We start from the raw sequence: 143,657 nt of genomic DNA, 5'->3' as shown, positions 1-143,657 counted from the left end.
AAAATGTATAACTCAAATACAATTACAAAATTAATTTATGGTTTGGACATACATTTCTTCCCATTGCAATATATTCCTCTTTTTTGTTTTCAATAACAATACTTTACTTGAATGAAAAATAAAACTAAAAATAAAGAGATGATGTGCATTACAATAAGATAGAGAATTTTTCTTTTTAATTTCTGGTAAGAAACTAGGATAAGAAAAAAAATGCCATATTAATTACTTGATTAATTCATCCAAATAATAATACAAATGTTTGGTTTGTGTTCATGTTAATCATAATATATCTATATGCTCACCTTTTAAGGAAGTTTTTTTTTTTTGTGCATAAATTAAGTAAATGATTGTGTTTTTTGACAAGTATAAAAAATAAAAAAAAAACAAAAACAAACATAATAAGACCAATACTATTTTATGTATACTTGACCACGTGATAGAAGATTTGGGTCGAATAAATTTTATCATAATCTCACACTGTACTATTGAACTATTATTAGTATTCTCAATAAAAGTTTTTATTTTGACTTTAACAAAATTACAAATACAATGGCAGACCAATTTATTGAATGCATGACATACAAGTGTAAATTAATTTATCGAATTAATATTTTTGTGACAAAAATAAAATTAAAGTTTACTGACAACCAAATCCAGCCAAATAAAGCATGTCAGTTTAAAAAAATATCCTAAAATCAATACAACCTCTTCTCATTCTCATGTACACACCAATGACAATGACTAGTATTCAACTTATAAGGGTATCATTGTCATTTCATAAAAATTGTCCAAAGAGGCATTATATTTGTACCCCACTACAAATAAAGGTAACCTTTAGTGACAACTTTTTAGTCACGAACATATATTTTGTGTGACTAAATGCCACTTTTAATAACAAAAAAAAATTACTTGTGACTAAAAAGTCATACTTAATCACAAGTTGTCACTAATGTAGTTTTAGTCACAACCTATTATTTTTAGTGATAAAGTTTGTTGTGACTAAAAATACATTTAGTGACAACAAATTGTGATCTTTGTGACTAATACTTTTAGCCACGGACTTTTTAGTGATGACATAGATATAATGATTTTTCCTTAGTCACAAATTTTTTGGTTTTAGTCACAAAATTTGTTGTGACTAAAACTAAGATTTTTTGTAGTGCCCAAAAATATATATAGGCACTTCATTAATTAAAAAAAAATTAATTTTAACACTTTTTCTTAGTATTTTTTTTTACTTTCTTTAAATTCTTTTTATAAATAATGTATAATTTTTTAGAAAAAAAACTCTTGTTTGTTATATTTTTTTGTTTAAAATTTTATTTTATTTAAATATTTAAAATATATTATATATATGTAATTTTAGAATACAAAAAAGAAAAAATAGAAAAATATGAGCATAAGTTGATAAAAATATACGGTATATATTAATTTATAATAAAAATAGAGTGTGAATCAAATTTTGGGGTGCAAATATAATCACTCAATATGAAAGAGCAATGATATTTACACCCCAATAATCAATATAGGTACTTCATATATTAAAATAAATTATTTTTTTTATAATTTATTCTTAACATTTTTTTCTTAATTTTTTTAAATTATTTAATTTTTATTTTTTAATTTCTTTTTTTTTGTGTTAATTTCAATCACTTTGTTTTCTTATTTTCATAATTTTTTTAAAAATAATGTTCAACATTTTTTAAAACTTTTACTTTAATTCATATATTTTTTTTGTTTTGATTTTTTATGTCTAAATATTGAAATTATATTTTATTTATTTTAATATATAATTTCAATATCTAATATATAATTTCTAAATATTGGGAAAAGTTCTCAACCTTTGCCGGGAAGGTATGTATGTAACCCACCAGCAAAGGTGATTTATGTCGCGGGAAGTCGCGCCGGTAAAGATTGATTCATAGGCGAAAATGGGGGTACTTTTGCCGACGTTGTTATATATAAAGCGCCGATAAAAGTTTCCTTTGCCGATGCATAAATATAGAACCGCCGAAAAAAGTCGTGTTTCTTGTAGTGATTAGAGAGATCTCCAAAGCTAATAAGAAAAACCGAAAAGATCTAGAGCGAGAAAATGGTGATGGGTTGGATAAGCAAGAACAAAACAGCATTCAAGTCCATAATCTTTTGTTAGTGTTCTTGATGTTTCTTAGTTTCTAATTTAATTCTAAATTATTTTTATTAATCAAATTTTTTTTATTAATGACTTGGACCACAAATTATGATGTGAACAGTACGTCCATGTTGGCAGATAATAGTCTAGAACTAACGGGATTGTAGATTTGCCAACATAAATGTAATTTGGGAGGTATTGTCATAAAAAAATATAAAGAATGATGGGTTAAGTGTAAAAAATGTAAAAATAATGGAGTTTTGCTGCGAATTACTCTTTTATAATATATTATCAATACAATTTTCTAACTATCATTGTTTGTAGGTTCAAAATTTTATCATAAGTCTATAACCACAATCATTCATTAAAATCTAAACTATATAATTCATTCTTCAAACATCATCCTATATTCATCAAGTGTCTACTCATTATATTTCATTTTGGTAAAAAAACTTGGTTGCAGATATATATTTATGATCATTATTATATTATATATTTTGATAATAAAACTTGCATATATATATATATGACAATTTTTCTATAGGGCTTCACTTTAAGCCCTGTCGGTAGGGCTCTCAGTGTTTCTCGATCCGTGAACAATTTTCGACGCGAATTTTTTTTATGACCGTGTATATTGTAGCTATTTAGAGCATCGTGCAAATTTTCAGAAAATTCCGAATAGTTTACAGTATTGAAAACTAGGTTCAAACATGTTATTTTCTACGTGTATAAAAAAATTAGTCACACGTGCAACAATATGTTTGAACCTAGTTTTCGGTACTGTAAACTATTCAGAATTTTATGAAAATTTGCAGAATGTTCTAAATAGCTACAATATACACGGTCATAAAAAAAATCGCGCCGAAAACTGTTCACGGTTTGTAAACACTGAGAGTCCTACTAGTATGGCTTAAAGTGAAGCTCCTATAGGAGAATTCCCTTATATATATTGCTAATTAATTAATTTCATCTAATTAATTAAGGAATAAATAAATGGGACCAAAAGGAAAAAGAAATTTGGAACCACAAATTAAATAAGTAAAACTATATATCAATAATTCAACTACTCTCTTTTATTACTTGGAAGGGTTGTTTCACTCTTTGCAAGAAAAGGTCAACCCTCCAAATGTAGCATACATCTTGAATAAGTCTTCAATGGAGGCCAGTCAAATTCATTAATACTCTATATATACCACACACCCAAAGTGTGATTGTGTATTTAAGATCCATTTTTAGTTTTAACATATTTGTTTTCAAAATAAATTTTTAAGTTGAGTTAACATATAAAGACATACAAACTCCACAAAAAATTGAAACATAATTTTTTAATTGAGACAGTATACATTTAAATATTGGGTAAAATTTACAAAATTTTAAATAATAGAAATTTGTGGAGAGGCAAATTGACATTAATTTTAATTAAAACTTTTGCATGATCCACTAGTCAAATTATTATTTTTGAGATTAGGTACACATTATTACAATTGGACACAGTACTAATTATCTAATTTTATTTCACTGAGATGTAATTACTGATATAAATTCAATTATCTCATCAAAAGAAAAGAAAACAATTTTTTTTGTTTATTTTTAATTTGTTTTTCTTAAATTCCTTTTTATTTGGTAGATAATTTCCATCTCCAACGTGGTTATCCACTACTTGACTATTTATCTCATCATGTTCAACTATATCTCAATCGATGTTTTTAAATTCAAAGCTTAAAAAGGAAAGACGAAAGAGCTTTGTAATGTGTTATAGTCTAAACACAGGAATTTATATGCAGATATAATGAAAAATATATAGACAAAAAAACAAGGGTTGTTGATGACTTATTAGATGCATGCATGTTAAGTCAAAAAATTGCCTACTTTATGGTGACTTTGATAAAAAGGAAATGATAGTCAACATTTAAGTTTTAATGTCTTTTAAAACGGCTATTATATATATATATATATATTTACAGAGGAAAATTCTTTTATAGAGACTTTATTTTAAGTTCTACCGGTAGGGCTTTTAGTGTTTCTCGATCCGTGAACAATTTTCGGTGCGACTTTTTTATGAACGTGTATATTGTAGCTATTTAGAGCATCCTGCAAATTTTCAGAAAATTCCAAATAATTTACAGTACTGAAAACTAGGTTCAAATATCATAGTTTCTCATTTTTTTTCCTCTTCACGGAGGTAAGGTAACCTTGGGCCTCTTCTCTCTTCTCGCACCAATGGCTTCCAAAAATGTTTACCAACTATCTAAGTCATCAAATATATATTTTATTTTTATTTTTTAAAAAATAAAAAACAAAAATAGTTAGCAAACACATTTTTATTTTAAAATGATCAAAAAATAAAAATGAAAACAATATTTCCAGTTTTACTTTAAAAAAATAAAAAATAAAAATTTTACAAAGCACAATATATATAGAGGAATTCTTCTATAAGGGCTTCACTTTAAGCCATACCGAAGGGCTCTTAGTGTTTCTCGACCCGTGAACAGTTTTCGGCGCGAATTTTTTTTATGACCGTGTATATTGTAGCTATTTAGAGCATCCTGAAAACAATATATATATATCGCATTTGTCTTGATATATTCTTCGTTGAAACTTCTTTGATTGCAAATTGAAAACATAAAGGTCCCACCACCTGGACTCCAAATTTGGACAGAAAATAACATTAACTTGTCCACCTTTCAAAATCTAACTTGGATCTTCTCATCATCATTATAAATAAATGGCGCAGCATTATACACTCTCATTAACAATATAGATTTTTCAGTTTTTGATATTAAAAGAGAAAGGAAGAGATATGAGGATGTTGTTATATTATTTGGTATTCTTCTTCTTGCTCATCCATTCTCAACTTTTCATTTCATCATCTTCGTCTTCTCCTGACCATGCACCCCAATGCCATCCTCATGAAAGCTCTGCCCTTCTCCAACTCAAGACCTCATTCAAATATCCTGCTCCTGGAACTGCATTTCATGCTATAGACACCTGGAATAACAAAACCAATTGTTGCACGTGGGACGGAATCACGTGTGACAATGTTATAGGCCACGTCATTGGTTTGGATTTGTTTGCTTGGAGCCTTCAAGGCACTATCAGTTCCAACAGCACTCTCTTCAAACTCCACCATCTCCAAACCCTTCAACTTTCTGATAATGATTTTAGAGAGTCCTTCATTGTACCAGAGTTTGGCAAATTCAAGAATATGACCTCTCTTGATCTGCGCTACTCCAACTTCAGCGGTCATGTCCCTTTAGAGATATCCCATCTTTCCAAATTGGATTATCTCGCACTTGGTGGGGGGTATAAAGTCATGATAGGGGAAAATACCTTTAAAGCACTTTCTCAAAACTTATCCAACTTGACAAGTTTCTACCTAGTTAGTATTGATTTGTCTTCTCTCTCACTAGTAATCTCTGTCAAAAATTTCCCCTCTTTAATGTATATAGATCTCGACAATTGTAAGTTGAGTAGGAAGCTGCTAGAGAGTATTTTTGAGTTGTCGAATCTCACCGGTCTTTCTTTAGAAGATAATGAAGCACCAAATGTCTCTCTCCCAACATTTAATTGGAGTAGTGCACTTAACAGTTTAACTCTCCGTAATAACACCTTCTCCATTGACTTACCTCTATTATTGAAAGATATCCCAAAATCTTTATCTTCTTTGCAATTAAGTTTCAGTAACTTAGTTGGTCCACTTCCGGACAACATTCAATTTTATGACTCATCAAACCATCTCGTGCATAGTGCTCCAAATTTCACTGATTTGATTTTATCAAACAACTTACTCAACGGGACAATACCAACATGGATATATGCCCTACCGTATTTGGAGTATTTAGACCTCAGCGACAACCAATTTACTGGGGAGATAATTCGAGATTTTGAAACTACTTCATTCGGTGAAACTGTGTTTTTGGGCATCACTCCAAGATCAACATTACAAAGTCAAAACCTCCGACATTTGGATCTCTCATCAAATAAGTTCAGTGGTACTTTGGAATTGGAAAAGCTTTTAATTTCCAAAAGGTTAGCATATCTTGACCTTTCCTCTAATAATATTTCAGTAACTTTTGGAAACACCAAAAACTATAGTTTGGATAATCTTGAGGAATTATATCTGTCTTCTTGCAACATTACTGAGTTCCCACACATTTTAAAATCTTCAAAAATATTATCTACCTTAGATCTCTCCCATAATCAGATTCAAGGAAGTGCTCCTAAATGGTTATGGGAGGTGGGAAAGAATTCTCTCTACAACTTGACTCTTTCTCACAATTTTTTAACATATATAGAGCCTCTTCCATGGAATAGGTTATTATATCTTGATCTCAGTTCCAACTCGTTCTCAGGACCTCTTCCAATTATTGCATCATATTTTCTATCGTTCATCTCAGTAGCCAAAAATCAATTTGTGGGAGAGATCCTAACTTCCTTTTGCAACATGTCATTCCTTGAGGTGCTTGATTTATCTTCGAATAACTTGAGTGGTATCATTCCTCGATGCATTGTAAAACATGGTAAACGTCTTTCGGTCTTGAATTTTTCTAGGAACAAATTATATGGTACTATCCCCAACACATTTTTAGTAGGAAGTACTTTGAGAAATCTCAATCTAAATGGAAATCATTTAGAAGGCTCATTGCCAAGATCACTAGAATATTGCAAAAATCTTGAAGTTCTAGATCTTGGAAATAACATCCTCAACGACTCATTTCCTCACTGGCTAGACTCTCTTCCAGCCTTACGGGTTTTAGTCTTGAGATCTAATAGGTTTTATGGTTCGATAGGAAAACCTAAAATCAAATATCCTTTTCCTGAGTTAAGGATTATAGATTTGTCCCACAATGAGTTTGATGGTGCTCTTCCAACAAAATACTTTGTCAACTTCAAAGCTATGATTTTGAATACAAAGAATGTAGAACTGAAGTACATGGGAGAGGATTATTACCAAGACTCTATAACAGTGACCATGAAAGGATATGAGTTAGAGTTGGTGCATATCCTAACTATCTTTGTAACTCTTGATTTCTCATACAATAATTTTAGTGGAGAGATTCCAGTGTTCCTTGGAGGGCTGAACGCACTCAAGGGCCTCAACATTTCTCATAATATGCTCAGAGGTACCATACCATCATCATTGGGAAATTTGACTAACCTTGAGTGGTTAGACCTCTCTGCTAACAAGCTAAGTGGGAATATTCCTTGGCAGTTGACCGATTTAATATGGCTCCAAATCTTAAACCTTTCAGAAAACAAACTCGTGGGACCAATACCCAATGGTAAGCAGTTCAATACTTTTAGCAATGATTCATTCAAAGGAAATTTAGACTTGTGTGGTTTTCCACTGTCCAAACCATGCAACGAGGAATATGAAGGATCAACCATGGAGCAAGAAAATGAATCGGAGGATGCAAATGGATTTACTTGGAAAGTTGTGCTATTGGGGTATGGATGTGGCTTTGTGTTTGGGATCTTCATAGGTTATATTAATTTTTTCTCAAATGGAAGAGCACGTTTGTTTGTGAAGTGGTTGTGGTAGAGCAATGTGGTGTCATAATTGGCAAGGAGTGTCTCTTATTTATTTAGATTTAATTATATTTAGTCTCATGTTGTAATAAAGCTCATGTTGTTGTTGTAGTATTTTGTGTTTTTATTATTTTCCTCTTTTTTTTTTCTTGTCGTGTTGGGTGGTATAAATTTATAAAATAATGCCTTGGAATAAATAAGAGTAATTAGTTTCCTTATTATTATTATTATTATTATGTGTTTTTGTACATGAGATTGACCATCATTTGCAATTTAAGTATGCAAATGTTCATTATTACATCATCACCACTCATCCTCAGCTCAGCTTGCTGATCAATGAAAATGACCACATCATGACCATCCATATTCTCTGAATGGACATAATGCCTAAAAATATTCTCACAAGATAATTTAAATACAATATTTTATTAATAAAAATTAATTATAATAAATATGGTAAAAATATTGTATTCACACTAAAATATATTTTCATACTAAAATCTGCTGAATCATGTGACAATTAATTAAGGATATGCTACTAATTTTTCTCAATTTACTTAAAATATTTTGTCCAAAATAAAATTTAGTCAATAAAAGTTTTTACACATCTTATTTTTTTTCTTGAGAAATAGGAAATTATTATTATTGTAATGTTAGTTTCATTTCTAGCTAAAATGGTCTTTTGGAGCTGTCCTGTTTTTCTCTGTTTTCTTCTTTTTATAACTTCAAAAGTATGATTTTACGGTTGCAAGTATCATTTTTCACTCCATCTTCAATTAATTATTCAACACAGAAAAATCAAATTTAGAAAATAACTCATTTATGCGTGTTCCCTATATAAATATTAGAACATAAAAAAAACTAATGTAACAAAACCTATCATTATTATAATTTGGTTCTCAAGTTTCATTGGTTTTTTCAACCGAGAATTATATAAACAGAATTAGTGTTTGGTAGTTGTAGATTTTTTATAAAGGTTTGGTAGTTGTAGTTAGTAAGATTAATTAGGGAATGTTAGTTGTAGTTAGTAAGATTAATCTCCCCTTACAATGAACAAACTAAAATCGGAGAAGTGATTAGTAAGATTATTATTTGAAATATTTTCTTTTATAAAACTTCATCATACAAACAATGTTATTTAACAATAAATTTTAAAAAATACATTTTTTATGTCACGTATATTTTTATATATGTGGCTGTAATAAAGTAGACAAAGAATGATTAATTTGATAGTGGAAAGTATTATATATTTGGGATAACTTTATTATTTCTAATTAAACCAATCGATTACATAACTTTAAACTCTGTTTAGAGAGAGTTACAAAGCTTACAACGGAGCAAGTACGATAATGGCCAGGTACATTTCATATAAGTAATTTTATTTAGATAAATTAGTGTCAAAAATTATTTAGTAGTCTAAAAACTTGCACATAAATCACTATGTAGCTTTTTTATAGCAAAAAACAGTAAGTATTAATTAGGGAATGTTGTATTAATGCACCCAGAAATTAAAATAATTATTATTTTTTACTTTTAATTTAAATCATCTTAAATTCCTTTTTGTTTGGTAGATAATTTCCATCTCAAACGTGGTAATCCACTATTTCTATTCATATATTAGTTATGATTATAGATATGGTCAAGTCATCTCATCATGTTTAGTAGTTATGTCCCAATCAATGTTTTCAAATTCAAAACTCAAAAAGGAAAGACGAAAGAGCTAAAAGGGGAGTGTCAACATTTAAATTTTTAATGTCTTTTAAAATGGCTGGCTAGTAATCTTAGAAATATCTATCTTAGAACTGTTTTTGAATTCTGGCTTCGTTCCTATGATCAGACGGCACATATGTTAGCATATCTTCATCCTTACTATTCAACTTATTTATTGTAATTGAGCAGCTTACTGTTTCTGGTCGTTGGTCGACCAGACTGTCATTACTAAACAGTCACGTGATATCCACGTGCCTCCTGATCGTGCCATGTCATCAAGCAAATATTTTTTGGGTAAACATTAAGACTCAAATAAAATATGTTCTAACCATCTAAAATACATGATATTATAGATGAAAGAAATATGATAGACTCAACCTGTTAAAGTAATACTCACAGATGCAAAATAATAGAAACCAGATAGAAATCTGGGCAGCTTTTCATTGAACTACAGGAATTTGAGAGCCTGTGTCTCTCCAAATACAAAGCCTTACTCAATACATCAATACCCCTCATATCTCATTTCCTCTCTCTTATTTTCCGACTGCCCGATACACCCATGCACTCCCTGCACCTGCCCGTAGGCTATACAATTTACACAACCATATTAAAACTAATTCCCTATTCTGCCATCGGCTGACTTTGCAGCCAGTCCACTCTTTTCCTTCCTTCTAGCATACACAAAAGTAAGTGGTGGCCTATCAAAATATTTAGAAGAAGAAAAATTATAGTCTTTTATTACTCAAAGTTTGGGAGATCAACATACAACAAATACTATTTAGTTACAATTTGTTTCATCATCCATCTTAATAATTTTAAGTGGATTAGAAACCCATAATTATCAAAATAAAATAAAAATTACAACATAAATAGGAAAATTTGGAGGTGGAGCCTCCAAATTATTCCTCTAAAACTACATAAAGGCTACTCTAAAAGATAAAAAGATGGAGAGAATAGAGAGATGGAAAAGTGGTGTAAGATAAGGTGTGTCCTAAATGATGAAAGAGATGTCATATTTATAAATAAATTCTTAGGATATAAAGGAGAACACCCTCGTTGGTCTAGAAAAGAAGCACATGAATTCATGTTCACTAAATGAAATGGTGGCGTTTTCAAAGTCGACTACTTTTGCTGGCACAATTTGTTTCACTGGAAAAGAATTTTCCCACCAACTTTTTTGGCACCAATTTTCCCACGTTTTCATCAACGGGAATTTTCCCACAAAAAACTTTTGCCGGTGCAACTTGATTTTTCCTACGCAAATTTACAGCGACAAAAGTTATACCACACACCTTGATTCTTGGGATATTAGTTGTCTTTGATAGTGATCCAAATATAGCAGACATCTTGAATAAGTCTTCAATGGAGGCCAGTCAAATTCATTAATACTCTATATATACCACCACCCAGAGTGTGATTGTGTATTTAAGATCCATTTTTAGTTTTAACATGTTTGTTTTCAAAATAAATTTTTAAGTTGAGTTAACATATAACGACATACAAACTCCATAAAAAATTGAAACATAATTTTATAATTGAGACAATATATATATATTTAAATATTGGGTAAAATTTACAAAATTTAAAATAATAGAAATTTGTGGAGAGGCAAATTGACATTAATTTTAATTAAAACTTTTGCATGATCCACTAGTCAAATTATTATTTTTGAGATTAGGTACACATTATTACAATTGGATACAGTACTAATTATCTAATTTTATTTCACTGAGATGTAATTATTGATAAATTTTGTACACATAGATTATGCGATAGGCATTCAATTATCTCAGCAAAAGAAAAGAAAACAATCTTTTTTTGTTTATTTTTAATTTATTTTTCTTAAATTCCTTTTATTTGGTAGATAATTTCCATCTCCAATGTGGTTATCCACTACTTGACTATTTATCTCATCATGTTCAACTATGTCTCAATCGATGTTTTTAAATTCAAAGCTCAAAAAGGAAAGACGGAAGTGCTTTGTAATGTGTTAAAGTCTAAACACAGGAATTTGTATGGAAATATAATGAAAAATATATAGACAAAAATATAATGAAAAATGTTCTCAGTTTGCCAAACCTTCAACAACTTGATTTGAGTTGCAACCCAATTCTCAATGGTTCTTTTCCACAATATAATTGGAGCAGCCCGCTTAAATTATTAAATCTTTCTGAATCTGGAGTCGTAATAGATCTACCTCATCTTTGTAGAAAGTTGAAGTATTTACACATTTTGTCTCTAAGCAATTACAATTTCTTAAAACTTTCTCCCACATTGCTTGACAACTGCACACAAATCACATCCTTAGACCTTTCTCGTAATAATTTTGGTAGTTATATCCCATGGTCATCCATTTTAAATATACAACAACTAACCTATTTGGATCTTTCAGAGAATAATTTCGTAGGCCCAATTCCAGAAATTTGTAGTAACTCAACAAAAAATTCAATTTCGTGTGTCTCTTCAAAACATCAATTAGTGAGTTCTCCTCCATTGAATTTAAAAACTCTAGATTTATATGGAAATGAGCTTAATGGGACAATACCATCTTGGTTCTATTCCCTTCCATCTTTACAATATTTAGATCTAAGTTCCAACAAATTTAGTGGTAGCATTCAGGAATTCCAACATAATTTTTTGGAGTATCTTTCTTTATATTCTAATAACTTACAAGGCTCTTTCCCAAGATCAATTTTTCAGCAAGTCTGTAATGACCCACTAATCTAGACTATTTGGACCATTAACGAAACTATACATAAAACTTACATTTTTACGAAAATACCATAATTTATTGAGTAACTTGCAAAATGAGAGTCATTTACAAACAAACAGAATACTAAGAAGGATTAGGGGATCCCATTGTTTTTAAAACAAAAGATGATTTAAAAATAAAAGGCATTACATATTTGGTGCGGAAAAATACACATAAAATCATAAAAATTTAAAAGGAGACTACATCCTCGAATCGAATAACGCTCGGCCCCTTGACTCCATTCACCATCGATACACATCCTCCAAGCGTCACGAATCTTACCGCCTCTAAAGCTTATTTTCCTGCACATAAACAGAAAGGAGTGAGCCTAATGCCCAGTAAGGAAAATCTAACACATAGTCATAAACATAAACATAAACATAATTTCATAATAACGTAAAGACATATCATAACACATAATACACTTATTATAATGGCCATTATTACTTGGGGTCCCATAGACTAAACAAGCTTATGCCCATGAGATTAGTGGGGTCCTACCAGCTAAATAGGCTTATGCCCACAATCTTTTTGGGGTCTTGTTAGTCAAATAGGGCATATGCCCAAGCCTACAACATACACATCAATAACATATTCATAGCATATGAAAACATAACACATAAAATAGCATAAACATAAACATATAGATTCTAGCCTATTTTCCTTACCAAAGTTACCGGGATTATGGACTGAGTTGGGACTTTTGGAACACTCCTAAAACCATAAGAAAGAGTGAGTCTAAAGAAAGGAGATGAAATGAAAGAGATGGAAAGACTAAACCATAAAAACATACTTACCAACTTATATGCTTAAGAGCTTGGATTCCCTAACCAAAATAAGAATAAGGTTAGGGGACTGAGTAGAAGGTTTTGAGAAAGGAAATAACATAAAATACAGAAAGGAACTAGAGTTTTGGGTTTACCTCAAAGATTGCAAGATCACTCTAACCTCCACCGAAATACTATAGAACTCACTTCCCAAAGTGTTTGATAAGCTTATGATGTTTAAGCTTATAGTTTTTCCCCAAACCAAGTGTTTACACTCTCACACTCACTTAACACTAGCAGCTTCTGAACTTAGAGCAAATGGTGAATAATGGCTGGGTACTAGGTCCTATTTATAGAGTTTGGGAATGAAAATATCTTGATTTTACTTGAATAAAAATAATGGCTTTTTAGGTGAAAATCATTTGAATAATCGTTCAGCAGAGGCTGAAGACTCGTTCAGAAGATGCTGGACTGTTGAAGGAGTTTGAATGGCTGAAAGGAAAAGAATTCAAAAGTATTTGAAAACATGCTGGTGGAGGCGACATATCGCCCCCTATAGGCGATATATCGCCTGGACCTTTGTTCCCGAGGCGACCGTGCATCGATTCGTGTTTTCCGTATCTACGTGCTGCGATATATCGCCCCCTATAGCTGCGATATATCGGCATACGCTGAATATTTAAACACGAATTTACACATTTTTAGCTGAGTTTGAATGGAGTAAACAGCCTTGACTAAGCCCTCAACGTACTCAAAGCTGCTGACTGACCCTATAACATTCAAACTTTACCCTTAATTAATTTAATCCTCAAAAATACTTAATCCTTAATTACCATTCAAAACATGTGCTTAAAATCCTATTGGTTGATGTCTAAACCTTATAATATAATAATATAATCCTTAATATCAGTCACATTAATCATACCTTAGGTTATACTTAATATTCTTAAACTATAGGTTAAACTTAGAAAATCTATAAGTACTACTATGAGTGTCCAAATAACTCCCGGTCTGAACCAAAAATCCATAGTAACAAAGATAACACTAAACATACTATAATACTACTAAACAATTAGCTAAGTAAAGTTCTTGGACTCTACAAAGTCAATCTCATGGATTTGGAACTCTCCTCAAATAACTTGAGTGATGTCGTGCAGTTTGACCAATTTTCAAAGTTAAAAAAGCTCCAAATTCTTTATCTTTCTGATAATAGCTTATCATTGGTATCTAACAGTAATAATAATGATACTTTGCCCAATACTCTTTCTGAATTACATTTGTCTTCATGTGGCATAAGTGAGTTCTCATACTCCTTAAGAAGCTTAGAAAATTTAAGATACTTGGATCTCTCCAACAATCAAATCGAAGGGAGTGTTCCCCAATGGCTATGGAATATGGGTAAGGATTCATTGTATTTACTAGATATTTCTCACAACTCTTTAACGCAAATAGATCAGATTCCATGGAAGAATCTAGCATTCATTAACCTTTGCTCCAACCGACTTCAAGGTCATCTTCCAATCCCACCACCTAAAAACGATGTTTTTTTAAATCTCAAACAATACATTGGATGGGGAATTATCACATTTGATTTGCAATCTCAGTAGGCTTCAAATCCTTGATTTGTCAAATAACAATTTGAGTGGGAACATTCCTCCATGCTTAGGAAATTCAAGTCTCCGTGTGCTAGATTTGCACAAGATAAATGGAGCATTCCCCTGGTGGTTGGAATCTCTTCCGAATCTCCAAGTTCTTATCTTGAGATCTAATAGATTTCAAGGTCCAATAGGCAATCCCAAGGTGAGACATCCCTTTCACAATTTGAGAATCATGGATCTCTCTGGCAATGAATTTACTGATCATTTGCCCCAAAAATATTTTAAGAATTTTGTGGGAATGATGAATGCTACTTCAGATTACTTGAGATACATGGAATATCCAACACTAATTCGATATTATGAAAGCAGTTCATTGACAATAAAAGGATATTATCCTGAGTTAGAGAAAATCCAAACCATGCTTATATTCATTGACTTCTCAAGAAATAAATTCACAGGAAAGATCCCAGAATTGCTTGGTAAGCTCAACTCACTCAAAGGGCTCAATTTTTCACATAACAAGATATCTTGCAATATTCCACCATCCTTGGGAAATTTGACCAATCTGGAATGGTTAGATCTCTCCTCGAATGAGCTTGTTGGGAAGATTCCATGGCAATTGGCAACAAATCTAAATCAACTCCAAATTTTAAATCTTTCTGTGAACCAATTGGAGGGGCTTATACCTCGCAGTCGACAATTTGATACATTCACAAACGATTCATACAAAGAGAATTTGGGCTTATGTGGGTTTCCAATTTCAGAATCATGCAACGAGGACACCATACACCAATTTCAGCAAGAAGACAATGAGGAGCATGTGAAGGGATTTGATTGGAAAATTGTGTTAATAGGATTTGGAAGTGGAATGGTTATTGGAATTTCGATCGGATACATGTTCCTTACCGATCAAAACATTGATGGGATTGTCAAAACATTGAAAGGAGAACAATGGCATCTTATGGCAAAAAGATCAAAGCAGAGGAGGGCTCGTCAAAATGTTGGAATTGAGAGAAGACATTAGTTTTACATTTTTAGTATATTGTGTTTCATTTTGTTTAAATGTATGTTGTTTGTTATTGTAGATCGTTATTATGTAAGTTTTTGTTTAAATGAATTTTAGTCAACTTTACAAAAACTATGTTGGTCACCTGAACTTTTTTTTTTTTTTTTTGGTTTCATTTTTCTCTATACACTTGTAAAGTCTCCCAAATGATGATAAAAATGGTTGCTTCTTAAATAAGACAAGAAAATGTATAACTCAAATACAATTACAAAATTAATTTATGGTTTAGACATACTTTACCTAAGTGAAAAATAAAACTAAAAATAAAGAGATGCTGTACAATAAGATAGATAATTGTTCTTTTTAATTTCTTTGGTAAGAAACTAGGATAAGAAAGAAAAAAATGCCATATTAATTACTTGATTAATTCATCCAAACAATAATACAAATGTTTGGTTTGTGTTCATGTTAATCGTTTTTCTCGAAAGCTTATGTTAATGTAGTAGTTATTGAGTTGAAGAATGCTAGATGTCATGTTAAATGGAGGCCAAAGATTTCTGATCCAAAATTTGTTGTTAGCAGTCACAAGATAATTAATAAGGCAACAAAGGAGGAACGAAATTAAAATATTTCAACCCAAAACATACTTTAGTCTCTTAACATCATACTTTCTTTTTTTAATCATTATTAAATTCATATCAAACTTCTTTTACTTGGAATACTTAGAGCTAGATTCCTTTCCTATATATCTACTCTTATTTTGTATCATTTGTTCTATCACAGACATCATACTTTCTTTTTAATTAAAGTCACATTTCATACCTTTTTACTTGGAAGACTTGCTTTTCTTTTTTCTTTTTAATTTAAAAAGGATAATCAAAGTCATATGTGTTGTTAGAGTTTTCAGTGGCATCTTCTTATTAGTTACCTTTACTTTGCACCTTCATTACGTTTAATTTATGCTTTTATTTTAATAATGATTCAGCTAAAGCTATTACCACTCAAAAATACGATTCACATTTATTAAACATTGATTTATGTTATGTTAGGTAACAATCACGTTAGGGCCTAACAAGATTGTCTTTTTTCTGGTCTGTCATAGAAAATGATTGTTAAAATATATTTTGAAAAAACTGTATTCTAGTTTGAATTTCCAACCCAAGATTAGTTGTTAGCAAAGACAAGTTCATGAGTGGACGACTTGCTTTTTTAGATGGAAGACTTGGATATTTCTGTTCTATCTACTTTTATATTATATTCGTTTTAATTTAGTACCTAGACACATATTTCAGCTCAAGTTTTTATCTATTTATTTATTCTTAAAAAAATAAAAAATAAAAACTAATATATTCAGGCGTGCAAGTTTGATGGCGTACAAGTTTCTTCTATTCAGATATTATTTCCATTCTTCTAAAAAAAATATAGCAAAAAATAAAAACTAAACTATAATAAATACAAACCGAAGGGATTATAAGTTACATGAAAATATAGCAAAAAAATAAAACCATAAATAGGCACTAAACTTATAACATTAATTATGTAAAAAAATTTAATAAAATAATAATAATAATAAAGTCAAATCAAATATTGGCACAACACAAAACTAAACTAAAATTGGCACATGACAAAGCTAAAACTAAATTGGCTTGGCACCAAGATTACACTTTTATTTTACTTGGAAGACTTTGAGATTTCTTCTTTTATCTGGTAAATTTTATTTCATTGTCATTTTGTTTTACTCCTTATAGTACTTATAAGTAATTAATTGTGCTTAAATTGAGCTGCTTTTGTTTATTACAATTACGAAACATATTATTTTAAATTTAATTTATATTATCATTAAATACTATGGGATGGCTTTATAGAGAAAATTGTTACAATTATATAAGTGTGTTTGTTGACGCAATTTTTCGTCAATAGTGTATTAAGAAATAATTAAGTAGATTAGTGCTTAATAAACCGTAATGAAAAATAGATGAATTCACTCAAGAACACATAATTTTTACGTAGTTCAGTAATTAAAATTAACCTAGTCCACGAGTCTATATTATTGATGTTTTTCTCTCTCTATTTTGGCAGAATTTCGGTATTACAGAATAATGGTCCCTCTCCCTGTCTAATATTTCACAGTATTTATAAGGAAATTCCATGAACAGGTTTGGATAACCGCGTAAGTCAATCACGCATTTACTTAATTATTACATTTAATAAATATATTTCTTATTTATATTGAGATATGATTTGATCACAAAGTAAATATTCTCCTAATATCTAGAAAATTAAATATTACAGCCTGATCATAAATAAACGTATAAAAAGACCCCGAGTTTCTGGGGATCCACAGGTATGCAATATAATAGAATTACCACGAGTTGGATATCTCATTCAAGTTCGTGCTTCAACAGCTATTTTAATATTCTGAGCTTGCGCTTCACAGTCTTCGTATCTCTTGTTTGAGTTAGACCCAGGACGCCTAACACCACGTGTGGCCACTTGAAACTCGAGTTGTCCACGTGGATAATAAGCATATATCATTTAAAAAAAATACTAAGTCACAGAGTATTTTTTTGTTGCAAAAGTTACATTTTAAATCAAATTTGTCTCAATTTTAATTATTTAATAAAAATATATATTTCTAACGTTTAAAACTCCTTGAAATATGTTTTAAATATAAAAAATAATTTGAAATTTATAACATAAAGTTTCAAATAATTTTTATATATACATATATTGTAAGCACACATAATTATAGTATAATTTCGATCAGCCTATTCATTTGTAACACATACATATATAGCTTTGATTCAAGAATGTTTGAATTATTATAACTTACAAAGTTTGATAGTACATCGTGGAAACACTCTACATATAAAGAACCATGAAAACAACTTTATCTTTATAAAGTTTGATGCTTATCAAGATCATTCACAAATAATTATTCTGCTTTCGGTGTTGTAACAAAATTATTTTTTATTTAGAAAAAGAAAGGTGTGAATTGTGGTAAACTTCAAAAAAAGGTGAGTGGGAATGAAAAGATATGATCACGTGAATGTAGTAGTTATTGACTTAAAAAATCATACTTTTTATAAATAGTAATGTTATGTGACCCGAAATATATGTATTTAAACATTATACACAATAATTTTTAAAATAGCAAATCTCAATTTTAACATATGTAAATTGTATATAATGTTTAAAAATATATTTTAAGTTCACGTATTATTCTTTCTTAAATAAATACATTCTAGTCTGAATTTTCAACCCAAAATTAGTTGTCAGCAAAGATTTCCAACCAAACTTTAGTCCTATCATACTTTTATTATTGTTATTGATCAGTGGACGACTTGCTTTTTACATGGAAGACTTGGAGATTTCTTTTCAATCTATTTTTATATATTATTGTATTTTATATATGTATATATGTCATGTAGTCATGTAAATATATATATCTATGTCAATATTGTGTTTAGATGTTATATATATATATAGATTATTGCTACAAATATCTATATATACTATAGAATTATAATTCATTCTATTATATATATATAAATATTTTAAAAAAACTATTGAACCAGTTTTCGTTAAAATTATAGACAATGTTTACAATTTTAAAATTAAGCAAATGTGCATTGTACGTTGCTTCTGCCTAGTATTATATTACATGTTTAATATAATATTATTCTAGTAAGTGATTTTAAGTTTAATTAAATTTTATTTAAGTTATAAAAAGTATGATTTTATTATTTTTAAATAATTATCATTGTAAAATATCTCAAAAATATCATATTTTAATTTCTTTAATTATTTATTATTTTTAAACAATTATTATTGTAAAATATCTTTAAAATATCATATTTTAATTTGTTTAATTATTTATTATTTTTAAATAATTATTATTGTAAAGTATCTTAAAAATATATTTTTTTAATTATTTATTTTATTTTATTTAAGTTTAAGTGTTTACAAATTATCTTTAAATATAAGAATATTTTGTTAAAGTTAACATCAAAAATATAAAAAACCGTTAAAACTAATAATTTATTATATAGATAGATATACATATAACATTTATCTTAGTTTAATCCCTTTCCGTAGGGTGTTTTTACCTTTATCTTTGTAAAATAAGTATCTAGTCATTTTTAGAAAATTATAAATAATATATACATAGTACACAAATTAATTTACACATAAAAAAAAACATACATGCAACATATATCACTTCGTTAAACATTGTCCAAATCATATAATTGACCAACACGCGTTATGCAGAATGTCTTTTTAATGTTGATTTTTTATTTATCTTGTATATAATAGATATATATATATATATCATTTATCTTAATTACTGTCGAATATACATATATCCAATTATATATTAGTCTAATAATGCTCTTGAAGTTTCTTCGTTGAATCTTTACATAAAGGTCCCACCACCACCTGGACTCCCATGGTTTGAACATGTGGAATCTTCATCATTATAAAATGAGATGCCATTATACACTTTCATCAAACAATATATAGATTTTTCAGTTTTGTATAATAAAAGAGAGAGAGAGAGAGATATGAGGATGTTGTTATATTATTTGGTATTCTTCTTCTTCCTCATCCATTCTCAACTTGTCATTTCATCATCTTCGTCTTCTCCTCACCATGCACCCCAATGCCATCCTCATGAAAGCTCTGCCCTTCTCCAACTCAAGACCTCATTATTCAAATTAATTGCTCTTGGAGATGTCATCTGTTATAAGCCATACGAGAATGGAACTGTATTTCATCCTACAGACACCTGGAATAACAAAACCAATTGTTGCACGTGGGAGGGAATCACGTGTGACAACGTTACAGGCCACGTAATAGGTTTGGATTTGAACTGTTGCAGCCTTCAAGGCACTATCAGTTCCAACAGCACTCTCTTCAAACTCCACCATCTCCAGGAGCTTTCTCTTTCTTATAATGATTTTAGAGAGTCCTTTATTGTACCAGAGTTTGGCAAATTCAAGAATATGACCTCTCTTGATCTGCGCAACTCCAACTTCAGCGGTCATGTCCCTTTAGAGATATCCCATCTTTCCAAATTGGTTTTTCTCGCACTTGGTGGGCATTCGCATTGGGGGTATAAAGTCATCATGATAGGGGAAAATACCTTTAAAGCACTTTCTCAAAACTTATCCAACTTGACAAGGTTCTACCTAGCTGGTATTGATTTGTCTTCTCTCCCACCAGCACTCCCTTTCAAAAACTTCTCATCCTCTTTAACATATATAGAACTCATCGATTGTAAGTTGAGTAGGAAGCTACTAGAGAGTATTTTTGAGTTGTCGAATCTCACCGCTCTTTCTTTAGAAGATAATGAAGCACCAAATGTCTCTCTCCCAACATCTAATTGGAGTAGTGCACTTAACAGCTTAAGTCTCCGTAATAACACCTTCTCCATTGACTTACCTCTTTTATTGAAAGATATCCCAAAATCTTTGTCTTCTTTGGAATTAAGTTCCAGTAACTTAGTTGGTCCACTTCCGGACAACATTCAATTTTATGACTCGTCAATCCATCTCGTGCATAGTGCTCCAAATTTCACTGAATTGATTTTATCAAACAACTTACTCAACGGGACAATACCAACATGGATATATGCCCTACCGTATTTGGAGTATTTAAACCTCAGAGACAACCAATTTACTGGGGAGATAATTCGTGATTTTGAAACTACTTCATTCGGTGAATTTGTGTTTTTGGGCATCACTCCAAGATCCACATTTCAAAGTCAAAACCTCCAATATTTGGATCTCTCATCAAATAAGTTCAGTGGTACTTTGGAATTGGAAAAGCTTTTAATTTCCAAAAGGTTAGCATATCTTGACCTTTCCTCTAATAATATTTCAGTAACTTTTGGAAACACCAAAAACTATAGTTGGGATAATCTTGAGGGATTATATCTGTCTTCTTGCAACATTACTGAGTTCCCACACATTTTAAAATCTTCAAAACAATTACAAATTTTAGATCTCTCCCATAATCAGATTCAAGGAAGTGTTCCTAAATGGTTATGGGAGGTGGGAAAGAATTCTCTCTACAACTTGACTCTCTCTCACAATTTTTTAACATATATAGAGCCTCTTCCATGGAATGGGTTATCATATCTTGATCTCAGCTCCAACTCGTTCTCAGGACCTCTTCCAATTATTGCATCATCTTATCTGCAGTTCTTCTCAGTATCCAAAAATCAATTTGTGGGAGAGATCCCAACTTCCTTTTGCAACATGTCATTCCTTGTGGTGCTTGATTTATCTTCGAATAACTTGAGTGGTATCATTCCTCGATGCATTGTACATAGTAAAGTTCTTTCGGTCTTGAATTTTGCTAGGAACAAATTATATGGTACTATCCCCAACACATTCTCAGTAGGGAGTACATTGAGAAATCTCAATCTAAATGGAAATCATTTAGAAGGCTCATTGCCAAGATCACTAGAATATTGCAGAAATCTTGAAGTCCTAGATCTTGGAAATAACATCCTCAACGATTCATTTCCTCACTGGCTAGACTCTCTTCCAGCCTTACGGGTTTTTGTCTTGAGATCTAATAGGTTTTATGGTTCGATAAGAAAACCTAAAATCAAATATCCTTTTCCTGAGTTAAGGATTATAGATTTGTCCCACAATGAGTTTGACGGTGCTCTTCCAACAAAATACTTTGTCAACTTCAAAGCTATGATGAATACAGAGAATGTCCAACTGAAGTACATGGGAGATGATTATTACCAAGACTCTATAACAGTGACCATGAAAGGATATGAGTTAGAGTTGGTGCATATCCTAACTATCCTTGTAACTCTTGATTTCTCATGCAATAATTTTAGTGGAGAGATTCCAGTGTTCCTTGGAGGGCTGAACGCACTCAAGGGCCTCAACATTTCTCATAATATGCTCAGAGGTACCATACCATCATCATTGGGAAATTTGACTAACCTTGAGTGGTTAGACCTCTCTGCTAACAAGCTAAGTGGGAATATTCCTTTGCAGTTGACCGATTTAATATGGCTTGAATTCTTAAACCTTTCAGAAAACCAACTCGTGGGACCAATACCCAATGGTAAGCAGTTCAATACTTTTAGCAATGATTCATTCAAAGGAAATTTAGATTTGTGTGGTTTTCCACTGTCCAAACCATGCAATGAGGAATATGAAGGATCAACCATGGAGCAAGAAAATGAATCGGAGGATGCAAATGGATTTACTTGGAAAGTTGTGCTATTGGGGTATGGATGTGGCTTTGTGTTTGGGATCTTCATAGGTTATATTAATTTTTTCTCAAATGGAAGAGCAGGTTTGTTTGTGAAGTGGTTGTAGTAGAGCAATGTGGTGCCATAATTGGCAAGGAGTGTCTGTAATTTATTTAGATTTAATTATATTTAGTTTCATGTTGTAAACTTGTAATAAAGCTTATGTTGTTGTTGTTGTTGTTGTAGTATTTTGTGTTTTTATTATTTTCCTCTTCTTCTTTTTTTCTTGTCTTTTAGGGTGGTATAAATTTATAAAATAATGCCTTAGAGTAAATAAGAGTAATTAGTTTCCTTATTATTATTATGTGTTTTTGTACTTGAGATTGACCATCATTTGCAATTTAAGTATGCACATGTTCATTATTACATCATCACCACTCATCCTCAGCTCAGTTTGCTGATCAATGAAAATGACCATATCATGATCATCCATAATCTCTGTTAGTTTCATTTCTAGCTTAAATGGTCTTTTGAAGTTGTCCTGTTTTTCTCTGTTTTCTTCTTTTTATAACTTCAAAAGTATGATTTTACAGCTACAAGTATCATTTTTCACTCTATCTTTCAATTAATTATTCAACACAGAAAATTCAAACTTAGAAAATAACTCATTTATGCGCGTTCCCTGTATAAATATTATAACATAAAAAAAAACTACTGTAACCAAATATTATAATTTGGTTCTCAAGTTTCATAGTTGTTTTTAACCGAAAATTATATAAACAGAATTAGTGTTTGGTAGTTGTAGTTGTTGATAGTTACTGTTTGTTGTAATAAAGTTGTTAAAGCTGTTAATTTGCTATGGCTTTCAATTAATGAACACTTCATTAATAATCGAATAACAGAATCATGCTTTTTCTTCTTCTTTTTTCAACATTTTTTATGTGTTTTTATGGTTATCTGAAATGAAAACAATTATTTTTTGTTTATTTTTAATTTAAATCTTCTTAAATTCCTTTTTGTTTGGTAGATAATTTCCATCTTAAACGTGGTTATCCACTATTTCTCTTCATATATATTAGTTATGATTATAGATATGGCCAAGTCATCTCATCATGTTCAGTAGTTATGTCCCAATTAATATTTTCAAAATCAAAACTCAAAAAGGAAAGAGGAAAGAGCCAAAAGGGGAGTGTCAACATTTAAATTTTTAATGTCTTTTAAAATGGCTGGCTAGTTATATAATTATTAATTGTAATTTTATTTCTTTTTTTTTTTATTGATTATTCAAAACTTTGATGCACAAGATCGAAGTAAAACTTCGTTGGATTAACCTGTAAAATTGTTCTTCTGTTTGTTTTAAATTGTCTAAATTTTATTTCTAGGTAATATATTGGCACTAAAAGCCCAAGAATGAAATCCTCTTTCTTTTATATAAAAATAACAAATATTTTTTCCTCCAAATGGCAATGCATTATACACTCTAATCAACAATATATATTTTTCAATTTTTGCCATTAAAAATTAGAGGAAGAAATATGGGGATGTTGCTAGATTTGTTCTTCTTTTTGCTCATCCATTCTCAACTTCTCATTTCATCTTCTTCGTCTTCTCCTCCAGTACTCCAGTGCAATCCTGATGAAAGATCCGCCCTTCTCCAACTCAAGACCTCATTCAAATTTGTTGCTGATGGAAGTTTGAGCTGTGCTCGTTTGAACAAAAATAGAACTTCACACGATGCAACAACCTTGTGGAATGAGCAAACTGATTGTTGCACATGGGAGGGAATTACTTGTGTCGTTTTTGGCAATGTCATCGCTTTAGATCTGAGTTGTGGCAGCCTTCAAGGCACAACAAGCTCCAACACCACTCTCTTCAAACTACACCATCTCTAGGATCTTGATCTTTCTGGTAATGATTTTAGAGGCTCCTTTATTGTATCAGAATTTGGTAAGTTCAAGAATATGACTTTTCTTGGTCTAAGCGACTCCAACTTCAGTGGTCAAGTCCCTTTAGAAATATCTCATCTTTCCAAATTGGTTATACTAGGACTTGGTGGACCTAATAAGCTCGATGGGTATTTGAGGTATAGAGTCATGGTAGGAGAAAATACCTTTAAAGCACTTTCTCAAAACTTGACCAGCTTGAAAGATTTCTCTCTAAATGGTATTGATTTGTCTTCTATCCCACCAATGCTCTCTTTCAAAAACTTCTCTTCTTTAACGGGTCTGGATCTCAGGCAGTGTAAGCTGCATGGGAAGCAACTAGAGAATATTTTCCTATTGTCGAAACTCCAATCTCTTTTTTTACGAGAGAATGAAGCACCAAATGGATCTTTTCCAAGATCTAATTGGAGTAGTGCACTAGAGTATTTAGATATCTATAACAACACCTTCTTCATTGACCTACCTCTTTTATTGAAAAATATACCAAAATCTTTGTCCATTTTGTATTTAAGTTTCAGTAACTTAGTTGGTCCACTTCCAGACAACATTCATTTTCTTGCTGGTAGTGCTCCAAACTTCATTGGTTTGGATTTATCAAACAACTTACTCAACGGGACAATACTGTCGTGGATATATGCCATACCGTATTTGGAGGATTTATACCTTAGTCACAACCAATTCACTGGGGAGATAATTGGTGGCTTTCAAAGTCCAAGCCTTCAACGTTTGGATCTTTCATCAAACAAGTTGAGTGGTACTTTGGAATTGGAAAAGCTTTTAAATTTCAAAAGGTTAGTATATCTTGACCTTTCCTCTAATAATATTTCAGTGAATTTTGGAAGCTCCAAAAACTATAGTCTGGATGTGGAATTGTAATCCACAGTAAAAAGATAAACTAACATACTGTTAGTTTATACTGTTAGTAGTTAAAGTTAGTTAGTGTGCATCAAGGTTATTTTAGTCATTTTGTTCTCTTTGACTTAGTTATAAAAGGGGCTCGGGATACACATTGTTCTGTACTGTAATTCATATTGAATTAGTGAGTTGAGAGCCTAGATAGAGAGATTGTGAAGCTGTGAAGAAGTGTTCAGCCGATTGACTTCAAGAAGATCAAGAAATAACTCGAATTGAGTTCTTGGAGAAGTTTGAGACTAGTGATGCACCTAACATTGTTAGCTTTGTAATTTCATCTCTTAAATCAATAAAAGAGATTACTCAGGGGAGTGAACAGGAAGTAGGTCCTTGGTTTGGCCGAACCTGTATAATTCTTGTGTCTTTGATTACTTTACTGCATTATTGTTCATTGTTATGTTTTGCTAACTTTAATTGCTGTAGCATTACCTTAGCAATTTTATTGTTTGATTGTTTCTTGCATTATTTTGACAGTTTTATTAGTTATTGCATTGGTGTTTGTGCATTGCTGAGTTCTGTGTTGTAGGAAATAATTACAACACTGGATAATCTCGAGGGATTATATCTGTCTTCTTGCAACATTACTGAGTTCCCACACATTTTAAAATCTTCAAAAATATTATCTGGCTTAGACCTCTCCCATAATCATATTCAAGGATGTGTTCCTAAATGGTTATGGGAAGTGGGAAACAATTCTCTAACCAACTTGACTCTCTCTCACAACTTGTTAACACACATAGAGCCACTTCCATGGAATGGGCTAAGATACCTTGATCTTAGCTCCAACTTGTTTTCAGGAACTCTTCCAATCATTTCATCATCAATTCTATGGTTCTTCTCAGTAGCCAAAAATCAATTTGAGGGAGAGATCTCAACTTCCTTTAGCAAAAAGACATCCCCTGCAGTGCTTGATTTATCTTCTAATAATTTGAGTGGCATCATTCCTGAATGCATGGGAAAATTTAGCAAACAGCTTTCAGTCATGAATTTTGCTAGGAACAAACTGTATAACAATGACCATGAAAGGATATGAGTTAGAGTTGGTGCATATCCAAACTATCCTTGTAAGTCTTGATTTCTCCTGCAACAATTTTATTGGAGAGATTCCAGGGTTGCTTGAAAGGCTTAAGTCGCTCAAGGGCCTCAACATTTCTCATAATATGTTAAGAGGTGTCATACCATCATCGCTAGGAAAGTTGACTAACCTTGAGTGGTTAGACCTCTCTGTTAACAAGCTAAGTGGGAATATTCATTTGCAGTTGACCGATTTAATATGGCTCGAAATCTTAAACCTTTCAGAAAACCAATTCGTGGGACCAATACCCAATGGTAAGCAGTTCAATACTTTTAGCAATGATTCATTCAAAGGAAATTTAGAATTTTGTGGTTTTCCACTGTCCAAACCATGCAATGAGGAAAATGAAGGATCAACCATGGAGCAAGAAAATGAATCGGACGATGCAAATAGATTTACTTGGAAAGTTATGCTATTAGGGTATGGATGTAGCTTTGTGTTTGGGATCTTCATAGGTTATATTAATTTTTTCTCAAATGGAAGAGCAATTTTGTTTGTGAAGTGGTCATAGTAGAGCAATGTTATTTATTTAGATTTCAATATATTTAGTTTCATGTTGTAATAATGTTCATGTTCTAGTTGTAGTTTTTGTGTTTTTACAACTTTACTCTGTTTTTCCTTTTTTTTTTCTTCTTTTTGTCTTTATGGGTGGAATTAATTTATAAAATAATTCTTTGGTGTAAGTTAGAGTAATAATTAGTTAGTTTTTGTAAACAAATGTTCGCTATCACCAGCATTTTGTGTCCTCTCATGACCGATGGAAAATCTAAATTGGGCTTTGACTACTAATTCTTTTTTCTCTTAGCTCAAATGTTTTTTTGAACTTTGTCCTATTTTTCTCTGTTTTCTTCTGTTTATAACTTCAAAGTATGAACATCATTTCTCAAATAATCTTTAATTAATTATTCAATAGTATTAGATTTCTCGAGAAAGAATGAATTGAAGAATTGTATTGTATTGACTTAGCTTATTAAAGAAGGATCAACCCCTTATATACAATCAGTAGAGTTAGTTACAACTAAAACTAAAGAAATTGTTAAGCTAAAGCAATAACGAACCTAACAACTTAATAGACTATGTCAATCACTAATAACTAACTAATACAATAGCTACTCCTTAACAGCCCCCTCAAATAAACTTAGTGTGGATAAGGAAAACACAGTGAGTTTCTCTTTCAAATCTGAGTAATGATGGCAGGAAATGGGCTTGGTTAAACAGTCGGCAACTTGATCAAGTGCGCGAGCATGCTTAAGCAAAAGCTGATGCTGCAGCACCTTGTCCCTAACAAAGTAGAGATCAATTTCTATGTGCTTGGTTCAAGCGTGGAGGACTAGATTCGCAGCAAGCATAACTGAGCTTAGATCGTCACACACCAATTGCTAAAAATACAAATAAATAGAAGGGGTGTAGAAGAAGTAGAGGAGAAGAAAAATAGTACATGCAAGTATAAAGAACAAAGAAGAACATGAAGAAAGAAATAAGAATAATAGTAAATAGAAAACAAAGTAAAAATAACAAGAACACTCTAACACTCACACAATCAAAGTGTAAAATAGTGGGGATCACCAAAGTGTCCAAAAGCTTATTTCCCTCTATTCTCTAAGCACTAAGGGACTCTCAAGTTTGGAAATAAGAATTATCAAGCATTTTGGTGTATTTTCCAGTCAGGTCCTTTGTGTAATAATCCATAATTTTATTTTATTTTATTTATTGTGTGTTTATGTAAACAGTATTCTGTGAATTTTTTTTATTATTATTAAGAGTATGAATAATAATTAAAATAATATTTGGTGAATATTATTTTAATTAAAGAATTGTGAGTTGATTGCTTTAGACCATAATATAGAGACTTAGATGTAAAATAAATCTAAGATGAATATCTTATTCAAAAAATTTAAGTATATGATTTTATGTGTTTGGAATCCACATCAAATCTTATAGTCATTTTAGACTAAGATTTTATAGCTTATTCACGAAAAGTCTACGAATAATTCAGGATAAATTTTACGGGAACAAAGTTATGATTTTTATTTTTGATAAGTGTACAGTGTGATCGGCTGCACACACATATTGGAGGGAAACATAGTTTGTATAGCCATGGCAGTTTTTAGAGGTTACCATGGAGGGAATTAGAACCGTTGTTTTCCTCATTTGTCTCAGCCATCTAACCGTGAGGGAAAAACTGAGAGAGATTAGAGAAAGAGAACACATTGTGTTCTTGTAGTGCACGACCACTTCGGGTCCAAGAAGAAGAAGAAGGTAAGGTGAGTCATTTATTTGGTTTTTCCTTGGGTTACAGACCTTAGACACGTTCTTAGAACCTCTGTTTTGATTGTAGAAGAAAGCAAGAGAAAGAAGGGAGTGTTAATGGAAGTTCGGTACAAGAATAGTCAGAAGAAAAACGTAAGTCCGAATCTACTTTGCATTGATTTTTCTCTTAGATTCTGAGTACCAAATTCATGTCAAAAGGTTTTGTTATGTTCATAGCGTTGTGGACTAAGTTGAGGAGAAGAAGGAACCATCAATAACCGGCCACAGTAAGAGGTACAAATTCATAGATTTCCTTCGTAGTTTACGGTTCCGATTTTTCGTTTTCATTTCTTAGGATGGCTATGAAATTTGTGGGGCGTTTTATATAGTTTTAATCTGTGTTTAGGGACTAGAAACTTTCATTAAGGGTTTGTGAATGGTTTAATATGATAAGGCTTGAAGTTTGGGGGTGTTTTGGTGATGGGTGATGAGTGGTAGAGGCGGATATGGAAGTTTGGCTCCATGGTCGACGTGGGAAGGGAGGAAAGGCCGGTGGTGGTGATGGGGTGGTTGTGGTGGCCGAGAGGATGGTTGTGGTGGTGTAGAGGAGAAGCCATGATTGCCTTGTTGTTGAACCATGGGGTCGGGCAAGACTTGAGGGGAGAGGCCGAAGGTGTGTGTGAAGATAGTGACCATTGGTGGTCACTTGTGCATGTAGTGGTGTGCATGTGTTCAACTGGTCACAAATAGTTACAGATTTGTAACCAAAAGGGACTAAAAGTGGTATTTGGCCCCAAAACTTTAGAAAGTTACTGCAAGGTTTGGGATCTGGTACTCTAAGATCAAAATCTTGTTATTGAGAATTAAGGATAAAAATTCTCTAGTTAATTGTCCAAGTATAATAATTTATTACAAGCTAGGCTCATGAATTATTATGTAAGCTTCAAGAAAAATTCTAAATGTGGGAGTTAGTTTCAAAGTTTAGATTTGATGACTTAGAACCTACGAAATATTTTGAAGGACTTAGAAAATATTTTAGGAAGTACAATATTACCAATTTGAAGTCTCAAGGTCAAGAGGTGGGCTCGGGGCTCGTGAATTGGACTCAAGCATCGGAAAACAGAATTTTAAGAAATAATTAGAGTTTTGACTTGAAATTTCAGACATAGTTTAAGATAAAATTATTATCGGAAAATAATAATTTTCTAAGTTGATTTCAGGATTTTGAGAAGGGTATTATGGTCATTTTATCCCAAGGGCTCGGGTTTGGGCTAGGGTCAGGAATTTCAGTTCTTGTTTTTAAATTCCCTTATATACATTTAAAATCTTAGTAAGCATAAACTAAGGCATATTGTCCCAATATGATTATAGAGTCTAAACGCGATCGGAAATACTCGCAAAGACATAATTCGCGAAAGGTAAGAAAGGTAAGGAAGTATACACCAAGAGTAACTTAGCTTGTTGTGATCTTAGTGAATTGTTTGCATGGTTGTATGCTGCCAGTTAAATTCTAGTTGTTATATATATATATGTATATATGTGTGTGTGATTATATGACTGGATGTGCATAATAGTACCCATCTATCAGGTTTGAATTTGCTTAGTACAATAAAGTTATCATGAATGCAAATGTGCAATATTTGTGATTGTCAAGGGAAACCTTGTGAGGGCGGACCCCATGCAACCGTGTGGTGGGGTTAGCCGCCTTGTCAATAAAGTCATCGTGTTTTAGCGAAGTGTACCCCTTTGGCACGGGAGGTGAGTATTCTCTGGGCCACGGAGGCCACCCGGGGATCATGACCCCACAGATAACTCAATGGCTCAGTTACAAGGGAAACCATGTGAGGGTGTATCCCATGCAGTCGTGTAGTGGGGTTAGCCGTCAAGTCAGTAAAGTCATCGTGTTTTAGCGGAGTGTACCCCTTTGGCACGGGAGGTGAGTATTCTCTGGGCCGCAGAGGCCACACGAGGATTAAGATCCCACTGATAACACGATGGCTCAGTTATATATTTTCAGTATGTTATGCAATACTTTGACTTATGTGAATATGTTAGACGTATTGCTCAGTTTACAGTTTCCAGTTGTGCATTACCATTATATTATTATTTATAGTCAATTATATAACACATTTCAATACTTATAAATTTGTATTATATTAAACTTTAGTATAACACATTTTTTGTGTTATATAATGAAATTTACATAACAAAATTCTTTACTTATAAAAAGTGTTATTGTAATAGATATTATAACACATTTTTTGTATTATTTTAATATTTAGATAAGTTTAAATTCTCATTATATATTCATTTATATAACACTAATTTATTCTATTATTTTTTTATTTATATAATTAAAATTAACTTTCTAATATATACTAGCATCATCAAATGAACTTGATTTTTAAATAACAAAAAGTAAAAACATTCAACATTGTATTAACAATCCACAAATTAGTTTAAAACATTCAACACTGTCATCAACAACAAAATGTTAATTAAAGTAGTCTTAAACATTCAACATATTAAAAAATTACTACTTTCAGCACAAAATATTCTACAGCTGACAACACAAAGCCTTCAAAATTAAGTATCATTTTCTATTTCGCTTGTCACATCTGCAAAATAAACAAAGAAATATTTTATTATTATTATCTAGCATCACAAATTACTTCAAGAAAAATGCTATGGAAATTATTTCCAAAAGAGGACACCACATACAATATAATGAATTCACAACTACACCAAAGCAAACAAAGAAACCAAACACTATACTTTTTTTTGACAATGGTCACATGACCTTTTATTATTATGTAAGTATGACAAAAATATGAATTGTCACTACCCCAGACCTAATTTTTTTTGTCAACAATAAAATAAGGGGCCAAAACATGATTAGAATAGTAAAATGAGATACTTGAAAGTTAAAAGGGCCAAAGTTAGAATGGTAGTGCATAAAAAAACAGGGGCAATGGAGACCCGAGTATATCCACAACAGCAAAAAAAGCCACAGCCAACAGCAGATCATAAAAAGTTCTGTAATGCTCTTTTTTAATGCAAAACGAATGTCTATAGTATACACTTTTAAAGTCTATATGCAGTATGCACCTTACAAATGAATTATTTGCTAATCCATGAACAATTTTAAAAATCTTAATGGAAGTTTGCCTGAGAACTAATGAGACAAGACAAGGGGAAAAAAACTAAATAAATAAATTCAATACCTTCCAAAAGCCTCCCCACCAAAACCTATATAAAAAGTTACAAGAGACAAAAAAAGTAAAAGGGAATAAGACGCATGTACAAAAAGTATCATAAGAAACTCAAGTTAACATAGATGCAATTCCATTCCAGCCATGTACTTAATAATATTGTCTGTTCCTTATAAAGTCTATAATACAAATACATATTTATATGTATGCTTACCTTCCTCCAAGGCTACTGTTTAATGCTTTTAACAGCCATGGCTTTGGCTTCTGAGATTCTTTAACCCAACATTCTTGGAACCTGCAAAAGGTATAAAAATAATGATGTAACCTTTATCAGTTAAATTCTATTGACAAGAAACTATAAAGTATGAATGACTGCATACTTAGCATTCAGTGTTTCTATTCTATCCCAAGTATCTAACTTCCACACTTCCTTCTCTGATATTGGTCTTTGATATGCACGCTGCATAAGGGGATTCATCCAACCAAAGAATGTTCCTGGTAAAAGAAAACACAGCCGAGATATGAATTAATAAATACAACATGAAAGAGGAATGATCAGCAGATGCAAACAACTGTAGGACAGATGAAGAAAGAATAAGCTCTGCCTCACTGTATATTTTACTCCATAGAGAAGCAGAAATTAGTTCAAAATATGTCATTTTATTGAAATGACATTTAATCACTCCCTTATTATTATTTAACATCAAACCTACATCTCAATGGTTTAAAACAAATTTGAAAGTACATATTTGAAAAATGGTTTATAATAAAATTTTAATATGAAAAGAAAATAAAACTACACAACCTCAATGATAATACATAGTACATACCCCTATAGAAAAAAGAATAAAAAAAATAGCATTGTCAGGGTGAGACTACATTGGTACACATTTCAGTGGGTTAGTATAGCCCAAATACAAGTGCACCATTTTGGCAGCCGAACATAATTGTCCATATCACATTCTGGTAGTATCTCATCCTCATATTTAAGCAAAAATGCACACCTCACAAGTAGTAGAAAGATAAAGATATACTTATTTAAAGTGACATGCATAAAAGAAGAGTAAGTAAACTACTAAATCTTACAATGGCAGCTCCTCTCTTAAAGACCAACCTCTTCTCCCTTAGTCAAAATAAAAACATGTACTTTGTGAGAAAGGATTTTGTTAGACATACCTTAACTTGGAAGACTGCTCCTAATGTCGTTCTACTTGTTGGGACCCACATATGTAATCAGTGGTACAGACTCAGCAGCATTTTATGTATCATCAGTGGTGCGTTCAGCAACTTCAGTGGTGTGTCCAGAAGCTTCTTTTTTTAGCTTGTGGCTGTTATATGCAGCTATGCCTGCTATATGGCTACATAAAAATATATTCACAATGAATATCTTTGTTACTGTAACATTCTAGCGCCATTTAACTTCACTAGAGTTTCTTTCAATAAAGCATATCTATATATATACATATAGTCATATATTTGTCTAATGTACAGGGGCCTATTATGAACAAGATCAGACAAGGCTGGAGAAGCAAGAGAAGGAAAGATAAGGGTGAAAAAAATTTGTCAAGCCACGAAGGACCTTATTCTTCATTTCTTTAAAATAGATATAACACTTTTGGATGTTTCAGGGAGATAAAATATTTCAATCTCATAACATGTTATAATACATACTTTGACTCTGAATTCAATAGTACCCAGAGTTTTATTTGAATTAAATCTGCCATTATTTTTATAATTTACCAAAGATATGAGACAGGAGCTATGGAGTGGAGCTTGTTATCAGTGGAAAAGAGAAATCATTATGAACTAGACAACCATGTATTTATTAGTTTACATCCCCCTTTACCCTTTTATTTCATATCTAATTCTTTACTTCATATTTAAATTTACAATTTTGTGTTTGGTCAAAGATGTTTATATATATAATCATAAACATATGGTTCTGTGCATATAAATATAATAACATAATGTAAGAAGCAATAAAAAGCACTACATATGCTTGTGTGCATATAAACATAGCTGCATGATGTAAGATATATATAAGATCCAATGGCCTAGAATCTAGATGACACTCATATTATATGTGTGCAAGGCAAACATGTGATTAGGCTTGCTAAAAAAGAATCAATAAAGAGCATAAATGGTTGTGCCAATTCATTAGTCTGAAGTAGTTTTAGAGATTAAATAAAGAGCATGACCTTGTATTCAGACTAAGTCCAACAAGCCATAAGAAACTCATAAAAGAGAAACACAAATCGAACACCACAATAAACTAAGCTACAGAAATCAGCAGCAGAGTGTGCTTTATGTTTGAAGCACTGCCAAAAAAAAACAGAGAGAAAAAACACAACAGACTAAACTTGGAAGTTTGATTAACCAATAATTCTGGACCAAAATCATTGTCAGAGAAGGATCCCTTCTAGTTATAAATCAAAGACTATTTTGCTACATCAAGAGAGATATTGACAATCCCTTTAACACAATCCAAACCCAAACACAAATAGAGATATTGACACCTAGAATAAACAACCAAACAAAAAGCTAATATTATATAGGTTTTTCTTACTTTGTTTTGGAATCATTTGCAAATGGCTTGGTGTGGAAAAAAGGTCCCTCAGTTGGGTGCCTTTTCCATGTACAGTTCCCTTAAAGAAAATCAGCATGAAACATGCTTGATTTGATTATGTAAAGACAATATAGTTGACCTATTTTGTTCCGAAATCAAAGTCTTATATTGTTAGTAGACTAGCATTGGCAATGAAATTATATAGAATTTAAGATAAATGATGATGTTAATAATTGAATTTGGAACCAAAAAGTGGCACATATCTAAAAACAAACCAGTTTCATAACTCAAAATTGGGTCATCTTTACCAGAACACAGGCTAGATTCACCTTGATTTCTCCTACTTTAGCCCCAAAATCAACTTACATAATTGTCAAGAGAAAATAAATATCTATATAATAAGTACTCAAGATCATCAAAGTTAGTCAAATGACAAACACAAAATACCTGTTAAGGTCAAGTATGAGATTCTGGGTATTACTATAAACCACTAAATAAAAACTACTAGTTAACAAGTATATTATTTTCTTTTATAAACTCTCTCTCTTTTTTTTCTATCATAGCAATAAGTAATAACAATAATGATAATATTACTAATACTAATATTCTTAATACATAATAATTACAAACTTTTCCATAAAATATGAGCAAAATGAGAGCTGAATAAAATGACTAAAAATCAATCAAAAGAAAAAGAAAACAGAGATAAACCATATACACATGTACATACATACATACAATGTGTAGTGACTAAAACATATTAGTATTATATTTAACTAAATACCAATCCTTATATGGCTGAAACATGAAAGTTGGAAACTTCCAAAAAAGAAAAATGTATGAATAAAAGAAGCTGTCACTATTGCACAAGAAAATGTTGGCATGTAGTCTTATTTAAAACAAAGAAAAAATATATGAACGAAAGTAAAAAAAATGATAGTCTTTCTACTATCACTCTATAAATAAAGCCATATGCAGAGTATAATAAATTAATCAATTATTCATTAATATGACAACTTTTAAAAGTAACAAAAAAGATAGTCTTTCTACTATCACTCTATAAAACAGAGCATAATTTGATCGTAAGTTGATTGAAAAGAGCAAAAGATATACAACAATTAAACCTGCCCATTTGAACCATATTACACATAACTAATGGTAAAATTTACCATACTAGAGAAATCAAACTTAAATTCTTATTACACATAACTACATTATGGTAGAACTTAAGTTCATTGCAGTATTTCTTAATACTAGATATGATAATCAATTAGTGAACCTTAATATGTAACATCAGCTGCAAAAATAGCTTAGAAAAAACTTGTTAAGAGCTTACAAAGAGATTCAGAATGTGGTATTTGATTGTATCAAATAAGCAACATTATCCCTTTCCATAAATATTCAAATAAGCAGCTATATTTTAGGCACAATTAGGACATTCATAAACAAAACGAATTAGATTTGCATGGAATACTTCAATGTTTAACTTGAAGACATGTCTGACTGGAATTGAATTTTATTTGCCATGTTTGACCATGAAAACATGACACAAATATAATTTGCACTAGAACTAATGCACGGGGGATTCAAGTAAGAAGAACTAAAGTGGTTATAAAAGGTTTCACTAATAACCTACCTGACACATATTAAGTCGTATCTTTTACCCAAGAACTCGTCCCATCATCCCCAAATTAAAACTCATTGTGAGGATCAGACAAAAACATTGTTATATCCATCTGTATTATAAAATACATGCTACAAGAACAACTAAAATACTATTAACAACAATTTACATTTGACATTTTAACATATCACTGGCAGGAACGCCTACTGCAGCTGAAGTTCCCTCAAATCACAAGTATATTCCCAAAATATATGATATTCAAATATATATAAACAATGAAAATAGAATAAAAAAATATTTGATTACCTCACTGGACCGAGAAGTAGAGATGGACTGAGCTGAGCGATGACGATGGAGGAAGAGAGTCGTCGGGTCTTCCCTGTTGAGAAACTGGATGGTGCAGAAGCCGAGCTGGGTTTTTAACAACGACAGAAGTTTGGGAGAATAAGATTGGCACAAGACAACTATGACAATATGGAAAGAAATGTTTTTGCAAAATGGAAGCAAATTTATATGCTTTCTAGGTTAAACATAAACAAACCAATAGCAACTAGCATGTTAAGGTATTAAAATTGAAAGGTTCATTGAAAAGCAAATCTTGACAACATCTATTTCATATTCATTCCTAATATTGATTGTTTGCAATATGAAAGACTACTGAATACACATATATTTGCCTAGCATAGTCTTGCAAATTAAATACAAGCTTTTCCTTATTCCAAATAACTAGTCAACTTAGATATGAGGAATTAATTTTTGGCTTAAAGACTAATGACCAATGCAATTTTCATATGCAAGCTTGAACCATTTGAACTACAATAAGGATTGTGTGTGTATATAATTAGTAATGCTAGTTCGAATCATACTATATTGAGAAAGCATAAAACTCATGACTATTAACTATGAAACTAGCCAAAAATGTTAAGCATATTAACATAAATAATGCATCACACCACATGCTTAAGAAAGTATGAGAAAAGTTGTATTTTGACTTAAACTATTTGTAGTGATTGAGAGTCAAACCAAAAATTAAAATATATATAATATAAATATATAGATATATACATTTATTAAAGAAGAGCATGATACCAAAGGGTCTATGCTAGATATATATACACAACAAAAGCAACAAATTTGACATTTACTTATACTAATCTCTTAAGAGGCTTTTTAACAAGCAAATTATGTGCAACCAAATATATATATATATAAATATATATATAGATTGATTTTAGAAGAAAGCAAGAGAAAGAAGGGAGTGTTATTGGAAGTTCGGCACAAGAATAGTCAGAAGAAAAACGTAAGTCTCAACCTACTTTGTGTTGATTTTTCTCTTAGATTCTGAGTACCAAATTCATGTCAAATGGTTTTGTTGTGTTCATAGCGTTGTGGACTAAGTTGAGGAGAAGAAGGAACCACCAAGAACCGGCCACAGTAAGAGGTACAAATTCATAGATTTCCTTCGTAGTTTACGGTTCCGATTTTTTGTTTTCATTTCTTAGGATGGCTATGAAATTTGTGGGGCGTTTATATAGTTTTAATCTGTGTTTAGGGACTAGAAACTTTCATTAAGGGGTTGTGAATGGTTTAATATGATAAGGCTTGAAGTTTGGGGGTGTTTTGGTGATGGGTGATGAGTGGTAGAGGCGGATATGGAAGTTTGGCTCCATGGTCGACGTGGGAAGGGAGGAAAGGCCGGTGGTGGTGATGGGGTGGTTATGGTGGCCGAGAGGATGGTTGTGGTGGTGTAGAGGAGAAGCCATGATTGCCTTGTTGTTGAACCATGGGGTCGGGCAAGACTTGAGGGGAGAGGCCGAAGGTGTGTGTGAAGATAGTGACCATTGGTGGTCACGTGTGCATGTAGTGGTGTGCATGTGTTCAAGTGGTTACAAATAGTTACAGATTTGTAACCAAAAGGGACTAAAAGTGGTATTTGGTCCCAAAACTTTAGAAAGTTACTGCAAGGTTTGGGATCAGGTGCTCTAAGATCAAAATCTTATTATTGAGAATTAAGGATAAAAAATTTCTAGTTAATTGTCCAAGTATAATAATTTATTACGAGCTAGGCTCGGGAATTATTATGTAAGCTTCAAGAAAAATGATAGATTTGAGAGTTTTAGATTTGATGACCTAGAACCTATGAAATATTTTAGCAAGTAGTTGGAAGTTTTCAAATTTTTTCCCGCTCTCTCTTCAGTTAGAGCTGGAACCATGGCAGGGAGACCGAGATTGAAGAAGAAAACGCCAGGGAAGAAGAAGAAAGGACCTTCGTCTACGGATCCAGTCCTCAAAGTGAAATCAATGGCTGGTATCTTAGGGGTGGAGGCTATGGTTTTTGACGAAGAGGAGGATTCGAACGAATTGCGACAGAAAATCCATAAGGAAGTGCGAGCTCAAGACACGCCACTGGATACTCAATTAGAATCTGATATGCAGGTTGAAGACTTGAAGAGTCAGCCTCAGCAGTCTCAGATTCGAATCGAGATGGAAAATGAAGAACAGGATAGTCGAGTTCTGATCAAGAAGACACTGAATGACTGGTTGGGAGTTTTGAAAAGAGGATCTAACAAAAAAGAGCAAGCAGGTACTTCTAATGCTAATCCTATACTGCATATTGAGTCGGATTGTGTAAAAATAGAGGCAGAAGATATAGAAGATGAAGTTCAGTATTGGAATTCTGCTATCGTCTGCTATGTTCTGGGAGCTAACCCACCATTAACGGTGATGGAAGGGTTCTTTAGGAGAATCTGGAGGGACAAAGGTATAGATAAAATCAGTCTTCTCGCACCAGGGGTTTTTATACTTAGATTCAACTCGATAGAAACTAGAGATGGCATTCTGCATGGTGGATATCAGTTCTTTGATAGGAAACCTCTTATCATGAAAAGCTGGGATCCTAATTCCAAATTCTCTAAGGATACAATATTGACAGTGCCGGTTTGGGCTCAACTGAGAAATTTAGATTTAAAATACTGGGGGGAGCGATCTATGGCAAAGATAGTGGGAACTATTGTGAAATATGTGAAGCAAGACAGAGCAACCTTGGCTAGGGAGAAGCTGCAATTTGCTAGGGTCCTGATTGAAGTCAGTTTTACAAAAGAGCTCCCTAATCAGGTCAAATTTGAGGATGAAAATGGGGAATATGTTTATGTGGAAGTGCATTATGAATGGAAACCTGATGTATGTATGCATTGCAGAGGGATTGGGCATAGACAGGAACTGTGTAAAAAGAAAGGACCCCAGGGTGCTTCTACAAAAATCTGGCAGGAAAAGAAGAAAGCATATCTAAATTTAGATATGAGTCCGAGTGGCAAGTCGAAGATGCAGAGTAAGGGTGATCCTGTGATAACTTCAGGGGTAGTTCAGCAGAACAGAGGACAGCAGGGCATAATGGCTAAGAATAAAGGGATACCAGAGAGCAACTCCTTTTCGATGCTTGGTCATTTTTCAGATACTGAAGTTCAAGCTGGGGTAGTTTTACAGGAAATGAGGTCCAATATGAATGGAGGGGGAGAACCTCCATTCACAAATGGATAGACTGTTTGGGTGGAATGTTAGGGGACTGAACAAAACAAGCAAACAGAAGGAGGTCATGAGAATGATTTCAAATAAGAGAGTTGGTTTTGTTAGTCTCCTAGAAAGAAGGGTAAAGGCTTCTAAAATGGGGTCTTTATACCTAAACATGTTTAAGGGTTGGTGCTTCTCTTCAAACTTAATGCACCATCCTAATGGAAGAATTGTAGTGGCTTGGAATCCTCAGAGTTATGTGGTGGATATTAGAGGTGGCTCTAGTCAATGGATGCATTTTCAATTGCAAGGCAAGAATGGAAGGAACTTTGAGTTAACAGTGGTCTACGCTCTTAATGATATGAAGGGTAGGGAGCAGTTATGGCTGGACTTAAATCATTTGGCTCAAGAGATTAGATGTCCTTGGATTGTTATGGGTGATTTTAATGCAGTTCTATCCCCATCTGATAGGTTCCCTTATAGAGGTAATGGTTCAGAATTAATCCCCTTTCAAAGCTGTGTGGAGTTTTGTCGATTGGTAGATGTGAAGTTTTCGGGCTCTCACTATACTTGGAATAATAAACAAGGGGGGAAAGACCGAGTTTATGCTAAGCTTGACAGAGTGTTAGCTAATAATAGCTGGTTGGAGAATTTTAATGAAGCTGAAGTGATTTTTTTCCCTGAAGGACTCATGGATCATTGTCCTTTTATGGTGAACTTTGGTACTGCCCCTGCGACTAAAAGATCCTTTAAATTTTTTAATTTCTGGTGTAATCTTGATGGTTTTCAGAGGATAGTGATTAATAGCTGGACTAGAGATGTTAAAGGGACCCCAATGTACTGCCTAGTCTCTAAGCTTAAAAGGCTGCGAATGGATCTGAAAAATCTTAATAGAGATGGGAAAGCAGATGTGTTTGTTCAGGAAGTGAAGACACTGAAGATGCTGCTTGACATCTAGGGGCAACTCCAAGCTGATCCTGGCAACACCTATTTGGTTGATGAGGAGATTTCTCGTAGGAAGAAGTTTCAATTAGCCTACACTAATAAGATCCAATTTCTGAGGCAGAAGGTTAAAGAAGATTGGTTAAAACAAGGTGATGAGAATTGCAAGTTATTCCATAACAGTATTCGGTCTAGGATCACTCAAAATGCTATTTACTCTATTTGGGATATGGAAGGCAATTGGCTGGATAGGCAGGAGGATGTGCAACAAGCTTTCCATAATTACTATACAGAATTACTCGGCTCTGAAATGAAAAGGAGAAGGAATGTTTTGGATTCGGTGGTGTAGCAGGGAGCTACTGTTTCACCTCAACAAGCTGCTTTTTTATGTGGGAATTATACTTCAGAGGAGGTCAAAAATGCTCTTTACTCAATTCCTGATGAAAAATCCCCTGGTCCCGATGGATATAGTAGTGCGTTCTTTAAAAAATCTTGGAACATTATTGGTAAAGACTTCACTCAGGCAGTTCTTTCTTTTCTTCACTCGGGGAGGATCCTGAAAGAGATTAACACTACCAATATAATTCTTATTCCCAAGACTAATTGTCCTAAACATGTGAGTGACTTTAGACCTATCGCTTGCTGTAATGTGGTTTACAAGGTTGCTACGAAGCTTATTTGTAATAGACTAAGGGAGGTTTTACCTTTGATAATATCTGAAAACCAGAGTGGATTTATCAAAGGTAGGAATATTGCTCATAACATAATGCTCTGTCAGGACATGGTTAGAGAGTATGGAAGGAAAAATGCTAAGGCAGCTTGCCTTATCAAGATTGATCTCCAAAAGGCCTATGACTCCCTTGATTGGAATTTCTTGCAAGAAATGATGTATGCTCTTAAATTTCCAGCTCAATTCATTCGGCTAGTCATGGTCTGTGTTACTTCAGCTAGATTCTCGATTATACTTAATGGGGCCCCATCAGATTTGATTCATTCTAGAAGAGGATTAAGGCAAGGGGACCCCATGTCCCCTCTTCTCTTTGTGATTGGAATGGAATATTTATCAAGAATTCTAGCTAAAGTTGCTCTGCATTCCGATTTTAAATATCACCCTAGATGTGACTGTTTGCATTTAACTCATTTGTGCTTTGCAGATGATTTACTGCTTTTTAGTAGGGGTGAGTTCAAGGCAATGTACATGCTTTTAAGAGGGTTTCAATTATTTTCGGAAACCTCTGGTTTGCAGGCCAATAAGAAGAAATCTGCTATTTTTGGAGCTGGTATGCAGGAGGAAGTCTGGTTTCAATTATCAGAGGCTACTGGTTTTCAGAAGGGTAGGCTCCCTTTCAATTACTTAGGGATGACTATTAGTAATAAAAGAATCTCCATAGCTGATTGTGATTGCTTGGTGGAAAAGATGGTGAAAAGGATAAGAATTTGGAGTTCTAGGAACATATCTTATGCTGGCCGGTGTACTCTCATAAGCTTTGTTCTGCTCTCCATAAACAATTACTGGTCTCAAATTGTTGTGTTACCTAAGACTGTGATTAACAAGATTAACCAGATTTGCAGGAACTTCTTATGGCATAGTGGAGTTCGTTTGGAAGGGCCTGGGAGAGTTTCCTGGTCTGAAGTTAGTTGTCCTAAGCAGAGAGGTGGTCTGGGTTTTAAAGATGTCGGGTTGTGGAACAAGTGTGCTATTGGTAAATATGTCTGGGCCATTGCGAAAGAGGAAGAGAACTTGTGGGTGAAATGGATCCATGCCGTATATTTATAGCAAGAGGACTGGTGGAGCTATAAGGCGCCTAATTCTATAAGTTGGTATTGGAAAAGAATTGTTAGGATCAAAGAGGAATTCAAGGAAGCTTATCAAGGATCCTTGCTCAGCAGGGATCAGTATAGTATAGCTAACTGGTATAAGATGTTGATGAATAAGTCCCAGACCAGATGGAAATATGCTTTTATCTGGAATATACTTGGTATACCTAAACATAAGTTTGTCTCTTGGTTGATGTTAAAGCAAAGACTTCCTTCTAAAGAAAGACTTTTTCGGTTTGGAATAACCCAAGATTCACTGTGTGTTATTTGTGGCCTGCATGTTGAAAGTCATAGACACCTTTTCTTCTAATGCCATTTTAGTACGAATTGCCTTCTTTCTATATTGCAATGGCTTAGGATAGGTTCCAATCGTTGTGAGATGACAGGTTTGATGAATTGGATTCGTCGTAGTAGCCATTCGGCGTGTAAAAGAAGCGTGTATTTGTGTGCTCTAAGCGCTTGTGTTTACCACATCTGGAAAGCAAGGAACTCAGCTTATTGGAATAGTTCGGTTCCATTGGTGTCCTGTGTTTCTCAAAATATCAAGTTTGATGTTTGTATTAGATTGAGAAGGTTACTTGATAGGAACCTTAGAAAGGAGGATATGGCTTGGGTGAGAAAGATTTATTGTAATTAATGGTGTTAAGTAGTTTGTTTTTTTCTTTGGTGTCTGTTTAAATTGGTGTTTGTAATTTTGTTGTGCATAATACAAGTTTGCTGATTTACCAAAAAAAAAAAAATATTTTAGCAAGTACAATATTACCAATTTTAAGTCTCAAGGTCAAGAGGTGGGCTCGGGGCTCGTGAATTGGACTCGAGCATCGGAAAACAGATTTTTAAGAAATAATTGGAGTTTTGACTTGAAATTTCTGACATAGTTTAAGATAAAATTATTATCGGAAATAATAATTTTCTAAGTTGATTTTAGGATTTTGAGAGGGATATTATGGTCATTTTACCCCAAGGGCTCTGGTTTGGGCCAGGGTCGGGAATTTCAGTTCTTGTTTTTAAATTCCTTTATACACATTTAAAATCTTAGTAAGCATAAACTAAGACATATTGTCCCAATATGATTATAGGTTCTAAACGCGATCGGAAATACTCACAAATACATAATTCGCGAAAGCTAAGGACAAGAGGTAAAGAAGTATACACCAAGAGTAACTTAGTTTGCATGGTTGTATGCTGCCAGTTAAATTCTATTTGCTATATATATGTGTGTGTGATTATATGACTGGATGTGCATAATAATACCCATCTATCAGGTTTGAATGTGCTTAGTACAGTAAAGTTATCATGAATGCAAATGTGCAATATTTGTGATTGTCAAGGGAAACCTTGTGAGGGTGGACCCCATGCAGCCATGTGGTGGGGTTAGCCGCCTTGTAAGTAAAGTCATCGTGTTTTAGGGAGTGTACCCCTTTGGCATGGGAGGCGAGTATTCTCTGGGAGGCGGAGACCACCCGAGGATCATGACCCCACAGATAACTCGATGGCTCAGTTACAAGGGAAACCTTGTGAGGGTGGATCCCATGCAGCCGTGTAGTGGGGTGTAATGACCCACTAATCTAGACTAATTGGACCATTATCGAAACTATACATAAAAACTTACATTTTACGAAAATACCATAATTTATTGAGTAACTTGAAAATAAGAGTTATTTACAAAGAAACAGAATACTAAGAAGGATTTTGGGATCCCATTGTCTTTAAAACAAAATAAGATTTAAAATAAAAGACATTACATAATAATGCGGAAAATACACATAAAAACCATAAAAAAAACATAAAAGGAGACTACATCCTCGAATCGATAACGCTCGGCCCCTTGACTCCATTCATCATCGATACACATCCTCCCAAGCATCACGAATCTTACCGCCTCTAAGCTTATTTTCCTGCACATAAACAGAAAGGAGTGAGCCTAATGCCCAGCAAGGAAAAACCTAACACATAGTCATGTACACAATTTCATAAGAAAACATAAAGACTTAACATAATACATATAACATACACTTATTATAATGGCCATTATTACTTGGGGTCCCATAGACTAAACAAGCATATGCCCATGGGATTAATGGGGTCCTACTAGCTAAGTAGGTCATATGCCCATAACCCATTTGGGGTCTTGTTAGTCATATGGGTCATATGCCCAAGCCTACAACATACACATATACATATCATAACACTTTTAATAACATAAACATATAGATAACATAAGCACATAACATATTAATTCTAGCCTATTTTCCTTACCAAAGTTACCGAGATAAAATGTACTGAGTTAGGACTTTTGGAACACTCCTAAAACCACAATGAACAAGGGTGAGTCTAAAGAAAGGAGATGAAATGAAAGAGAATAGGAAGACTAAACCATTAAACGAAAATATGCTTACCACCACTTAAGTGCTTAAGAACTTGGATTCCCTAACCCAAAAATAAGAATAAGATTAGGGGACTGAGTAGAAGGTTTTGAGAAAAGAAATAACATAGAATACAGAAAGGACTAGAGTTTTGGGTTTACCTCAAAGATTGCAAGATCAATCTAACATCCACCGAAATACTATAGCACTCACTTACTTCCCAAGTGTTTGATAAGCTTATGATGTTTAAGCTTATAGTTTTTCCCCAAACCAAGTGTTTACACTCTCTCACTCACTTAACACTAGCAGCCTCTGAACTTAGAGCAAATGGTGAATAATGGCTGGGTACTAGGTCCTATTTATAGAGTTTGGGAATGAAAATATCTTGATTTTACTTGAATAAAAATAATGGCTTTTTAGGTGAAAATCATTTGAATAATCGTTCAGCAGAGGCTGAAGACTCGTTCAGAAGATGCTGGACTGTTGAAGGAGTTTGAATGGCTGAAGGGAAAAGAATTCAAATGTATTTGAATTCATGCTGGTGGAGGCGATATATCGCCCCCTATAGGCGATATATCGCCTGGACCTTTGTTCCCGAGGCGACCGTGCATCGATTCGTGTTTTCCGTATCTACGTGCTGCGACATATCGCCCCCTATAGCTGCGATATATCGGCATACGCTGAATATTTAAACACGAATTTACACATTTTTAGCTGAGTTTGAATGGAGTAAACAGCCTTGACTAAGCCCTCAACGTGCTCAAAGCTGCTGACTGACCCTATACATTCAAACTTTTACCCTTATTTAATTTAATCCTCAAAAATATTAAATCCTTAATTACCATTCAAAACATGTGCTTAAAATCCTATTGGTTGATGTCTAAACCTTATAATATAATAATATATTCCTTAATATCAGACACATTAATCAAACCTTAGGTTATACTTAATATTCTTAAACTATAGGTTAAACTTAGAAAATCTATAAGTACTACTATGAGTGTCCAAATAACTCCCGGTCTGAACCAAAAAATCCAAAGTAACAATGATAACACTAAACATACTATAATACTACTAAACAATTAGCTAAGTAAAGTTCTTGGACTCTACAATTCTCCCCTACTAAAAAGAATTTCGTCCTCGAAATTTACTTACCAAATAACTCCAGATACCGGCTCTGCATGTCCTCTTCCAACTCCCACGTTGCCTCGCGTTCAGAACTATTGCTCCATAGGACTTTAACTATAGGAAAGCTCTTGGACCGTAACTGCTTCATCCCCCTATCTAGGATGCTAATCGGTCGTTCCTCGTAACTTAAGTCTTTCTGGAGTGCTATGGTATCGTACTTGAGGACGTGAGATGGGTCTGACACATACTTGCGTAACATCGAGATGTGGAAGACGTTGTGACTATCGGCTAGTGCTGGCGGTAGGGCTAGTCTATACGCAACTGGTCCCACTTTGTCCAATATCTCAAAAGGACCTAAGAATCGGGGACTGAGCTTGCCTTTCTTCCCGAACCGCTTGACACCCTTCATAGGAGATATCTTCAGGAAGACTTGATCTCCAACTTGGAACTCCACATCGCGTCTCTTGGTATCTGCATAGCTTTTCTGTCGGCTTTGAGCAGCAAGCATACGCTGTCTAATATGCGTTACTGCTTCTTGAGCTTGCCTAACAGCTTCGGGCCCTAGAAGCTGCCTTTCTCCTACCTCGTCCCAGTGCAACGGTGATCGGCACCTTCTTCCATATAGCAACTCATAAGGTGCCATTCCGATCGTCGACTGGTAGCTGTTGTTGTACGAGAACTCTATCAGCGGTAAGTACTTGTTCCACGATCCTCCAAAGTCAAGTACACATGCGCGTAGCATATCCTCTAAAATCTGAATCGTACGCTCTGACTGCCCATCTGTCTGAGGATGGAAAGCTGTACTAAGACTTAACTTAGTACCCATGGCTTGCTGTAAGCTTCTCCAAAATCTTGACGTAAACACTGATCCTCTATCTGATACTATCGTCTTGGGGATTCCATGCAATCGTACAATCTCTTGGATGTAGATGTCTGCATATTGGTCTGCCGTATAAGAAGTCTTAACAGGCAGAAAATGAGCCGACTTGGTTAGTCTATCTATGACTATCCAAGCAGAATCATGCTGCTTATTTGTCTTTGGCAGACCCGTCACGAAGTCCATGGCTATATCGTCCCACTTCCACTCTGGTATGCTAAGCGGTTGCAATAATCCTGCAGGCCGCTGATGCTCCGCCTTCACTTGCTGGCATACCAGACACTTAGATACATATTCCGCTATGTCCTTCTTCATCCCTGGCCACCAATAGACTGCCTTGATGTCATGAGTCATCTTGGTAGACCCTGGATGAACCGAGTATGGGGTGTTGTGCGCTTCTTCTAGGATCGTCTTCTTAATACTTTGATCGTCTGGCACGCATACCCGATCCTTATATCTCAATAAACCTTGACTGGATATTGAGAAATCTGTAGTCTTGCCTTCTCTGACTGCATCCATGTGCGTTGCTAGTGAATCATCATGTCTCTGACCATTCCGTATGTCTTCTAGCATATTCGATTGGATAGACAAGTTAGCCAACTTGCCTACAACCACTTCTATTCCGGCACTGATAAGCTCCTGCTGTAGTGGCTTTTCTATTCCGGATAAGGCTGCTAAGTTCCCATAACTTTTTCGGCTAAGTGCATCGGCAACTACGTTTGCCTTCCCCGGGTGGTATAGGATTTCGCAGTCGTAATCCTTTACTAATTCCAACCACCGGCGCTGCCTCATGTTAAGCTCCTTCTGAGTAAAGAAGTATTTTAAACTTTTGTGGTCCGTATAAATCTCGCACCGTTCTCCGTAAAGATAATGGCGCCAGATTTTTAACGCAAAGACCACCGCTGCCAACTCCATATCGTGAGTTGGATAGCGTTGTTCATACTCCTTTAACTGACGTGACGCGTAGGCTATCACCTTGTCATTTTGCATCAGTACGCATCCCAATCCTAACTTTGATGCATCACAGTAGACAACGAACTTGTCGTTGGGTGTTGGGACACTAAGTACTGGTGTTGAGCAAAGCTTATCCTTAAGCAACTGGAAGCTTTCCTCACACTTATCATTCCAGTTAAACTTTTGTTGCTTCCGGGTCAGGTTGGTGAGTGGAGTGGCTATTTTAGAAAAGCCCTCTACAAACTTTCTATAGTAACCTGCTAGCCCTAAGAAGCTTCTTACTTCCGACGCGTTCTTTGGTCTAGGCCAATCTTTCACGGCCTCTACCTTCGATGGATCTACTGCAACTCCGTCTTTCGATATGATGTGCCCGAGGAACGCCACTTGTGAGAGCCAAAACTCGCATTTCTTGAACTTCGCGTAGAGTTGGTGCTCCTTCAATCGCGTCAAAATTATCCTCAAGTGTTCCTCGTGCTCCACTTCATCCTTGGAGTAAATTAAAATGTCGTCGATGAACACAACGACGGATTTATCCAAGTAGTCCTTGAAGACCCTATTCATTAAGTCCATAAACGCGGCTGGCGCGTTAGTAAGACCAAAAGACATAACCAAGAACTCGTAATGTCCATAACGAGTCCTAAAGGCTGTCTTAGGAATATCTTCCCCCTTTACCTTGAGCTGATGATACCCGGACCGTAAATCGATCTTAGAGAATACAGTCGCGCCTCGGAGTTGATCAAACAAATCATCAATCCGAGGTAGCGGGTATTTGTTCTTAATCGTTACTTTATTCAGCTCACGGTAGTCTATGCACATGCGCATACTTCCGTCCTTCTTTTTCACGAATAGTACCGGAGCTCCCCATGATGAATGGCTTGGCCTAATGAAACCCAAGTCTAGGAGTTCTTGTAGCTGCGTCTTTAACTCCTTGAGTTCCGTAGGTGCCATCCGGTATGGTGCCTTAAAGATAGGCTCGGTGCCTGGTACTAATTCTATTGTGAAGTTTATCTCTCGAGTTGGCGGCAATCCTGGCAAGTCATTGGGAAATACCTCTGGAAATTCTTGTATAACTCGAACATCTCCATCCTTAAGTGGCATCTCCCTTTCCACGTTTGTGATGCTGGCTAAGAATGCTTGACATCCTTTCTCTATCCTTTGTTGAGCTTTGAGAGATGACACTAACGGGGTGCGTAATCCTGAAGCTTGTCCCATGAAGCATCGTCTCTGGCCATCAGGAGTCTTGAACATCACCTTCTTGCATTTGCTGTCGCTCGTTGCGCCATGCCGTGCTAGCCGATCCATGCCTAGTATTACATCGAAGTCCTTGATCACTAGCTCTATCAGGTCTCCTTCTAGTTCTATGTCCTCAATCTTGATCGGTACGCCTCGTACTATTTGTGATGATAGAACTACTTTGCCCGAAGGCAAATCGGTTACAAACCTAGTTCTAAATCTTTCACTAGGTTTGTCTAGTTTATCTATCATTCCTAACGAAATATACGAATGGGTGGCTCCCGAATCAAATAATACATGACATAATTTATTGAGGATGGAAACCTGACCTGTGACCACCTTGTTGCTAGCATCCGCCTCTCCTTGGGTTAAAGCAAAAACCCGAGCAGGAACCATCTTTTCGTCCTTCTTTCCTTCCGGCTTTTGCTGAGGACAGTCTCTTTTACGATGCCCTTCTTGACCACAGTTGAAACACTCCTTGGTGTTGGCACGGCATTCTCCGGGGTGCTTCTTCTGACATTTGGCACATGGCGGGTATTCCACGTAGCCCGACCTATTTCCCCCATTACTTGGTCGTGCCCTTTTATTGTTGTCGGCTTGCTTGTTGTCAGGATGCCTTCTCTTCTGTCCGTTACCGTTGTTGTTGGACTGACTGTTGCTGGACTGATTGTTGTTCCGACTGGCCTGAGGTTGGCTCTGCTGCCTAGGTTCCGGCTTGCTGGCTTCTTCTTTGCTCACGTTGGCTTGCAACCTTTCTACTTCAATTGCCGTCTCAAGAACGTCGGCATATGAAGTGTTTCCCGGGTTTGCTAGTTTAACCCCCATCTCGATCTTCGGGCGAAGTCCTCTAACAAACTTGTTCACCCTTAGATAGTCGGTTGGAACCAACTCTGCTGCGAACTTCGCTAAGCGATCGAACTGACGAGCATATTCCGCCACTGTTAAATTCCCTTGCTTCAGATTGGTGAACTCCTCAACTCTCGTAGCAAGCACTGCTGAATTGTAGTACTTCTTGTGGAAGAGCTCCACAAATCGGGTCCACGTCATGGTGGCAGCATCGTGGGATTGCTGGACCAAGTCCCACCATATCCTGGCATCTTTCTTGAGCAAAGATGAGACGCAGGATATGCGGTCTGCATTACTAAGGTTCATGTGGGCTAGGATCGGCTCCACATTCCTTAGCCATTCTTCTGCTTCAAAGGGGTCCGTAGTCCCTTCGAAGTTCGGAGCGTGCTGCTTGCGGAACCTCTCGTACACTGGCTCCATGTGCTGAACAGGATAAGGAGCGTAGTTCGTCATAGGCCATCCCCCATACGGACCAACTTGTTGGGGTGCTGGGGCCATTTGTTGTAGCTGCGACTGCGGTTGCGGCGGAGGCTGAGGCTAAGTCTGCGCCTGTTGACGTTGTTGCTGCAAGAGTTCCTCGACTTGTTGTTGCCGTCTAGCGATTTCTGCGGTGTTGTCAGCTGGCGGTGTCGGCGTGTTGCGGCTAGTAGTAGCACGCACTCCTCTTCTGCAAACTGGAGGGCATCATTGGTCGTTGGAACAACGTTGGAGGCATTTCCGCTGGTGCGTGCAGATCTTCGGAGCGACATCTTCACCAAAAGTTCTAACAGTCGAGAACTTGTTAGAACTTACCCTAATAGGCTCTAAGGCAAAAACTTATTCTAAAACAAACATATCTCGGACCTATTTATTATGACTTCTTATGAAAAAATTATATAGGTCTTTATTTATTATTAGAGTGGGTTTCTATACTTAGAAAAATAAGTCATCTTTATTTTCTAAGTGTGTTTCTAATCATCCTATATGACTTAATTCTCAGGCTCGAAACTTATCTTTGTTCCAAAGTTAACTATATTGAGGGAGGGCTGGGACCAGTAAAATCGTTCCCACTACTAAGGCCCCCTAACTCTCAATAAAGAAACTTGGTTCATTGATTTGTATCCACCTTCACTGAACTTAGTCATTATTCATTTTATTTATTACTTATTATGATTGCGAAAAAAAAAATCAAACTCATACATGATGATAAAATAACATGAAATTAATTTGGAAAAATAATTTTCACTTATTACAATCATAAATAAAGAATGAAATAAAACAAATAATGAAAAACTAGCTATTCTTAAAAATCGGGATCTTCTACATCTGATCCTTCATCTAGCATATCATTATCTATCTCCTTATAATCATCATTGTCTTGAGCCTCAAAATTTCCTCGGGGAAGATTCAAGAAGATCCTATGTTGTTGCTCATTAGTGAATTGAAACTCTAAATCATAGGTGAACTTAAGTATGAGAGAATAATATCTTAGGGCTGCTTGTAAGTCATCATCATTATTTATATTCTCCCATATTTCTTCTAAAGTTAAAATTGCTGAAGGAAATCTTTTAAAAGCCTAATTACTAGGACATATTGTTCTGCAGCTCTCATCATGATTTGCTTAGACTCTTGAAGGTGACCTATCTCTTTGTGGAACAAGATCAATCTTTGAGTGATCCTTTCTAGTGCTCCTACGGTGTTCCTTGTCTCCCTTATTCTTTTTAAAGCCTTAATGGCTCGGATATCCTCATTGCTTAAAGCTCCGTTCATTCTTAACTGAAAACATAAACACTAAAGGTGTTAGCTATACACATAAGTAACATAACTAGTAACTTAAACACTTACTTGGCGGTCCGATTCGGAGCTTTGAGCGTGTGTATCGAGGAGAACTTCATGCAAAAGAACCGTTTCTCTGATACCAACTGTAATGACCCACTAATCTAGACTAATTGGACCATTATCGAAACTATACATAAAAACTTACATTTTACGAAAATACCATAATTTATTGAGTAACTTGAAAATAAGAGTTATTTACAAAGAAACAGAATACTAAGAAGGATTTTGGGATCCCATTGTCTTTAAAACAAAATAAGATTTAAAATAAAAGACATTACATAATAATGCGGAAAATACACATAAAAACCATAAAAAAAAACATAAAAGGAGACTACATCCTCGAATCGATAACGCTCGGCCCCTTGACTCCATTCATCATCGATACACATCCTCCCAAGCATCACGAATCTTACCGCCTCTAAGCTTATTTTCCTGCACATAAACAGAAAGGAGTGAGCCTAATGCCCAGCAAGGAAAAACCTAACACATAGTCATGTACACAATTTCATAAGAAAACATAAAGACTTAACATAATACATATAACATACACTTATTATAATGGCCATTATTACTTGGGGTCCCATAGACTAAACAAGCATATGCCCATGGGATTAATGGGGTCCTACTAGCTAAGTAGGTCATATGCCCATAACCCATTTGGGGTCTTGTTAGTCATATGGGTCATATGCCCAAGCCTACAACATACACATATACATATCATAACACTTTTAATAACATAAACATATAGATAACATAAGCACATAACATATTAATTCTAGCCTATTTTCCTTACCAAAGTTACCGAGATAAAATGTACTGAGTTAGGACTTTTGGAACACTCCTAAAACCACAATGAACAAGGGTGAGTCTAAAGAAAGGAGATGAAATGAAAGAGAATAGGAAGACTAAACCATTAAACGAAAATATGCTTACCACCACTTAAGTGCTTAAGAACTTGGATTCCCTAACCCAAAAATAAGAATAAGATTAGGGGACTGAGTAGAAGGTTTTGAGAAAAGAAATAACATAGAATACAGAAAGGACTAGAGTTTTGGGTTTACCTCAAAGATTGCAAGATCAATCTAACATCCACCGAAATACTATAGCACTCACTTACTTCCCAAGTGTTTGATAAGCTTATGATGTTTAAGCTTATAGTTTTTCCCCAAACCAAGTGTTTACACTCTCTCACTCACTTAACACTAGCAGCCTCTGAACTTAGAGCAAATGGTGAATAATGGCTGGGTACTAGGTCCTATTTATAGAGTTTGGGAATGAAAATATCTTGATTTTACTTGAATAAAAATAATGGCTTTTTAGGTGAAAATCATTTGAATAATCGTTCAGCAGAGGCTGAAGACTCGTTCAGAAGATGCTGGACTGTTGAAGGAGTTTGAATGGCTGAAGGGAAAAGAATTCAAATGTATTTGAATTCATGCTGGTGGAGGCGATATATCGCCCCCTATAGGCGATATATCGCCTGGACCTTTGTTCCCGAGGCGACCGTGCATCGATTCGTGTTTTCCGTATCTACGTGCTGCGACATATCGCCCCCTATAGCTGCGATATATCGGCATACGCTGAATATTTAAACACGAATTTACACATTTTTAGCTGAGTTTGAATGGAGTAAACAGCCTTGACTAAGCCCTCAACGTGCTCAAAGCTGCTGACTGACCCTATACATTCAAACTTTTACCCTTATTTAATTTAATCCTCAAAAATATTAAATCCTTAATTACCATTCAAAACATGTGCTTAAAATCCTATTGGTTGATGTCTAAACCTTATAATATAATAATATATTCCTTAATATCAGACACATTAATCAAACCTTAGGTTATACTTAATATTCTTAAACTATAGGTTAAACTTAGAAAATCTATAAGTACTACTATGAGTGTCCAAATAACTCCCGGTCTGAACCAAAAAATCCAAAGTAACAATGATAACACTAAACATACTATAATACTACTAAACAATTAGCTAAGTAAAGTTCTTGGACTCTACAATTCTCCCCTACTAAAAAGAATTTCGTCCTCGAAATTTACTTACCAAATAACTCCAGATACCGGCTCTGCATGTCCTCTTCCAACTCCCACGTTGCCTCGCGTTCAGAACTATTGCTCCATAGGACTTTAACTATAGGAAAGCTCTTGGACCGTAACTGCTTCATCCCCCTATCTAGGATGCTAATCGGTCGTTCCTCGTAACTTAAGTCTTTCTGGAGTGCTATGGTATCGTACTTGAGGACGTGAGATGGGTCTGACACATACTTGCGTAACATCGAGATGTGGAAGACGTTGTGACTATCGGCTAGTGCTGGCGGTAGGGCTAGTCTATACGCAACTGGTCCCACTTTGTCCAATATCTCAAAAGGACCTAAGAATCGGGGACTGAGCTTGCCTTTCTTCCCGAACCGCTTGACACCCTTCATAGGAGATATCTTCAGGAAGACTTGATCTCCAACTTGGAACTCCACATCGCGTCTCTTGGTATCTGCATAGCTTTTCTGTCGGCTTTGAGCAGCAAGCATACGCTGTCTAATATGCGTTACTGCTTCTTGAGCTTGCCTAACAGCTTCGGGCCCTAGAAGCTGCCTTTCTCCTACCTCGTCCCAGTGCAACGGTGATCGGCACCTTCTTCCATATAGCAACTCATAAGGTGCCATTCCGATCGTCGACTGGTAGCTGTTGTTGTACGAGAACTCTATCAGCGGTAAGTACTTGTTCCACGATCCTCCAAAGTCAAGTACACATGCGCGTAGCATATCCTCTAAAATCTGAATCGTACGCTCTGACTGCCCATCTGTCTGAGGATGGAAAGCTGTACTAAGACTTAACTTAGTACCCATGGCTTGCTGTAAGCTTCTCCAAAATCTTGACGTAAACACTGATCCTCTATCTGATACTATCGTCTTGGGGATTCCATGCAATCGTACAATCTCTTGGATGTAGATGTCTGCATATTGGTCTGCCGTATAAGAAGTCTTAACAGGCAGAAAATGAGCCGACTTGGTTAGTCTATCTATGACTATCCAAGCAGAATCATGCTGCTTATTTGTCTTTGGCAGACCCGTCACGAAGTCCATGGCTATATCGTCCCACTTCCACTCTGGTATGCTAAGCGGTTGCAATAATCCTGCAGGCCGCTGATGCTCCGCCTTCACTTGCTGGCATACCAGACACTTAGATACATATTCCGCTATGTCCTTCTTCATCCCTGGCCACCAATAGACTGCCTTGATGTCATGAGTCATCTTGGTAGACCCTGGATGAACCGAGTATGGGGTGTTGTGCGCTTCTTCTAGGATCGTCTTCTTAATACTTTGATCGTCTGGCACGCATACCCGATCCTTATATCTCAATAAACCTTGACTGGATATTGAGAAATCTGTAGTCTTGCCTTCTCTGACTGCATCCATGTGCGTTGCTAGTGAATCATCATGTCTCTGACCATTCCGTATGTCTTCTAGCATATTCGATTGGATAGACAAGTTAGCCAACTTGCCTACAACCACTTCTATTCCGGCACTGATAAGCTCCTGCTGTAGTGGCTTTTCTATTCCGGATAAGGCTGCTAGGTTCCCATAACTTTTTCGGCTAAGTGCATCGGCAACTACGTTTGCCTTCCCCGGGTGGTATAGGATTTCGCAGTCGTAATCCTTTACTAATTCCAACCACCGGCGCTGCCTCATGTTAAGCTCCTTCTGAGTAAAGAAGTATTTTAAACTTTTGTGGTCCGTATAAATCTCGCACCGTTCTCCGTAAAGATAATGGCGCCAGATTTTTAACGCAAAGACCACCGCTGCCAACTCCATATCGTGAGTTGGATAGCGTTGTTCATACTCCTTTAACTGACGTGACGCGTAGGCTATCACCTTGTCATTTTGCATCAGTACGCATCCCAATCCTAACTTTGATGCATCACAGTAGACAACGAACTTGTCGTTGGGTGTTGGGACACTAAGTACTGGTGTTGAGCAAAGCTTATCCTTAAGCAACTGGAAGCTTTCCTCACACTTATCATTCCAGTTAAACTTTTGTTGCTTCCGGGTCAGGTTGGTGAGTGGAGTGGCTATTTTAGAAAAGCCCTCTACAAACTTTCTATAGTAACCTGCTAGCCCTAAGAAGCTTCTTACTTCCGACGCGTTCTTTGGTCTAGGCCAATCTTTCACGGCCTCTACCTTCGATGGATCTACTGCAACTCCGTCTTTCGATATGATGTGCCCGAGGAACGCCACTTGTGAGAGCCAAAACTCGCATTTCTTGAACTTCGCGTAGAGTTGGTGCTCCTTCAATCGCGTCAAAATTATCCTCAAGTGTTCCTCGTGCTCCACTTCATCCTTGGAGTAAATTAAAATGTCGTCGATGAACACAACGACGGATTTATCCAAGTAGTCCTTGAAGACCCTATTCATTAAGTCCATAAACGCGGCTGGCGCGTTAGTAAGACCAAAAGACATAACCAAGAACTCGTAATGTCCATAACGAGTCCTAAAGGCTGTCTTAGGAATATCTTCCCCCTTTACCTTGAGCTGATGATACCCGGACCGTAAATCGATCTTAGAGAATACAGTCGCGCCTCGGAGTTGATCAAACAAATCATCAATCCGAGGTAGCGGGTATTTGTTCTTAATCGTTACTTTATTCAGCTCACGGTAGTCTATGCACATGCGCATACTTCCGTCCTTCTTTTTCACGAATAGTACCGGAGCTCCCCATGATGAATGGCTTGGCCTAATGAAACCCAAGTCTAGGAGTTCTTGTAGCTGCGTCTTTAACTCCTTGAGTTCCGTAGGTGCCATCCGGTATGGTGCCTTAAAGATAGGCTCGGTGCCTGGTACTAATTCTATTGTGAAGTTTATCTCTCGAGTTGGCGGCAATCCTGGCAAGTCATTGGGAAATACCTCTGGAAATTCTTGTATAACTCGAACATCTCCATCCTTAAGTGGCATCTCCCTTTCCACGTTTGTGATGCTGGCTAAGAATGCTTGACATCCTTTCTCTATCCTTTGTTGAGCTTTGAGAGATGACACTAACGGGGTGCGTAATCCTGAAGCTTGTCCCATGAAGCATCGTCTCTGGCCATCAGGAGTCTTGAACATCACCTTCTTGCATTTGCTGTCGCTCGTTGCGCCATGCCGTGCTAGCCGATCCATGCCTAGTATTACATCGAAGTCCTTGATCACTAGCTCTATCAGGTCTCCTTCTAGTTCTATGTCCTCAATCTTGATCGGTACGCCTCGTACTATTTGTGATGATAGAACTACTTTGCCCGAAGGCAAATCGGTTACAAACCTAGTTCTAAATCTTTCACTAGGTTTGTCTAGTTTATCTATCATTCCTAACGAAATATACGAATGGGTGGCTCCCGAATCAAATAATACATGACATAATTTATTGAGGATGGAAACCTGACCTGTGACCACCTTGTTGCTAGCATCCGCCTCTCCTTGGGTTAAAGCAAAAACCCGAGCAGGAACCATCTTTTCGTCCTTCTTTCCTTCCGGCTTTTGCTGAGGACAGTCTCTTTTACGATGCCCTTCTTGACCACAGTTGAAACACTCCTTGGTGTTGGCACGGCATTCTCCGGGGTGCTTCTTCTGACATTTGGCACATGGCGGGTATTCCACGTAGCCCGACCTATTTCCCCCATTACTTGGTCGTGCCCTTTTATTGTTGTCGGCTTGCTTGTTGTCAGGATGCCTTCTCTTCTGTCCGTTACCGTTGTTGTTGGACTGACTGTTGCTGGACTGATTGTTGTTCCGACTGGCCTGAGGTTGGCTCTGCTGCCTAGGTTCCGGCTTGCTGGCTTCTTCTTTGCTCACGTTGGCTTGCAACCTTTCTACTTCAATTGCCGTCTCAAGAACGTCGGCATATGAAGTGTTTCCCGGGTTTGCTAGTTTAACCCCCATCTCGATCTTCGGGCGAAGTCCTCTAACAAACTTGTTCACCCTTAGATAGTCGGTTGGAACCAACTCTGCTGCGAACTTCGCTAAGCGATCGAACTGACGAGCATATTCCGCCACTGTTAAATTCCCTTGCTTCAGATTGGTGAACTCCTCAACTCTCGTAGCAAGCACTGCTGAATTGTAGTACTTCTTGTGGAAGAGCTCCACAAATCGGGTCCACGTCATGGTGGCAGCATCGTGGGATTGCTGGACCAAGTCCCACCATATCCTGGCATCTTTCTTGAGCAAAGATGAGACGCAGGATATGCGGTCTGCATTACTAAGGTTCATGTGGGCTAGGATCGGCTCCACATTCCTTAGCCATTCTTCTGCTTCAAAGGGGTCCGTAGTCCCTTCGAAGTTCGGAGCGTGCTGCTTGCGGAACCTCTCGTACACTGGCTCCATGTGCTGAACAGGATAAGGAGCGTAGTTCGTCATAGGCCATCCCCCATACGGACCAACTTGTTGGGGTGCTGGGGCCATTTGTTGTAGCTGCGACTGCGGTTGCGGCGGAGGCTGAGGCTAAGTCTGCGCCTGTTGACGTTGTTGCTGCAAGAGTTCCTCGACTTGTTGTTGCCGTCTAGCGATTTCTGCGGTGTTGTCAGCTGGCGGTGTCGGCGTGTTGCGGCTAGTAGTAGCACGCACTCCTCTTCTGCGAACTGGAGGGCATCATTGGTCGTTGGAACAACGTTGGAGGCATTTCCGCTGGTGCGTGCAGATCTTCGGAGCGACATCTTCACCAAAAGTTCTAACAGTCGAGAACTTGTTAGAACTTACCCTAATAGGCTCTAAGGCAAAAACTTATTCTAAAACAAACATATCTCGGACCTATTTATTATGACTTCTTATGAAAAAATTATATAGGTCTTTATTTATTATTAGAGTGGGTTTCTATACTTAGAAAAATAAGTCATCTTTATTTTCTAAATGTGTTTCTAATCATCCTATATGACTTAATTCTCAGGCTCGAAACTTATCTTTGTTCCAAAGTTAACTATATTGAGGGAGGGCTGGGACCAGTAAAATCGTTCCCACTACTAAGGCCCCCTAACTCTCAATAAAGAAACTTGGTTCATTGATTTGTATCCACCTTCACTGAACTTAGTCATTATTCATTTTATTTATTACTTATTATGATTGCGAAAAAAAAAATCAAACTCATACATGATGATAAAATAACATGAAATTAATTTGGAAAAATAATTTTCACTTATTACAATCATAAATAAAGAATGAAATAAAACAAATAATGAAAAACTAGCTATTCTTAAAAATCGGGATCTTCTACATCTGATCCTTCATCTAGCATATCATTATCTATCTCCTTATAATCATCATTGTCTTGAGCCTCAAAATTTCCTCGGGGAAGATTCAAGAAGATCCTATGTTGTTGCTCATTAGTGAATTGAAACTCTAAATCATAGGTGAACTTAAGTATGAGAGAATAATATCTTAGGGCTGCTTGTAAGTCATCATCATTATTTATATTCTCCCATATTTCTTCTAAAGTTAAAATTGCTGAAGGAAATCTTTTAAAAGCCTAATTACTAGGACATATTGTTCTGCAGCTCTCATCATGATTTGCTTAGACTCTTGAAGGTGACCTATCTCTTTGTGGAACAAGATCAATCTTTGAGTGATCCTTTCTAGTGCTCCTACGGTGTTCCTTGTCTCCCTTATTCTTTTTAAAGCCTTAATGGCTCGGATATCCTCATTGCTTAAAGCTCCGTTCATTCTTAACTGAAAACATAAACACTAAAGGTGTTAGCTATACACATAAGTAACATAACTAGTAACTTAAACACTTACTTGGCGGTCCGATTCGGAGCTTTGAGCGTGTGTATCGAGGAGAACTTCATGCAAAAGAACCGTTTCTCTGATACCAACTGTAATGACCCACTAATCTAGACTAATTGGACCATTATCGAAACTATACATAAAAACTTACATTTTACGAAAATACCATAATTTATTGAGTAACTTGAAAATAAGAGTTATTTACAAAGAAACAGAATACTAAGAAGGATTTTGGGATCCCATTGTCTTTAAAACAAAATAAGATTTAAAATAAAAGACATTACATAATAATGCGGAAAATACACATAAAAACCATAAAAAAAAACATAAAAGGAGACTACATCCTCGAATCGATAACGCTCGGCCCCTTGACTCCATTCATCATCGATACACATCCTCCCAAGCATCACGAATCTTACCGCCTCTAAGCTTATTTTCCTGCACATAAACAGAAAGGAGTGAGCCTAATGCCCAGCAAGGAAAAACCTAACACATAGTCATGTACACAATTTCATAAGAAAACATAAAGACTTAACATAATACATATAACATACACTTATTATAATGGCCATTATTACTTGGGGTCCCATAGACTAAACAAGCATATGCCCATGGGATTAATGGGGTCCTACTAGCTAAGTAGGTCATATGCCCATAACCCATTTGGGGTCTTGTTAGTCATATGGGTCATATGCCCAAGCCTACAACATACACATATACATATCATAACACTTTTAATAACATAAACATATAGATAACATAAGCACATAACATATTAATTCTAGCCTATTTTCCTTACCAAAGTTACCGAGATAAAATGTACTGAGTTAGGACTTTTGGAACACTCCTAAAACCACAATGAACAAGGGTGAGTCTAAAGAAAGGAGATGAAATGAAAGAGAATAGGAAGACTAAACCATTAAACGAAAATATGCTTACCACCACTTAAGTGCTTAAGAACTTGGATTCCCTAACCCAAAAATAAGAATAAGATTAGGGGACTGAGTAGAAGGTTTTGAGAAAAGAAATAACATAGAATACAGAAAGGACTAGAGTTTTGGGTTTACCTCAAAGATTGCAAGATCAATCTAACATCCACCGAAATACTATAGCACTCACTTACTTCCCAAGTGTTTGATAAGCTTATGATGTTTAAGCTTATAGTTTTTCCCCAAACCAAGTGTTTACACTCTCTCACTCACTTAACACTAGCAGCCTCTGAACTTAGAGCAAATGGTGAATAATGGCTGGGTACTAGGTCCTATTTATAGAGTTTGGGAATGAAAATATCTTGATTTTACTTGAATAAAAATAATGGCTTTTTAGGTGAAAATCATTTGAATAATCGTTCAGCAGAGGCTGAAGACTCGTTCAGAAGATGCTGGACTGTTGAAGGAGTTTGAATGGCTGAAGGGAAAAGAATTCAAATGTATTTGAATTCATGCTGGTGGAGGCGATATATCGCCCCCTATAGGCGATATATCGCCTGGACCTTTGTTCCCGAGGCGACCGTGCATCGATTCGTGTTTTCCGTATCTACGTGCTGCGACATATCGCCCCCTATAGCTGCGATATATCGGCATACGCTGAATATTTAAACACGAATTTACACATTTTTAGCTGAGTTTGAATGGAGTAAACAGCCTTGACTAAGCCCTCAACGTGCTCAAAGCTGCTGACTGACCCTATACATTCAAACTTTTACCCTTATTTAATTTAATCCTCAAAAATATTAAATCCTTAATTACCATTCAAAACATGTGCTTAAAATCCTATTGGTTGATGTCTAAACCTTATAATATAATAATATATTCCTTAATATCAGACACATTAATCAAACCTTAGGTTATACTTAATATTCTTAAACTATAGGTTAAACTTAGAAAATCTATAAGTACTACTATGAGTGTCCAAATAACTCCCGGTCTGAACCAAAAAATCCAAAGTAACAATGATAACACTAAACATACTATAATACTACTAAACAATTAGCTAAGTAAAGTTCTTGGACTCTACATGGGGTTAGCCGCCAAGTCAGTAAAGTCATCGTGTTTTAGCGAAGTGTACCCCTTTGGCACGGGAGGTGAGTATTCTCTGGGCCGCGAAGGCCACACGGGGATTAAGACCCCACAGATAGCACGATGGCTTAGTTATATGTTTTCAGTATGATATGCAATACTTTGACTTATGTGAATAGGCTAGATGTATTGCTCAGTTTACAGTTTCCTGTTGTGCATTACCGTTATGCAAAGCTTGTTTTGGTTAGTAGAATCATAAGTTGTAGCTAGCTTCCTTACTAAGCGTTATAGCTCATCAGTTACTCTATGTGTGTAGGTAAGGGCAAAGCTTAAGGAGCGGTGCAATAAGTTGGAGGGGATTCTATCTGAAGTATACATACTGTGAAACAACTGACCTGCAGGATTGTCAGGGTTCTCTTAAGTTTTCCGCTAAGTCTAGTAATATTTTTATCAATTTCATGTTTACTAGTTTTATTTAAAGAAGGCCCTATGGCCACAGACAATTTCTTAAGTTACGTTTAACTACATTTTTTTTTTAAAACTATGGGATCCCATCCAAACACTATTTTATTTCAAAGTACTCCAATGTAAAATTTTCTAAAGTTTACTTTAAAGTTTATTTAGTTCTTAACGTTCGATTTTATCAAAGTTGACTGTAAGGGTCAAGTTGACCTCAGATAGGCATAGTCGTATTTCCGTGGGGCTAGTTAAGAAAAGTCAGGTCATTACACTTTGTGGATAGAAAATGGTGTCTCATGCAAGTGAGCATTTTACTCCTATTTATAGAGTTTTGAGACATCCTTTGAATTTCAAATTCCACTAACCCGCTAGGTTGTTATCAATGTTTAATTGGATGTTTATGAAATTAAAATGAAGATTTGAGAGTTACTTGGGATGTTAAAACTATTCAAAATTGAAAAACAGAAAATTGGGATTTGGCTATCAATACACCCGGCTGCAGCCAGGGACATTCACGGCCGCGACCGCTAGTCCCTAACTCTCAGTCCGCGGTCTGGGATGTTGGTGGCCGTGGCCAACATGCTATTTCTGCCTTCCAAATTTTCCACTTTTTCCAAAATGTCTCAAACTCTTTTTCACTTGATTTTGTAACCTCTATATACATAATGGGAGTTAGAATCATATCGTCAACAATCATATCACATTATGACTTTGTGAAATTCAAACAAAATGTATAACTCTCAATCTACACATTATCGGCTAGCATTTAAGAGTTACAAATTTGTAATTGATTTTGTAACTCCAAATATGTTATATTTGGACGTTCACATATCTCAAATTTTGTAATTCTCAATATTATATTAAAAGGTGTGACAAATCATATTATGTCACATTGTTTAATCTAATATTATATTATATAAAATAATATAACAATTTATATCATTTTTCTCATCACAAGAGGTTCTCGTGATATGAGTAAGTAACTAATCACCATTTACGTTAAAAATTTTACTTTCTTTTTCATTTAATGAATTTTTTATAATACTTTTTCTTTTTTTCTTTTTCGAAAAGATTTATACTTCATTTTCATGCATATTAAAAAGGTAGGAAAAAGTACTATCTCAATAAAGGGAAAAAAATACCATTTAAAACTTTTAAAAAAACTGTAACCAACAAAAACATATATTGATTTAGTTTTGATAGAAAATATCATTTACTATAATTTTAGAAATACGCCACTAAATAATTTAAGAGCTTTTTTTAAAAAAGTTAAAAAAAAATTAACGCATTAAATTTTAAAACAACTCTAAGTTTTGAAATTCATGTCAAACTGGCCTTACATATCAATATGGGGATCCATTGTACAAATATCACTTCTATTTTTTCGGTTTCTTTCCCTAAAAATGTCATATTTCTGTGGGCCTTCAATTTTCAGAAATGTCAATTTCTCTTTCAAAGCTTGCATATTTATTTCTTTTTAATTTCTTTCTTCATATTTGCCATAATGCATTTTTATTTATGCAAAATAAACATAAACATAAACTCAAATCAAATCAAATATTTTCAATAATAAAATATATTACATTAAGTTCATAAAAATATTAACTAAAACATTAAGAACATTAAATATACATTTTCAAGAACTAATCAAGAACCTTCACAGCAATCAAATTGATTATGTAAAATCAAAGACAATCAAAATAGGCAATATTTATTTTTGACAATTTTAATTCCTGCACTGTTTAGTGAAATATATAAAATATGCAAATCAGATAATTAATCACATAAAAAATCATTGTCTATATAAAAATACACATTTTTTTATCTTTTCCATACAAGGAAAGGATTTCTTAAAAATAAGAAAGACAAATCAAATTACTCTTGATTCTCAGTGAATTGCGGATACAAAAATATGGTCCAAACAAGGCCTTAAAATGTATGTGGGGGTCAATTTCACTACTTCTAGACCACATAATACTCGTCTAAATTAGCATTCAGACACAAGAATTTTCCAACCCAAAATATAAGCTTAAAAGATTCATATAATTGATGATATGATCAAGTCATAGTGTCATGTCCCAATCGACAATGATAATACTTCTGCTTTACTTGAAAAGACTTTGACAAATTCATAATTAATTAATATGGAATGAAAATTCAAAGTCCAAAAAATAAATGTTGAAAGAGCCAAGTAATAGATGTGCATATTATGCCAAAAGAGTCGTCATTTGAAGCAAATACTTGGTTGGATGAGTCTTATCATTTCTAGCATAAATTATTAAATTGTTAAGTTTGAAGTAGCGTAAGCAAATTCAATTCTTAATAACACATAAAAAAAAAATAAAAAAATTGACCAAATTCTTTCAACAAAAATTAGTTATCGAGAATAATGATTACTAATTGAAGTAATCATGATATCAAAATATCAATGGTAAGAAACTTTTTGAAAAAAAAATCATGCTTATATATATAGGGTATTTCTTTGGTGCGGGCGTACGGAACGCCCGCACCCCTACGGTTTTTTTTTTTTTTTTTTAAATCAACATCACTTCATAGTTTTTTTAAGATTTATATATATACTACTTAGTTTTTTTTGTCAGATTTATATGCATATCTACTGTGCGGCCGTCGTTTTTAAATTTTTTTTTTTAAAAAAAGCTACAATACCTAATCTATCACTTACTTTTCTCAAAATCTCTTTTTTCACTCCACCTGCCACTATTCTACTCTACTCGACTTTACTCTCCTATTACACTTAATAAATCCAAAAAATTAAGTGTCTTTATTTTATATATATTTCCCTAAAATTAATTATAAGGTGATTTGTCCAAATTTGAAAACACAAACATATATTATATTATCATGTATGTTTATGTGCTAATATTTTTTTTTTAAATTATGAAAAATTTAATATTAATTGGGACAAAGAGAGGATATACTTTTGCATGTAACATTGGAGATAAAAGAAATACTTCAAAAGTTATTCTTTGAGTGCAAATTTTTACTCTATGTTTTGAAGTTTTGAATTATGTATATGCCATAAAAATTAATTAAATTAAAATTTGGATTTGACTTTTACATATATATGCCGCTTAGCTAAGGATTAGTTTTTTAAAAAAAAAAAAAAAGCTGTCGTAATAGCTATATCTAGATAATAGGTATTTATACAAGAAAAAAACAAAATCTGGACAAAATAAGTTGAAATAATGTGTCATCAAAATAGTTATTTTTAAATTGCAAAACATATGAAGCTTTACACAATTGACTAATTAGTCAAGAGGTGTTGAAGATAAAATTTAATCATTTTAGCGATGGGTCTCATTTTAATATAAAATATCAAAATATATACATTTGAATACAATTTTAAATCCATTTAAAAAAAAATACAATTTTAAATATATATTCAATTATTAACGTAAATTTTGTTGAAATTTCATGATTTTGTTGTTCAGAGAATAAGGGTCTGTTTGACATTGTTTTCTATTTTTTGTTTTCAAAATTGTATTCTCAGAAATGAGAACAAAAAACTGTTTTTGTATTTTTGAAAAAATAAGAGGTGTTTGGTTAATGTTTTCTAATAACAATTTTTTAGTTTTATTTTTTCTAAATCTTAAATAAAAAAATTAACAAATATATTTATAAAAAGAAAAATATTTTAAAAGTTTGTAATAAATAATAAGATAAAATCATTTGAAAGAAAAAATGATGAAAAATAAGAAGTGAGAAAGTAAGGAAATAAAATTTGAGAACAACAGAAAACAACTTTTTGTTGTTCTCAAAATTTTCTGTTTTTTGTAACTTTGTTTTTAAAAATTGTTTTCTGAAAACAATGCCAAACACCCCCACTTATTTTCAAAAAACTATTTATAGCTTTTTTTAAAAAAAAAAAAACAGTTTTTTTGTTAAGGTGCCAAACACCATCTATATTTCCTTATTTGATATATTTTGTAAAAAGTTGGCAAAGATAATTAGCTAACTATGTTGATTTCTTTTGAGAATTTTGTAGTCCTAAGTTAGTGTTGTATTCTTTTCATTCTAAGGAATAATAAAAAATGTAACCATTTATTTACAACAAACTTAGGATATTTTAAAATACTAATGTAATATTTTAAATTTATGCTTTACAAACTAGTTTTTCTTTTCAAAATGTTCCCACATAAACATGAAAGGTTGAATATTAATATCAAGAATGTTGTACTCCCTGATTTTCCCACGGGCTGATTAGCAAGCCGAGTTGTAGACTAATCGTAATTATCTCATGAACTCCCCTAAGACCGGAGCTTCTGTCGTTAGCTCGAGGAAGCCCCAAGGGCTCGCCTCCATTGTCCAAGACTGGAGCAGGCCCCCTGAAGGCCGAAGGTCGAGTTCGGTATGCAGCTCGCGGTACGAGCTGGATATGGAGCTATGACCCTTTGAGAAGTCAACACACGCAAGGTAAACGTGCATATATCAGGCATCACGTGTCTGATATCCCCCTGACTTCTCGGACACGCAGCAGGAACGTGCGTGTTCAGACACCCACGATTGGGTTGGGCCGTGCGGCCCATTACTTCCTTACCTATTGATTTGACCACACTTATGTGTCAGGTTTAGGAATTAATCATGAATGTCATAAAATTGATACGACAAGTAAGAAGGTCACAGGATGACCTCCCTACCAACTTCCAGGTGCCTTCTCCTATAAATATGGAGACCCTGGGAGTTGATAGGGGTTGGAAAAATAATCTCTTGTAAGAAATACTTTGTAACCAAATACTCAGTATTAATCAATAATATTGGCTAGTGGAGTAGAAGGATTTTAACCTTCGAACCACTTAAAAACCGTGTCTTGAGTCACCCCTTTCATCCGCTAAGATCATATATTTATTTCGGTTCACTTTTAGCACTAATCATTTTCTCTCCTTCTCTTAATTACCTGTTGCCGAAGAACCGCGTCAACAAATGTATTTTCGAAATATAAATATTTTTATTAATTATTCTCTATTATAGAAATAAAAAAAAAGGTATTTGAATAACAAAATAATATTAATCTTGATTAATAAAAAAAATGCAATATTGTCACAATCCCACTGAAAAGCAACAAATAGCATTTTATAGAGATAAAATACGACAATGGCCAATAGCCCTGTTGTTGTGTCAACCACAATTAAAATGGATTGTGGGCCACGCATAAACCCAATGAGATTAGGGTTTGGTCATCTTTCTATTGTAATATTAATAGAACATAACATCAAGTGAGAAGACATAAGACATCAGATGCATTTCACTTTATTTTGCCAATAGAGAAAAATAGAGAACTTTGTTAGCTTTGAATTGTGAGAAGAAGACTCTCTCATGTGTTGAGATTTAAAAGTGTGTTCTTGAGTATCCTACCAAATAGCATAGACCTCTACTTGTCTCCTTCTCTTTGTGTGAGCCACAATATGAAAGATGGTGGGTTAGGAGGCCAAGACGCATTGAAACTTCACAAGCGATTTTAGGACTGTTCCAGCCATATCTTGAAAATTCTTTGAGAAATAGAAGTTGTAGATATTTTTCTAAGCTTTCCAAAACGTGTTGAATCATCCAAATAAGAGTTATATCGAGTGAGATATAGCCTTTTCTTTGTAATTCTCATAAGAGACCATTCATGTTGAATGAGCTAAATTAGTTGACATTCAGGCTATGTTTGGTTGGAAGAATGGAAATTTAGACTATAGGGAGTTAATGGATTCAAAATTTTATTTCAAAATTATTATAAAATATTTATGTAATTTTTTTAATATTTCTTTTTTAGAATTGAGAGAAAAACCTTATCTTTTCATCTGTTTTCTCCCACCATACATTCTTTGATCTGTTAGATATTCATACAACATCTTATTAATAATTTTGCATACAATTTAGAACACTATAAAAATTTAAAGAATACAAAAAACATACATGATTCACCTATAGAGAAAACGTGAATTGTTAGTGCAATACTAACCAATTAAGCATTCCTCCCTAGGATCAGATTATCAGACTACAGAATAGCGATGAGACTATTCATATATATAGAGTTAGGGATGAGACTTAGCTTATATTAACCTAGTTGGACTGGACCTCCTCATCAAAGACTTCAGTTAATTAAAAAGTCCACACTCATGCGGTTTGAGGTCAATGCGGTGCAGGTTGCGATTTGGAAAATTATTCAAACTGCATATGCGGTACGGTCCAAAAAATTAGAGAAAAACCGCACCAACCGCACCACTAGTTACAATATACAGTTAAAGATAATCACAATATTATTATTCTTTATAAAAATATTATATATATATATTTTAAATCATAGCTAGTCAAATCTCAGCACTCAATGTTAAACCAAAACCATATTCTAGTCCAAGTTTCAAGTTTTGTTACAAAAATATATTTTAAAGTTAAAAAATTAGCTTTGTAAATCTTTGTAATAATCATGATAAATAAATTTATAAATAGTTATGTAAATGTGAGTTACAAAAATAAATTTTTTAGTTGTGAAATTAGTTTTGTAAATTGTTGTTACAAAAATATAAAATTTGTTTAAAAAAATATTATATTTCATCCATCTGTAACCGCATTTTTCATATAAATATACATACTCAATAAATTATTTTATAAATAATAAATATCTTAAATTTATATTCTTAAGTTGTATTGCATAAATTTGATGGTTCCTGTAATTTTTTAGTACAATATTGTAACAATATGGAAAAGTATAATATTATTATATATTTTTTGTTTATGATTTTTTAACTTTAAAATATTTTCGTAAATGTTAGTTACAAAAATATATTTCTTAGTTGTAAAACTATATTGGTAAACTATTGTTACAAAAATAAAAAATTTAGCTACGAATTTGTTTGGAAGTTTTATCTTAAAAAAAAATCTACAATTATATAACTAATTTTTGTAAATATTATTTACAAATATGTAACAGATATTTATAATTTTGTAATAGATATTTACAAGTTTGTAAACGTTGATCACAAAAAATTATATTTTACTGCTTTTATTTGTGATTTTATTATTCTATATTTACACTTTTGCCACTCTGTATTTTTATTGAAAAACTATGTATTTTTGTAATGCAATGTATTTTTCAATTTTTTTTTAACTTTTAGTTAGTTGTAGATTTCCAAATTGTAATTAGAAATAAAAAAACAAAATAAAAATTATTCAAAAGAAAAACGTTGTCACTGACAGCTATAGAATTTTAAAATATATATGTATAATATTAAATGAAAAAGTTGCCAATTTGAAATATTTTAAAAAAAATTACTGACAAAAAGTTACTGAAAAACCTAATATATCTATAGTCTTAAATGAAAAAACTATTTGAAGGATTTTAAAAAAAAAAATTATAAAACCGTAGGGGTGCGAGTGTTTTGTACGCCCGCACCATTTAAATTATTTTATCTTATTATTTATTATAAACTTTTAAAATATTTTTATTTTTATAAATATATTTGTTAATTTTTTTTATTTAAGATTTAAAAAAAATAAAACTAAAAAATTGTTTTTAGAAAACATTACCCAAACACCTCTTATTTTTTCAAAACTACAAAAACAGTTTTCTGTTCTCATTTCTGAGAACACAATTTTGTAAACAAAAAATAGAAAACAATGTCAAACAGACTCTTATTCTCTTAACAACAAAATCATGAAATTTCAACAAAATTTACATTAATAATTGAATATATATTTAAAATTGTATTTTTTTAATGGATTTAAAATTGTATTCAAATGTATATATTTTGATATTTTATATTAAAATGAGACCCATCGCTAAAATGATTAAATTTTATCTTCAGCACCTCTTGACTAATTAGTCAATTGTGTAAAACTTCATATGTTTTGCAATTTAAAAATAACTTATTTTGATGACACATTATTTCAACTTATTTTGTCCAGATTTTATTTTTTTCTTTTATAAATACCTATTACTTAGATATAGCTATTACGACAGCTTTTTTTAAAAAAAAAAAAAAACAAAGCCTTAGCTAAGCGGCATATATATGTAAAAGTTAAATCTAAATTTTAATTTAATTAATTTTTATGGCATATATATAATTCAAAACTTCAAAACATAGAGTAAAAATTTGCACTCAAAGAATAACTTTTGAAGTATTTCTTTTATCTCCAATATTACATGCAAAAGTATGTACTCTCTTTGTCCCAATTATTATTAAATTTTTCATAATTAAAAAAAAAAATTAGCACATAAACATACATGATAATATAATATATGTTTGTGTTTTCAAATTTGGACAAATCACCTTATAATTAATTTTAGGGAAATATATATAAAATAAAGACACTTGATTTTTTGGATTTATTAAGTGTAATATGAGAGAGTAAAGTCGAGTAGAGTAGAATAGGGATAGGTGGAGTGAAAAAAGAGATTTTGAGAAAAGTAAGTGATAAAGAGGGTATTGTAACTTTAAAAAAAAAAAAAAAACGACGGCTCCACAGTAGATATACATATAAATCTGACAAAAAAAACTAAGTAATATATATATATAAATCTTAAAATAACTATGAAGTGATGTTGATTTAAAAAAATAAAATAAAACAGTAGGGGTGCGGGCGTTCCGTACGCCCGCACCAAAGAAATATCCTATATATATATATATATATTTATTTAAAAAAACCAAAAAACCAAAGAACTTATCTATATATATATTTTTGCTTGCAATGGAACTAGAAAGTAAAATTTTAAGTCAAAATTCAAAAATCTTATTAAACAAATTTATAAGATAAAATAAAATTATGTATGTCTTTATTATTTTTAGATAAATATAATTTAATTATTTAAATTATTATAAAATATGTTTAAAATATCCTTTTTCAATTAATTAATTTATTTATTTGTATGTAAGTTTATATTTGTTCTAGTTTAAGTTTATATGTTTAATATAATATTAAGTTTAAGTTTAATTAAATTTTATTTAAGTTATAAAATATTTTTTTATTATTTTTAAATAATCATTATTGTAAAATATCTAAAAAAAAGATCATATTTTGATTTATTTAATTAATTTTATTTAAATTTAAGTTATGTTTACAATCTACCATTAAATATAAGAATATTTTGTTAAATATAATAATATTCTGTTAAAGTTAACGGAAAAATATAAAAAACCGTTAAAAACAAGAATTTTCGTTATCTACACACTTATTATATAGGAGATATATATGTATATATATACATATATATCTATATGCAACAATGGTGCACCATGAAACTAACTTTAGAAAGTCTTTTAGACATTTAAAATGTATGTGGAGGTAGTTTCATTACTTATACACCACATAATACTCGTCCAAATTAGCATTCAAACACAAGAATTTTCCAACCCAAAATATAAGGTTAGAAGATTCATATAATTGATGATAATGATCAAGTCATATTGTTATGTCCCGATGGACAATGATAATACTTTTGTTTTACTTGAAAAGACATTGACAAATTCATAACTAATTAATATGGAATGGAAATTCAAAGCCAAAAAGTAAATGTTGAAAGAGCTAAGTAATAGATGTGTGCATATTATGCCAAAAAGAGTGGCCATTTGAAGTAAATACTTCATTGGATGAGCCTTATCATTTCTAGCATAAATTATAAAATTGTTAGGTTTGAAGTAGTGTAAGCAAATTCAATTCTTATTAATTATATTTGTAATAATTTTCTATAATAACACACATGAATAAAAAAAATTAAAAACTGGCTGAGTCCTTTGTGGATAGAAAACGGTGTGTCATGCAAGTGAGCATTATGCTCCTATTTATAGAGTTTTGAGATATCCTTTGAATTTCAAATTCCACCAACCCCTTAGTTGTTACCAATGTTTAGTTTTATGTTTATGAAATTAAAATAAAGATTTGAGAGTTACTTGAGATGTTAAAACTGTTCAAAATTGAAAAACAGAAAATTGGGATTTGGCTGTCAGCACACCCAGCTACGCCCAGGGACATTCACGACCACGGCCACTAGTCCCCGACTCTCAGGCCGCGGTCTGGGATGCTGGTGGCCACAGCCAGCGTGCTATTTCAACCTCCCAAATTTTCCACTTTTTCAAAAATGTCTCAAACTCTTTTTCACTTGATTTTGTAACCTCCAACACATAGTGAAAGTTAGAATCATATCTTCAACAACCATATCACCTTATGGCTTTGTGAAATTCAAACAAAATGTGTAACTCCTAATCTACACATCATTGGGTAATATTTTAGAATTACAAACTTTTAACTGATTTTTTAACTCCAAATATATTACACTTGGACACACATATATGTCTAATTTTGTAATTCTCAATATTATGTTACAAGGTGTGACAAATCATATTTGTACGAAAAATCACATTTTGTCATATTGTTTAATCTAACGTTATATTATATAAAATAATATAACAATTTATATCGTTTTATTCATAACAAGAGGTTCTCGTGATATGAGTAAGTAACTAATCACCATTTACATTAAAAAAATTTGTTTTCTTTTTTATTTAATGAATTTTTTTTATATTTCTTTTTCTTTTTTTGGAAAGATTTATATTTCATTTTCATGCATATCAAAGAGGTAAACAAAAATACTATCCCAATAAGGGAAAAAAATTACATTTAAAACTTTTAAAAGAACCGTAACCAACAAAAACATATATTGATTTAGTTTTGATAGAAAATATGTAATTTTAAAAATACGCCACTAAATCATTTAAGAGCTTTTTTTTTTAAAAAAAAAAAAGTTAAAAAAGAAATTTCAAAAGCATTAAATATTAAAACAACTCAACTAGCCTTAAATATGAATAAGGGGATCCATTGTAATAATGTCACTTCTATTTTTTTAGCCTTCTTTCCCTAAAAATGTCATTTTTCTGTGGGCTTTTAATTTTCAAAAATGCCAATTTCTCTTTCAAAGCTTGCGTCTTTATTTCTTTCTTTATATTTGCCACAATGCACTATTATTTATGCAAAATAAACATAAATTCAAATCAAATCAAATATTTTTGTTGACGCCGTTTTTCGCCAACAGATAAAAGAAGAGAGCACGTAAACAATTAAAGACAATGGCCAAAAGAAACAAACGAATCAAACACACGGTTTTTTACGTGGTTCAGCAGTTAAATCTGCCTAGTCCACGAGTCTCTGTTATTAACCTCAAGATTAATTCTTTAGCAAGAATTCTCCACAGTTTTCTCTCCAGGATCAGAATCTTTTTTTTTCTTTACAATGGTGCATGCCTTCTCTATTTATAGAGAATGATGCAGAATATTATCCCACATATTTTGGGTAGTTACTCTTTTGTGAATAAAAATAAATGGCTTTAAATGCCAATAATCAGATATTAAAGGAAACGTCCCCCAAAGATCAGGGGGCGTATAACTGAATTAAATAATATCCCACAATTCTTGGGGATTTACATCAATTAATGAGGGCTACACCTCATAGTTATTATACTTGTAGATGGTTATAGCGTATCTTCAAGGCTCCAGCATTTCTGGTCTCATGTCATTGTGCGAGCCACTGACATCTCCCGAGCTAACGTTTCTTTCGAGATGGGATATCGAGCTCAAGAACCATGCTCCGAAGTTCCTGACGATGAAGGTGTTCTCGGAGCTACCTTTCGAGATCGAGGTCATTTTGAGATCACCGCACTCGAGATCATACATCATACTTTGCAGGCTCGACTTACAATCCTAGATCACTCTAATCCTCACGAGACCATTTGTTGCGAACTCAGCTTTCGAGGTCATATTTACTATGGCTCGAAATCTGGGTATAACAATTTTCAATAATAAAATATATTACATTAATTTCATAAAAATATTGATTAAAACTTAATTATTTTAACACTTAAGAACATTAAATATACATTTTCAAGAACTAATCAAGAAACTTCACAGCTATCAAATTGTTTATATAAAATCAAAGACAATCACAAAATAGGCAATATTTCAAGAAAACATGATTTGCCTGAGCAACTCACTCAGTTGACTCAGCACGAACAATTTTAATTCATGAGTGTATATATATATATATATATTGATATAATAATGGTATACCATTGAGGTCAATTTCATTACTTCTACACCGTATAATACTCATCCAAATTAGCATTCATACACAAGAATTTGCCAACCCAAAATATAAGCTTACAAGATTCATATAATTGATGATATGATCAAGTCATATTGTTATGTCCCAATCGACAATGATAATTATTTTGTTTTACTTGAAAAGACTTTGACAAATTAATAACTAATTATTATGGAATGAAAATTCAAAGTATCCAAAAAGTAAATGTTGAAAAGCCAAGTAATAGTTGTGCATATTATGCCAAAAGAGTCACCTTTTTTAAGCAAATACTTCGTTAGATGTAGCATAAGCAAATTCAATCCTTAATAATTATGCTTGTAATAAGTTTCTTTATAACACACTAAAATAAAATAAAAATAAAAAAGCTAACCAAATTCTTTCAGCAAAAAATAGTTATGAAGAATAGTGATTACTAATTGAAGTGATCATGATATCAAAATATCAATGGTAAGAAACTTTTTGAAAACAATTCATGCTTTTTTTTTATATATATAAATTCATTTAAAAAAACAGAAAACAAAGAACTTATCTATATATATATATGTCATTGCAATGGAACTGGAAAGTAAAAGTTTATGTAAAAATTCAAAAATATTATTAAACAAAGTGTTTAACCAACTGGAAAATCAATAGCTACAGCAAAAAGTAAAGAACTTACTTCAAAGGTAATTTTATAATTTTTTTTGTTAATCTATTATTCTATGTGACTGCCAAATTTTAACATGTTTACTCCAAATTTTATATATAAATCAATATTTACTTAACAAGAACATGCACAAATTAAAATGATGACAACCCTATTTCTCATTCGATTTTTATTTAATAAAAAAGTGCTAATTAGAGGTAAAAAAAAATCCATTCAAATAATTTTGATAAAGTAAACAGTGAGATCGATGGATAAAGTGAAAGTAACTATCGCAAACTAAGAAAATTCAGCTAACAAAACTTCATACAGCCAAGTTTGGAAAGAAAAAACTATACATCAAAGTCCTTAATGCAAGTCACGTCTCAGACCATAGCAATATTTATACAATCAATAAATGTGTTAAAAAGTCTAGCATAGAAGATAGGATGAATCCAGATTTCCAAACCCCAAAAAAAAAGTTTAGAAGATCAATTATTAAAGTAGTTATGTTATGTATACTTTTGTTTTACATAGAAGACTTTGAGATGTTTAATAATGAGGTCCATAGTGTCTAATAAGTACATTGCAAGGTCATCCATTCTTATTCAAGTTTTTACACTTATTTTTTTTTAAAAAAAAGTAATTAAATCACCATAGATAGAATTGCAGAGAACAAACTAAATGGGTGTATCATTTCCATCCAATTAGCTTATTATCTAGCCAAAAGACATATAAACAAATTTATTAGCTACTTTTTAATAAAGCAACCAACAAAAGAGAGAATTATCCCAAGAAAATTAGACAAAATAATTACACAGTTGAGAAAACAAAAACATAAATATGTAAAAAGCCGAGAAACTTGAGTCCCAAAAAAGTCTCTCTAATAAGGCAAGAGCTTCCACTTGACACAATCAATCACTTGAGTCCCATAAAATAAATGTCCTTCTAGAAAAGCACAATCGATCAAAAAATTGGCTTATAGACCACATAGAAGACAAATAAGATTAAAGGTAAACTTTCTTATACAAGTTAAATAAAAAAAACCAACAAACTCTTTCAACCGAGATTATAAGTAAAAAAAATATAACAAAAAAATCAAACCATAAATAGTCACTAAACTTATAACATCAATTCTTTTTAAAAAATACTAAAAACATAACAAAGTCAAATAAATATTGACACAAGACAAAATAAAAAATAAGTTGACACAAAGATAAAACTAAATTAAAATTGGCACAAGACAAAGCTAAAACCAAAATAGCACCAAGATTTCGATTTTATTTATTTTACTTGAAAGACTTTGAGATTTCTTCTTTTATCTATTTTATCATTATAATTTTGTTTATTTCTTATTGTGCAGATAGTCCTTATAGGTAATTAATTGTGAAATGAAGAAAAAGTTTGTTAAATAAAAAAAGTCTTCTTTTATAGAGAAATTTTGTTTGAGCTACTTTCTATTATTACAATTACGAGATATATTATTTTAAGTTTATAATTTATATTACCATTGAAAAGCTTCCCATGTTAACTCCTCACAATTAGATAGATTTAATTAGATTTCATTCAAAATTCATATACTATTAATGTAGCGAAAAATGAAACTATTAATGTAGCAAAAAATGAGTTCTGTCTTAATTAAACAAAAATAACAATAAAGTTCTATAAACTACTGATGTGGCAAAATAAGTGTAGTAATCTTAAAGTACGAGCACTCCTAATAGTGATTTATTATATCTTTTAAATTACATTACTAAAATTTACTTTTATATTTTACCTCAAATTTTTACATTATATTATATATCAGTTTCTTTATATTTTTTCTTTAAATTATTTAAATATTATATTTTTAAATATCTTTATTAATTAAAATAATAGAAAAATAAGATAAAAAATAAACAACTAATTAATTTAGAAAGAGAGAATAAAAATGACTAAAATAATAATAAAAAATATTTGAAAGAGAAGTAAACCTTAATTACATGTGGAGTTGAAAATATAGTGAGCTAGCTAAAATAGATGAGTAATTTAACTCATCTATATATATTTTAAAAGATTGTAATACTTGGATTCGAGATAATTAGTATATATATATTTATATATATATATATAACGAAGATAAAATTACAAGATTTCCAACCCAAAACATAAGTTAATGGCCTGAATCATACACATTCTCACTTGTTGAAATAGAATTGTGAATTGTAGAAAATTTGTTGACTTGGAATAATTCTTCAATTATTTATTACTTTTATTCTATACCACACACACTATAAGTATAGGACCAACCCAAAACACAAGTTGAGGTGACCTATTATTATTATTGAAGTTAAGGTTTTTTTTTTTTGAAATTGTATTGAAGTTGAGATTCTTTTTCTGTCTATTTTTTGTATTATTATTGTGATAGGTCATGTTTAGAAAGTGAAATATATAGCATTAGATTGTTGAATTATATGAATTTTTTGTGAGTTATTATTTAATAAATTAAATAGTATGGGATTGTTTTAAAGAGAAATTTGTTACAATTTTATAATTGTGTAGCATAAATACCTCTTAAATTAAGTCAAGTAAACTTCGATTCCTGTGTTTTATTATTTTAACTAATTAACTCTTTTTCCATAGAAAACTTCAGCCCGTTAAAAGGGTTGAGTGCCTATACATATATATATATATATATATATGGATGATGAGCCAATATATAGCATACAACTCATCCAACATTAGTATTTTACTCTCTGCTTCTCTTCCATTATAGTTGATTTGGGTGAAAATGATGGGTCTGTTTTCATGGCTCTACTCTCTCATCATTCTCTTCTTTTTCTTCTTTGTTACTTCTTTGTCTTCTCCTTCTCCACCTCCATTGTGCCATCCCCATGAAAGCTCTGCTTTGCTCCACTTTAGAAACTCTTTCACCCTCTATAACAATACATTGTTCTGGATGAAGTATTATGGAATTAATCCTAATAATACAATTTCATGGAACAAAAACATGGATTGCTGCAGATGGAGTGGAGTCACATGTGATGAGGTCACAGCTCATGTCATCCGTCTTGACCTTACATGCAGTGGCCTTCAAGGCATTCTTCACTCCAACAACACTCTTTTCTCTCTTGCTCATCTCCAATCTCTTATTCTCTCTAACAATCTTTTTTATGGATCCAAAATTTCATCTCAATTTGGTAAGTTCTCAAATATGGTTCACCTTGACCTTTCTTACTCTGGTTTCACTGGCCATGCCCCTCTCCAATTGTCTCACTTGTCCAACTTGGTTACACTTGACTTGAGTAAGAATTATGATTTGAAACTAGAGACATCTAGCTGGAAAAGAACTCTAGCAAACCTAACAAATCTCAAAGAATTGTTTCTTAGGGATGTGAATATGTCTTCTACTTCACCTGATTCATTTATGAATCTGTCAACTTCTTTGACATCTCTTGATCTTAGTAGGAGTCATTTGCAGGGGAAACTTCCAGAAAATGTTCTCAGTTTGCCAAACCTTCAACAACTTGATTTGAGTTACAACCCAAATCTCAATGGTTCTTTTCCACAATATAATTGGAGCAGCCCACTTAAAGTATTGAATCTTTCTGAATCTGGAGTCGTGATAGATCTACCTCATCTTTGTAGAAAGTTTAAGTATTTACATATTTTGTCTCTAAGGAGTTACAATTTCTTAAAACTTTCTCCCACATTGCTTGACAACTGCACACAAATCACTTCCTTAGACCTTTCTTTTAGTGATATTGGTGGTTATATCCCATGGTCCTCCATTTTAAATCTACAACAACTAACCTATTTGGATCTTTTAGGGAATAATTTCGTAGGCCCAATTCCAGAAATTTGTAGTAACTCAACAAAAAATTCATTTTCGTGTGTCTCTTCAAAACATCAATTAGTGGGTTCTCCTCCATTGAATTTAAAATCTCTAGATTTATCTTATAATAATGGGCTTAATGGGACAATACCATCTTGGTTATATTCCCTTCCATCTTTACAATATTTAGATCTAAGTTCCAACAAATTCAGTGGTAGCATTCAGGAATTCCAACATAATTCTTTGGAGTATCTTTCTTTAGATTCTAATAACTTACAAGGCTCTTTCCCAAGATCAATTTTTCAGCAAGTCAATCTCACGGATTTGGAACTCTCCTCAAATAACTTGAGTGGTGTCGTTCAATTTGATCAATTTTCAAAGTTAAAAAATCTCCAATATCTTGATCTTTCTAATAATAGCTTATCATTGGTATCTAATAGTAATAATAATGATACTTTGCCCAATACTCTTTCTGATTTATATTTGTCTTCATGCGGAATAAGTGAGTTCCCGTACTCCTTAAGAAGCTTAGAAAATTTAAGAAACTTGGATCTCTCCAACAATCAAATTGAAGGCAGTGTTCCCAAATGGATGTGGAATGTGGGTAAGGATTCATTGGAATTCCTAGATATTTCTCACAACTCTTTAACGCAAATAGATCAGATTCCATGGAATAATCTAGCATTCATTAACCTCCGCTCCAACCGACTTCAAGGTCATCTTCCAATCCCACCACCTTATACAAATTTTTTTTCAATCTCAAACAATTCATTGGATGGGGAAATATCACATTTGATTTGCAATCTCAGTTTGCTTGAAGTCCTTGATTTGTCAAATAACAATTTGAGTGGGAACATTCCTCCATGCTTAGGAAATTCAAGTCTCTCTGTGCTAGATTTGCACAAGAATAAGCTTCATGGCATCATTCCTTCACATTTTTCAAAGGGAAACTTCCTACAGGTTTTGAATCTCAATGAAAATCAGTTGGAAGGGTCCTTACCAAAGTCTTTGCTCAATTATAAATGGTTGGAATTTTTGGATATTGGAAACAACAAGATAAATGGATCATTTCCCTGGTGGTTGGAATCTCTTCCGAATCTCCAAGTTCTTATCCTGAGATCTAATAGATTTCAAGGTCCAATATGCAATCCCAAGGTGAGACATCCCTTTCAAAATTTGAAAATTATGGATCTCTCTGGCAATGAATTCACTGGTCATTTGCCCCAAAAATACTTTAAGAGTTTTGTGGGAATGATGAATGCTACTTCAAATTACTTGAGATACATGGAAGTGCCATCTGTAGAAGAACTTCGATATTATGAAATCAGTTCATTGACAAAAAAAGGATATTATGCTGAGTTAGAGAAAATCCAAACCATGCTTATAGTCATTGACTTCTCAAGAAATAACTTCACAGGAGAGATCCCAGAATTGCTTGGCAAGCTCAACTCACTCAAAGGGCTCAATTTTTCACATAACAAGATATCTGGCAATATTCCACCTTCCTTGGGAAATTTGACCAATCAGGAATGGTTAGATCTCTCCTCGAATGAGCTTGTTGGGAAGATTCCATGACAACTGGCAGCAAATCTAAATCAACTCCAAATTTTAAATCTTTCTGTGAACCAATTGGAGGGGCTTATACCTCGCAGTCGACAATTTGATACATTCACAAACGATTCATACAAAGAGAATTTTGGCTTATGTGGGTTTCCAATTTCAGAATCATGCAACGAGAACACCACACCCCAAGTTCAGCAAGAAGACAATGAGGAGCATGTGAATGGATTTGATTGGAAAATTGTGTTAATGGGATTTGGAAGTGGAATGGTTATTGGAATTTCGGTGGGATACATGTTCCTTTCAGATAAAATCATTGATGGGCTTGTCAAAACAGTGAAAGGAGAACAATGGCATCTTTTGGCAAAAAGATCAAAGCAAAGGAGGGCTCTTCAAAATGTTGGAATTGAGAGAAGACATTAGTTTACATTTTTAGTATATTGTGTTTCATTTTGTTTAAATGTATGTTGTTTGTTATTGTAGCTCGTTATTATGTAAGTTTGTGTTTAAATGAATTTTAGTCAACTTTACAAAAACTCACCTTAACTTTTTTTTTTTTGGTTTTATTTTTCTCTATACACTTATAAAGTTTCCCAAATGATGATAAAAATGGTTGTTTCTTAAATAAGACAAGAAAATGTATAACTCAAATACAATTACAAAATTAATTTATGGTTTGGACATACATTTCTTCCCATTGCAATATATTCCTCTTTTTTGTTTTCAATAACAATACTTTACTTGAATGAAAAATAAAACTAAAAATAAAGAGATGATGTGCATTACAATAAGATAGAGAATTTTTCTTTTTAATTTCTGGTAAGAAACTAGGATAAGAAAAAAAAATGCCATATTAATTACTTGATTAATTCATCCAAATAATAATACAAATGTTTGGTTTGCGTTCATGTTAATCATAATACTTAGAGAGCATATCTATTCTATATCCTAAAATCAATACAACCAATGACAATAACTAGTATTCAACCTTTAAGGGTATCATTGTCATTTCATTTTATATAGATCTGATTTTCTCTCCAGGTCTAGATAAGTAACTAGTTACCATCGTAATTTTTTTTCAGATCTGATTTTTTTTTTCAAACTTAGTTGTAACTAGTTACGATTATGATCATTTTAGATTTTTTTTTTGTTTTGATCCTATTTGTTTTCACATCTGGCTAAGTAACTGGTTACCATCACAACTAGTTTTCTTTCTTATATATTTTTTTTCAAACTTAATTGTAATCAGTTATCTTCACGATCAATTTAGTTTATTTTTTTCATATCAATTTTTTTTTTCCAAATCTCACTAAGTAACCAGTTACAATTTAACTGATATTTTGATAATAGTACATTATTAAAAAATCAAAATTGTTTTGATTAAAGAAAAGAAGAAAAAAAATGTTTTTCAAAGTCTTAACAAAAAAATTAATAAAGAATAATATCTACAATTACTGAAATACCCTCACAAAAATTTAAAATTAGCCAAAATAATCTTATATAATTAAATATGATAAAACTAATAAATTATTAGGGAAATAACAAAAAACAAAACCCATAAAAAAAAGTAAAAAAACATAAAATACCATATAAAATGCACATAAAAAAATGTCTTATTTATCAAAGTTTAGAAAATTTTCCCATGTAAATCCTTCGTGTATGTATATATATATATATCAAAACAGTGCCGTGTTAAGAAAAAAAAATGGGGCATATGAGAAGAAATACAATAATCAGAGAGTCGAAATCTCTCTTAACAAAAGCGCTAAGTCCATGGTTTTTTCCCCTAAATTTTGTAAGTGTATTTTAGTAAACTTAATGGTCAAAAGTGGTATTTCTCTTTAAAATGGTATAAATTTGTGTCTAACCAAAATTAAAGGTACGTATATATATATATATTAAAAAAACAATAAGAGCAAAGATTTTGTGATAATATTCATTGCAGACTAAGCATACCTTAGTTTTTTTTTCCTTTCCATTTTCATTATTTTTTTTTTCTTTCGGTACAAAATTTTTGTTACTATTTTTTAGTTGAATTAGTTACTATAATTTTAATTGAAATAAAATTCTTCGATTTCAATTTATAAACAAATTCACTTTTGACTAAAAATTAATTAAAAAACATGTAAATACCAAGATCAACTCCAACTTAAGAGCACTAACAATAAATATTCTACTTTATTTTTTCAAATATAGCACTAAAATTTTACTTTTTTTATTTTACATCAAATATTTACATTACACCATACATTAATTTTTCTATTTCTTTTTTATATCTTCTCTACATCATTTAAATATTATTTTTTTATTAATTAAAATACTAAAATATGAAAGAAAAATAAACAAAATAAAATAAAATATAATTAATAAAGAAAGAAATAAAATAAAATAATTTTAACTTAATGAATAATTCTCTACATATAGACTGATACTATTCATTATAGTAAAAAAATGTATAAAATAATTCAAATTTAACTCACTCATTTGGAAGCTCATTTTTTAAAAATAGCTATTGTAGCTCTTTGGAATAAGTCCTAGTTTCACCTTTTCTTTTTCTTAACTATTAATTTTACATTTTTTTATTAAATTAAATATAAAAATAAATTTTGTATTAGTTTAACTTAAGAAGTACTTACTTAAACCACCTATCTCCATTCAATATCAAACCAAAAAAAGTAAATAAAAAAATAAAAATTAATAAAATCATTTCACTTTGAAATATGTATATTATATGCTTATTACCAAATTTTTAGTATTAATAAAACTACCATTTAATATACTCTTGTCTCTTCTCTAAAGAAAATAAAAAACCAATCTTTCTATCCAAAATTCGATCTTGAATCAACACCAATCATCTCTATCTCACTCTCATCAAAATGCAACCTTTCTTTCATTCTCACATTTTCCACTTCTCACTCTTCCCATAACCAAAGCTTTGAACACTATCATCATCAATGGAGGGTTCCCTCTTCCCCTCAAGACCTGTATATCCCACCCCTTCAAATAAACCAACCCAACCAAACTTCCCGCCATGGAAGCTCAATCCAACAACAGCCCAACCTCCACCTCCACCACCTCCTCCTACTCAATCCCCATCTCCATCCTCATTCCCCATTGATTCTCTCCTCCAACACCTTCTACACCTTTCTTCGTCTCCAAAAACTCCTCACACTGTTAAACCTGTGAAGCCACATCATTTCAGCAATGCCCATTTGCGTTCTCTTAAACTTTCGGTTGATTCTACTCAGAAACAGCTTGAAAATAGCGGTTACGAAAATCCCACATCGGTTTTAGTCTCTCAGCTGGAGGAGGACGAAGAAGAAGGTCGTTTGGAAACTGGGTTCCTTGAGTTTCTCACAACAAAGGGTAAGATGCTGTTTAATTCGATTGTAGAGTTGCCTTTGGATGATTTGAATGGTTATTTTGATTCTGTAAAGGTTGAGTTGGTTGAGGTTGATTTGATTAGTCTGTTGAAAGCTTTGGACCTTTCTGGGAATTGGGAAAGATCCCTTTTGTTGTTTGAATGGGTTTTATCGAATTTGTGGCCTGCGAAAGTGAAACTTAATAGCCAGGTTATTGAACTCATGGTTAGGATTCTTGGTAGAGAATCACAGCATACAATTGCATCTAAGCTGTTTGATGAAATTTCTCTAGATGAATTCTCGCTTGATATTCGAGAGAATTCATCTAGAGAACAAAAGCTAGTAACTGAAAATTTTAGATAGCAATTTACAATCCTTTAGTCCCCAAAAATTAACTATTAGCCTCCCAATACTGCCTGGAATTTGGTATCCCTTTCAAAATTTTAGCATTCCCAACAATATATACACATGAGAGCAGTAACCAACGAAGGACATGGCAACAAAAACAAACAATTTCCACCAATTTGATTTTTTAAAAGAAACCTCCATGCCAAAAATATATATGTTGCCAAAAAGAAAAGAATAAGTGGCCAAATCAAATTACAGTAAGAACATATGGTTGTGTGACTAATTCATGTTAGTGCTATTTTTCAATGTCAAAAATAATATTAGTTATATGATATTTTGAATCTCCATCATAATGTGAATAACTCAATGAAATAAAATTTCTCTGTATATTATTTCCTTAAACAATGAGAACCAAACAAACTGTGATATCGAAGTCTCATACAGCAATGAAGCAAATTTTAATAAAGCATATAGGTACATTGCAGATGTAAAGGATGTTAATCAAAACATAAAACACTACAACATGGGTGATAATCTCATTAGAAATTGTAGCTTTTATAGTACTTTATTTTGCTTAAAACACAATAACCGACTGAAAAAATATCAAACAAACATATTGACAACAAGATTATTATCAACTTAATTTCTAGGAAAAGATACCCAAAATAACCAAATTTATAACAAACGTGTAAGAAACCTTGAACTACAATGTTGGATATTTCCTGAAACAAGAATTAAACCCCACCATGAAAAAAAAGTTACATTTATATATATGAAATGATCAAAGCATTTTGACGAACAAACATAATAGACCCAAAATTCTACCCATATCGGCAAACTCCATCAACAATCATCCTGTCAAAGATCACCATCACACACCTTAATATTCCATTCGCAAATATATGTAAACACATATCTCTACATACATTTTCATATATAGAAGAAAAAGTTGGTGATGATCAGCTCAACATTAAGAAGAAGATTGAACTAAGCGACCCTAAGCAATCCATAGAGTCATAGAAGGTCGCTTAGTGTATTTTAACATTAACAAGAAAATTATACCGAGTGACCCTCAATTACACTAGTCGAATCTATGGGGTACATATGGTCTCTTAGTTTAATTTTCAAGTTAGAACTCATAATTTTTCTGAATAGTAATGAAATCTAACAATGAAAATAAACTTAAAATTATAGTATTTTCAATTTTTTTTTAATTTGTACATCAACAAAGTCAAAATCAAAATCATTCTAATTCATTAAACTTATAATCATAATGTTACTTCTTAATTTGATTTGATTTGATGAAGGCTGACTAAATGCAGTTGATTCCTCCATTGATTCTATTATATTTTCTTTAAAATAAATAAATTAAGATAGAAAGTGAACGAGTGAAAGTGAAACTATTATAGAAATAAGTAAAATAAAATAAATACCAATAAATAAGTTGTGCTGTTGAGGATGGTCGGAACTCATCGTCGGCAAAATAGAAAATGGTTGACGCTCTAGTCTCGTCAACGGAGAACAAGAGACGTGAAAGAGGAGGACCACAATGGGTTTCTCGTATTTAGGTTTTGTTATATATATTAAGGTAATATCTATAATAATAAATGTAATTTCTTAAATTTAAATAAGATATTTATAAGATATTATTATTTAAAAATAGATAAATATTCTAAACATTTTTTATTATTCTCATATTTTTCTTTACTGTAATTTTTTTATTTTTTTCTCTTCTTCTCTCTAAATTCTTTCAATTTCAAATTTCAATGAATTATAATTCATATCTCCAAATTTGATTGATTTACGTGCCAATGATAACACAATCCTCTCGAGTATTTATTTAATTATTAATGTTTGTTAATTTTTAAAGTTTTTATTTTAAATTATTGATCTTCATATTCTAACATCTTCATCTTATTTTTCTATCATGTTTTAGATATTATCGAATGTTTATATTGTGTGGATGATATTGAGATTGTTGGAGGTGGTTGGCAAAAAGAGACATCAAAGTTTTAACAAATTAGGAAGTATAAGTTAATCGATAAATCTTCAAATAGATTTTGTAGCATCATTAATCGAAAGATTTTCCACCATCTCCAATGGTGTGGAAGCTATTGTGAGTTCTAATATATTTATATTTTATTTAATTACTATTATTATTTAAAATGAATAAAAAATAGAAAAAAATAATAAAATTGATATAACCATCTTATATTTATAATAATTTTTTATTTATAATAATATGTTCATATATATTTTTGTAGACTTTTTTAAAATTAAAGATATTTTATAAAAAAAAATATATCTTTTTGTATATGAATATAAATATGACACAAAAACCTATAATCTTTCTCAATAATCCTTCCTATTTTCGGAAGAGTTATAAGTAAATAGAATATAAAAAATCTAAATTTACCATCCCATTGCCTTCACAATAATGTGATAAGCCAATTGAAGCAATTTTATTTGGCAAAAACATAAATAATACCTATAAAGTTTGTCGTGAGATATATTTTAAATGACAATGTCAAAATTGGAAAATGTCACATAGATTTTTTAAATAAAATATTTAAGAATAACTCATTTTTTAATAATTATAATAATAAATGAATCATATATAAATTGACATTTATCTTCAAGATTTATTTTTTTGATATTTCAAATTTAAAGCCAAAATATCTTAACAATTAAAAATACCAACATGTATACACATGATATTAATTTGATTAAAAATATTATTAATTAAATTAATAAAAATATTTATTTAAAAAAATGAATGATTGTGCAAAATATCATGATATATACATTTTTAACCCTAAAAATATAAAAATCTTAAAAGATTTATATAATAAACAAAAAAACAACACAAAAAGCATAAAATAATACTAATATTAAATAAAAACACACGTACAACAAGTAATTTGAATTTTATTTTCGACACTTTAATTATTCATAATTTCTCGAAAACCTATAAGAGGCTCGCTATATAATGAATATTACTATGAAAAAAAATTATGGTCAAGACGCCATTACTTATTAATATAAGGAGCATGTTGTACGTGTAGGGTTAAAATGAATCTTTTACACACAATCTCTCAAAAATTATTTAAAAATATATATTTTTTAAACATTACAAAAAATTGTGCGAAGTGCGACTATGTTTTCTGAAAAATAAGATAGCCTATTCCATTTCCCAATCTCATTCCTGTTCCTCCAATGAATAGTTGTCATATTTACCATGTTTAATTCCTTCTCTTTATCTCTTCAAAATTTAAACCCCATTAATTAATTGTTTCTTACTCACTATTTTTATATAATTATATGATAATAAAATAATATATATAATAATAACTAAAATTAAAAAAAAGTAGAGATTTAATAAAAAATATAATATTTTTAATAGAAAATAGTGGATACATAATTTCTTAACTCTTAACAAATATATAATTAATTAATGTGGTTCAAATTTTGAGAAGATAAGGAAGAGGAATGAAACAGGTTAAACAGGAGAAAAAAACAAAACAAAAAAAAGCTTATCGCAATTATTCATTGGAGGGAAAGAAATGAGATAGGGAAACGAGAGAATCTTTTTTCATGTTTTCTAGTTACTCTTAATGAATGCCACATTATCGGATTTAAAAAATATGATAAATAAAAATATATATATAAAGGCCATCCATTTCGGCAAATTCCTCTTCTCACGCTAACCGGAGTTCTACTTCCTCCCCCCTGCGAGACCGGCCCTCAACTCCATGGACGGCAACAGAGCAAGGTAATTGCAACCCATTTTATTTTATGATTTTGATCTGTAAAAATATGATATGTATGTGTTTTATAGTTCTTTTGACATATATTATTCGATATTTTCATGAAGTAGGAGATAACTGTGATTTTATACATTTTTTCTAATCTGCATTTCTTCTGGCAATGAAGGTCACCGTTAGAGCCTCTTCCTCTTTGTACCAAGTTCCCCTTTTCTCTATCAATGGAGGAGCCTCTTCTATTCTGAGAAATACCTCAAACCCACCAGCTGTTTCACTCATTCTCAGGTACACTAATTAGACACCTTTACTGTATTTTTTAACATTCCGTTTTCATGTAGCTTTACACTAGTACTTCAGCAGCAAACAATATTTATTAGCTTTGATGCTTTAGTTTTTTAGGTTATTAAGCTTATGGATGAGTTTTCTATCTTTTGAGTACGTATATGAGAAATAAAAATTATGTTTTTTGTTTATTTAATATCCTCCATGTTTGCACCAAACTCTGTTTAGTCAGCTTTTTTAGCTGTACATTTACTTTCTGATTTCATGTAGTTTGGTACTATTACTTCATGAATAACCAATTTCTAATAGCATCAAAAGTTTGCTGTGAACTAGTAATGATTTCTTTTTATTTTCCCCCCAACATATGACTTAGTTATTAAGAGTTTGGGGTTTGGTATTTGGTGATTCATTAGAAAATTTGGAATATAACTAGGCAGGTAGTTTTTTGGCTGGTTTTAACTTATGGCTACATCTCTTTCTAGATTCATTAATAATTGAGTCTTTTAGGATAGACTTGTTAGGATATTGTTAGTAAGATTCTGTATTATCTTTTTCGTATCTGCAACTTGCATCCAGATTTATTCATAGGAGGCATGGGGCTGGACTGATATGATCTCTTTTGTCTTTTTTTAGATAAGTTTTAGATATGTGTTTCAATGATTCTATTCTGTTGACCTAGCAAGAACACTTCTTTTCACTTTCCTGCAGGTGGTTTTTTTTTCTTTTTATCTTTTTCCCTTTTATTCATTTGAGGAAATTGAAATTTAATGGTGCTATATTAGTCTTTAGACTGTTTTGGTACTGAAAACTGACATGACATGTTCTATTGTGTTGAGGTTTCAAATGCTCTGATTTGAATTTGAACAGAAATTACTATTAAAAGTTATGAAAAATAGGAACTGCAAATGGAGGAAAATGATAAGAACTTGTTTATGAAAATTAGGAAAACACTTTTGCTGTTAGTTGTTGTTTTTGCAATGTTGTATTGGATCACAAATTGACGTTGAAGTCATTGAATGGTAAACCGCGAGACTAAGAATAATTGTTGTTTTAATATGTGTTTTGAGTCATCCAATATGTCTAATTTTCTCTGGAGCAGTAGCAATTTCATATTGAATTTTACAATTAGTTAAGAAAGTTGGTTAGTGGTTATGCAAAAGGGTGTATAAATTGACTTTGAAGTCTTAATCTTTGCTCCTGTTGTAAATATTTCTATTTAAGACTTTGATTTATGCAGTGTCTTAAATATTTAAACAAAACTTAAGTTTTAATATTTTCCCACTTTGAATTTGAACCCTTCTTGTGTTCTTTTTTGTGTGCATGAACTTGACAGTTCTGGCCCATTTCTAAATAGGTCCATTATTTCAATACATGAACTTGACAGATTTGGTTAATTTTTCATTATAACTTTGGTCAAAAAATCATAAACTTAACTTTGTTTATGTCGCTTTATTCCAATTTTAGTTAAAGCCAAAATCTTTCAGGGTTGCTTGAGGAAGTACTAGCTTTATTGTTTGTGGGCATTCTTGCTTGGGCATATCAAGCAATCCGACCTCCTCCCAAGATAGTGCCAAGCATAAACTTGTCTTTGTCCCTGGATTTGATTGTTGCAAGCATGACACTTGAGCCAAATACCTGTCTTCGCTACTTGTCTTCATCTCTCCTTTTATTCTATACCTATGTTTAATCTGTTTTGAATATCTGAAAAGTTCATTTTCGTGTGTCTGATGGAGTGATGGTGATTAAGAGAAATCTTGTTTCTGATAAAAGTTTTCGTCCTTTTATTAGATCTGAACTTTACATTTGAGGGTGAAGATTGAATAAGCTTTTGGTGGCTCTGAGTTGTGTTTTGTTGGATCAATCAGTTTGTTTGATACTTTTGATTTTGTGTTTGCGTTAGACAGTGTATTTAGATTGAATATAAATGTGTTTTTTTGTATTTATAAATATGATTTTAGGAAAGAAATGTAATTTTGTATTGTTAAATATGATGGCATGGGCAAATATTTATATATATACTAGATACAAACAACGTGCAATATGCATATTTGCTTAGTTTTATTTATAGAATTTATTAATTATTTTTATTAAATTTATATTAATGTCATAAATTTCAAATAAATATCCTATTTTAATTAAATAATTTATTTATTTTTTTTAAAATTTATTTTCTTATATCCTATTTTAATTATTGATGTAGTGTCAAATTTGACTATTTTCATTTAGTTGTAAATGATGACTTCCATTTTTGTATTACAAACACGCTGGGATTGCATCATTGTATATGCATGAGCATATGTTTATCTTTTATTGCATTATTGGGTGAAGAATATAGAAACTAAGTGTTCTATGAAAATTTGGAACCCTAAAATATAAATAAGAAAAATTTGCAGTTAAAATATCCAAATTTTGTGTTTACTTACTGATAAATACCAAAATTTTGTTATTTTGGTGGTAAAAGTTAAAAAACGTGGATCAAAGGCAAGAAAAAGTAATATTTAGTACCTTAGCTGAAAATATCTCCTTTTTATATGTTTTTATTATGTAATTCAATATCTACAAACTGTATTCATTAAAATCTTAAATTTTATGCAATTTAGTATTTGAACCATGGATTAGCTATTTGATTTTGAATTATTATTCTATAGTTTCATTTCATGATTTCTTAGGTTTTCTGTCAGTTACCACAAAGACTTCTTTCATAACATTTTACTCTCTTAAGATACCACATGTTACTAATTTTTTTTCTGTAAAAAAAACATACAGTGTAAAATCTATTAAAAGTTCCGTCTAAAGCTAGAAAGAAAAATCAGTTATTAGCTACACATTTGATATATTACCATTGTACGTAGTAATTTACATATTATTTCTTATTTTGTTGTAGATTATCGGGTAAGATGGAGGGTCATCGTGGTACCAGTGAAGATTGTACTATCATTGAGGTTGATGACAAAGTATCAAAGTCAGATATAGATAAGGAGTTTTTAAAAGAACTTCAAGAGGGAGAACCTGTAACTAAACCCAGCTCCTCTGGTGAGAGGGATAATGACATTAAGATAGGTTGGCTTCCACAAATTTTGCAGAAAGATTATCGAAATTATGTAGATCAGTACTGTTACCCAAAGGAGTTGCCAATCGGTCCTGTTTATTATGAGCATAAGAATGAAACCCAGTCTGGTGACCAGCGCCCAAAGGACACATATGAATCATGTGTAGAAAAGTTCCACGCAACGAGGGACCTGAAGGTTAAATTGGCAAGAAGCATATCAAGGAAATGAGAACTTCGATACATGATTGTACAATTGATGATGATGTACTGGCCAGGTTTCTTTTCTTAGATGGGTGTGCTATAGTACAGTTCATACGAAGCTATTATCAAAATGAACTAGAAGAGTTTGGAATTGATAATAAGCAAGCAATATCGATCCAGGAGGACTTGTTCCTTCTTCAAAACCAAATCCCATTCCGAGTCATTGTGCTGTTGCTGCACTGTATGCCGACGGAAACATCTTCGAAACTGAAAGAGGATATTGTCTATTTCCTTCACATCAACAATATCATGAAGAAGGACTCACTAACCTCCAGGTACATCAGAAAACAATCTGACATAATTTTTGATAAAGAAAATAAAAATCTTCACCTTCTTCATCATCTCCACTCGTTAATCAAATCAACGGGCAAAATGGTACATGGGCACAAGACTCAATATCCTTTACAGAAGCAATCTGACATAATTTTTGAATGTTTTTGCATATGCTCATCATGCTCACACCCACGCCCAATACCAGTTCCTTTTTTTTATACAAAGAGGAACTTTTGCAGTGCACAGGAGCTTAAATCAGCTGGGATAGAGTTTAAGCCAAGTGGTGCTGATATAGCTTATAGTAGTAAATGTTTTAACTTCAAAGGGCATCTTAAACTTCCTCCACTGTGGATGAATGGACGAAACCTAAGCTGATGAATCTTGTTGCCTACGAGATGTGTCTTGGTGATGTTGGTTCTTATATCGTTACTTCATATGTAAAACTTATGGATTTTCTCATTGATAAAGAAGAAGATGTTAAGGAGCTAAGGGCGTCAAGAGTACTTTGGAACCATCTCAGCTGTGATAAAGATGTGGTCGATCTGTTCAATGAAATGGGGTCTGAATGCTTTAAGCCACCCAAGGACTATTATTTTGATGTCATGGAAGAACTGGAAAATCATTGCCAGAGAAAGTGTGCGATTTGGATGGCCCAAGTCTATCAGACCCATTTCAGAAGCCCCTGGACTATGGTTGCTCTTTCGGCTGCTATAATAGCTCTTTTGTTGACTGCCATTCAAACATGGTACGCAATCAACCCAAATAAGTAGTTCAAAAACTAAACGTAATGGACTCTAAATTTTCGTTTTATGGTTATAAATGGGTGTGGCTTTTGCCTGAATTTTGTTGTGTGCATATATGAAGTTCCACATATATATATGCTGTGTTGGAGAAGCTTAATAATAAGCCAGCTACTATGCATGATTGTCGGTTATTTATTACTACTCCTAACTAGTTTTCTTCTACCTTTTTGGTTTTCCTATTTAATGAACTCTTAAATCAAAGCTATTCCAGTCAGTGTGCATATAATAATCATGTTCTATATGAAGACAACATAATGATTTGTCTAGGAATATCATAAATGGAACTCGTTTATGGCATCTTTCGATTAAAATGATAAAGCACAAAACTTTTGTGTATTTTATTTGATTCCATCATGTACAATAGTAGTGTTATTCTTGATAACAAAGGGTGCATTTATGTATATAAAGGTTCTGTTCGTTCGTGTTCAATGTCATTTCTTTCTTAATAAGTTTCACTAGTCGTGTGAGGCCTCACACACTCTATGTATGGAGCTTCATTTGAACTCAAAGAATAAAGTTACGATAGGGGCAACTACCTATAGAATCTGTTAATCCTAACTAAGCACTTGTTGTGATCTCAATCTTATACAAATAACTAATAATGAGTTTAACTCAGCGTAGAGAGAAAACAGAGCAGTAATCGAAATGCTTTAATTTACATATAATATCTCTATTATTTTTCCTGTCAACTATCTAACAAAACATATCATCGTGGAACATTTTACATTATAAAATATCATCCTTGCAAAGAAAAACACATATAAACCTCAAGAGATTCACCAGGACTTGGTAATGATTCACTAATGAAAGAGTAATAATCTCTAGATCTAGAGATGAGTAAGTTTACATTTTACAAGACTTGTAGTCTTTTGTTCTCTACAGCCGATTTATGTAAGAAATTAACTGCACTTATTAGAGCCATGTTAATATAACATAAATGATAAAACGATAAGACTGAAACAAAATAATTGTACTTGTTTTCATAGTTCATTCCATATAGGATTGACAGAGTAATATAAGTCTATGAATCAACAATCTTTGTTTAGTAGTGCTTTTGCATTTTTATTTTCATGCTCAAATGAGCGCCATAGGCAACAAGTTGCTACTTCTGCATTGCCCCTAAGATGATTTAGAAGTATATGTGTTGATCTTCGTCACAAGAAACAAATCATGTTGAATCCCATACAAAACTCTTGTGATGATCTTTCTTGGTGAAACCATGAAGACGATTAATCTAAGAAACGCCAAGAGATATATTTGAGATTTATTATGTTACTTTAAACTTCAGTGGGATTCTTTGTTATTTTCTTATGAACAGCACAAAATAAATTTTATTTTCTTTTGAACAAATGAACTCATATTGCATGTTTTTAATAAGGCACCACGGAACTTTTTGGATAATTACTGACATTTTTCTAAATAAGCATAAAAATAACATTTTTGCAAAGATAGTTGAGATAGGACGTTTAGAGCTATCATTTTGTTTTATTCCATATTGGTGCAATTAGTAAGTCTTGTTACAAATAACTAATTGTAAAATGGAGAGAAACCCCTTACAAATAGATTGTTGGAGCAAGAAAGTGTTTGAGTTTACAAATAGATTCACCTGGAAAACTATGGTGCTAGGAAAATGTGGTCTTGTTTTTGGGATCTTCATGGCATATATTAAATATTTATAATAAAGTAATGCGATGACATAATCGTGAATAGTGTCAGCTATATATATGGTTTCACTGTGTTGTTAGTTTCGATGTGTTACTATATGGTTGTGGATCATTTTTTGTATTTTAGTGAATGTTAATAGCTCAAAGTGACAGTGGAGCGAAACTATATATTATGTGAATGTATTTTAGTGAATGTTATAGTTAGAGAATGCTACTGTATTGAAAGAGATGCATTCCAGAGTATTAGACTATTGTGTCTCACATGGAATAAGGGTAAGAATATTGAACCATTAATAAGAACATGTGTAACTCCACTAATTACCAATTGGTTTTTAGATGGAGCCTTATGATTCTTGTCATGGTATCAAGAGTCAATTCCCTAGCGGGCATTCGATCCACACCGATCCAAAAGAATGAGCCAAGCCGCAAGAGATCTGCATAGTGCAAAAAAGGCACTTGAGATCCAAAAAAATAAGCGAGCTGAAAAAAAAAATGGGCTACTTGTGATAAGGTGATTCAAGATTGGTGAGTGAAAAATCGCCACAATCTTGAGGGAGGATATTAGACTATTGTGTCCCACATGGAATAAGTGTAAGAATATTGAACCATTAATAAGAACATGTGTAATTCCACTAATCACCAATTGGTTTTTAGATGGAGCCTCATGATTCTTGTCACAGAGCAGTTTTGAATAGATGTTAGTTGGACGCTAAAGATTTCCAATCCAAAATTTGTTGTTAGCAGACACAAGATAATTAAGGCAACAAAGACGAACGAAATTAAAATATTTCCAACCCAAAACATACTTTAGTCTCTTATCATCATACTTTCTTTTTAATTATTATTAAATTTATATCAAACTTCTTTTACTTGGACGACATGGTTTTTTTACTTTGAATACTTTGAGCTAGATTCCTTTCCTATCTACTTTTATTTTGTATCATTTGTTCTATCACATCCTACTTTCAAAAGAGTCACATTTCATACTTTTTTATTTGGAAGACTTGCTTTTCTTTTTCTTTTTCTTTTTTTTTTTTAAAAAAAAGGATAATAAGTCATCTGTGTTTTTTTTTAAATTTATAACATAAAGTTTCAAATAATTTTTATATATACAAGTACTGTAAGCACACATAATTATAGTATAATTTTGATCAACCCATTCATTTGTAACACATGCATGTATAGCTTTGATCCAAGAATGTTTGAATTATTATAACTTATAAAGTTCAGTACTTGGTGGAAACACTATACATATAAAGAAGCGTGAAAACAACTTTATATTTATGAAGTTTGATGATTATCCAGATCATTCACAAATGATTATCCTGCTTTCGGTCTTGTAAAGAGACAATTAATAACAAAAAATATATCAGTTGGAAAATAAAATTTTATTATTAATTTTTATTTAGAAAAAGGAAGGTGTGGATTGTAGTAAACTTAATTGATAAAAGAAGGTGACAGTGGAAACAAAAAGATATGATAGTGTGTGAATGTAGTAGTTATTGAATTAAAAAAATGTTATAAATAATAATGATATGTACCAAAACATTACATACAATCAGGTGACAATAATTTTTAAAATAATAAATTTTAATTTTAATAAAAGTAACTGACTAAATTAAATTAACATGTTACTCTCTCTGCAATCGGTAATGACATATTTTGTATTCACATATCATTACTCCTTTAAAAAAGTACATTCCATGCCAATAGTTTGAATTTTCAACCCAAAATTAGTTGTTAGCAAAAGACAAGATCATGACCAAGACAAAATTAAAAGATTTCCATCCAAACTTTAATCGGATTATACTTTTATTATTATTGAGTGGACGACTTGCTTTTTTTACATGGAAGACTTGGAGATTTCTTTTCAATCTATTTTTATATATAAATATTTTGTAAAGTAACAGTTTTGTATCTTTCGGGGATTATATTCGTTTTAATTTAGTACCTAGACACATATTTCAGCTCAATTTTTTTTTTCTATTTATTTATTCTTTAAAAAAATTTACAAAAAAAATACTAATTAGTTTTAAAAATTTGGTTGAGTTTTGTCTTGCCCAGTATGGAAAGACAACTATAGTTGGAGAACATTTCAATTTCTCTCTTCAAAGTTTCAACTCATACATTACTTTTAATATTATATATATCGCATTTGTCTTGATATATTCTTCGTTGAAATTGAAACTTCTTTGATTGCAAATTGAAAACATAAAGGTCCCACCACCTGGACTCCTAATTTGGACAGAAAATAACATTAACTTGTCCACCTTTCAAAATCTAACTTGGATCTTCTCGTCATCATTATAAAATGGCGCAGCATTATACACTCTCATTAACAATATAGATTTTTCAGATTTTGATATTAAAAGAGAAAGGAAGAGAGATGAGGATGTTGTTATATTATTTCGTATGCTTCTTCTTGCTCATCCATTCTCAACTGTTCATTTCATCATCTTCGTCTTCTCCTGACCATGCACCCCAATGCCATCCTGATGAAAGCTCTGCCCTTCTCCAACTCAAGACCTCATCATTCAAATTTATTTAAATGTTTCCCATCAGGTAATCAGGGATACAACGACGATGGTACTCCATACGACGTAACAGCCGTCTGGCATAAGAAAACTAATTGTTGCACGTGGGACGGAATCACGTGTGACAACGTTACAGGCCATGTAATCGGTTTGCATTTGTATTCTTGCAGCCTTCAAGGCACTATCAGTTCCAACAGCACTCTCTTCAAACTCCACCATCTCCAAAGTCTCGATCTTTCTGGTAATGATTTTAGAGAGTCCTCTATTGTACCAGAGTTTGGCAAATTCAAGAATATGACCTTTCTTGATCTGAGCAACTCCAACTTCAGCGGTCATGTCCCTTTAGAGATATCCCATCTTTCCAAATTGGATTATCTCGGACTTGGTGGGTATTGGGGGTATAAAGTCATGATAGGGGAAAATACCTTTAAAGCACTTTCTCAAAACTTATCCAACTTGACAAGTTTCCACCTAGCTGGTATTGATTTGTCTTCTCTCCCACCAGCACTCCCTTTCAAAAACTTCTCATCCTCTTTAACATATATAGAACTCATCGATTGTAAGTTGAGTAGGAAGCTACTAGAGAGTATTTTTGAGTTGTCGAATCTCACCGCTCTTTCTTTAGAAGATAATGAAGCACCAGATGTCTCTCTCCCAACATCTAATTGGAGTAGTGCACTTAACCGTTTAACTCTCCATAATAACACCTTCTCCATTGACTTACCTCTTTTATTGAAAGATATCCCCAAATCTTTATCTTCTTTGCAATTAAGTTTCAGTAACTTAGTTGGTCCACTTCCAGACAACATTCAATTTTATGACTCGTCAAACCATCTCGTGCATAGTGCTCCAAATTTCACTGTTTTGATTTTATCAAACAACTTACTCAACGAGACAATACCAACATGGATATATGCCCTACCGTATTTGGAGGATTTAGACCTCAGCGACAACCAATTTACTGGGGAGATAATTCGTGATTTTGAAACTACTTCATTCGGTGAAACTGTGTTTTTGGGCATCACTCCAAGATCCACATTTCAAAGTCAAAACCTCCAAGATTTGGATCTCTCATCAAATAAGTTCAGTGGTACTTTGGAATTGGAAAAGCTTTTAATTTCCAAAAGGTTAGCATATCTTGACCTTTCCTCTAATAATATTTCAGTAACTTTTGGAAATACCAAAAACTATAGTTTGGATAATCTTAAGGAATTATATCTGTCTTCTTGCAACATTACTGAGTTCCCACACATTTTAAAATCTTCAAAACAATTACACTTTTTAGATCTCTCCCATAATCAGATTCAAGGAAGTGTTCCTAAATGGTTATGGGAGGTGGGAAAGAATTCTCTCTACAAATTGAATCTCTCTCACAATTTTTTAACATATATAGAGCCTCTTCCATGGAATGGGTTATCATATGTTGATCTCAGCTCCAATTCGTTCTCAGGACCTCTTCCAATTATTGCATCATCTTATCTGGGGTTCTTCTCAGCAGCCAAAAATCAATTTGTGGGAGAGATCCCAACTTCCTTTTGCAACACGCCATTCCTTATGGTGCTTGATTTATCTTCGAATAACTTGAGTGGTATCATTCCTCGATGCATTGTAAAACATAGCAAAATTCTTTCGGTCTTGAATTTTGCTGGGAACAAATTATATGGTACTATCCCCAACACATTTTCAGTAGGAAGTACTTTGAGAAATCTCAATCTAAATGGAAATCATTTAGAAGGCTCATTGCCAAGATCACTAGAATATTGCAGAAATCTTGAAGTTCTAGATCTTGGAAATAACATCCTCAACGACTCATTTCCTCACTGGCTAGACTCTCTTCCAGCCTTACGGGTTTTTGTCTTGAGATCTAATAGGTTTTATGGTTCGATAAGAAAACCTAAAATCGAATATCCTTTTCCTGAGTTAAGGATTATAGATTTGTCCCACAATGAGTTTGATGGTGCTCTTCCAACAAAATACTTTGTCAACTTCAAAGCTATGATGAATACAGAGAATGTCCAACTGAAGTACATGGGAGATGATTATTACCAAGACTCTATAACAATGACCATGAAAGGATCTGAGTTAGAGTTGGTGCATATCCTAACTATCCTTGTAACTCTTGATTTCTCATGCAATAATTTTAGTGGAGAGATTCCAGTGTTCCTTGGAGGGCTGAACGAACTCAAGGGCCTCAACATTTCTCATAATATGCTCAGAGGTACCATACCATCATCATTGGGAAATTTGACTAACCTTGAGTGGTTAGACCTCTCTGTTAACAAGCTAAGTGGGAATATTCCTTGGCAGTTGACCGATTTAATATGGCTCGAAATCTTAAACCTTTCAGAAAACAAACTCGTGGGACCGATACCCAATGGTAAGCAGTTCAATACTTTTAGCAATGATTCATTCAAAGGAAATTTAGATTTGTGTGGTTTTCCACTGTCCAAACCATGCAATGAGGAATATGAAGGATCGACCATGGAGCAAGAAAATGAATCGGAGGATGCAAATGGATTTACTTGGAAAGTTGTGGTATTGGGGTATGGATGTGGCTTTGTGTTTGGGATCTTCATAGGTTATATTAATTTTTTCTCAAATGGAAGAGCAGGTTTGTTTGTGAAGTGGTTGTGGTAGAGCAATGTGGTTTCATAATTGGCAAGGAGTGTCTCTTATTTATTTAGATTTAATTATATTTAGTCTCATGTTGTAATAAAGCTCATGTTGTTGTTGTAGTATTTTGTGTTTTTATTATTTTTCTCTTTTTTTTCTTGTCTTTTTGGGTGGTATAAATTTATAAAACAATGCCTTGGAGTAAATAAGAGTAATTAATTTTCTTATTATTATTGTGTGTTTTTGTACTTGAGATTGACCATCATTTGCAATTTAAGTATGCAAATGTTCATTATTACATCATCACCACTCATCCTCTGCTCAGCTTGCTGATCAATGAAAATGACCACATCATGACCATCCATATTCTCTGAATGGACATAATGCCTAAAAATATTCTCACAAGATAATTTAAATACAATATTTTATCAATAAAAATTAATTATAATAAATATGGTAAAAATATTGTATTCACACTAAAATATATTTTCATACTAAAATCAGCTGAATCATGTGACAATTAATTAAGGATATGCTACTAATTTTTCTCAATTTACTTAAAATATTTTGTCTATAATAAAATTTAGCCAATAAAAGTTTTTACACATCTTATTTTTTTTCTTGGGAAATAGAAAATTATTATTATTATTGTAATGTTAGTTTCATTTCTAGCTAAAATGGTCTTTTGGAGCTGTCCTGTTTTTCTCTGTTTTCTTCTTTTTATAACTTCAAAAGTAAGATTTTACAGCTGTAAGCATCATTTTTTACTCCATCTTCAATTAATTATTCATCACAAAAAATTCAAACATAGAAAATAACTCATTTATGCGTGTTCCCGGTATAAATATTAAAACATAAAAAAACTATTGTAATAAAACCTATCATTATTATAATTTGGTTCTCAAGTTTCATAGGTTTTTTCAACCGAGAATTATATAAACAGAATTAGTGTTTGGTAGTTGTAGATATTTTTATAAAGGTTTGGTAGTTGTAGTTAGTTACTGTTGCAATAAAGTTGTTAGTTTGCTATGGCTTTCAATTAATGAACACTTCATTAATAATGGAATAACAGAATCATGCTTCTTCTTCTTCTTTTTTCAACATTTTTTATGTGTTTTATTCTTCTTCTATCAAAATAATAAATGTAAGATAAATCTCGTGGATATTTATAAATTTTGTAATAAAGACTAAAGATTATGTAATGCCCCAAATTTCCTAATAAGGTTTAGGACCTTGATTAGGAGGTCGGGAGGGCCATAATTGATTTACTATGGTATTTAATGATTATATGCATGTTTATGTGAATTATATTATTATATGATGGTGAATGCATGCATATGGGCTCATACTTTAATTGCAAGGGCATTTTGGTAATTTGGTCGTTGGGGGGGGGGGGGGGGGGGCGTGATTGTGTAATTTCATGCATATGGGTGAATTATAATTTTACCACATTATATGTGGATTGGTTCGAGCCATTCGGCATGAGACGATCATGGGAATGCAATTTTTCGGTCTAGTCATAACGGGATTAAGTTCGGGGCTCGGAGTGAGTCTCGGGGTAATTTGGTGATTAGAATGTTGTCGGGAATTAAAGGGTAATGGGATATGATTTATTGGTATTTGATAATTTTGAGATTAGCAGGAATTGGAGAGCGTTAATTATAATTAACAGGTATAGGTTGGAAAGGACAATTTTTCCCTTGGGGTGGCTTTAGAAACTTTTAATGACCTAGGGGCATTTAGGTCATTTGGGTTGGATGTATATGACTTTAAGGCTGTGGAAAAACAGAACCAAAACAGAGTCTCATCCTCATCTTCTTCTTCTCCCCCGTACATGTTTTTCCCTTCACTTTCCTTTGAATTTTGGGAGCCCAAATTGAGGAGTTGAGCTAGGAGATCAAAGGTGGGAGCTTAGGAACTTGATTCAGACATTAAAGGGGATTCAAAATCAAGTTTGAGGTAAGTTCCAGCCATTAGTTTCATGGTATACTTTGTTTTTGCTTTAAACTTTCAGCTTGTGGTTTCTTGGTGGTTAGTTGGAATTAATGGAAGTTTAGTTGGTGTTTAACTTAGGTTTTGATGTGGATGAGTTGTAGATGATGTTTGGTGGTTGAATTGGGTGTTAGGTTGAGGTTTGGGACTGGTTTGAAGGTTTGGTTTCGAGGGAAACGCAGGGGAAGAAAATCTGACTGTTGCTGGTTTGCGTAATGTGTCGCGGCCTGGCTATGGTGTGCCGCGGCCTGTGTGTGTTTCTGGGGGAGGAAATGCTTCTGTCTGAGGGTGAGCCGCGACATGGCTATGGTGAGCCGCAGCCCATCAGGGTAGATTTGGCCAAGAATAGGTTTTTGACTTGGGGATGTTGGCCTTAGGCCTCGGGGTCGATCCTACTACCCGGTTAAGTGTGGATTGATGTCCCGGAGGCTAGTTATTGGTTTGGAAACCTTTGATCTCATTTTCATTGATGGTATCCTATATTTTTGGTTATGACTAGGTGACCGTTAAAGGACCAAAGGACTGATCGTTCTCAAAGGACGTTTCTTTTATTAATTCTTGCTCGAACCCAAGGTAAGAAAACTGCACCCCATATGTGACATGCATGGTTATGATTGATACATGTTGGATGTTGAATGTGAACATTGATAGCATAATGAATGCTTGGCAATTTTGCCCATTTGCATATGGTTATTATTGAGGCATGCTGGATGATTAAGTGTGATGCACGAAAAATATGTGATTAGGGCATGCCATGAATGATGAATACGAGATTGGTCAGAGCTTGAGTCTGTGAGTTTGTGCATGATCATAATTATGCTAGCAACTGTTTAGTAAGCATGCTGAATGCCCTATTCTTGGATAATTGACATATGATACACATTGATATCATTGCTTACTTGTGCATGGTACTGACTAATTAGTCAGATTTGGCAAAGGTGCTAGCATCAACTGTGAAGCTGTGACTCATTAGTCAGGTTCGACAATGGTACTGGGTACTGGTCACGTTGCACTGACTCATTAGTCAGAACGGCCTTAGCGTGTATCACGCAAGCCAACAGAGATTAGATCTAATCGACTTTCAGCATTGAAAGACTCAAAGAGTATTAATGCCGGACCGACCTCAAGGTCGATGAACATTATAAGCGCTTGAAGGCTAGAGGCTTACCCAACAGCCACCCTTCCATTTGAATTAGTGACTTGCTTGTCAGTCACTCAATATGGTTTACCAGATCCTATTGAAGGCTAGAGGCTTACCCAACAGCCACCCTTCCATTTGAATTAATGACTCGCTTGTCGGTCGCTCAGCATGGTTTATCGGAACCTCAAGTGTTGCGACACTCATCTGATTAGGATTGACTTGATAGTCCTCCAATCAGAAGGCCATGATTTCTTATCCTGAATACCCCAGCATTGTTTGAGGTCATTTGCATGCTTGAATAAAGCTATGTTTGCTAGGCATGTCAGATATGGTTTGATATCATGATATGACTGTTTATGAGCATATGAGTTTTTTTGCTGGGCTTCGGCTCACGGGTGCTTTGTGGTGCAGGTAAAGGCAAAAGGAAGCTGGACCATCCTTGAGTTGGAGAGCTTAGGTGATGACGTGTACATATGCAGCCGCTCGACCAATACTTGGGCAAGGTTTGAAAGTGGAACTAGGGCTGAACCCTGTTTTGCCGCTTAGAACGGCCTGTTGTAAACACTTCCTTATAATAGACTCTGAAATTATATTTTTGGGATCTCAATGTATACAGTAAATGTTCTAGTGAAACGTTATATCTTAACTAAAGTTTTTAACCCCTAAACCACTAATCATACTTAGTTACACGTTTATGGCCAAACGACTCGGTTAGCGAGTTTAGCACTGTTTGCAAAGTGCACTGTAGTGGTCCCTAGAGTTGGGGCGTTACAGATTATATAAGGGATTTTTCATAAATATGATGTTTATGCTATTACTGTCTAAAAAATACGAGGATTTTATTTTTATTAGTTTATATAAGAAAACTTATTAAAGAAAAAAAAATATGAGAAACATAATTGATAACTAACTAAATATAAAAAATTTGATTAAGAGTAAAATTATGTTATAAACCAACTTTTATATAAAAATATAAAAAACTAAACTCATAAGTGAAAATTCTTAAAAAAAATCATATTTTTGCAAATTTTTTTAAAAAATTATATAAAATGTAATCTCCCCTTACAGTGAACAAACTAAAATCGGAGAAGTGATTGGTAAGATTATTATTTGAAATATTTTCTTTTTATAAAGCTTCATCATACAAACAATGTTATTTAACAAGAAATTTTAAAAAATACATTTTTTATGTCACGTATATATATACGTGGCTATAATAAAGTAGACAAAGAATGATTAATTTGATAATGGCAAGTATTATATATCTGGGATAACTTTATTATTTCTAATTAAACCAATCGATTACATAACTTTAAACTCTATTCAGAGAGAGTTACAAAGCTTACAACGGAGCAAGTACGATAATGGCCGGGTACATTTCATATAAGTAATTTTATTTAGATAAATTAGTGTCAAAAATTATTTAGTAGTCTAAAAACTTGCACATAAATCACTATGTAGTTTTTTTTATAGCAAAAAACAGTAAGTATTAATTAGGGAATATTGTATTAATGCACCCAGAAATGAAAATAATAATTATTTTTTATTTTTAATTTGAATCATCTTAAATTCCTTTTTGTTTGGTAGATAATTTCCATCTCAAACGTGGTTATCCACTATTTCTATTCATATATTAGTTATGATTATAGATATGGTCAAGTCATCTCATCATATGTTCAGTAGTTATGTCCCAATCAATGTTTTCAAATTCAAAACTCAAAAAGGAAAGACGAAAGAGCTAAAAGGGGAGTGTCAACATTTAAATTTTCAATGTCTTTTAAAATAGCTGGCTAGTAATCTTAGAAATATCTATCTTAGAACTGTTTTTGAATTATGGCTTCGTTCCTATGATCAGACCTGGCACATATGTTAGCATATCTTCATCCTTACTATTCAACTTATTTCTTGTAATTGAGCAGCTTATTGTTTCCTGGTCGTTGGTCGACCAGACTGTCATCACTAAACAGTCACATGATATCCAGGTGCGTCCTGATCGTGCCATGTCATCAAGCAAATATGTTTTGGGTAAACATTAAGAACCAAGTAAAATATGTTCTAACAATCTAAAATACATGATATTATAGATGAAAGAAATATTTAGAAGAAGAAAAATTATAGTCTTTTATTACTCAAAGTTTGGGAGATCAACATACAACAAATACTATTTAGTTACAATTTGTTTCATCCTCCATCTTAATAATTTTAAGTGGATTAGAAACCCATAATTATCAAAATAAAATAAAAATTACAACATAAATAGGAAAATTTGGATGTGGAGCCTCCAAATTATTCCTCTAAAACTACATAAAGGCTACTCTAAAAGATAAAAAGATGGAGAGAATAGAGAGATGAAAAAAGTGGTGTAAGATAAGGTGTGTCCTAAATGATGAAAGAGATGTCATATTTATAAATAAATTCTTGGGATATAAAGGAGAACATTCTCGTTGGTCTAGAAAAGAAGCACATGAATTCATGTTCACTAAATGAAACGGTGGCGTTTTCAAAGTCGACTACTTTTGCTCGCACAATTTGTTTCACTGGAAAAGAATTTTCCCACCAACTTTTTTGGCACCAATTTTCCCACGTTTTCATCAACGGGAATTTTCCCTCAAAAAACTTTTGCCGGTGCAACTTGATTTTTCCTACGCAAATTTGTAGCAACAAAAGTTATGTTTCCCACCAAAAATACCCCATGCTTAGGAGGGAAAAGTTCTCAACCTTTGCCAACAAGGTATGTATGTAACCCACTAGACAAGGTGATTTATGTCGGCAAGAAGTTGCACCGGTAAAGATTGATTCATAGGCGAAAATGGGGGTGCTTTTGCCGGCGTTATCTATAAAGCGCCGATAAAAGTTTCCTTTGCCAGCGCATAACTATAGAACTGCCAGCAAAAGTCGTATTTCTTGTAGTGATTAGGGATATCTCCAAAGCTAATAAGAAAAGCCGAGAAGATCTAGAGCGAGAAAATTGTGATGGGTTGGGTAAGCAAGAAAAAAATAGCATAAAAGCCCATAATCTTTTGTTAGTGTTCTTGATTTTTCTTAGTTTCTAATTTATTCTAATTTTTTTTTTATTAAACAAAATATTTTTTTATTAATGACTTGGACCTCAAATTATGATGTGGACAGTACATCCATGTTGGTAGATAATAGTCTAGAACTAACAGGATTGTGGATTTGCCAACAGAATTGTAGTTTGGGAGGTACTACCTGTGACGCCCCACATCACTATGGCTGCTTTTTGGAATGACGACTGGCCCTACAAACCAAGACAAATCTTTCCAGCGTGCTTTGTCCTCACTCTCACCCATCCCTAAATTATTCCAGGCCAAGCACGCTTAACTTTGGAGTTCTCAAGTGATGGGCTACCGAAAAGAAGATGCATCTTCCTTTCGGTAGCCCATCACTTGAGAACTCCAAAGTTAAGCGTGCTTGACCTGGAGTAATCTCAAGATGGGTGACCTCCTGGGAAGTTTTCCCAGGAAGCGTGCGAGTGAGGACAAAGCACGCTGGAAAGACTCGCGTTGGTTTGTAGGGTCAGTCGTCATTTTAGGAAGCAGCCATAGTGACGTGGGGTGTTACACTACCATAAAAAAAAAAAAAAAAAGAATGAAGGGTTAAGTATAAAACATTTAAAGATAATAGATTTTTCCTGTCAATTACTCTTTTATAATATATTATCAGTACAATTTTCTAACTATCATTGTTTGTAGGTTCAAAATTTTATCACAAGTCTGTAGTCACAATGATTTGTTGAAATCTAAACTATATAATTCATTCTTTAAACATCATCCTATATTGATATCAAAAATCATCATCAAGTGTCTAGTCATTATATTTCATTTTAGTAAAACATTTCTGTTGCATATATATATATATATATTTATGATCATTATTATACTATATATATTTTGATAATAAAACTTGCATATATATATATATTTTGCTAATTAATTAATTTCATCTAATTAATCAAGGAATAAATAAATGGGACCAAAAGGAAAAAGAAATTTGGAACCACAAATTAAATAAGTGAAAACTATCTATCAATAATTCAACTACTCTCTTTCATTACTTGAAAGGGTTGTTTCACTCTTTGCAGCTAAGTGAAACATATTAGCTGTCTTTGATAGTGATCCAAATGTAGCAGACATCTTGAATAAGTCTTTAATGGAGGCCAGTCAAATTCATTAATACTCTATATACCACACACCTAAAGTGTGATTGTGAAACATAATTTTTTAATAAAGACAATATATATACATTTAAATATTGGGTAAAATTTACAAAATTTAAAATAATAGAAATTTGTGGAGAGGCAAATTGACATTAATTTTAATTAAAACTTTTGCATGATCCACTAGTCAAATTATTATTTTTGAGATTAGGTACACATTATTACAACTGGACACAGTACTAATTATCTAATTTTATTTCACTGAGATGTAATTATTGATAAATTTGTACACATAGATTATGCGATATACATTCAATTATCTCAGCAAAAGAAAAGAAAACAATCTTTTTTTGTTTATTTTTAATTTATTTTTCTTAAATTCCTTTTTATTTGGTAGATAATTTCCATCTCCAATGTGGTTATCCACTACTTGACTATTTATCTCATCATGTTCAACTATGTCTCAATCGATGTTTTTAAATTCAAAGCTCAAAAAGGAAAGACGAAAGTGCTTTGTAATGTGTTAAAGTCTAAACACAGGAATTTGTATGGAAATATAATGAAAAATATATAGACAAAAATATAATGAAAAATGTTCTCAGTTTGCCAAACCTTTAACAACTTGATTTGAGTTACAACCCAAATCTCAATGGTTCTTTTCCACAATATAAATAGAGCAGCCCGCTTAAATTATTGAATCTTTCTGAATCTGGAGTCGTAATAGATCTACCTTATCTTTGTAGAAAGTTGAAGTATTTACACATTTTGTCTCTAACGAATTACAATTTCTTAAAACTTTCTCCCACATTGTTTGACAACTGCACACAAATCACTTCCTTAGACCTTTCTCGTAATAATTTTGGTGGTTATATCCCATGGTCATCCATTTTAAATATACAACAACTAACTTATTTGGATCTTTCAGAGAATAATTTCGTAGGCCCAATTCCAGAAATTTGTAGTAACTCAACAAAAAATCCATTTTCGTGTGTCTCTTCAAAACATCAATTAGTGAGTTCTCCTCCATTGAATTTAAAAACTCTAGATTTATATGGAAATGAGCTTAATGGGAAAATACCATCTTGGTTCTATTCCCTTCCATCTTTACAATATTTAGATCTAAGTTCCAACAAATTTAGTGGTAGCATTCAGGAATTCCAACATAATTCTTTGGAGTATCTTTCTTTATATTCTAATAACTTACAAGGCTCTTTCCCAAGATCAATTTTTCAGCAAGTCAATCTCACAGATTTGGAACTCTCCTCAAATAACTTGAGTGGTGTTGTGCAGTTTGACCAATTTTCAAAGTTAAAAAAGCTCCAAATTTTTTATCTTTCTGATAATAGCTTATCATTGGTATCTAACAGTAATAATAATGATACTTTGCCCAATATTCTTTCTGAATTACATTTGTCTTCATGTGGCATAAGTGAGTTCCCATACTCCTTAAGAAGCTTAGAAAATTTAAGATACTTGGATCTCTCCAACAATCAAATCGAAGGGAGTGTTCCCCAATGGCTATGGAATATGGGTAAGGATTCATTGTATTTACTAGATATTTCTCACAACTCTTTAACGCAAATAGATCAGATTCCATGGAAGAATCTAGCATTCATTAACCTTTGCTCGAACCGACTTCAAGGTCATCTTCCAATCCCACCACCTAAAAACGATGTTTTTTTAAATCTCAAACAATACATTGGATGGGGAATTATCACATTTGATTTGCAATCTCAGTAGGCTTCAAATCCTTGATTTGTCAAATAACAATTTGAGTGGGAACATTCCTCCATGCTTAGGAAATTCAAGTCTCCGTGTGCTAGATTTGCACAAGAATAAGCTTCATGGCTTGATTCCTTCACATTTTGCAAAGGGAAACTGCCTATGTGTTTTGAATCTCAAAGAAAATCAATTGGAAGGTTCTTTACCAAAGTCTTTGCTCAATTGAAAAGAGTTGAAATTTTTAGATATTGGAATCAATAAGATAAATGGAGCATTCCCCTGGTGGTTGGAATCTCTTCTGAATCTCCAAGTTCTTATCTTGAGATCTAATAGATTTCAAGGTCCAATAGGCAATCTCAAGGTGAGACATCCCTTTCACAATTTGAGAATCATGGATCTCTCTGGCAATGAATTTACTGATCATTTGCCCCAAAAATATTTTAAGAATTTTGTGGGAATGATGAATGCTACTTCAGATTACTTGAGATACATGGAATATCCAACACTAATTCGATATTATGAAAGCAGTTCATTGACAGTAAAAGGATATTATGCTGAGTTAGAGAAAATCCAAACCATGCTTATATTCATTGACTTCTCAAGAAATAACTTCACAGGAGAGATCCCAGAATTGCTTGGTAAGCTCAACTCACTCAAAGGGCTCAATTTTTCACATAACAAGATATCTTGCAATATTCCACCATCCTTGGGAAATTTGACCAATCTGGAATGGTTAGATCTCTCCTCGAATGAGCTTGTTGGGAAGATTCCATGGCAATTGGCAGCAAATCTAAATCAACTCTAAATTTTAAATCTTTCTGTGAACCAATTGGAGGGGCTTATACCTCGCAGTCGACAATTTGATACATTCACAAACGATTCATACAAAGAGAATTTGGGCTTATGTGGGTTTCCAATTTCAGAATCATGCAACGAGGACACCATACACCAATTTCAGCAAGAAGACAATGAGGAGCATGTGAAGGGATTTGATTGGAAAATTGTGTTAATAGGATTTGGAAGTGGAATGGTTATTGGAATTTCGATCGGATACATGTTCCTTACCGATCAAAACATTGATGGGATTGTCAAAACATTGAAAGGAGAACAATGGCATCTTATGGCAAAAAGATCAAAGCAGAGGAGGGCTCGTCAAAATGTTGGAATTGAGAGAAGACATTAGTTTACATTTTTAGTATATTGTGTTTCATTTTGTTTAAATGTATGTTGTTTGTTATTGTAGATCGTTATTATGTAAGTTTTTATTTAAATGAATTTTAGTCAACTTTACAAAAACTATGTTGGTCACCTGAACTTTTTTTTTTTTTTTTGGTTTCATTTTTTTCTATACACTTGTAAAGTCTCCCAAATGATGATAAAAATGGTTGCTTCTTAAATAAGACAAGAAAATGTATACTAGACCACGTGATATAATATTTGGGTCGAATAAATTTTATGATTATCTCACACTGTATTATTGAACTATTATTAGTATTCTCAATAAAAGTTTTTATTTTTACTTTAACAAAATTACAAATACAATGGGAGACCATAGATCTCTTTTTATTGAATGCATGGCATATAAGGATCCCTAAACAAGATTTGTTAATATATGAAACACTTAGCACTAAACAAGATTTCTTTATACATCATTTTATAGATCAACCAATTTTTATCCACCAAGAAATCATTTTTAAATACTCAACATAAAATAATTATAAAAAAAAACACAAGTGAGTAAATAATTTATTCATTCATTATAAAAGAAAAATTATATTTTTAATTACATAATATTGAAACTATCATTAAAAAGTTATAATAAATTAGGATATATAAACCCAATTCAAAAATGACCACGTGAAAATAAAGAAAAGAAAAAAAAATCGAAAAATGACAACATGGATTGAGGAAGAGTTTATACAAGTGTAAATTAATCTATCGAATTAATATTTTTGTGACAAAAAATAAAAGGGAAATTAACCGATATACTATAATTTTGATAAACTTTTCAATTATACGGTTAAGTTTTTATTAGTTCAATTTTATTTAGCATTTTTTCTGTTGTACGATTTTTTTACTATAAATTTTTTAATTATACTGTTTGTTCGTCAAAACATTTATCTTATACGAATTTGATGAGTGTCGCTATTTGAGGGCAACATATCATGTTTGATCGATTCTAATAATACTAAATTTAAATTTTGTCAAAATGTAAAAATTATATGTGATTGATTATAAAGATAAAATTACTTGGTATTAATATTAACCGATCAATAGTTGATATTAAACAATGATCAAGTCTTTAGTAAGCATGGGCTAGCTACTCCATTTATCTAATCTAATGAAATATATATTTATATTGGAAGAGGTATGTAAGTAGCTTGCTATATCACTTAAGTGACGATACTATTAGAGTTCAGTTTATGGTTAATTAGTTAGGCTTGGTTTGTTAGCATTCTTGGTTTAACCAATTCTGTTTCATTTTAGTTAGGTTTGTTATCATTGACTTGGACCTTTCTCAGCCTTTATTTAACCTGATTCGGTCCCCTTGTTTATAAGACTTGATATACTTTTTGATTGAATAATAAGTCTTCTTACTCTAATATGGTATCAGTGACCATCTGACCTTTCTTTTCCTTTGTTTCCATGGCACGAACAAGAGCTACAGGTCGTCGAAGTACAAGCCCCGTTCCTCCTCTTCCGGAGCCCTCAACGGCTACTACTGATTCTTCTCTTCCGAATCCTGATGCTCCTCAAGAACCCCCAATTTCTAGGGTTCCGAGTTCTCCCATCCATGTCTCGAACCGTTTCTCTTCTTTCTCTGTTCTTGATCGACCTGCCCATGAAGATGGTAGTAGTCCCTACTTCTTGAGCACAGGAGATCACCCGGCACTTGTTCTTGCCTCTCCTCCTCTCCTCTCACAGACAAGAATTTCCAACAATGGAGAAGGGATTTCAAGATTTCCATTCGGGCTAAAGAACAAGCTCCCTTTCCTCAACGGATCCAATGTATATGTGTCATGAACTTTTGTTTTATTATACAATATTATATCAAACTGAGCAATTTATAATTTACCATATATATTAATGCAACCTTATATAAATATAATATGTTTTCTTCTAATTAAATTCTAGAAAAAGCTACTAGTATTTGTATGATTGATCATTTGCATTCTTGGTATTTGTTGGTAGAAAAATTGGAAGTCGTGAGTGGTGTGATTTAGAAGCTCAACCATTGCCATTTTAATCTGGTTATACTTTTTGCCTATAAATTAGCTTCAAATGGTTCAAACCTGCTATTCTTCAGCCTTTTGCTGTAAAATCCTCTACTCAAATTATAAGCTAAATAACAATTGATCTACAAAGTAGTTTGAAAATATTAAAGTCGGAGTCTAGCACAGCAAGTAGGGGTATTAATTGGATCACATCCAATGTTTTTAGACCTATCTGATCCGATCTAATTATTCATTGGATGTTAGATTTTTATAACCGATCCAATCCAATTAACTTGTCTCAGCCGGTCCGATCCAATTATCCATTGGATTGGATCGGTTTTCTCCATTGAATGTGTCCCCTTGCTTATGTATTTGATCAGATCAGATCCATCCAATATTTTTGAGCATTTATTTAGTTTAATTTGTTCAAATAACTCATAATATTATAAATAGAAAGTGTAATTTGTTCAAAATGAACAAACCACTGCAACCTCAAATGCAAACCCATGAAACTCAATGTAATTAAAAAAAAATAGCTTAAGCAACCTTATATGCAAGTAAAACAACTTATAAAATTTTATTTCCAAATTAAGGTTGCACATGTTGCACGTTAGGTTTCAAATGATGCAATAGAGGTTGTTGATATTGTCGTAAAGGTTCCAAAAGTTGAAACGAAGGTTGCAGAGGTTGCACACATTGCAACAAAAGTTGCATACCAATAGCAATAGCTACCTCAAATGGAAGATATTTTAAAAGAGATCGCAACAAAGGTTGCATAGGTTGCTTACTGAAAGCTACCTTAGATGGAAAAGGTTTTGAAAAATGTTGGATGGGTTGCATACGTTACAACCTCAAATGGAAGCACACGAGCCCATTGCAATCTTAAATAGTAGTCCATGCAACTCAAAACAACTTGTAAACTCATTTGGAAATTCATTATATTGTAACTCATGCAACTTACTGCAACCTCAAATGCAAACTCAATGCAACTCAAAACATCCCAGACGATAACTCACTGCAATCTCAGATGCAAACCCATGAAACCTATAGAAACATACAAACCAAATACAATTTCAAATGCAACCCACTGCAACCTTAAATGCAACCCCAATGCAACTTAAAACATTCTGAAGGAACCCACTGTAACTTCAAATGCAAGCCCATGCATGCAACCACTATAACCCCATGCAACTCATGACAACATAAAAACTAATATTCTATTTTCATTGTTATACAAATCATGCAACATACTTTAATGCAACTCCCTGCAACCTCAAATGCAACCCACTACAACCTCATGCAACCTAAAGCAACACATGGCAACACATGCAAGCCTATGCAATTCCAATGCAACTCAATGCAATTTTAAATGCAACCTAAAAGAACCCAACTCGTCTAACCCATTGTAACCTTAAATGCAAACCCAATGGAACCTAAAACAACCTTAAAGGCAAGTCCATGCATCCCTATACAACCTCAAAGGTTGCAGATATTGTGACAGAGGTTGAGAGGTTGCAACTCATGTTTCATAGGTTTTGCATATGTTGCAAATGATGTTGCAGATGTGGCAAGAGAAGTTGCAAAAGTTTCGAAAGTAGTTGAAACAGAGGTTGCATACATTGCAACAACCCCATACAACCTTAATTCAACCCGCTGTTCCCAATCTAAAAAGTCACATACAACCCTGAACAACTCAATGCAACCTAAAGTACCTAAAGCAACTTAAAGAACCTAATGTAACCTAAATAAACCCACTGCAACTCAAATAAGCTAAATTAACACATGCAAAATAATGCAACCCAATTCTTATGTCAAATACCACCTAATGCAACTTCATGCAAATTCAAAAGCAACCTAAATGCATTTTCAGAAAATTTAACAACCCATTTCAACCTCAAATGTTAGCCCATGTAACTAACTGCAACCCAATGCCAGACATGGAAACTTAAAAGAACTCATGAAAATTCATATGCAACTCAATGCAAACTATGACAACTTAAAAAAACTCATGCTAATTTCATTTGTATGCAACTCAAGCAACCTACTGCAATCTCAAACGAAAGCTTAATGCAATTTCATGCAATCTAAATCAACTTCAAAAAACTAATATTCTACTTTAATTCTCATGCAACCCACTCCAACCTCAAAAGCAATCTCTTTCATCCTTATGAAATTAATGCAACCTGAAATGCAAGCTCAATGCAACTTGAAATGCAAGTCCAATGCAACCTAAAGCAACTCACTGAAATATCACATGCAAGTAATTGCAATCTAAAAAACTTTAAAGAACTCTTTTGCAAATTGCAAAATGCAACTGTCATGCAATCCAATGCAACCCCATATATACACTACAACAATAAAGTCTATTAGCGGCGGATTAATAAGCGGCGGACTAAGTCCGCCTGTAATGCCCAGTATATTAGCGGCGGACTTAGGCTTCCGCCGCTAATAATAAGTGACTATTTAAAAAAATATAAAAAAATGTATTAGCGGCGGACTGTACGACTATTAGCGGCGGAGGCTCAGCCGCAAATATCCCAAAATAAACGCCTGGGAACAGTTTTTAAAATTTATTAGCAGCGGATAATCACCTTTATTAGAGGCGGACTATCCGCCGCTAATACTATCAGCGACGGGTAATCACCCTTTATTAGCGGCGGGTCCCGCCGCTAATAATATCAGCGGCGGATAATTACCTTTTATTAGAGGCGGGCTACCCGCCGCTAATAATAGTTTTGGCGGCGGGAGAAACTATTAGCGGCGGGACCCGCCGCTAATAATATTATTGGAAACCGCCCATTTCCTCTTAGCGTCTGTTCTCAAACTATTCGCACATTTCTTTCCTCCTCCCCTTCGCGACTCTCCCTAACGCCGAGCCTCTCCAGTCCGACAACCGCAATCGAGGTCGTTCCTAGAAAATCCATTGACACTTTCGGACAAAGAACATCTATATACCGTGGTGTAACTAGGTCATTTTCTCATCTATATACACACACATATGTATATATATATGCACACATTTTTTTTCTGTTGTATTATTTCTTAGATATTTGGTTTTGAAATTTTTACAGGCATAGATGGTCAGGTAGATACGAGGCTCATCTATGGGATAATAGTTGCAGAAGAGAAGGAAAAACTTGCAAGGGAAGACAAGGTGGAGTTCTATATAATAAATATATATATATATTAATTCATGTATATATAAACTCATCACATTTTTTATTAACAAAACCATTTATTTTATGTTTTATAGATAAACTATTTGTGCTTTGTTCTGTTGTGGGTCTTATTCTCCTCGATTTATATCTGCAAGATCTTCTTGGTTTGTTGGGGCTTTTGTTATCATCATCACTACTCGATCTCCTTTGCAGTTTACTTGGGTAAGCAAAACTAGCTCTTTCTTTATGAAGATATATATATCAAAATGTATCGATCTATATATATTATTGTTGATTTCATCATGTAATTAATATATGGTAATTGGTTAACCAGATAAATTAATCTCTCAAACTAGCTCAATCATTTGACATTGAAATTTTCATTTTGTATAAGCACGTACAGCATCATAAAGAGACCATATAAAACATATATAAGACATAATTAGTTTTGATTAATTAGTCATTTGTTTTTATCTAAACAGCATTGAAAACTATAGACAAAATCATCATATTGATTGATGATGTGAATGGGAAAACAGAGTTACAAAGAGTAAAACTATCAAAATTATAGCTCAGAAAATAGATTAAAAAAATTGTGGGGCAAAATATATAAATGATAGTATTGAATAGATAAAAGAAATGAATATTTGCATAGAAAATTCTTATTGTTTTCAATTTGTTGTACTTATTTAACATTATATTTTGGTATCACAGATAGTTCTTGATTATTGTCTTCTTAACATTATATTAAATTATAAAAGTTTGATATATTATTATTTAATTAAATAATTTAATTTAATTTGTTTATTGAATAATATTGTTTAATATAAATTACATGAATATAAAAATTGATAACTATATTTAATAAAATTTTAAAAAATTATGAATAAATAATAATTTATTTTTAATTATTTTTTATTAATTTATTGAATAACATTATCCAATATTAAATAGTTATAAATTACATGAATATAGAAATTGATAATTATATTTAGTAAAAGTATAAAAAAATATGAATAAATAATTATATAAATAATAACTTATTTTTTGACTAATTTTTAATAATTTAATGAATTAAATAATAAAAGTTTAATATAATATTATCTAAATAAATAATTTAATTTAATTTGTTTATTGAATAATATTGTTTAATATAAATTACATGAATATAGAAATTGATAATAATATTTAATAAAAGTATAAAAAATTATGAATAAATAATAATTTATTTTTAATTATTTTTTATTAATTTAATTAATTAAATAATAAAAGTTTGATATAATATTATCTAATTAAATTATATAATTTAATTTGTTTATTGAATAATATTATCTAATATTAAATAGTTATAAATTACATGAATATAGAAATTGATAATAATATTTAATAAAAGTATAAAAAATTAAGAATAAATAATTATATAAATAATAATTTAATTTTTGATTAATTTTTAATAATTTAATGAATTAAATAATAAAAGTTTGATATAATATTATCTAAATAAATAATTTAATTTAATTTGTTTATTGAATAATATTGTTTAATATAAATTACATGAATATAGTAATTGATAATAATATTTAATAAAAGTATAAAAAATTAAGAATAAATAATAATTTATTTTTAATTATTTTTTATTAATTTAATTAATTAAATAATAAAAGTTTGATATAATATTATCTAATTAAATTATATAATTTAATTTGTTTATTGAATAATATTATCTAATAAAACATCATAAAATAGCATAAGATATTATAATATTGCATAAGATTTCAAAAATGATAACAAATCTCCTTTGTTATCAATTTCTTTTCTTGTCGAGTTTTTATTTCATATATTTGGTTTGAATTTTTTTCGTGTATCTTTTGGTATTAATTTTTTTTTTATCAGGACAGCGACACACCCACGACCCCGACACACACATGACCTTGGCACACCCTCAACAGGTGTGGATATATTTTTTGTAATTAATATCTTTTGTATTTTTTGAATAATTTATTTTGTATTTGTTTAGTGTATAATATTTGAGTTTTGAGTCCTTTAGTTAGTATCCTTGGTATGTAAATCTTGACATCTATTGTTAAGATATATGTTGGTTCTTACTTTATTTTTTAATCTTGGTATGTAAATAATTATAGGACTGTTTTGGTTAAAAACAAAATTTAAGTGATAATTTAAATTAATTTATAAAATATAATAATAGATGATTTAGTATTAAGTAAAATATAGTGTTTTTGTTAATATTGAATAAAGATGATTTAAACTTGATCAATCAGATTATTAGCACCCATATTTTCTTTATCACCATTTTCTTAATTATATAATATTAATTAAACTAAGTGCTAGAAAAATATACAAATTCAATTAAAATTAATTTAAATTTTAAAATATTTTTTTAATGTTTGAATCATTTTTAAATTTTAGTAATAAATTTTGAATTATTTTTTATTTTAAAAAAATTTGTAATTATTTTTTAAATTAAAATTGAAACAAACTAATTAAATCACGTCTGTGTTACTCTATTGTCATTATTAGCGGCCATACCAAATTTTTTGAACTACTTATTAATTTTTGTCAAAAAAAAAAGTATTTAGTCAAATAAGTGAAAGCTTTTATACTACTAACTAACTTTCACCGCAACTTGATATTTTTAATAGGGAAACTAATTTTGTTTAGATTGTGAAATTTTTGAAACAAATTTAAGATAGTTTATTTAATAAAAAAAGTGAGTATAGAAAAAAAACAACAACAATAAGTGCATATTATCATGTTATTTTGTTCTTTTTTCTCCTTTTTGCTTGAACATATGTTATTATTATTATTATAATTTGTAAAAATAGAACAAAAAAATTAATTAGTAGTTAATTTATTTTCTTAGTCTCTGTATGTTTGTGATTGATGGTTGTTGACTACAACCATCAATTACATGGATATCGGCACATAAATGATAAGTTTAAAATATTATTAATAAAATTTATCTAATTATTTAAAAATATAAATTAGTCTTAAAGTCAAATAATAATTCATTTATAAAATTATTATTATTATTACAAATTAAAATATTATGAATAAATAATAATTTATAAATTACATGAATATAGAAATTGATAATTATATTTAATAAAAGTTTAAAAAATTAAGAATAAATAATAATTTATTTTTTAATTAATTTATAATAATTTAATTAATTAAATAATAAAAGTTAGATATAATATTTAATAAAATTTTAATAAATAATAAATTAGTTTAGGAAAAAAAATTAATTTGTTTATAAATAACATGATCAAATAAAACATCATAAAATAGCATAAGATATTATAATATTGCATAAGATTTCAAAAATGATAACAAATCTCATTTGTTATCCATTTCTATTCACATTACTAAAACTCACACTCTTATAACACTTTAGATGGCGATTGACAAGACTTGGACAACATTGAGAAATCGTGGTTGTCAAGAATATTGGAATGGTCTGCAAGCTTTTTTGAGGATGGCGTCGGAACATAAAGATTCTGATGGAAGAATTAGGTGCCCGTGTGTGAGATGCAATAATAATAGATTTGAATCTTTGGATGTAGTTCAGGCACATGTATTCGATAGGGGTTTTCATCAAGCTTATGATAAGTGGATTTTTCATGGTGAGGTGGAAGAAATTGTTGCTGATGAGGTGGTTGATGAGAATGAAGACGATGAGATGATTCAAGTTGTGGAAGACTTCCTTTTACCGACAACTGAGGAAGTAGAAAGGGATCCCGATGGGAGTCAGTATTATGACGAGTTATTTGAGGAGATTGAAGCGGAGTTGTATCTTGGCTGTGATTGGATTTCATCCCTGAACTTTTTAGCAAAGTTATTGCATCTAAAAGTTAGAGGGAAGATGCCTAACAACATATTTGATGAATTGCTGAAGTTGTTAAAGCTTGCATTTCCTAAGGAGAACAAAATCCCCGGATCGTACTACGAGGCGAAAAAGAGATTGAAAAAATTAGGGTTGGGATACGAGTCCATTCATGTGTGTCAGTATGATTGCTGCTTATTTTACAATGAGCATGCATCTAAAGAGACATGTCCAGTATGCGGAAGTAGTAGATGGATTACTTCCGAAATGACGAAAGGAAAAAAAGTGCCACACAAGGTGATGCGTTACTTTCCGTTGACCCCTCGGTTGAAAAGATTATACAGTTCAAGGATTACAGCAAAGCACATGATATGGCATCACGCCAGGAAATCAAAAGATGAAAGGGTGATGCAACACCCGGTGGACGGCTCTGCGTGGAAGGACTTTGATGCCAAGCATCCTGATCTTTTTCAAGGGATCCCAGAAATGTTCGTCTGGGCTTAGCTGCTGATGGATTTAATCCATTTGGCAACATGAATCTTGCATACAGTATATGGCCTGTGGTGTTGGCAAACTATAATCTGCCACCTTGGTTGTGCATGAAAGACAATTATTTCATGTTGACCCTCCTTATTCCTGGGCCAAAATCACCCGGTAAGGACATGGATGTATTTCTGAGACCATTGGTGGATGAGTTGAAGGATCTGTGGGTTAGCGGAGTTGATACAAGAGATAGTACGACCAACAGGATGTTCAAGATGCGGGCAGCCCTTTTGTGGACAGTGAACGATTTTCCAGCTCGCAGTAGTTTGTCTGGATGGAGTGGTCAGGGATACAAAGCTTGTCCTACGTGTAATGCGGACACAACTTCCATCCGAGTGATCGGTAAGACATCTTACGTTGGTCACAGAAGATTCTTGCCAAGTACTCATCGAATGAGAAGAGACAAAGAGTTCGATGGAGAAGTTGAGAGAAGACGTCCTCCGAGACGGTTTACTTATGAGGATATACTAGAACAAGTTAATGCTCTTGCAGCGCAAGTTCCAGGAAAACATGTCCAGTTTGGGGGTGTGAAACGTAAAAGAGGAGTAGATGAAGGTAATTGGAGGAAAAAAAGTATTTTTTACGAGCTTGAGTATTGGTGTACAAACAAATTAAAACACAATATAGATGTCATGCATGTTGAGAAGAATGTGTGTGATAGTCTCCTTGGCACCATCTTAGACAGTGATAAATCTAAGGACACCACTAATGCCAGACATGATTTGAAAAAGATGGGTGTGAGAGAATCATTGTGGATTTATGAAGATGAGAATGGGAAGCTGATGAAGCCGCACGCTCCTTATGTGTTAACTCCAGCGCAGAGGCAACAGTTTTGTCAGTTTATAAAAGGAGTTAGATTTCCAGATGGCTTTTGTTCAAATTTGAAGAAGAAAGTGTCCGAGAATGATACAAATATTCTTGGGTTGAAGTCACACGATTGTCATGTGATAATACAACGATTACTTTCTCTCGGTGTTCGCAAGTTTCTTCCAAAATCTATATCGACCACTATTGCAGAATTGTGCAATTTCTTCAGGAAAATATGTTCGAGGACTTTAAATGTTAAAGATATGGAGGAAGCACAAAATGATCTTATTCAGATATTGTGCAAGATGGAGTTGATTTTTCCTCCAGCTTTTTTTGACATAATGATTCATTTGGTATTACATTTGCCAGAAGATTGGGTGGTCCGGTATTTATGAGGTGGATGTATCCTTTTGAAAGGTACATGAAAAAATTAAAGAATTATGTGGGAAATAAAGCTCGCCCTGAAGGGTCGATCGCCGAAGGCTATGTTGCAGACGAGGCTTTGACCTTTTGTTCAATGTATTTCAAAGGCATTGAAACAAGATTTAACCGTCTTGATCGAAATGAAGATGCAACTTATATCCCACGAAATCTTGCAGTTTTCCAATCTCAATGTCGTCCACTCACAAAGGGAACTTTGAAGACTCTCGATCATAAGACTCGTGAAATAGCTGAGTGGTTCATACTTGAGAATTCTCCTGAAATTGAGCCTTATTTAGAGTAAGTTTATTCTCTTATAAATTAGAACATGTGTGGTTATTATCAGTTTTTTGTTATCAAGAATCGTAACACTATTCTAATTAACAGCGAACACCTACAAGAGATTAAACAAAAATACCCAGATGGTGATCATGATCGTTTGCATAGGAAAAATTTCCGTTCGTGGTTTCATAAAAAGGTAGCTTTGAACTTTGAACTTTGAACAGTGATTTTATTAATGATATATTTTGTGAATCTAATATCATTCTATATATTTAGATATATGACCTGCACAAGCTTGGGTCTTTGGATAACGGTGGTGAACTGTTAGCTTTAGCATCTGGGTCAGATCATTTGTCAACCTTTTACCAAGGTTGTATAGTCAATGGTGTTCGATTTATTGCACACGATCGAGACAAAAAGCGCACCACACAGAATAGTGGAGTGTCTGCTGCCGGAACAGAAGATTTTAATTTTTACGGCACGCTTGAAGAAGTGGTGATACTTTCTTTCACTGGTGCATATTTAGTGGCATTATTTCGGTGCAAATGGTTTAATACAAATCCAAGAATGAAGAAAACAGTCATTGAAAATAATGTCACCAGTATAAACGTCAATGGCGAATGGTACAAAGATGAGCCGTACATACTTGCTACTCAAGCTAAGCAAGTTTTCTATCTTGATGATTTACTTAGAGGTCGTGATTGGAAAGTTGTAGAAGATGTGAATCATCGACAGATTTGGGACATTAAGGACAATTCTGATGAGGTTAATGATGTTATTGATGTTGTACATGAAACAAGTTCATCAAATTTTTTGTTGACTGTGGACCTCGGAGAGTTGATTATGCAATCTGATCAACCTGCTGCTTATGTTGGAGCTGATGAAGATGGTAACGACGAAGCTGATATGACAGAACATGAGGATGTTGCAGATGCAGAAGATGAATTGGTTGTTGAACTTTGTGAAGATGAAAATGTGTCTCCGAGTACTGATGGAAATGATAGTGATTACTCTGTTTAGTTTTTTTCTATTTGTGTAACAGAACTATGTATTTAAATATAATGAAGTGTTTTTTTGTAATTATAATATAAGATATTTGAGCTTTGTGAAGATGAAAATGTATCTCCGATTACTGATGGAAATGATAGTGATTACTCTGTTTAGTTTTTTCTATTTGTGTAACAGAACTATATATTTAAATATAATGAAGTTTTTTTTTGTAATTATTATTATTATGAATTCAATGTGATATACTTCGATTTAATGCTAATTACTAACTAATAAATTTTAAACTGAAGTATAATGTCAGCTGATATAGCTACTTATCATGGCGGAGATGGTGGGGGTCAAGACCCTCCAGATCCTTCTAGGGTACCAACATCTTGCGAGTCAGGTTAAATATTGCATATCAAAATTATTTTTAGAAATTATATTGTTAGATAAATATAACATCAATACTAATACTGATTATTGTTAATAAATTTTAAAGCCCCGTCGACGAGAAGAAAAGGTCGTGGCCCTGCTAGTAATAATGTTCTTGAAGAACGAAGGAAAAAAGCTGGGAAACCATTGGATCTAGAGCTTGATCCTGTGACCAACAAAGTGGTTGGGCAGGAGGATCAAGCTTTTATTCGCATGTTGGGAACTCTAGTTTCCATGTTGTGTTCGGGGCATTATTTGGATTTTGCTGATGTACCTCAACAGTTTAAGGATCAAGTGCTTGATCGTATGAGGGTAAAAAAATTACAAATCTTGTACTTTTCATTATTTAATTCCATTATTTACAAGTTATCTAATATTTTTTTTCCTAATGCAGTATTACTATAATATAGACGGTCATCCACAACGTGAGTCAGTTCTGGCAACTCTCAACAAGGAGATGGGGGAAAGATATCGCGAGAGAAAGAACTATAGACATAGACACTTCAAAAATCATTATGCTGGACCAGAAGATTTGGAGAATGTCCTCTCTAAGCCACCTAACCATTGCACTAAGGAGGCTTGGCAGCTTATTTGTGAAATGTTTTTGAGCGAAAGATTTTTGGCTCGTTCCGCTAAAAATCAAGCAAACAGAAGACAAATGAAGTATGTAACAACACAAGGCACAAAGTCGTTGGCAGCTAAGCGTCACGAATATGTAAGTGAAGATGTTAATTTAATTTTATAAAATAACACATTCTGAAACATTTTGTTTACATTTGTATAGGAGAACCCACATGCGCATGTTGTTGATACTTGGAGGGATGCTCATATGAGAAAATCGACAAAATCTTTTGTCAATGAGGCAGCTCAACAAGATTATGTAAGTGAATAGTATTGTTTTCTTGTTTCTAATATTTATAATGTTTCTAATTTTTGTTTATAATGTTATCTTTATACAGGAAAAAATGGCGGCTGAGGTTGAGAAGTCACAGAATGAGAGGCAAAGTCAACAGCAGAGTGAGGCATCTCTAAATGTATCTGGTGTTGATTCGTCCCCGGTCGATCAATATGAGATACTAAGTAAAGTACTCGGGGAGAGATCTGACTACCAAAGAGGAGTGGGTTATAGGGCGAAAGGGAAGGCAAAAAGGACATCCTCTAGCTCTACAGATCAAAGTCAGTCCCAAGCAAATATTGCTGCTTCGCCTAATGAAGATATGAGAGTTATGGCTTTGCTGGTGAAGGCAATTCGTGAGACGTTTGAGACTTCGACAACTGTGCATCCCAGTAAACTGTATAACCCAATGTTTGACAGTTTTCTGCAGAGGCATTTGCCACCACAATCCGAAGGTGCTTCGTCTTCTCAGTCTCCGTCACAGCAGTATCAGCCTCCGTCACAGCAGTATCAGCCTCCTTCACAGCAGTATCAGCCTCCTTCACATCAGCAATATCAACCTCCTTCACAGCATCAGTTCCAGCCTCCTTCACAGTATCCGCCGCAGCAGCTGTACCAGCCTCATCCAATGTATCTGCCACATATGTCGTTGCAACAACCTCCTCGGTATCAAAACCAATACATTTTTGGACCCCATTCTCAGTCTCCTCCACAATATTTTAGTTTTACCGATTTTCCAGGAGGATCGATGCAGCCTCCACCACAGCCACAGCCTCGAGATCTGTTTGGGGACCTCACGCTCGGACGATCATCACAACCACCATATATTCCTTCACCGCCACCGCCACGGCCGCCACAGCCACCGCCACCGCCATCGTCACAGCCATCGTCCTCACAGCCAGACCAAAATGTTGAAGATGAGGACAATTTCAATATTAATCTTAATGACTTTCTTTAGTTACTAGTTTATATATTTTGACTGAATTAATACTTTATTTATTTTTAATGACTATAGTGATATTTACTAGGTTGATAAATATTAAAACTATTAATATTAATTTTAATGTTAGTTATGTTTAAATTAATTTAATGTTTATTTTTATTAAATTATATTATAAATTATTTTTAAAAATAATTAAATTTAATAAATATTAATTTATTAATTTATTTAAAATTTAATTTAAAAAAAATTATAAATACAATAATAGCGGCGGACCCCGCGACTAATATTAATCCCTCGGACATAGTTATTAGCGGCGGGTTCCGCCGCTAATGTCCGCTGCTAATAATTGCTTATTAGCGGCGGGTGTGTCAGTCCGCCGCTAATAATCATTATTAGCGACACTTTTTTAGGCGCGGGGTATTAGCGGCGGAGGCCCGCCACTAAAGTCTATTAGCGGCGGACGTGGCATTTATTAGCGGCGGAGTCCCCCGCCGCTAATAATTAAATTTGTTGTAGTGATAGTACATGTGAACACCATTAATAGAGAAAAGCCATGTGAACTGTAACATATTATTCATACATAGTGCACTTTACTAGAGGAAAAGTAAAATTAATTTGGGTTTAAACATATGCATTTGCTCCCATCTCTCATTCTCTTTTGTCCTTGGATTTCACACTCTAATATATCTTGAAAAAGGGGAAAAAAAATATAAATCGTTGTATATATATATACATATGACAAAAGGAGTTCGTTGGTGTTATACGAATAGAGTGAGTTCAAACTTTTCTTTATAATCTTATAGGGGCAACGAAAGTGGTAGGAGGGAGTGAAATTGTTTGTCTCTTATTATATATATATATATATAAAGGTGTTGAGAGAGAGTTGATAGAAAACTGGAGTTGGGAGGAAATGGAAAGAAAAATGAATTGGTAATTAATTTATACTTTGAAGTGGATTTGAGTTTTATATTTTTAGTTACAATACGAATGCCAAATCTTGAGATGGAGAGAGAGATAGAGTGTGTGAAAGATTATAAATATATATATCATCATTGCTAAATTCAAAGCTTGATTTGTTCTCATAACTCACTTCTGTAATTTAACTCTAAAAAAATAAAAATAAAAAGTAAAGAAATCACCTTCCGTTGTCATATATTACAATTTGATTTATGTAAAATATTTCTTCGCATAATCTAAAAGATATATGGAGTTTTTATTACAACAAAACTAGATTTTCATCTCTTTCTTCACCAATATATATTAATTCCATCATCATAATCATTATTTATATATATATGTTTAAAAGTAATTAACTACCTGTAAATCATATATGACAAAAACCATAAATATATATGCTTTAATTTACTCTCTCTAGATGATCATGCATGCATTGCAAATGAAAAAAACAAAAAAATCATATAGTTTTGAGAAGTGATAAGAGAGACCGTCTTTTTGCATTAAAATCTTTTATTTATATAGTATTGAATTAAGTATTAGTTTACCAGATAAATGAATGATAAGTTTTATATATAGGTATTTATAAAAAAAATCCCTAAAAAAAAGCATTAGATCTTAAAAAATGTCAATATCATCATATTAGGTAACTCGGTCCAAATACATATTTCACTTAAGTGAACCATCTTTCAAAAAGTAAAGTTTAGAGAATCAAAATCATCATAATAAACTTCTAGCTAAAAGGTTTAGCTAAAATTTGAAAAAAATTCCATGTTTCACTTTAAAAGTGAACAACGAAATCTAAAGATATTTTGATGCTTTGTTATTTGCACTAGATTTGAAAGCCTATTGCCGAGCCCAAAATGTGTGCCATGACCTTCCATTTGTTTCCATCTATCTGTGTCTTGGTCAGAAATGAAACAACAACAACAATATTAAAGCACTATTAATGTTAAAAGACATAAATATTATATTCATGCATGGTTTATACTACTAAAGCAAGCCAACAAGATATTTTCCATTATAAAGAGTACAAGGAAAAGAAAATACACCTCAAGAGCCTAACTATATGAAGATGTATGGCATCACAACCAACTGCATTAGAACCCAAAATAAACATAATTAAATTACTTAGACATATATAAAAAAACAGTAAGCTTGTTTGACATCCAACGAGAAGTTCCACATGTTGGACAATTTTCCAACGTCTCTTTATCTTTTCTAAATAGACAACAATCATTTACACATGCATGAATCCTTTCATATCCTACCTTGAGTGCTCGAAGAAATTTTCTCACTGAGTACATAGACTTGAGGAGCACATTATCAAAAGGTAGCATATCATGGAAAAGCCCTTGCATTTCATCAAAACATTTGTCCGACAATCCATTAGAAGTCTTAAGCTTATACAAAGCAACAATTGCAGATAACTTAGTGTATTTTGTGCACTGTGGATATAATGGAATTTCTGCATCTTCTAATTTTTTGGTGAAATTGTCATCAGGGCCTTCTACATGTTCGTCAAAATCATAGTCATCAAGTTTTGTAGCACTAAACACATTATAAGCATCAAAATAATTCATTTCGTCAATATCATCACTTCTAGATACTTCTTCCCCATGATGAAACCGTATTTTGTAAGTTGGATCGATCCCATTTATGATCAAATGCTCATAAAGAATGCTGACATCTTGGTGACTTAAGTTTCGACACACTTTGCAGGGACACAATAATTTTTTTGGATAATTAGCCTCTTTCTCTATTGTCTCTACAAAACTCTTAGCACCTTGCTTATACTCATCTGAGGCTCTACAATTAAATGAAAAATATATACTCAAAATTATTAGAGAAAGGTATAACCTATCTATCTATGAATTTATTAATTTAATATTAACTAAGTCCTCAATTCTTATTACCTGTTGAACTGTAACTAACTTTTATCAAACATGATGTCCAAAGTTGGTAATAAGAGCCTATATATCTCCTTTTTGAAATTTTTCTTCTGTGAGAAGGGACAAGAAGAAAACTAACATATATAAAACAAGAAGTACAAAAGGCTATGCTATATGTGTATGCCAACACACAATAAGTACATTCATACAAGTATATGTTATAATGAAACCAATCAAACAAACAAACACAATTCACTTATAGGATATCAAACATTGTTTTTGTTTAATTGTCAAATTTTTAATTAATTAAATAAAAAACTTTTTTTTTTTTAAGTGTTACCAATCAGCACCCAAATGTTATTATCTTTTTTTGCATGAAATGAAGTTGGAAAATGTAGATATTGGCTGTGAACGTGATATAAAAGAGGACATTATAAAGCCGGGGTAATTTGTTTGATGGTGATGTGTTTGTTTGCAATAGAATGGAAGGGAGACGTCCCAATGCTCAACTAATTACTTGGGAAATGGGTTTTATTTCATATATTTTTTTATTAAATAATTTATATTTTTAGTTTCTAATTATCAATTTAATTGGATGTTCAGTACGATTCTCGGTTTGAAAGAGTGGGATTGCAAAAGAAGATTATCACGACTGAATTCAATGACATGACATGAAAGGTTTGGTGATGAAAAAGGCAATTCGGCATTCTAATAATGAGATGGGATATAGGCCTCAAGTTCCGACTCTGAGACAAGTTTTGGAAAAAGGCCAATGGGAGGGAGAGTGTACTTCCAAATCCAAGAGTATTATGAGTACACCACCTCCTTGTGGTGTTGGGCACCACCGGTGCCCCTTAACAATTCTCGTATTCACCAAAACAAAATAATCTCAAACTAGTGGTTACAAGTTGTGTATACTTTTGACAAAGCAACAAATCCATTACAAAAGTCAATAAGTGTTTATTTAAGAAACTAATTGATAGGCCACCCTTGACGTATGTGTATGCTAGGGGGTAAGAAGGAATGACAGGTCAGCAAGTAGTTAGAAGGGCTGGGGTACAATGTATTGGGGTACAGAATAGAGCTGTGAGCTTGAGTATTAAAGGGGAGTATTACGTATTATGTTCTTTGTGCTGTAAGAATTGTGTTGTATTTGGAGAGAATCCCAGCTCTCGAATTCTGGGTATTTTTTAATGAAAAGGCAGCAAGGGAATTCAAGCTTATGAATCCCTGATTTTATTCAATTCTGAGTTAATTTCTGTTAAGTTTTACTGTGATACATACCAAGTGGTATCAGAGCAACAGATCCAAGATGGGACTGAAACCAAATTTTCAGATCGAGCTGGTGGAAGAGAAGATCGAAGAGGTGCAGTCTAAACTGAGGCAGGAAGTTATGGCAATTCGATCGCAGATCGAACACCTGCCCCAGGAGCTGGACGCTTTACGAGCAGACACACAACGAATTCCAGAATTGGAAAAGAAGGTGGAATTCTTGGTTGCACATATCACGCAATTGCTCCAGTCAACTCAGCGACCGGGAATGGCAAGTACAAGTGCGGCGGATGATCGATAGAAGAAGGCAGTCGACGGCGACAGCTCTTCCTCTCATCCAGCAACCGGAGTTCCTTCGGCGATGCACCCACCTCCAACACCGTTGACGAGGCAGCCGTTTACACATCCTGACTTACAATAATCTCGCGATTTCCGACCACCACGTATCGAGCTGCCATTGTTTGCTGGCGAGAACCCAGAGGGTTGGGTCTTCCGTGTGGAGAGATTCTTTCTTCTGAATCGATTGAGCGAAGCAGAAATGTTGGAGGCAGCTATAATCGGCCTGGATGGCGACGCTCTTACTTGGTTCCAATGGGAGAATTCCCGTCGCCAGATTACTTCATGGGCATTGTTGAAGCACCTTCTCATGGTGCGATTCCGATCTGCTCCCGTGGGGTCGTCGACGGAAGAGCTACTGTCCGTCAAGCAAGAATCTACAGTCAGAGCATATCGGCTTCAATGGGAGGCTCTGGCATCTAGAGTAGTCGGTGTTCCTGAACACGTCTTGGAGGGAAGTTTCATCAAGGGGTTGAAGGAGGAGATCCGTGGGCCGTTGCACGTGTTACAACCGTCGGGCCTGGCCCAAATCATGGAGACGGGCCAGCGCATTGAAGAGGGCCATTTCCTATCTGGATTGGGTTTCCACCACCGAACTGGATCGGCTAGGGCACAAGCCGGCCCAATTTCGTTGCCCAGATTTTCACAGCAGCATCCCAGCACGAGATCGACTACGGCGTTTTTGGCCAACTCCCCGCAACCATCGTCGACCAGCACTGGGCCGCCGTCAGCAACGCCGGTCACCCCCCCTCCCTTACGACGACTAACGGAGCAGGAGTACCAAGATAAGAAGAATCGTGGGGTCTGTTTTCGCTGCGATAAGAAGTTCCATCGGGGGCACGTTTGTGAACAGAAATCTTTGCATGTGATGTTGATTGCAGATGAGATCGAAGGTTCAGAGAGCCAGGAGTCAGCCCCCTCTAGTCTAGATTCGGGGGAGGAAACAGTACAGGAAGAAAAATTAGCGATGCTGTCTCTTAACTCATTAGTGGGCATATCATCAGCTCACACAATGAAAATATTGGGGTCAATAGCCGAACACCCAGTGACTGTGCTTATCGACAGTGGAGCAACGCACAATTTTGTGTCGAAGGACCTCGTTAGTGCGGTTAAGTTGCCCGTTACAGAGACTACAGCTTATGGGGTTTTGCTGGGCACCGGGGGACGAGTACGAACGGAGGGGCTTTGCAAGAATGTGGAGTTAGACCTGGGGTCGCTACGGGTGGTGATGGATTTTTTACCGTTAGAACTGGGGGGAGCCGATGCTGTCTTGGGTATACAGTGGCTGAGTACTTTGGGGAATATGCAAGTGAACTGGCGCACCATGGTCATGAAATTCGAAATTGGGGGTACATGGATTACATTGCAAGGGGACCCTAGTTTATGCAAGTCGCAGATCTCCTTGAAGGCTTTGATTCATTCAGTTCAGCATGAAGGGCAGGGCTATTGGATTCAATGTGGTGCACTTACTGCCGAAGTTGAAAGTAGGCCGACTGAAAATGGAGCTGAAATACAAGGATTACTGCAGAAACATGAAGCTGTATTCGACATGCCAAAAGGACTGCCACCCCACCGTTCTCATGAGCACCACATCACCCTGAGAGAAGGAGCTGGCCCCATTTCAATGCGCCCTTACCAGTACGCGCAGATACAAAAAAATGAGAGAAAAATTATTGACGGAGATGTTACAGGCGGGGATAGTTCAGCCCAGTACTAGTCCCTTTTCGAGCCCCGTCCTCCTAGTAAAAAAAAAAAGATGGGAGTTGGAGGTTTTGTGTCGATTATAGAGCATTAAGCCGTGAAACAGTTGTTGATAGATTCCCCATTCCAGTCATTGAGGAGCTGTTGGACGAACTACATGGGGCAAGGGTCTTTTCAAAACTCGACCTCAAGGCGGGTTATCACCAAATAAGGGTGGCAGCAAAGGATGTTGAGAAGACGGCTTTCCGTACCCATGAAGGACATTACGAATTTTTGGTTATGCCATTCGGCCTAACCAACGCTCCAGCCACTTTTCAAGCCTTAATGAACGATGTTTTTCGTGAGTTTTTGAGAAAGTTTGTCTTAGTTTTTTTTGATGATATACTTGTTTACAGCGCTTCCTTGGAGCTTCACTTGCAGCACTTAGATTTGGTGTTATCTCGCCTCCGCCAGCATCATTTGTATGCAAATAAAAAGAAGTGCTTATTTGGGCAGTCACAACTGGAATATTTGGGGCATATTGTTTCAGCAGCAGGTGTTTCGGCAGACCCACTAAAACTGGCAGCGATGGAAGAATGGCCAGCACCCAGAAATTTAAAGGAGTTAAGAGGATTCTTGGGACTCACCGGCTACTATCGAAAATTTGTAAGAGGTTATGGGTATTTGGCAAGACCGTTAACGGACCAGCTCAAGAAGGATGCATTTGGCTGGAATGAAGAGGCTCAAGCGGCATTTTTGGCACTTAAGAAAGCATTGTGTGAGGTCCCTGTTTTAGCCTTACCAAATTTTGCTGCCCCATTTATAGTGGAGACGGACGCATCGGGGACGGGGATTGGGGCTGTTTTGATGCAGGAACAACGTCCAATAGCTTATTTCAGCAAGGCGTTATCACCTAGAGATCGCTGCAAATCAGTTTATGAAAGAGAGCTTCTGGCTATGGTTTTAGCTATACAAAAATGGCGTCCTTACCTTTTGGGCCGCCAGTTTATAGTTTGAACGGACCAGCGGAGCTTAAGGTACTTGCTTGAGCAAAGAATGGTAGCAACGGAGCATCAAAAGTGGCTTACGAAGCTGCTGGGTTATGATTTTCAGGTCCAATACAAGCCAGGTTTTCAAAACAAAGCCGCTGATGCTCTCTCACGGGTACCAGAGATTGGAGCTTGCAATGCTTTATCCATTCCCAATCTGATTTCTATTTCAGATTTAAAGAATCATGTAGCTACAGACCCAAATCTGGCTGCCATTGTTCAGCAACTTCAGCAGGGCAAAGAGGTACTGGGATACTCTTTTTCGAAGGGGTGTTTGAAGTTCAAAGGGCGGCTGGTAGTTCCCTCTTCTTCGCCGTTTATATCGCTGATATTACAGGAGTATCACTGTAGCAACATGGGGGGTCACGCAGGGGCATTCCGCACATTTCAGCGCATCGCCGCTGATTTTTATTGGCAAGGAATGAGACAAGATATCCAAAAGTTTGTTGCTGAATGTCATACTTGTCAACAAAGCAAGTATTTAGCGCAGTCTCCAGCTGGTTTGTTACAGCCATTACCTATACCGGACCAAGTTTGGGACGATATATCGATGAATTTCATTGAGGGGTTACCGTGTTCCAATGGGTTCGATTCAATCTTAGTGGTGGTTGACCGTTTGTCTAAATATGGCCATTTTGTACCTCTTCGATACCCTTATACAGCTGCTACTGTTGCTGCCGTTTTTGTCAAAGAGATCGTCAAATTACATGGCATTCCTAAGTCCATTGTTTCCGATAGGGACAAAGTATTTCTCAGCTTTTTTTGGAAGGAGCTGTTTAAGTTGCAAGGAACTTCGCTGAAATATAGTTCAGCTTATCACCCACAGACAGATGGCCAAACCGAGGTACTCAATAGGTGTTTGGAGACCTACTTAAGGTGTTTTGTGAGCTCTCGGCCCTCACAATGGGTCAAATGGCTGGCATGGGCAGAGTATTGGTACAATACAGCGTACCATTCAGCAGCGGGAATGACGCCTTTTAAGGCTCTTTACCACAGAGACCCCCCGCCGTTGATAAGGATTGAAGGCAATCATACTATTGTTTCTGCTGTGGAGAAAAATTTGAAGGACCGTGACGCTATTTTGGATCTGTTAAAGATGAATTTACAGCGAGCTCAACAAAAGATGAAAGCTCAAGCTGATAAAAAGAGGCGCGATGTTCAGTTTGCAGTTGGGGACAATGTTTATGTGAAGCTGAAACCATATAGGCAGCAGACTTTGGCAAAAAGAAAAAAATCAGAAGCTTGGACCTTTATTTTTTGGACCTTTTCCAGTTCTGGCCAGAGTGGGATCGACAGCCTACAAGTTGCTACTGCCACCTCAAACGAAAATTCACCCAGTTTTCCATGTTTCGATGTTGAGACCCGCTTTAGGCCCACATCAAACAGCCATTCCTTTACCGTCCAACTTGACTGAAGAGCTGGAGTGGCTTCTTGAGCCTGAAGCGATGTTGGCCTTGCGTCCCGGTACTCAATTTCAGCAGCCACAGGTGTTGATCAAATGGCTACATCTACCGGAGTTTGAGGCGACTTGGGAGGATTTGGGCACAATCCAGCAGCAATTCCCAGATTTCCACCTTGAGGACAAGGTGCGTCTTTGGGCCGGGGGTAATGATAGGCCACCCTTGACGTATGTGTATGCTAGGGGGGTAAGAAGGAATGACAGGTCAGCAAGTAGTTAGAAGGGCTGGGGTACAATGTATTGGGGTACAGAATAGAGCTGTGAGCTTGAGTATTAAAGGGGAGTATTACGTATTATGTTCTTTGTGCTGTAAGAATTGTGTTGTATTTGGAGAGAATCCCAGCTCTCGAATTCTGGGTATTTTTTAATGAAAAGGCAGCAAGGGAATTCAAGCTTATGAATCCCTGATTTTATTCAATTCTGAGTTAATTTCTGTTAAGTTTTACTATGATACATACCACTAATCGATGCCATTAATAGTCCCAATGAAAGAACTACAAAGACAGATTTTTTAGTAAATACTGACACTAAAACAGTTACTTATTCTGATCTTCAGTACCACATATGGTTAAAACAGTCAACTATAGAATTAAATACCCTAACCATTGATAACATTAAAACTTAATATTATGTATAAGTACATGAACTAGAGAGATCAAAAACCATCACTCTTTTCTCTCTGGTTTACTACTTCATCTCCAATAATGGTCAGTAAGTAACATTCTTTCTTCTTCTGATAATAATAATTTATTCTGTATTTTCTTTTTCTCTTTGATTTAATTCTTAATAATTATGCAGGACCCCAGAAGCTGCTTAGTAGTTCTGGTATCATTAGGTATCACTTTGTCAAGCTGTTTTGGCACTACATATGGCCAAAACATACACAATGTGCTTGATTTTGGAGCCACTGGAAATGGCACCAATGATGACTTACAAGTATAATTAACTTTTCTATCCAACAATGTTCTAATTCAGGTAAATTATTAGTATTACACACATAATTGTATCAAATCTCTTTAAGTAGTAAATTAATCCTCCAAGTCCTTTTGTTGAGATTTTTTAAAGTGCTTTTCAGTTAGATTTTCACTTAAAGAAGTCTCTTCTATACAAAGGCTTGTTCTATTAGATGCATAGTTTTTGATACAAGGGAGCCAAAATATAAGAAGTTTATATAAGGGGGCCAAATTCATAATTTTTGAAAAAATGGGAATTATTTATAAAATGGTAAGAAGAAGAAGAAAAGGGGTGTCAGGTTGTCCTTGATGATTCAGATTCCAGCTTCCAGATGCAAAGTACGAGAGGAAGGGTCATTCAAAAAATGCAAAGTAGTGGTGGGAACAAAAGGAACAATTACGTAATAATTTGAAGAATAATGATATGTGTACTCAAAATATGCACTCAAATATTATATATAGTGATATGTCACTAGCAACCAACCATCTGCCAATATCAATTCAAACAACACACAAGTTTTCTTCCTTATCTCCACAGCACACAAATTTCTCAGATCTTACTTCACTAAAACACACAAGTTCTCAACCTTCCGTTATCACCGCAGCACACAGTAACAATCCCAGAACCTACTACACTATGGATAAATATTTAAGATATTCAAACTCCTCTAACATTTGCATAGTATTAAAATAAAAGTTAAGAGACATACCTATTGCAAACTATTGCCACAAAAGTTTCTTTGAAGTTCGTCTCAACACATAAACACCTTTACAATGTAATAAGATATAATGAAAGTGAGTCAAATTTGAATTAAATAATTAAATAATAATGGAAAAAGGGAAAAATAAAATCTAACTAAGTTATGAATGGTAATAATAAAAGTTTATATACATTTTGTTTTTTCGATTGAAAGTTGATATAAATGTATGAATAATAGTGAGTCAATAAATATAAATTTAAATAATTAATTATTACATATCTTTCGATCAATGATAGTGAGAGCATACTAGCTAGCAAGTGTACCCAACAATAATTAGAATGAAAGTGACCTTTTCTTTTTCTTCTGTCTAAATTCAATATGAGAGAGCTTAATTAAACTGCTAAATACAACATGTGATTACAAGAACTATATCATCACGTGAAACATAAAAAAAAAACTTTTGATATTCTATTTTGGATTAGACCTGACTTTTCTTCTCTTGAATATTAAACAACTATTCATGTAACACAGAAATATTATTAACTAGAGGACACAGTGATAATTTAATTTATTTACCATGAACCATAATATTTGTGATGAAGACCAAAAGGGGCAAGGATTTAGGATTCAGTGCATATAGTTTTCTTGGCAACCAAAAAGGGGAAGCTATATTAAAACCAAAAAAAAAAAAAAAACACATCCATTAATACTAACGAGAGAGCAGAAAATTCACCATCTCCATCCTTGTCAAAAAGACAAAAAACTTCTTCAAACTCAACAATCTGTTCCTCACTTAGTACATCTGCCATGTTATTTCCCATGAAAACTTAGTCTACACACTCAACCTTTTAGAGAGAAAGATAGAGAGAGAAAGACAGAGAGGATAGGGAGAGAAAGGGTAATAATAATAGTATATGTTATGATATTGTTGAGTATAGTGGTTTATACGATTGGTTTTAGGGGCTACTACCACAAACAAAATTAATTAAATCAATGATTTAATGCCTCTGAGCCTTCTGAAATTCTTTCAGAACTGACTGAAAATCATTAGCTAGCTTGGCATATGCAATTGTCTTGTCAGTTTGCAATTTATTAAAAAAAAAAAAATCAAAATCAAATGAGAAAGAAGAGAGATTAAAGACTTTCCATGAATTAAAAATAATAATAAGACTTACAGTAATTTGATTATTATGTTGGTGATCGACCTCACTGGCTTGACTGAGTTTGGATGAAGTCTCCTTCACCAATTGTGTGATATGGTTCCTCGTTTTGTATCTGTTTTTTTAAAAAAAAAAAAATAATTAGTAAAAATTGAGAAATCAGAAGAAGATGATGATGATGATGATGATGAAGATGGTATAGATTAATAAAGAGGGAAGGGTTTGTTTACAGTTTTTCTCGAAGTTGAAGAGTATCTTTGGGGGTGCCAAGGGAATTGACGAGGCGGAAGAAGGAAGAGACGGCGGTGTTGATTTGGAAAATCCCCGAAGCCAAAGCCTTAGATGAGATGGATGATCGTGGAGAGGATAATCAAAGGCGTACAACACTGATCAGAGAAGCCCGACGACTGATCGGAGGAGGCGATGATGACCTAGGTCGTATGGTCATCTAGAAATGTCACGTTTTACTACAGTATAAGAAAAAGGCCCAGTATTACTCGCTTTTCATTGTTTCTTGCTCATGTTCTATTTGTATTTATTTCAGTTTATGTCTTTGTTTAGCTACATTTTTCTTGCATACAGCACATGCACCTTATACTATAAGCAATAGCAAGATTAGCAACATAAAAAGTTGAGACAAATATGAGAAGAAATTATTGTGGTACCCATCTCCCTAGTGTTCAAAAGGTAGAAAGATAGTATCACACCAAGCAGTTTTAAGCATCAAAGTCAAACACATGAAATATAGTTGAGGCATTTTATCAAACATATAAAGGGTATGAAAATCAACTCAAGCAAACCAGTAAACCATTATTGAATCTTTCGTTGTTAAAGATAATATAAACAAGGTTTATATATATAAATATACTTATACTACAAGTAATTTAAACGGGTCATATATATGAAATAAGTGTATAGTAATTTAAACGAACCAAGCAATCAACCAACCACTGCCAACTACAAGCTCAGTTTCTGCAATCCAGAAATCTCTTCCCTTTACAGGTTGAATCCAATATGATACACCCTTCTTTCTCTCCCAACATATTTTCTAATAATAATTTTTAAGATTTTTTGTCCCAGTTCCAGTGCCAATTTTGTGTTATGACCACTTAATTAAACAAATAAAGAATGAGGGTGTACCAGCAAGGTGAGCGAGTACAGGGAGATTAAGGTGAGAATAGTCGAATGACCAGTTGTTGTTGTGGCCATCAGTGGACTTGAAGTAACAGGTTGAGTGGAACTTGGAGAAGTAGCAGAGTCCACAGCGGAGGTTGGCAACGAGATGGAGGTCCAGCCATAGCTGGGAGATCTCTCAGCTCTTGGAGTTGCTCATGGTTAGGATTCGGAGGAGATGAAGATGGAGGGGGCTGCGGCTGCCATTTGTGAGTGAGGATTTCATTATAACTTCTTAGATCTTGAAATTTCTGAGCCTCGCTTGCGTCGGTGAGAGACCATCAGTTTGTGGCGCACGTGGTCTCGAAGTCGGACGACAGCTTGACGGAGATCCGCCATAGATGGGTGAAGAAGATGACGTATATGTCCTATTGGGGAAGATGATGGGTACTGAGTTTCAGTGAGAAAAAGGGTATTATGGGAAGAGACACTAAAAAATTGGGCATAAATGAAAGAGTTTTAAATACTGGTTAAAAATTGAAGGTGCTCTCTAAAAATGGGTATTCCATTTAATTTTTACTATTTTATTACTGGCAAAATTAGGATTCCCGTGTGTTTAGTTTTAGGTTATTAGCCCATTTTTTAATAATAACACTTTGTTAAAAATGTCATTTTTTCAATGTGATATATACTCACTAGTGTTGTAGTGGTATCATTGTCATTTCATAAAAAATTTCCAAAGGGGCATTATATTTGTACCCAAAAAATATAAATAGGCACTCCATTAATTAAAAAAAAATTAATTTTAACACTTTTTCTCAGTATTTTTTTTTCCATTCTTTAAATTCTTTTTATAAATAATGTATATTTTTTTTAGAAAAAAAAACTCTTGTTTGTTATATTTTTTTGTTTAAAATTTTATTTTATTTAAATATTTAAAATATATTATATATATGTAATTTTTAGAATACGAAAAACAAAAAAATAGAAAAATATGAGCATAAGTTGATAAAAATATATGTTATATATTAATTTATAATAAAAATAAACTGTGTGAATCAAATTTTGAGGTGCAAATATAATCACTCAATATGAAATAACAATGGTATTTACACATCAATAATCAATGTAGGCACCTCATATATTAAAAAGAATTAAAATAAATTATTTTTTTATAATTTATTCTTAAAAAAAAATTCTTAATTTTTTTAAATTCTTTAATTTTTCATTTCTTTCTTTTTTACATTACAAAATAATTTTCAAGATCAATTAAGCAAACGAGATTATTATACTAATTGCACTTTCTCACATTATTAAGTCAATTTTAATATCTGTTATAACAAAAAGTAAAGTTTACTACTGCTAACTGAAAATTACAACACATCATGTAACAACTATCGAGGCATTGAGAGAAAAAACAGCACACATCATGTCATTCCCTTAACAATAAAGAGTCTTAAAGTTCCACCACCAAACGTGGACAATGGATTATAATTCAGATTTCTAAAAGTCCTGTAAAGATTTCATGAGATATAACTTTATGATATATTATTCCACCACCAAACGTGGGCAATGAGACCAAACTCACTGTGCTTCCATGCCCGCTGCTGAGTTTGAGGAGATGTTAAACCATAATTACACTTTGTATTACTGTTAATTACATTTCCTTTTCTGATTTAGCTATAGTGGACATGTGTCCTGCTTTGATTTCTTTATGTACTCTGTACTGGCCTTGTGCCTTATTAGAGCAATGTTATAATCCTAACTAAGCACTTGTTGTGATCTCAATCTTATGCAAATAACTAATAATGAGCTTGACTCAGAGACAAAACAGAGCAGCAATCGAAATGCTTTTATTTTGCATATATTATTCCTTTAAACTAACTAACAAAATATAGCATGGTGGAACAATTTACATTATAAAATATCATCCTTGCAAAGTTAAAAACACATATAAACCTCAAGAGATTCACCAGGACTTGGTAAGGATTCACTAATGAAAGAGTAATCTCTAGATCTAGAGATGAGTAAGTTTACATTTTACAAGACTTGTAGTCTTTTGTTCTCTGCAGACGATTTATGTAAGAAATTAGTTGCAATTATTAGAGCAATGTTAATATAACATAAATGATAAACCGATACGACTGAAACAAAAAGATTGTACTTGTTTTCATAGCTCATTCCCTAGGATTGACAGAGTAATATAAGTCTCTGAATCAAAAATCTTTGTTTAGTAGTGCTTTTGTATTTTTATTTTCATGCTCAAATTAGCGTCATAGGCAACTGTTGTGAAACAACAACCTCAACTTTAATCTACACACAAACACATCAAACCAGAAACAAAAGAAACCAAGAACAGATAATTGAAAAATAATGAAAAGGAACACAACAGATTTGTTTCGAGGTTCAACCAAAGAGAAGCTTTGGTCACGTCCCCATGAACTCCCTTTGAGTTCAGCCTCTTTCACTATCAATGGCACAAGTTACAATCACTAATAATTGTCGGTACACCAACATTCCTCTGTTATAGGTATTAGTATATATATATATAGAAAGAACCTAAATAACTAATATAATGGTCTTGGAATCTTGAGTGATCCACTACGTGACTTGTGTTTGTGCCATCTAATTGGTTTATATGAGGTCTGACTCAACAACAAATTCCACTTGACAATTCATATAAACTAGAAGAAGAAAAAAAGCTTCTCAAAGATCCCTGCTCAAACTTTACTCTACAATCATCCTTTTTCAATCAATACTTAGTAATTTCAAGATGTTGAAACTTACTAAGTGTTAGAACTTTGGTTCACATATCAGCTGGATTCTCTTTACTTGGGATTTTCTCTATTTTGATTCAATTGCTAAAGCTCACAAAAGTAATATGGGAATACTACTAAACCATATTAAAGCAATTGAAGGAATATATTTTGATTCAAGGACTTTTAGAAGAGCTTTAGCAATGTATTTACTTTACTCTATTTTGATTCACTATCAATGGAAGGAATTGGTTTTAGCAATGTATTCAGATTCTATTGAAGAAAAAGCTACAACTGGTTGAAGTTGTCACTTCCAGCTCACACAATTACCAGATACTAAGAACACAAATGAAGTAGATGACTTTCTTGAATCTTTATCACCTTCAACCTGAATTGTATCATATTTCTTCTTAAATCTTAAACCATAGTCAGTAGTCATAGCCATGCATCTTAGCATCCATTTTAGAGCTACCCAATGTGGCTTCCCTGGATCTCCCATGTACCTACTCAGAATGCTAGTTGAATAAGCCAAATCTGGTCTTGTACAAACCATGGAGTACATAACTGATCCTATAGCATTTTGAGTATGGAATTTCTCCATTTCTTTCCTTTCACTTTCTGTTTTGGGACTTTGCTTTGCTGATATTTGAAACTGACTAGACAATGGTAGAGAAGCGCTCCTCTTATTGCAAACTTGTCTATCAATTGATTCACTTTGACCAAGGAACAGATCACTAGAACTTTTGTTTCTTTTTATATTGACTCCCATAATTGTTTTAGCTACTTCATGGTCTTTCATATCAAACTCTGAGCTTAGAAAGAACTCTTTTAATTCTTTCAATCTTTTGTTTCTCTTTGCTGATTAACAATATAAGTAAATACTATGCTTGAATAATATCAGACCCTTTATAATAAAGACATGTATCATGCATGCTTTTTCTAAATCCTTGTTTGGTGATGAAAGAGTCAAATTTCTTGTTCCACTGTCTTGGAGCTTCCTTTAAGCCATATAAAGACCTTTTCAGCAAACAAACTTGCTCATTTTCTTTATCAACTTCATAGCCTTCTGGTTGCTCATGTATATAACTTCTTCTAATTCTCCATTTAAGAAGGTTGTAGTAACATCCATTTGTTCAAACTCTAAGTCAAACTGTGATACTAAAGACATCATGATTCTTATTGTCTTATACTTTACTACTAGAGCAAAAATTTCATTAAAGTCAACCTTCTTCTTCCTCACTGAACCCCTTTGCTACTAATTTGGCTTTGAACCTTGGCAATTCCCCTTCCTTGATTCCTGGCTTTATCTTATAAATCTATTTACAGCTGATAACTCTCTTGTTTGTTGGTCTTTGAGTCAATATCAAAGTTTCATTCTTGACAAGTGAGCTCATCTAGCCATCTTCCAGTTAGTTGCTTCTTTACAAGAAATGGCTTATGTGTAAGTCTTTGGTTCTGTCTTGGCAATTTCTGTTGCAGTAATGAAAGCATAGGCTAGCATATATGCTATGGTTGAAAAATGATCGGGATGAAAATTTTTGTTTTCGGAACTCATTAATGTAAATGGTTGGGGACATAATATACAAATATGAAATCTATACTTTTCCGAGAGTAATTAAATAATGGTTCTCTTAAGGGTTGACTTTTGGAACTAAAAAGTTATTGAACTCAAATTCATAAATCAGTTTATGAATTAACATTCACTAGTAAAATTAATGGTACTTGAGGAAACAAGATATTATTAAAGAGGTTAAACGGTAATTAATTCATATAGTTTAATTATGAACCATTAATAGATAATTAAATTGTACGTAATGATTAAATCGATGAACACTTTTATGTTTAAAAGTACTTAGTAAATATATGTTTACAATTACAAAAGTGTAGTCTCATATTTTTAGTGGAATAATACTGAGATTAATAAATTAAGGTTATTATATTAAAGAGTTCTAATTAATAATCTAAATTTATTGGAGCTTGAAATTATAAGTCCATAGGTGCTCGGGGTGACTCTATCAACACTATTCAATGTAAGAATGGAAATTGTGAAAAATCAAGAAAATTACATATTTGGAAGAAATTAGTTATTCAAGGACAAATATGTAATTCAAACAAATTATTTAATTAATATCGCAGTTTTCGAAATTGACATTTTAATTAAAGCAATTTTTTAAATTAATTTTTTAAATAAAATGGGAATTTCGAAATAGGCATTTAAATAATTAGAATAATTAATTTTGAATTAATTGATTTTATTTCACTTCTATATAATAATTGATTATGATCAGTTTAGATTTTTTGTTTGGATCTTATTTTGTTCCAGGCCTGGCTCAGTAACCGGTTACCATCGCAAATGATTTTATTTTATTTTTCATTTTTTTTCATACTTAGCTGTAACCAGTTATCTTCACGATCAATTTAGTTTATTTTTTTCATATCATTTTTTTTTCCAAATTTCACTAAGTAACCAGTTACAATTCAGTTGATATTTTGATAATGGTACATTACTAAAAAAATCAATTTTTTTTTATAGTTGTGACCAGTTACTATAGCACCACTTAAAAAATAAAAATGATTTTATAGTTGTAACCAGATACCACACATAACTAAAAAAAATTGACAATGGCATACGAATACTATCACAGAAAAAATCAAAATTATTTTGATAGTGGTAACTAGTTACTGCGGATAAAATACTGATTGAAGAATATAAAAAATGGAATAACAGAAGAAGAAATGAGAATAAAAAGTATGGTGATGAAGGTCCCAGATTTTTTTTTCAAAGAATTATGTAAAAAAATATTTTATAAAATATGAATGATAAAAAATAATATAAATAGATTAAAATTATCAAAATAATTTTAAAATTATCAAAACTTGCCACTAAAAATGTATAAAAAGATAAAATATGGTGTACAAATATAAAAAAAAAAACTTCCATAAAAATGTAAACAAAAAAAATATGCCATAAAAAACTTAAGGAAAAAAACAGTCATATTTTTCAAAGTTTGAAGAAAAAAAATCCCATATTGTCCTACAATTCGGCTTTTATTAATTAGTATCTTAGTAGCTTTTAGTTGATAATTGGATAGATGAAATTATTGTTGGACATACCATGTATTTTGTATATTACAATATTGTTATTCTCATTAAAATTTTGGCATACCAAAATATTCTTTCAAATTGATATAATAAATAGATAAAATAATTTAAAGTTAATTAAACAACATCTTTGTTTATTTCGTAATTGTTGATTTTCTTTTGATTTAATAATTTTAATTTTGCTGAAAATTTTACTTAGGACAAAATATTTGCCCCCAACTACTCACAACTATTGTTCAAAGTTGTACTTGACCAAACTTTTTTGTAATTTTTCTCTTGCGTCCAAATTGGGGGAGAAAATAGTTATACCATTTTTTTTTGGCAATACTCCAACTATGTTTTCATATATGGCATTATTCTAATTGTATTTTCATAATATAACTTATTTATATATTTTTTAATACATCACCTTTTTTAACCAACTAGAAATATGTGATTGGGTAAAATCATATAAAAGAAAAATTACAATTGAAACATTCAAGACCGACAACCATTGACTAAGATGAAAATGGTAGAATAGCTAGAACTCATAAATTTCTAAGGTTGAGATATTTTCAAAATTTTCCTTCCTTGCTATATTTTATTTAATAGTTTTATTGGTCGGATTTTGATAATTATATACTCACTTTTATAATTCCATTTCGGCTATAAAAATAGAATATTTTTTAAGCACTTTTAGAAAAATAATATATTTCAAACACAGTTAGAATAATGACATATACATATATATATATATATATATCAAAACAGTGCCGTATTAAGAAACAAAAATCAGAGAGTCGAAATCTCTCTTAACAAAAGCGGTAAGTCCATGATTTTTTTCCTAAATTTTTTTAAGTGTATTTTAGTAAACTTAATGGTCAAAAGTGGTACTTCTCTTTAAAATGGTATAAATTTGTATCTAACCAAAATTAAAGGTACGTATATAATAAAAAACAATAAGAGCAAAGATTTTGAGATAATATTCACTGCAGACTAAACATACCTTCGTTTTTTTTTTCCTTTCCATTTTCATTATTTTCTTTCGGTACAAAATTTTTGTCACTGTTTTTTAGTTAAATTAGTTAATATACTTTTAATTTAAATATATTCTTCGATTTCAATTTATAAACAAATCCACTCCTGACTAAAAACTAATTAAAAAAAAAAATGTAAATGACCAGGATCAACTCAACTCTCATACAAACACCACACCATACCACACCATATCAATTTTGGAACAAGTACTAGTTTCACCCTTTCTTCTTCTCAACCATTAATTTTACCTTTTTTTATTAAATTAAATATAAAAATAAATTTTGTATTAGTTTAACTTAACTTAAGAACTACTTAAACCACCTTATCTCCATTCAATTTAAAACAAAAAAAATAATTAATTAAATTATTTTGCTTTTTTTTTTTATAAAATTTAGTTGGTTGTGTGTAACACAATCTAACTATATTTCATTCACATACTAGAATGTAATGAAAACTTTTTATAGAAAATAATGGTTGAAACATCCAACTAAAGTTTATTGAACTTCAGTTTGAAACATGATATTCAAGATGAAGAGGAGAACAGATGAAAGTACAAACTTTTCAAAGTAAGATTAATAGCCTAAAACTATAATC

General features: G+C 33.0%; 11 protein-coding genes and 4 long non-coding RNA genes across 19 annotated transcripts; 13 read left to right on the top strand and 2 right to left on the bottom strand.

Moving 5' to 3' along the window:
- The first annotated feature begins 4,931 nt into the window (after positions 1–4,931).
- Positions 4,932–7,673, top strand: LOC133786008 (receptor-like protein 6). The gene has a single exon (XM_062225220.1). The coding sequence runs from the start codon at positions 4,932–4,934 to the stop codon at positions 7,671–7,673; it is 2,742 nt and encodes a 913-aa protein (XP_062081204.1).
- A 6,328-nt stretch (positions 7,674–14,001) lies between these two features.
- On the top strand, positions 14,002–15,511 carry LOC133786007 (receptor-like protein 36). The gene is made up of 2 exons (XM_062225219.1): positions 14,002–14,398; positions 14,556–15,511. The coding sequence occupies exons 1-2, from the start codon at positions 14,002–14,004 to the stop codon at positions 15,509–15,511; spliced, it is 1,353 nt and encodes a 450-aa protein (XP_062081203.1).
- Positions 15,512–20,622: 5,111 nt separating this feature from the next.
- Positions 20,623–22,845, top strand: LOC133786006 (receptor-like protein 34). The gene has a single exon (XM_062225218.1). The coding sequence runs from the start codon at positions 20,623–20,625 to the stop codon at positions 22,843–22,845; it is 2,223 nt and encodes a 740-aa protein (XP_062081202.1).
- Positions 22,846–24,253: 1,408 nt separating this feature from the next.
- On the top strand, positions 24,254–24,610 carry LOC133786005 (receptor-like protein 35). Its single transcript, XM_062225217.1, has one exon. It carries the CDS (start codon positions 24,254–24,256, stop codon positions 24,608–24,610), a length of 357 nt encoding a protein of 118 aa, XP_062081201.1.
- A 1,976-nt stretch (positions 24,611–26,586) lies between these two features.
- On the top strand, positions 26,587–27,159 carry LOC133786004 (receptor-like protein 9DC3). Its single transcript, XM_062225215.1, has one exon. The coding sequence runs from the start codon at positions 26,587–26,589 to the stop codon at positions 27,157–27,159; it is 573 nt and encodes a 190-aa protein (XP_062081199.1).
- A 1,616-nt stretch (positions 27,160–28,775) lies between these two features.
- On the top strand, positions 28,776–29,257 carry LOC133784473 (uncharacterized). The gene is made up of 3 exons (XR_009871359.1): positions 28,776–28,912; positions 28,987–29,051; positions 29,136–29,257. It is a non-coding gene; the product is annotated as an uncharacterized LOC133784473 (long non-coding RNA).
- A 2,042-nt stretch (positions 29,258–31,299) lies between these two features.
- On the bottom strand, positions 31,300–37,451 carry LOC133783184 (ABC transporter C family member 1-like). Of its 4 annotated transcripts, none has more exons than XR_009870800.1 (6): positions 36,607–37,448; positions 33,287–33,468; positions 32,491–32,605; positions 32,325–32,405; positions 32,123–32,147; positions 31,300–31,516 (listed from the first exon to the last, which is right to left on the bottom strand). XR_009870800.1 is itself a non-coding variant. In XM_062222732.1 (6 exons), the coding sequence occupies exons 2-6, from the start codon at positions 33,335–33,337 to the stop codon at positions 31,511–31,513; spliced, it is 243 nt and encodes an 80-aa protein (XP_062078716.1). In that variant the 5' UTR covers positions 33,338–33,468; positions 36,607–37,447; the 3' UTR covers positions 31,300–31,510. The 4 variants fall into 4 exon arrangements, 2 of the variants coding, with proteins under 2 accessions (XP_062078716.1, XP_062078717.1); XM_062222732.1 differs by having other exon boundaries at positions 32,491–32,570; positions 36,607–37,447; XR_009870799.1 differs by lacking the exon at positions 32,491–32,605 and having other exon boundaries at positions 36,607–37,442.
- An 82-nt stretch (positions 37,452–37,533) lies between these two features.
- On the top strand, positions 37,534–62,049 carry LOC133784472 (uncharacterized). Its single transcript, XR_009871358.1, has 3 exons — positions 37,534–37,600; positions 37,685–37,741; positions 61,874–62,049. It is a non-coding gene; the product is annotated as an uncharacterized LOC133784472 (long non-coding RNA).
- Positions 62,050–77,504: 15,455 nt separating this feature from the next.
- LOC133786003 (receptor-like protein 6) lies at positions 77,505–80,528 on the top strand. The gene is made up of 2 exons (XM_062225214.1): positions 77,505–80,077; positions 80,198–80,528. The coding sequence occupies exons 1-2, from the start codon at positions 77,505–77,507 to the stop codon at positions 80,526–80,528; spliced, it is 2,904 nt and encodes a 967-aa protein (XP_062081198.1).
- Positions 80,529–82,903: 2,375 nt separating this feature from the next.
- LOC133783182 (pentatricopeptide repeat-containing protein At2g18940, chloroplastic-like) lies at positions 82,904–85,862 on the top strand. Its single transcript, XM_062222730.1, has 2 exons — positions 82,904–83,471; positions 85,752–85,862. The coding sequence occupies exons 1-2, from the start codon at positions 83,060–83,062 to the stop codon at positions 85,829–85,831; spliced, it is 492 nt and encodes a 163-aa protein (XP_062078714.1). The 5' UTR covers positions 82,904–83,059; the 3' UTR covers positions 85,832–85,862.
- Positions 85,863–87,435: 1,573 nt separating this feature from the next.
- On the top strand, positions 87,436–92,378 carry LOC133783183 (uncharacterized). Of its 2 annotated transcripts, none has more exons than XR_009870797.1 (3): positions 87,436–87,587; positions 87,749–87,864; positions 90,746–92,378. It is a non-coding gene; the product is annotated as an uncharacterized LOC133783183 (long non-coding RNA). The 2 variants fall into 2 exon arrangements; XR_009870798.1 differs by lacking the exon at positions 87,436–87,587 and adding an exon at positions 87,612–87,638.
- Positions 92,379–96,251: 3,873 nt separating this feature from the next.
- LOC133783181 (receptor-like protein 9DC1) lies at positions 96,252–99,288 on the top strand. The gene is made up of 2 exons (XM_062222729.1): positions 96,252–97,572; positions 97,896–99,288. The coding sequence occupies exons 1-2, from the start codon at positions 96,386–96,388 to the stop codon at positions 98,008–98,010; spliced, it is 1,302 nt and encodes a 433-aa protein (XP_062078713.1). The 5' UTR covers positions 96,252–96,385; the 3' UTR covers positions 98,011–99,288.
- Positions 98,507–109,273, top strand: LOC133786002 (receptor-like protein 19). The gene is made up of 5 exons (XM_062225213.1): positions 98,507–99,056; positions 107,576–107,912; positions 108,109–108,287; positions 108,336–108,822; positions 108,943–109,273. Exons 1-5 carry the CDS (start codon positions 98,507–98,509, stop codon positions 109,271–109,273), a joined length of 1,884 nt encoding a protein of 627 aa, XP_062081197.1.
- Positions 109,274–122,015: 12,742 nt separating this feature from the next.
- On the top strand, positions 122,016–122,550 carry LOC133786000 (uncharacterized). The gene is made up of 2 exons (XM_062225212.1): positions 122,016–122,093; positions 122,176–122,550. Exons 1-2 carry the CDS (start codon positions 122,016–122,018, stop codon positions 122,524–122,526), a joined length of 429 nt encoding a protein of 142 aa, XP_062081196.1. The 3' UTR covers positions 122,527–122,550.
- A 2,683-nt stretch (positions 122,551–125,233) lies between these two features.
- Positions 125,234–135,182, bottom strand: LOC133784471 (uncharacterized). Its single transcript, XR_009871357.1, has 5 exons — positions 135,091–135,182; positions 134,649–134,717; positions 133,925–133,981; positions 125,626–125,668; positions 125,234–125,471 (listed from the first exon to the last, which is right to left on the bottom strand). It is a non-coding gene; the product is annotated as an uncharacterized LOC133784471 (long non-coding RNA).
- Positions 135,183–143,657: the final 8,475 nt, after the last annotated feature.

Source organism: Humulus lupulus, chromosome 6 (assembly GCF_963169125.1).
Source record: "Humulus lupulus chromosome 6, drHumLupu1.1, whole genome shotgun sequence".
NCBI classification, from domain to species: domain Eukaryota; kingdom Viridiplantae; phylum Streptophyta; class Magnoliopsida; order Rosales; family Cannabaceae; genus Humulus; species Humulus lupulus.
Note: the sequence above shows the minus strand (reverse complement) of the source record. Positions and strands in the feature narration are given on the sequence as shown.

Excerpts from the sequence above, each read along its gene's own strand:
- LOC133786005 (XM_062225217.1), top strand. The coding sequence starts at position 24,254 with ATGGGGATGTTGCTAGATTTGTTCTTCTTTTTGCTCATCCATTCTCAA.
- LOC133783182 (XM_062222730.1), top strand. The coding sequence starts at position 83,060 with ATGGAGGGTTCCCTCTTCCCCTCAAGACCTGTATATCCCACCCCTTCA. Across the intron at positions 83,472-85,751 it reads TGAGTTTCTCACAACAAAGG|ATATTATCGAATGTTTATAT; the intron begins GTAAGATGCTGT and ends ATCATGTTTTAG.
- LOC133786008 (XM_062225220.1), top strand. The coding sequence starts at position 4,932 with ATGAGGATGTTGTTATATTATTTGGTATTCTTCTTCTTGCTCATCCAT.
- LOC133786003 (XM_062225214.1), top strand. The coding sequence starts at position 77,505 with ATGGGTCTGTTTTCATGGCTCTACTCTCTCATCATTCTCTTCTTTTTC. Across the intron at positions 80,078-80,197 it reads AATTTGACCAATCAGGAATG|TCGACAATTTGATACATTCA; the intron begins GTTAGATCTCTC and ends TATACCTCGCAG.
- LOC133786007 (XM_062225219.1), top strand. The coding sequence starts at position 14,002 with ATGGATTTGGAACTCTCCTCAAATAACTTGAGTGATGTCGTGCAGTTT. Across the intron at positions 14,399-14,555 it reads TTGCTCCAACCGACTTCAAG|GAAATTCAAGTCTCCGTGTG; the intron begins GTCATCTTCCAA and ends CTCCATGCTTAG.
- LOC133783181 (XM_062222729.1), top strand. The coding sequence starts at position 96,386 with ATGCACCCCAATGCCATCCTGATGAAAGCTCTGCCCTTCTCCAACTCA. Across the intron at positions 97,573-97,895 it reads AAGCTTTTAATTTCCAAAAG|GACCTCTTCCAATTATTGCA; the intron begins GTTAGCATATCT and ends ATTCGTTCTCAG.
- LOC133786004 (XM_062225215.1), top strand. The coding sequence starts at position 26,587 with ATGACCATGAAAGGATATGAGTTAGAGTTGGTGCATATCCAAACTATC.
- LOC133786002 (XM_062225213.1), top strand. The coding sequence starts at position 98,507 with ATGACCATGAAAGGATCTGAGTTAGAGTTGGTGCATATCCTAACTATC. Across the intron at positions 99,057-107,575 it reads TTTCTCAAATGGAAGAGCAG|GCTCTTTCCCAAGATCAATT; the intron begins GTTTGTTTGTGA and ends ATAACTTACAAG. Across the intron at positions 107,913-108,108 it reads AATATGGGTAAGGATTCATT|GCTTCAAATCCTTGATTTGT; the intron begins GTATTTACTAGA and ends CAATCTCAGTAG.
- LOC133786006 (XM_062225218.1), top strand. The coding sequence starts at position 20,623 with ATGATAGGGGAAAATACCTTTAAAGCACTTTCTCAAAACTTATCCAAC.
- LOC133786000 (XM_062225212.1), top strand. The coding sequence starts at position 122,016 with ATGTTGTGTTCGGGGCATTATTTGGATTTTGCTGATGTACCTCAACAG. Across the intron at positions 122,094-122,175 it reads AAGTGCTTGATCGTATGAGG|TATTACTATAATATAGACGG; the intron begins GTAAAAAAATTA and ends TTCCTAATGCAG.
- LOC133783184 (XM_062222732.1), bottom strand. The coding sequence starts at position 33,337 with ATGTGGGTCCCAACAAGTAGAACGACATTAGGAGCAGTCTTCCAAGTT. Across the intron at positions 32,571-33,286 it reads GAGCAGTCTTCCAAGTTAAG|CGTGCATATCAAAGACCAAT; the intron begins GTATGTCTAACA and ends CCCCTTATGCAG. Across the intron at positions 32,406-32,490 it reads ATAGAAACACTGAATGCTAA|GTTCCAAGAATGTTGGGTTA; the intron begins GTATGCAGTCAT and ends TACCTTTTGCAG.